Raw genomic sequence first — 144179 nt, forward strand, 5'->3', positions numbered from 1 at the left:
GATACAAATAGAAAGTTTTTAAAGGAAAATTGGCAGAAATTTCAAGAAACTAAAATGCTAATTGTTGGAGGAACTGTGAGAAAACCAGAGCACTAATATATTATCAGTGGAGCTGTGAGTTGGTCTAGTTATTTTGGAAAGGAATTAGACTTTATATCTGCAAAGTCACTAAATTGTGACTAAATGATGTAGTCAGGCTAATTAATGAACCTTTCTCAACCAGGATTCTCCTTAGGCAATAAACACTTAGTCCATCATCTTATACACTTATTTGAAAGGTCAAAAAAATGAGGCCCACTCAATGATATCTCTCTCAAGTATGTACCTCAAAGAGATCAATGTGCAAAGGCTTTTTGTATAAATAAATATAAAATAATATTCATAACAGCTCTTCTTACCTTAGTGAAGGACTAGAAATTAAATGGTTATCCATCATGTGAGGAATAGCTAAACAAATTTGGTATAAGAATGTAATAAATATTATTATACCATAAAAAAATGACAAAAAGAATAGTTTCAGATGAACTTGGGAAGATCTGTATGAACTGATGCAACATAAAGTGAGCACAACTAGAGAATAAGTTATATAATGACTACAATAATATAAAAGAAATCAATGTTCAAAGACTAATAATCAATAATCAAATTGGGATTCCAGAAGATCAGTAGTGAAATACTTGCTGACAGAGAGGTGATGAATTCAGAATAAAATACATTTTTTAGACATGATCAATGTGGAGATTTGTTTTATTTGAATAGCTATATTTGATACCAGAGTTTCATTTTTTTTTTTCTTTCATTCAGGGTTGTAGGAGATTTGGAAAGGAAGACAGGGAAAATAGTTACCAAACTGAAAAAAGGAAAGAAAAGTAAGAAAAGTGAAGCTTTGGAAGCATTTTTAAGAGACAGAAGAGAATGGGAAGAAGGAAACATAGATGAGCAAGATAGCTCTGAAAAATGACATACTGAATTTATCATATATTTTAAAATAAAAGAAGCTGTGCATAATAAAAATTTGAAGTATCTTGTATAATTCTATTTCTTTTCAGTTCCCCTTTGCATATGGGAATGCTCATCTTATTTGAAGTTTTTTAAGTTCAAAATTTTTTTAAAAAGAGAATACAAACAAATTAGAGTTTCTGTTCTGGCCCCACCTAATTGCAGGAACTGGAAGCACTTAGCATAAATTGGTCTGTATTTGGATACAAAGATTTTTCTGTCCTGAATAACATTAGTTGAACTGGTGAACAAAGATCCCTAGATGATTGCTTAATCTCTATCACGTAGTAGAAACAACACTGAACTTTAAAGTATAGACTGGAGGAGGGGGAGAAAGGGTTCTTGTCTTGGCAATGACATGAATTCACTGAACGATCTAGAACTAGTCATTGCCTTTCTCTTGCCTCATTTTATACAACTATATGCGAAATAATGGATTGTCATACTACACCATTTCCCATTGCTATGCTTTTGCATGAGGAAATGGATTCCTTTCTCACCTCTATCTTCTATAATCCCCAGTTTACCTCAAAACACACTGCAGATGTCACCACTACCCTGATCCTTTTCTGCTCCTCCCATTACTAATGCTCTCCTTTGTGAAATTACTTTGTGTTTGTTTACTTGAACATATAATGAGGAACTAGATAATGGGGAGACCCTGTCTTTCCGGCTTACACAGCCTGTTCTGCCAAGATAGAATCTTCATGGATGCTTAGGGAGCCTGTTTCCATTTCAGAGAATGAGTAGGTATTCTATGACTGTTTTTTGTCAACTTACTGCATGATGACAGGAAGTCTTTTAATTGACATCTGAACCAGAACGGAGTGTGTATACAAAAGGCACTAATAATTCAAATTACAATTTCTATATTCCCTTCTATTTGGCCTAACCCTTCCCTTTTCACTTTTGCCATCCCATTTTTCAATGAGGTGGGAGAAGTTTCTATGTAAACCACATATATCTAATATTTTCTCTTTGAGCCAAATCTAAGGAAAGATTCACACTATGTTCACCCTCCTCCTTTCATTCCCTCAGATATAATAGTTTACTTTGCCTCTTAGTGAGATGTAGTTTCCCTCTTTAGATCTATTTTCCAGCTCTGATATTTTCCCAAATAGGTTTTTAACATTTTTTCTATTTTTTCATTTTTTGATTTTGCTTGACTGATTCTTGGTGTCTCCTCGAATCATTAATTTCCATTTGTTTCAAGTCTGATTTTTAATGAATTATTTTCTTCATTTACTTAAAGAGTTGTTTTGTTTTATGGAATTTTTTTTTCCATTTCACCAATTTTTTTAAAAGAATTATTTTCTTTTTCCAATTTGCAAATTCTGTTTTTAAAGGAGTTGATTTCTGTATCCACTCTATCTTTTAATGACTTATCCTGACCTTTTTGCAAAGCTTTCCTTTCCTTTCCCCATTTTTCATTTAGGTCTCTTTTAAGATCCTTTTAAATTTCTTCTATGAGAGACTTGTGTGATGGGGACTAGATCATATCCAACTTTGGATCTAGAGACAAACTTTTTTTAGTCTCCTCAGGGTTTGAAGTCTGCTCTCTTTCCGTATAGAAGCTATCAATAGTTAGCATATGCTTTGCTTTTTTGCTCATTTTTGAAAAAAAAAAACCAAACAAACAAACCAAAAACGTACAGTCTGCTAATCAGGGGCAGTGGGGTATTTCCAAGCTGTCTCTACGGACAATAGGAAGTGGCAGTGAAAGGGCAATGGGACAGCCACTGGATGAGCTGGAATCTCAACAACAACTGCTAAGTTGTGCTGAAATCAGCAGTAGCAGAAAGGCAACTACTAGGACTGCGCAGCGACTGCACTGGAACCAACTACTGCAGCTGTGCTTGGAATCATGCTGAGTCACTCTGGGTGCTGGGTGGTTGTGGCCAGTACCCAAGAAACTCTAGCATTTCAGCGTCATAGTCTTTACCCCCTGCGTTTATAGCTTCTCTGCTGATCTACTGGTTTGCTGCCATGGCAAAGTAGCTCACACTGTGGTAGAGTTCTTGCAGATTTTCCGCCAGCAGAGACCCCTCCAGTCTGCTCAGTGTGAGCTGTTTTCCGAGCTCTCACTGCCTTCCTGAGGTCTGCGCCTGGCCTAACACTCTTCCGACCCCACCTGCAAGCAAAAACAGACCTTTTCTGACGAATTTTGAGAATATCTTCAGTTGTTAATGTATTGTACTCCCAATATTTGTGAGTTCTGACAGTGAAGCACTAATTCCAAGGCTGAATTTCATTAAAATAGATTGAGGGAAAGGAGAGCTTAGGAAGACGTGTATCTTCTCCACCATCTTGGCTCCACATCCCCCTCCCCCCCCTTTCTGAGTTTTGAATTTGCCTGATCATTAAGTGAGTAACTTATCACTTGAGAGCAATATCCTAAGCTACTCAGAGAAATGTGGCCCTGAACTGTTACGGTGGGGAGGTCTCTATCTGGACAAGAATTGAGCGGACAACTTTGGCCTCCACTCAAGGTGGGATCCTTATGACCCAGTTCACCAGTTAAATCTCCTTGAATTAGAACCCATCTGATTATTCCTGAATCTGGCTACAAGGTAGAACTGTTATAACTGGATGTCAAACTGAGCTAAGCAGACTTCAAACTCTAAGGAGATCATGTTTATGCTCCCAAACTAAGGTCTCAAGAACCAGTTTTGATTGTATTATAATCATACTCCTGTATTTTCCTCCTATAACAAATTTCTATAATCAGAGCAAATGGTCAACAGAAACCATGAACACAATTCAATTATATCTTATTGTTTTCAATATGAAAATATGTAGTCATTATATCCTAAATAAGTTGGCCTAGTCATCTATCTGTTACTAGATGTTTATCTTTGTATGAAATAAACTCGTTAAAGGTTTGCAAAATAATGTAAGAACAATTAACATGATTGTAAGAACTGTTACTTTATTTATTGAAACTAAAGCTGAAACATCTTTGTGAAACAAATATATTTCTTTACATGAAAAGTTGCTGGCCAATCTACATTGGCCTCTACATTTTATAGCAGTTCTTATGGGCTTTTCTTTCTATCTCAGATTATTCTAAGCTCTATTTATTAGATTTTTTTTTTTTTATTCTAGATATTGGTCAGTTACATTGCATTATCTGCTTCAAGGAGCTGAATCAACCATTGGATATTTCAATCCAGTTCCAATTTACCCCTGTCCATAAAAGAAGGGGACTCTGCAGGTGATTCAGCTACATACCCATTCTCAGCAGGAAGTAGTTTTAGAAGATATGATCATTGCCCTACCCCAAGAGGACTTTGGGCCCCATTGGTTTGGGGAGGAACTGGAACTAGTGGGTGAATGGATCTCAAATTATCCAGTGTCTGTATGGGTCTCCTGTTACTATGTATTTGGGACATAAGATGGCACAAATTTTCACATCTCAGATATAGGATTTCATGATGAAATATACTATAAAGTCATGTTTAAAATATCCACAGATGTTTCTAATTACAGATATCATTTTAAGAAATGGCACTGGAATCCAAATCACGAATGTAATAGGAAGACATATTGTAAAATGTTACAATTGTGTTTCATCCTAATGTCTTATTTCTAATTCACTATCTATGGTTCTTATTATTGAACACTCATCCTGCGTGATGGTGCTTACTAAGATTAATCACAATTGGTAAAGGCCAGGAGGTGAACAGCCTTGAGAAAAAAATCAAAAGAAAATTAGAAAACAAGAGAAGTAAGAAAAGGAGATTTGTTAGATTACTCATTGCTGGAGTTCTAGCAGCTATAGCCAATTTTACTTCACTTGTCATTTCAGCTGCAGTTCTAACACAATCCATTCGGACAGTGTCTTATTATCGGGAAAACACGGTATGTATAACTGTAAAGGGCCAGGAGGTAAGACTCTATCCCAGGTTTTGAGTCTTACAATAACTTGGCTCACCAAAACTCTCTTATTGAAATAGCAGAGACTGCTTGTCAATATAATAAATTAATAATCTAGCTACTGAAGCAAAAGGCAAACACTACTCTTTGGATTAAAAGCTAAACCTTGGGATTTAGGACAGGAAAGAATGTCCACAAGGAGACTAAAGGTATTTGGGAGAAAGATACCTGAGATAATGGTATAATAAACTTTATTCTGATGGGTATCTCAACTATTTATATCTCTAAGTAATCAAGATCTTGGGCTTAAGGGGTCATTAATAATCATTTATGTCATAGTAGAATTTTGTTAGGCTATAGGAATTTTAAAAGAGTGTACTTTGTATCAAACCTATGAGCATTTGAGGTACATATATTTGCTTCTCTGATTAATAAACTTCGAAGAATCCATAACCAGGACTTCTCCGCCTGGCCTAAGTATGTCACATCCTTCATCTCACTAAAGGAGCTGGACTTCAATGTGTAACTTCATATAGATGAGATAATGATACCACTAATGTGATATGGCTTCAAATAAGGACCAGAATAAATGAAATCATACATAATTCCAACCTCACATGGGATGGTTTCAGTCAGCTGCTTTGGCAGAAAACATGGCAAAAAATGGTGTCCCTGGAATTGATCCTAGTAGTGTAGTTAACCAAATATTTGAGTAGTTAAAAAAGATAAATCCTGTAAATAATCTGACTTCTATGCATTTTGTTTCTCTTTCATGTGTCATTCTTATACTCATTGGCCTAGCTCTTTGTGCTTTATGGTATGTTTTTTGATCATTGTCAACTGTGGGAACTGAAGTTTTCTGTTAGGGAAGTTTCTCCTTCTCTGAGAATGCCATGTATACCATGTCAGCTGGTAGGGCAGGCCCAGGAGGTAAAAGGGGGCTTGGCCTTTGAGGCAGGAGGTTGTGTCTTGCAGCTGTTAAAGGAACCGCTAATAGGTTCCTTGAGATGGCTGGAGTGTGCCCTCTTGCTCTATCTCCACCTAGGATGCAGCACTAACTCCAGGTGTCTCCCTTCTGTAGATCCACCTATGCAGTGGGCTAGGCACCGGATAATTCCAGAGGAGAATAAGTACAAATAACCAGCTTTAGTGTCCACAGAGAGAGATAGAGAGAGAGATGCAGCCATACACATGGACTTGCTCTTGCATTCTCTTGCTCTTGCTTCCTGCTAACTCCTGCTGAGATTACTAATAAAGAGAGGTTATTTTGCACTTTAAGATCGATGCCTCTTTGTGTGTATCGGGGGTATCCCGAAGACTGGTATGTATGGCCCTGGCAACCTAGAATAGTACACAGATGTTCTGGTATAATCTTCTGAATAAAAAAGGGAGTGGTGTAGAGGGTCTGTATTGACTAAGTCCATGTACAGGAAGAGTCTGGTCCAGGCATTACTTGAGAACTGATCTCTGTAAGGGTGAATAATTCAAAGCATTGGCTCATTACCACAAGAAAGATATTCTTGTGATAATTTAGGATAATCTTTTTTCTTTTCTTTTCTTTTTTTTTTTTTTTTTGCTGGGGGCAATTGGACTTAAGTGACTTGCCCAGGATCACACAGCCAGGAAGTGTTAAGTATCTGAGGCCACATTTGAATTCAGATCCTCCTGACTTCAGGGCTGGTGCTCTATCCACTGCACTAACTAGCTGCCCCTAATTTTTTTTTTTTTTTTTTTTTTTTGCAGAGGCAATTGGAGTTAAGTGACTTGCCCAGGGTCACACAACCAGGAAGTGTTAAGTGTCTGAGGCCACATTTGAATTCAGATCTTCCTGACTTCAGGGCTGGTGCTCTATCCAGTGCTCCAAGTAGCTGCCCCCCAATTTAGGATAATCTTGATGAAGAAGGCATGTGACAGGAACAAGGCATCACAACAATTCTGTAGCAAATACAAATTACTAGTTATTTGTTTTGTATTGATAATTAAGATGGAATTGAAATGTCAAAGTACGGTTTATGCATTAACCCTGGAATGTATATGACATCGTCTGGAGATAGCTGATGTTAATGTAACACTAGTTTAAAGATATATGAACGCTGGCTCTTAGATTAATAAACAAAGATTGCAAAGCATATCTTCCACCTGGCCTCAGATATTCAATTCAGATTCACACTCTTGATATTCACTGGAGCTGGATTCCTGCTTGTGAGGAGAGTCCCTCAATGATTTTTCCGGGATGTTTCCCCCTTTTCAGCATTCTACCCTAATTTTCATTTGGTACTGTTTTCCAGTGCCCATTTTTTTGGTTGTTGTTTTTGTTCATTGGTAGAAACAGACTCCTAGCTTCCATCTTTCATTGATTAGAGACCATACTTTTCTTTCCTAATTGTGCAGAAGAGATGCAGGGGGAATGGCAGGTTGTAAGAAAAAAATTCCTTTTAGTATTTTTAAGTCCTTTTTTTGCTAATTTCATCCTTCTCCACTGGAATCACTGTCAGTTGTGCTGAAGTCTCAAGGAGGAACCCAATATCAGAATCTTGCCAAGCAGACATTTAATTTATTTAGAAATGGGTGGGTGAAGATTACTAACAAAAGAGGATAAAAACCAGAATTTCAAAGGATTAGCAAGAGGTTGCTATACAAAATCAGGAGAACATTGTGCACAGTAACAGAAGATTATGTGGTGATCAACCATGACAAACTTACTCTTCTCAGCAATACTGATCCAAAACAGTTCCAGTAGTTTTGTGATAGAAAATGCCATCTGCATCCAGAAAGAAAATTATGGAGACTGAATGCAGATGGAAGCATATTATTTTTACCTTTTTTCTCTCATGGTCTTTCCCTTTTATTCAATATTTATTCATTCAATTTTTATATTTTTTACAACATATCTACTATGGAAACATTTTTTTTAAATGATTGTACATGTATAATCTAGAACAGATTGCTTGGGAATGGGGGAGGTGAAGGAAGAAGGGAGAAAAAATTGGACTGTTAAAGACTATCTTTACATGTAATTGGAAAAACAAAAATTCACTGAAATACACACACACACACACACACACACACACACACACACACACACACACAGAAATGAGAGGTTGCTATAAAGTGTGAATTGTTGATCTATTTTTTTCTCCACTCTGGAATTACTTCCAAATTAGCTGATTTCCTTCATTTCCCCAGAATAATGGGAATTACTAATCTTGTCATTTACTTTTAAAACTTTATAAAACTTAATCCATATTTTTCTTTAAAACAAATTCTACAGAATGATATCCCAAAACTTAAGATATTTTCAGAATGAAGTGAGTTCCTGGAATTACCTCAAAGACCCAGGAGTTTTCTTCTTCAACCTTAAAATAGTTACTCTTCAAACTTCTTAATCTGCTAAGATCTTTTTAGTAGTTCCACAAAGTTTGCTAATCTCACCCCCTCTCTCCCCTTGCCCTGCCCATAATTCCAGCATAGCCTAAACTGAAATGACAGAAAAATAGTATCTTTCAGGACTTTTTTCTTTCTCTTTTATTATAACCTAAACTCCCATGGAAAGCTTCAAGTGGGAGTTAGTCATGCTTACTAGAACTTTTATTTCAAGCATGAAAGACTGTTAAGGACCATGCCTAGATGAAGAGGCAGGTCAATTCTCCAAGAGCCTCCCCAGCTGTGAATCATAAGCAGCCTTCAAAGATGATCCTTGTGGATTGGGAATGAAATAAATTGGAGGCAAAAGAGAAGAGGAGAGAGGTCAGATGTAAAGGGCAAAACTCTACAGAAATATACTTAAGGCTCAGTATGATTGATTTAATCCTACAACAAGGTGTTAACTCAGTGGAACTGATAAGACAATGGTTATCTAGTTTAGCATATGAGTTCTCTAGTTCAGTATGATTGATTTAATCTTACAACAAATAATGGTTCCTTAGTGATATAATGATTAGTTTATACTCAGTATACTGTAATGATGTAATTGTAATAGAATATATAAACTGGGGACAAACTCAGCCAGAGACAGAGAAGACTTGACCAGCCTTCTGGTGGCTCTCCTGCTTCCTGCATTTCAAGAGGCTGGTCCATTCTATTGAGTTAACACCTTCTTGTAAGAATCTTTGTTTCAAGTACATTTCTCCAGAATTCTGGCCCGATTACAATCACACAATGTAACTGCCTCTTAGTCTCCTATCACCATTATCCTCTCACAAGAAGAGATCTATTCTATAGATCTGAGTTAGACCTCCAGCAGCCACTGGCAGGTGGTTCCCGTATCACAACAAAAGTCCATTAATTTTTCCCAGTGTTCTAAACTCTAATTACAATCCTTAGAAGTTCTTCTGGCTGGCTACATTTTGAATCTTTCAGAATAGAACCTAGCTCACAACATAAACATGACACAGACATTTTACATTTTATACGATCAGAGACACAGACAAAATGGCAAGACAGATACTAATAGAACTGGTTGGGCAGAGGGACACAAGTTTCTGAGACATGTAGTAAAGACATGCAGTTGCAATTTTACAAAGATACATAGAGAAGACCCAAATTTAGAGGTGTGCAGAAGCCAGTTAACAGAAGTGTGCAGTCAGAAAATATCCTTATGAGAGGAATCTGGGATAAACCAGGTCATGAGAAGGGCTTTTTCCCTCACAAAGAAAGGGGAGCTCAAAGATTCTGATAAAGGCCTCATCTCCAAAATATATAGAGAAGTGACTCTAATTTATAAGAAATCAAGCCATTCTCCAATTGATAAATGGTCAAAGGATATAAACAATTTTCAGATGAAGAAATTGAAACTATTTCTAGTCATATGAAAAGGTATTCCAAATCATTTTTGATCAGAGAAAAGCACATTAAGACAACTCTGAAATACTACTACATACATACCTCTCAGATTGGCTAAGATGATAGGAAAAGATAATGACGCATGTTGGAGGGGATGTGGGAAAACTGGGACACTGATGCATTGTTGGAGTTATGAATGGATCCAACCATTCTGGAGAGCAATTTGGAACTATACTCAAAAAGTTATCAAACTATGCATACCCTTTGGTCCAGCAGTGTTACTACTGGGCTTATATCCCAAAGAGATCTTAAAGAAGGGAAAGGGACCTGTATGTGCAAAAATGTTTGTGACAGCCCTTTTCGTAGTGGTTAGAAACTGGAAATTTCAAGGATGCCCACCAATTGGAGAATGGCTGAGTAAATTATGGTATATTTTTGTTCAATATTATTGTTCTATAAGAAATGACAGATAATACAAAGAGGCTTGGAGTAAGTCTTTATATGAACTAAAAGATTTTTGTCTTAGTACTGTGTGGCATGGCAAATCCAATTCAAAAATACTCAGAGATATCTCAAGTGAAGAATAGAAGTGTTTATTAGAATCTTAGAATCTCATGAGAAGCAGATAGTCCACTAATTGTAATTACAGAGAGTAGAGGTCAATTTTCACAGAGATTGAAGGGGATTATATAGTTACAAACACAAAAATCCATGACACCCCCCTTTCCCTCATCAAACCTCACTTCCCTGCTTAGTGGCACAGATTTGTCAAATTCCAGTCAGGTTCCTATGGCCAGTTTTACTGTTTGCAGGTATGTTTTCCTAAGCTTATGGATTTATGGTGGTTTTACAAGGTTTACAACTGTTTATTTGAGCCAGTATGAGCATCTTTTTTTCATTTTTCCAAATCCTTCAGATAATACAGAAACCAAGTTATAGGTTCAATTTACCTTAGTTAATAATTTTATAAGAAACCACATAATCCCCCACAATAAGATTTGTTCAAGGTAAGTAATCCATTAAGCTAGAATGACCAAGGAAATTTAGTTTACCTCAGGCTTCCTCAATCAACAAATAGAGATTAGTCAGTTTATAAATCTCTCAGAATAAAATAGATTCTTCTCTAAACAGTTAAGTAAAGGTCCAGATCACCTCAGATATTTCTACAAGAAGAGCAAGTCTTTTGTTCTCCTTTATAGAGGCCTTAATGATTAATAGACTTTTGAAATTGAGTCTGAAATTATCAAATGACTATTCTGAGAAGTCCCGTTACACTCAGTATCTAGCACAGGTGCTTAATTGATTCTTTCTCAATAAGCTTTTCCTCATCTATGTGCCTCATTAATATATAATACCACCTAGCTACCCTTTTTATCTATTCTTTTTTTTTGAAGAAGTTATACCTATCTAGAGCCACATTCTAGTCATGGGCTTAAATCCAACCAAGTTTTAGAGATATCTATGTAGTCAAATTTGCCAATTCATATTTTATATTTAGTTCATTTTGCTTATTTCTTAAACTTTGTGCATTTATTAATAATTGAGACTAAATAGACTATTTAGTCTGATTATTGATACCTTTCTTGGATTTTTGCCACCTGCAGATTGACATCTCAACAGATATTCTTCCCATATTCTCTTTTTTTTTTTTTTAAATAATTATAACTTTTTATTGACAGAACCCATGCCTGGGTAATTTTTTACATTATCCCTTGCATTCACTTCTGTTCCAACTTTTCCCCTCCCTCTTTCCTCCCTCCCCCAGATGGCAAGCAGTCCTATACATGTTAAATATGTCACAGTATATCCTAGATACAATATATGTGTGCCAGAGACCATGCTCTTGAAGATATGCCAGAGACCACTCTTGAGGATATGCCAAGAGACCATGTCCTTGAACATTGCCATGTCCTTGGACGCAGGAGACAAAGAGCTAAGATTAGCATACACCCTAAATTCCTGAAGATAATGTGTGTCCCAAGAAATCGGTCATCTCCGCCCAAAATCTACATAACAGTATACTCTAGGATTTCCGCCACACCTATGGTCCGACATTCTTCTCATTGTAACCCCCCACTCAGAAATCCTATTTAATTAAACTCTCTTCATTCATTAAACAGAGACATTCACCATCTTAAATCTTGAGTTGCCTCTCTGTCTCTCCGATCCTGTCCCCAAGCCGTAGGCTTTACAGACTGATTGTCTTACAGCACCTTTGCTCCCCTTCAGCCCTGGCTCCACTCGATGACCCACTGTTATTGTCCTGCCGGACAGGACAACTGGCGCCCAACGTGGGCCTCTAAGTGGACCTCGGCCCGACATCGCCCCCGAGCATTCCGGGAGAGAATTCACGGTCTCTACGGAACCCCCGTAAGGGTAGAGGTAAGTTTTCGCGATTGTCGATACTATGGGATCGTATTTATCTAAAGAACAAATATTCCTTAAAGATCTTAAAGGAAATCTTAAGGAAAGAGGCATAAAAGTAAAAAAGAAGGACCTTATAAAATTCTTTATATACATAGATAAGGTCCATCCTTGGTTTATTATAAATGGCCCTGAAATACACCCCGGAAATGGCAGAAGGTTGGCCGAGACCTAAAACGAGAAGGGCCAAACGTTGTAAATGTTTTCCCCCTCTGGGCATTAATTAATGAAGTCATTGAAGGAGCCTCTAACAACGGCAAGGTTCGGCAATTACCCCCGGGTCCTCAGATAACTTGGGAAGACGCTGAGGGAAATATGGGCACTGTCCGCCCTTACATAGTTCCTAATCTACCTATTAACCTATGGGGAAGAGATATTCTCTCACAAATGGGTATTATTATGTACAGCCCCAATTCTGTAGTCACAAGACAAATGCTAAGCCAGGGTTTTCTCCCTCAACAAGGATTAGGGAAAAATAACCAAGGTATCAATCAGCCTTTACAAGTACAGCCGTACCCTGGCCGTGCTGGCCTTGGTTTTCAGAACCATTTTTTATAAGGGCCACTGGTCCGCCCAGCCTGCAGGCGGACAAGATCAAAACACTCCAGTCTGGTTTGACCAGTGGCCCCTTTCCAAAGAAAATATGTTGCGCCGTCCATAGATCCTTTTCGCTTGAAATACCCCAAACCTGCCACTAGACCTTAACCCTAATTTCATTTAGGTACCCCAAAGCTAGACCTCAACAAACACCGGAAGCTAGATAATTTGGCGATCAAACTGGACCCTGACCTTTTCGGGGCACACTCAGAACCAATCTGGGTTTTGAGCTGTTCAGGCAGTATTCTTCCGGGAAGAATCTGCGTTCTTTCTTTGGTCTCACTCTATCTCTAAAGGTAGTGGGGAGAATATCTGTGTTCCGTTTCACCCTACTTCCATTTCAGGTGAAAGGGCTTCTTTGATCTAGACACTCCCTGCCTCTAAAGTCTTTCCTGGAGCAGATGCTTTCTTGAACAAACTCCCACTGACCAAACCCTTTGGAGAGAGAAAGGCCCTTCCTTTGCATCTCAATGCATTTCTAATCTTTTTTTCCTGTCACCAGATAGTCCTGCTCTCCAGCAGGAACTGTTGAGACACGAGAGGAAGTGTCTCTTTAACACCACCCCAGACCAAAGAGTGGTCATGTGGCCGTTCTGGGGAACTTACCCTTCTCGGGGGTCCCAGGCCAGCGCTCTCTTTGATCTGTTCTGGGGAGATAGCCGGAGAAACTTAAAAGGAGCTGTGTTTGAGCCCTTCTCCCACTCCACTGTTAAATGCAATGGAGTCTCTAAAGGTCAGGCTGTAGCCACGAGGAGAAAGGTCACTAAATTGGGGTGAGTTTAGAGAATGTCTCTGCCCACGGCAGCTACTCCCTGGACAGGGGTAAGCAGTCTTCCCTTCAGGTTTTGCTCTCCCAGTAAGATCTGGGGACTTAGATGAGCTGCCCTGCCTTCAAGTTCCAGCGTGGAATCGCCAGAGGAGCCCTCGCCATTCAAGACGCACTGCACTAGGTAAGATGGCATCTCTTCCTCCCCCACCCTGGCTCTGGCCTTTCCTCCCCCTTCTTACATGGAGTGGGGAGTGTAGAACTCGAGGCCTGGTTCGGACCTCTCCCATGTGGCTTGGCAACCTGCCATTTAAATGCTCCTATCCTGTCCCCTTCTTGGGGTTACTGTACAGTGGGGAGATTGGGGACTCAATCTAAATCTTCTCAAATCTCCGGAAAGGTTGTCACCAACTTTTAAAATAGAAATTTGCTAGCAATTTGGACAAGTGGGCCGCGCCCCTTCCAGACATTTACCTGGCTCTTAAAGCCGCAGCTTCTAGCCCTCGGGACGCGTGCTCGTCCTATACATTTAAACGGGACTCAGTTTCCCTGATTTGGTCATCAAGGCTGTCTACAAAGATGGGATTTTAAACTGCTCTCGGTTTTTTTTCTTAGCCTCAGGGCAATACTTAAAACTTTCTTAGCTGCTTATGGAGAGATAATCTAGGTAAGCCAGGCTAGGTCTGTCTGTCTCACACTTTCCTACCTAACCCTACAGGTGGGAACTCTTTTTTGCTCCTAATTTTCTTAGTCCTAAAACCTTTTGCTCTTAGCACACTTGGGTTCTATTCTTTTCTGGATTGGCATTCTATGTCCCTGCCAACAAAGGATTTTTTCCTGGGCTCCAACCCTGGCCAGGTTGCAGCTTCAAGAAAGACCTTTGGAATGATGGCTGGGAATGAAATTTTAGGTCAAGGCAAATTAAATTCTTTAAAAGATGGCTTTTTATTTCCTTTCTCCCCTCATTCCTTGACTGCAGCAAGAAATGAGTAAATGAGAGAAACTGAAGCCATTCAAGAATTCGGTGAATACCCTTAGGAAAGAAGTCTGCCTTTCCTGTGTGCTTTTCTATGTTCTCTAGACTTGTTCCCTGTTTTCCCTCCTCCATTCTTTGAGAAGTTACTGAGGGACTAAGATGGGATAGTTTACCTTCCTACTTAGATGGTGTGTTTTCTAGAGGTATTGGGTAATTTGTAACTGAGTTATGCCTTAAAATTTGTCATCTCTGATGGGCAATTGTAAGTTATATGAAGTTTGGTTCAGTTACTTGTGAACTTCAAGATCTGTGTAATGTTAAATTTAAAACTATCTACTTAGATAAGAAAAATAGTTGTATAAGCTGTAAACCCTTTACTGTGATTCTTGAACTAGATTTTATCTGAAGTCCTTGATTAATGATAACTGATGTAGAAGATAAAATCCTTTGGGACTGCAGCTAATATTTACTGGGAGTTTTGAGTTCAAGTGTGATTGCATAGACCAGAAGTAGAACTGCCTTAAATAACTATTTTAATTTGTGGCCACACTATGATTGTTGCTAAGCTTTTTCCTGGGGCTAGAGTTTCTTAAAGGTTTACTTCGCCCAGGTACTTGGGGCCGCTCCCACCTTACCTTTTGAGAAAGATGACCGGCCTTTTACACTGTATGTTGATGGAAGGCAGGGCTAGGCCCCTGACTTGCGGCTCAAATGCCCGGGCTAATTTGAGCTCGCTGGGAAACTCTTGCAGTCTTGGGGGGATTTGTCGCTCATAGGACTCTGTGAGGCCCTGAGTCTTAAACTCTAGGTCTCTGGACAGGTAGGCTTGGCTAGGCCTTCTAGGGTGACTGGAGTCAATTGGCGACAATTGGCGTGTTTGGGTGTTTTTAGAATTTAGATTCCGTCCAAATTCAATGGGTGTGGCCCAGTCCCAGCCAGCCCTCGCGGAGAGAAATGAGAAAAATGATCAGAGAATACCGGTAGATAGTCCCTTGGGAAACAAATTAAGTAATTGGAACAAACTGCCAAAATATAAAGGAAAAAGCAAGAAAAAGATGATAAGGTATTGCTGCTTTGTCTGGGGTGACAAAGGCATTGGTGGAGGCACTATTTGGCCTAAATTTGGCTCCCTTGAAGATTGGGTGTGCCAAATACTGAATTTGTGTGTTAATAACAAAGAACCTGTTAATCCAGAGGAGGTTCTATATGCAGGACTATGGCTTTCGGGGCTTCTATAATGTTGAGTAAGAGTCCAAGTGTAAAGGACACGAAGGAGGAAACTTTAAAGACCCAGCAATGGGACCCATTGTTATCTCTCCCTCCTCCATACTTATCCCCACCCCCAGAAGAAGCCATGGTTTTAGGAAAGGGAAGGTGAGGACTTAATCCCATCAGCTCCTCCGGGGCCCCTCAGGGCACGGGAGGATTTAATTCGATTGACCCCACCTGGACTCCAAAAAGAGTCATTCTCCTCTTTAAGGAAGGAATTAGATCAAATTCAAAGAGATATCCGAAATTATCCTTTGCCGGGAACTAAAACCCCAAGTCCTAAATTATATCCCTTAAGAGAGGTTCCTTCGGCCCAGGGAGGTATAGGATTTGTGAACGCTCCCCTGAGCACCACAGAAGTCAGGGCCTTTAAGAAGGAAATGAGGTCCTTGATAGAAGACCCCACTGGGCTAACAGAACAGTGTCTCCTAGGACCTAACATGCTTCCTCCCAAACAGCTTGAAGGCGTTTGCAACCACACCATACCTGTCAACCTGACGTGGCAATATGTGGCCGCTCCTGACGGCTCTTATTTTGCCTGCTCTGCTGGCCTTACTACATTTCTGGATGCCCGATCTTTTATCAAAAAACGCGATTACTGCGTTTCTGTCTTTCTCTTCCCTCATATTAATATACACCAGGCCGATGATTTCCTTGATATCTGGGAAAGAAAAAGTACTGGCAATTTCAGGACCAGGAGGGAACCCCTTACTGCATTAACCCTGACCGTCCTCCTTGGCCTAGGAGCGGTAGGAACGGGGACGGGTATAGCCTCCCTCATACAAAATGATAAACAATATTCCCAATTGAGCGCTGCTATAGATAAGGATTTACAGGAATTGCAAGCAGGACCTAAACACCTTAAAGACTCAGTAGCATCCTTAGCTGAAGTCGTCCTGCAAAACAGAAGAGGCTTAGACCTTCTCTTCTTACAACAAGGAGGTCTTTGTGCAGCCCTCAAGGAGGAATGCTGCTTTTATTCAGATAAACTTGGCCTTGTTGAAAACAGTCTACCAAAAGTTAGAGACAGTCTGGAAAAAAGAAAACAGGAAAGAGTAAAAAATGAATCCTGGCATAAGAACTGGTTCTCCACTTCCCCCTTGCTATCCACTTTTCTCCCTAGTATTCTCGGCCCTCTTGTGGGACTCCTTCTCCTTTCTTTTGGCCCTTGGGCCTTTAATAAACTAACCACTTTCGTTAAATATCAAGTAGATTCTGCGATCACAAAAAGACACATCTTTTATCATCAGTTACGAGACCAAGACACCTTGGAACCTAAAGAGAAGATCGAACCACTCAAATTCACTGAACAGCTCCTGAAACAGACAGGGTGTCAACGATTGAGAAAATTGTTGTTCTCATGTTTAATCTTGAATGTCATGGAATCTGTATAACTGTAGTCTGTCATATATGTTCCATGTTCTGTGTGGTTTGTCTGTTATGTTGTTGTTTGGAAAACAACGTTGCAACTGTACATAGTAAATTGGAGCTCCATGTTTGTTTGTGTGTGTTTGTGTTAAAAGTTAAAATAAGCTTGTAAGAGATAAGGATTCAGCCTCTGTGTTGCAGACTTAGAAAATATCAAGAAGCTTGAAAAATCTTTCTCTCTCTCTCTCTGTCTCTGGCTGACTGCAGCAGCCTGTGAGAAAAAGGAGAGAAAAAAAAAAAAAAAAAAAAAAAAAAAAAAAAAAAAAAAAATATATATATATATATATATATATATATATATATATAGATTGAAAGGGATTTGAAAGTTTGGAAAGTTAATATACAGCAGTATGCTAACATTTAAAGGAAAGACGTTTGAATAGAATATCTAGGCATTCTCTGTGAAGGCAGAGTAAAACACTAAATGGGCTTCCTTGAAATTCACCGAAGCCGCTTTGGATTTTGGAATGGGAAAAGGAATTCAAGGTGAAACATTTCTCTCTGAGGGTGGGGAGTTTTTCCAGGACTAATCTGCCCCTAATCTGTTTTTGCTGATTTAAAAGCTTTGTTAAGTTTTAAGAACAATGATTAAGGATAATTTGCATGTCTTTAAGGAAAAGCCTGCTAGAGTAAAGAACTATAAAATTCAAGCTTAGCCTGGCCTAGGCAATAAATAGCTCTAGAGATAAGATGCTAATCGCTGTTAAAGAAAGGTGGTAGAAAAACTTTGCTGTATTACTTTGATTCAGTTTGTTACCTTCTGAAATTTGTTAACACAAGTTAATACTTTAAAACCAGCTCTGCTAGACATGTGTGGATTTTTGGAGGTTTATTATTCACTATAGGGTTGAATCTTACAGGTTTTTGATGGGAAAAGGAAAGAGGAATGCAGGTGAGTTAGGAAGGACTGATTTGCAAGGGAAATTAAAGGTTCGATTAGTATCAGAAGGGTGAAAGAAAGACTTTTGGGAGTAGGTGAAGAGGTGGGGGAAGGAGTCACCCACCCCCACTGCCTTCTGCTACTTTACCAAAGGAGTATCTGGGAAGGAAAGTTCTTTAAGGAGATTGTATAAGTATGTAGTCAGAAGGAAAGAGAAAGTTGGAAATGGGTGGATTTGGGAAGAAACCTGATATTGGGAAACTGATGGGCTAAATCTTGAAAAGGATCCCCATGTAGAAAATTGAGTGGGGAACCTGAGGGAAGTTTTTTCTAGGGGGTCAGGAGTGGGGGAAGGATGGCCATATGGAATCTTCTCCGCCCCTCACCTCCCTGAGTATGTTCCTGCCGCTTTTTTCTTAACTGATTTACAGCCAGTGCAGCAAAGTGTGATTTTTAAGGACATGCTTACTTTAGCTTAATTGATTGAATATTTGTTTCTTCATAAAGGTTTTCTTGGTTAAGAGATATGGTCGTAAATATGATCCATAAAATGTGATCCATACTTTGGTCTGAGTATTTCTAAAAGTTTAATTGCTATGTTAAAAAACCTTCTTGAATTCTTTCATGTGGAATTGGGTTTTTTGTATAAGTTTAAATTGATTGTATTGGGTCATTCTGAGGTTATTTAAAGGGCCTCTGAACATAATAGTTTTTTCTCTTTGTCCTTTTGAAAATGTTTGTTATGGACAATATGCAATTTGGGATATTTTTCTATGTATTGGGTATTTTAAAAGCAAAATGATTTGTATGTATAATGTTCACTCATGTAACATCTACCTAGATATGATAATTGTTCTAAGTTGTGAACTTACTGAGGCGAAATTTCTTTCTGTTATTACTGTAAGGTTATGGTAACTCTTTAAGATTTATCCGAAATTTGATGACATCTGTCATTGGAGTTTTTGGGCTTAGAGTTAATTAGCTAATGTTATTTGGGAGTTTTAAAGCTCCACCCTGTGACAGTTAATGGGACAATTGATTGATAAGCTGTTAAAACTCAATTCCTTATGTTATGTTATAGTTATGTTCTTGAATTTTTCCTTCTGTAACTGATCTCTCTGATCAGAGCAATGGTCAATAGAATTGTTAATGCAATTCAATTATGTCATGCTTTGCTATTTTCAGTCTGGTCATATGTAGTCATTGTATCCTAAATGCTTGGGCAACTATTTCGTCTGGTCATCTGTCTGTTACTGGATATTTGTGTTTTGTTCCTTTAAGGTTTCTACAGGATAAGTGGACAATTAACAAGGGTCTGTAAGACTGCAGCTGTTTGCTTGGCCTGTAAAGCAAACTCATCTCTTCACATAGGAAACTGCTCGTCAATCCATTTTGGCCTCCTCATGTTTTGCAACAGTTTGGTGAACTGAGTCTATCAAAGACTGATCCAATCTTTATGTGCTAGATTTGTGTTTTTGTTTTAGATTTTGGTCAAATTACAGATATTGACTTGCTTCTGGAACCTGGATCAGCTTTGATTAGCTTTGATTGCCAGCATGACACACCCACTCTGCAAGGAATGAGAGCCTCCTATCACTTCACAGCCTGAAGCAGCAGTTTTAAAATGAGACCATGGACTTGATCCTGAATCGAGTGTACTTTGGACTGATATGAGGGACTTTGGGAATGGTTGATGACTGACTGTTAAACCTTACCTGGATCATCTATTACTGTGTGTTTAAGACTTGGGATGGGATTTGTTAAAACTGTAATTGCTGTTATGTTTGAGGGCTTTTTAGGAAATGCTACTGTATTAGTCTGTTATGTATAGGGATTTTGATTTGCTCTTGGGATTTATATTGGGAATGGTCATTTGAAAAGGGGAGGTAGAGATAGAACATTGGGGAAACTGGTATATTTTTTCAATATACCTGAAAGAATGGGAACTCTTAGCTCCTATTCACTTTGCCTTAAGCACTCTTGCCCCACCTCCTCCTCATATCCATACAAGGTCTGGTCTCAGGTATTGCCCCCCCTGCATTCAGTAAATAAGCTGTGGGTGAGCCAATGACGGGATTATTGTGGCCCCATATTTCAGGATCATCATACCCTCTGGCTGCAGGAACACCCAATGACGGGATTATTGTGGGCCCGTTTTCCAGAAGCACACCCTGGAAGTTTGATGCTGGGGTGCTGGGACGGATGCCGCCCACATAGCCTAAGACAGGGGTCCTGCCCTTCTCTGGCCTTCTAAGGTCGGATTACTTGGGTACTGAATATGGATGCCGGCCACATAGCCTAAGACAGGCCTCCCACCTATATATTAATAAAGAAAGGGGGATATGCCAGAGACCATGCTCTTGAAGATATGCCAGAGACCACTCTTGAGGATATGCCAAGAGACCATGTCCTTGAACATTGCCATGTCCTTGGACGCAGGAGACAAAGAGCTAAGATTAGCATACACCCTAAATTCCTGAAGATAATGTGTGTCCCAAGAAATCGGTCATCTCCGCCCAAAATCTACATAACAGTATACTCTAGGATTTCCGCCACACCTATGGTCCGACATTCTTCTCATTGTAACCCCCCACTCAGAAATCCTATTTAATTAAACTCTCTTCATTCATTAAACAGAGACATTCACCATCTTAAATCTTGAGTTGCCTCTCTGTCTCTCCGATCCTGTCCCCAAGCCGTAGGCTTTACAGACTGATTGTCTTACAGCACCTTTGCTCCCCTTCAGCCCTGGCTCCACTCGATGACCCACTGTTATTGTCCTGCCGGACAGGACATATGTGTGCAGAACCGAACAGTTCTCTTGTTGCACAGGAAGAATTGAATTCAGAAGGTAAAAATAACCTGGGAAGAAGAACCAAAATGCAAACAGTTTACATTCATTTCCCAGTGTTCTTTCTTTGGGTGTAGCTGCTTCTGTCCATCCTTGATCAATTGAAACTGAGTTAGATCTTTTCTTTGTCAAAGAAATCTACTTCCATCAGAATACATCCTCATACAATATCGTTGTTGAAGTGTATAATGATCTCCTGGTTCTGCTCATTTCACTTAGCATCAGTTCATGTAAGTCTCTCCAAGCCTCTCTGTATTCATCCTGCTGGTCATTTCTTACAGAATAATAATATTCCATAGCATTCAGATACCACAATTTACCCAACCATTCCCCAATTGATGGGCATCCATTCATTTTCCAGTTTCTGGCCACTACAAACAGGGCTGCCACAAACATTTTGGCAATACAGGTCACTTTCCCTTCTTTAGTATCTCTTTGGGGTATAAGCACAGAAGTAGCCCCACTAGATCAAAGGGTATGCATAGTTCGATAACTTTTTGGGCATGATTCCAGATAGCTCTCCAGAATGGTTGGATTCATTCACAACTCCACCAATAATGCATCAGTGTCCCAGTTTTCCCGCATCCCCTCCAATATTCATCATTTTTTTCCTATCATCATAGCCAATCTGACAGGTATGTAGTGGTATCTCAGAGTTGTCTTAATTTGCATTTCTCTGATTAATAATGACTTGGAACATCTTTTTATATGGCTAGAAATAGTGTCTATTTCATCATCTGAAAATTGTCTGTTCATATCCTTTACCATTTATCAGTTCCCCATATTCTTTCAAATAGCATTGTCTCCCATACTATCTTTCAAAGTTAGCTACCTTTATGGAATATTTAGGTATTTTTTTCCTCTCTCCAACCCTTTTAATTTTAAACTCTTGATTAGAAATGAGATATCAAGCAAATAGTCTTACTAGACTTCTTAAGGTAAACTCCATTCTTGGTCAAGAACCTGTTTTCATAAGCAAGTACAGAAACTGAAATTTGATTCCTATCTTCTTAATCAACTTTATTGACCAAATGTCCTTTGTCTTGAATTCATTGGAGAAACTATTATCTGTGCACCTCCGTGGTCATGAGACAATAGACAAATCCATAACAGAGTGGATAATTATTAGAAAATAATAGTTTGTATTTATATAATCTTTACTATGCAAATTGCAAATATCTTATCTTACAACCTTGTGAATAAGGTGCTATCATTACTCTTATTTTTTATAATTGAGGAAACTGAGTCAAAGATTATGTAACTTGTCCACGGTTGCACAGTTAGTGTCTAAGGCTAGCTTTGAATTCAGGTCTTCCTGACTGCCGCTCTAACCCCTGTTACCAATAAACAAGGAAAATCACCGTGGAGAACAGCAAAAACTGCTGACCAATTGTCATTCACAGGCAAGTAAGCAAAAAAAAAAAAAAAAAAAAATCCACAGGTCTTGTTTCTAGTCCAAATTTCACCCAGTCATCACCCAGGAAAGCAACTCCTGTGAAGGGGCTGACCATTCCTACCAATTGCCAATCACTCACAGAACCAGGCAAGTCAGTCTAATTAAAGCAGCATACCAATGCCACAACCTTGATCACTTTCTTCTCAGACCTTATGATTCAGCATCCCAGGCCCAAGAGATTTGGGATTAGCCATGCTTTCAGCCCATCATCCTGCAGGTGCTACAGCCACAGCTACTAAGAACTCAAAAAGGAAAGGTGTTGTCACAGAAGTGCTTGTCACAAATGATTTAATATCAGATCTGATTTTGTGGATGGAAATTACATTGAAAAAGAGTTTGTCATCTATTTTGTTATTAAACCTTAAGGGTTACGGGTTCTATGTAAATTTCAGTGAAAACATTCCATAGTATTTTCTTCGCCTTTAGAATGTGAGCTCGTCGAGAGCAAGGATTGTTGTAATTTTTCTACCTGCATTTTTAGGGAATCACACTGTTGTACAACTCTGAGACTCCATTTGGGGTTTTCTTGGAAGATACTGGACTGGCTTGCCATCTCTTTTTCTGGCTTATTTATGGGTGAGGAACTGAGGTAAACAGGGTCAAACGATTTGCACAGAATCACAACTAATGTGTCTGAAGCCAGATTTGATTAACTCCAAGCCCAGCACCCTATCCACTGTGCCACCTTACCGTCCCCAGTTCATTGTATAGTGGGTAATAAATGCTACATTCATTCATTCCTTTATTAGATTAGCACTTTGTAATTCCTTGTAATAATTACATTCTTGTAATAGATGCTTCTTTATTATAACATTGCTACCCTTCAAAAAAAAAACTTCAATTTTTTAGCACCATATATGTCCAGTGATATTCCTTCCTGTTCTTCCCTAGACAGGTCTTTTACTGTCCAGTATCCTAAAGTTGATCAAGATTTCCCTTCCCACCCTGCTATGGCCTTGTTTTGAAAACTTCCCTGTCCTTGAAAATCTTGTGTGATATTATCAAGCCCCTTCACTTTTTCTTGTAAGCCTTTAATTTTAGGAATAGGATATGATTGTAAACTCATCTTGGCATGCTGTTATCTGACTCTGAAATACTTATCTGGCCTCATTATTATTGTGACCCATAGTTGAAAGTCTTCAAAAGCTCTAGGTTTACATGGATTGAAGGCTGACCCCAAAAGGCCAGTATTTTCTCTAGAAGTTTAGGTATAGCTTAAGCTAAGGTAACTCAAAGATGGGAAATTAGGTTGCCCAATCTCACACAGGTATTCAATGTACAATACTGAAACTGGGTATAAAGAAGCCTTTATTTCACTCACCATAGAAAATGTATAAGACATAAAGAACTCAGGCATCCACAAACAATTAAAGAAACATAAAGTACTCAAATAATCCACTAGATTTTCTTGAAGGTTTTATATACTTTGGGGACTACTGAACAAATATGCACCATGTACCTTGGACCTTCACTGTTTAAGTTAACTTATAGGACTAGGATACAGGGTTGGCAATCTCTTATGCACCCACCTATGACATGGTTCCAATCTTCCAGTTGCAGGGATTTTGATAGTCCTCTTCCTCCTCCTCTTTTTTTTTTTTTTTTAAATTTCTGCACACTTATTATAGAGCAAATTTGCTTTAATATACTACAGAACAATTAAACTTATAAAATACAACAGATAAACCAGTACAACAGAAAAACCAGTACATTCCAAGTGGTTTCCATAGCAAATCACAGTCTTCATTCAATATTCAAATTCTCAAACAAAAATGTTCTCTAAAATAATTTTAGCATGTTAAAGAAAAATTCTTAGGTATGTTAAGGCATTTGAAAAAATGAACTAAGAAACTTAAATTGTTGACCTGCTACCTGCTATATTTAAAACTTATGGCAGATATCAGTATCATGTACACTGGAAAATCACGGTCTTCAAAAGTTACAATTTTTGTACCAAAACTTGAACTGGCAAATAAGTATTTTCAAAGAGAGATATCACATGTGCCTTTTGGTGACAGGATATTTGGATAACATATATTCAAGTTTTGGGGAACATTATTGGATTCTATGAAAAATTTAAGTTCTTTTAGTGATCCAAGAGGCAACTCAAATGTTAACAAAGTAAATGTACTGTTGTGTACGAACCATGTTTTTATTTGTTCTAGAATTAATAATATATCTAAATACTCTGCACTGGCCTTCCAAAATCTCCCTTTTTGGTAGGAAGGGATAAAATTAATACAAAAATAGATGTGAGAGATGAAAAGTGCTTAACCCGGAAAAAGAACCATTTTGCAAAGATGGTTTACACTTAGTCCTCAACCCAATCAAATCTTAAAACATACCCTCATTTTTGGCCAACTTCAAAAAATTTAACATATTACTAAAATGTACATATTACAAAAAAAAAAAAAAAAAAAAAAAAAAAGACCAAATCACCCTCCACCCCCACCCAAAAACTTAAAAAAAAAAATTGCAGTCCTGGGCTAATGGTCTCCAAATAGTTACTTTTGAAAAACACTCCTTAGTACCACTTCACCTGATGAACACATCTAATAATGTTCCGATTGTATAAACATTTGCTGCTATATTATACAATCTATCCAGAATTCAGATTTGTGCTATTGGGTATTACTTGTCATGGACTCTTCAGCATTACCCCAAATTTACTTTATGTTCTGTAATTATCATGCCATCTTAGTCTTAACAATCATAGTCCCCTGGTGATGATAACTGCAAGGGGCATTTAACATTGTAGTAACAAGAATTTAAGATACAGATTATGGCAGGCAATTAGAAAAAATTAAGATTCTTTTAACTTTCTAAAACTACTTTCAAATATATATAGTAGGAAAATATGTTTTCAATGTGTGAAAGATTTCATTAATGTACCAACATGACCATTTTTATCACCTATCACATCTAGCTACTCACCCTGAATAGGCCTAACAAGCTCTCTAGATTTGAGACTTGCCCAAGCTACATGTTAACAGTAGTGATCACAAATCAGCACTCTAGTTAGAAAGTTTTATTCTTAATGTGCCAACAAGAAAATTCCTACATCTTCAGATCAAAGAGAGAGAGAGAGAGAGAGAGAGAGAGTGTGTATGTGTATGTATAAGTGTGTGTGTGTGTATGTATGTGAGTGAATAATTAATACTACTTTGCTGATGTAGGTTTATAAAGCTCTTAAAACATCCAGATCCATTCTGATTATTAGATGATTCAAATACCCTTTTAGGTAACATTTAAAATGAATAGACATCACAAAATCTCTTATAGTAAACAAAATAACTTTTTTTCCTAAAAGGTTTCCCCCCTCCCCCATTTTAGTCCATTCTTTCAGGACTTGCACTCCTGCGAGGACTTCCAGAAGGAGAGTGGCTTCTCTTTGGAGATGGTGACCTGGACTTTGATCGGCTGCTCCTAGGTCTTGAAAGAGATCTGGATCTGGATCTGGATCTTGAACGGGATGATCTTGATCTTTTCAAAGAACCAGATCGAGATTGGATTGAAGGAGATCGAGATCTACGCAGAGATGCAGATCTTGGTCTTCGAGGAGATGCAGATCTTGACCTCCTTCCACGGCTTCTGCTTCGTGAGCGAGAATATCTCCTTCCTCTGGATCTTGAGTGAGATCTAGAGCGTGATCTACTTCTCCTTCGACGGCTGTACCGGTGACAATCATAAGCATAATGACCTTTCTCACCACACTCATAACATCTGTCATTAGGATCGAATGGGCAGCGTGCAGGTGGTCTATCATACCGAGATCTTCGAGGAAGGCCTGTTGACAATTCGACTCTTACACGAGAACCACAAATCACCTTTCCATCTAGTCCTTGAACTGCATCTTCTGCATCTCTTGGATCTTCAAACTCCACAAAGGCAAATCCTGGAGGATTTCTGGCAATCCATACGGTTCTTAAGGGACCATAATAACTAAAAGCTCTTTCTAATTCTCCTTTGCCAGCACCAGTTTCTAGGTTGCCAACATATACTTTGGTCTCTCCTCCGTACCTCCCATAGCATGACATGATGTCTGGCTTTTGTGCTCACTACACTTTCTAAGAAACTGGTTGAGGTGCTGCTTGCTTCCACTGGGTTGTTTCAGCAACTATTGGGAATTCTCTTCCTTCTTCAGGTGGCCCAATGTAGAGAAAATATTCTTTCTATAAGACTGAAAAACTTATATTTGGGAACTTTCAAACTCAAAATTATTCAGGAGGTAATTTCCAAGGCTGAGAAATTCCATTCTGGGGAATTCCAGTTTCTGACTTATTCTAAGAAAAGAAAACAGAAAATCATAAGAAAGCACTTAGGAACTGGAGATCTACAAGATTCCCTTTTGGGCCTTCCATGGGTATCTCCCACCATGAAGAATTCTGGTCTAGAAATCAAAGAAAAGGTGGGTCAGTGGATTGAGCCCCAGCCTTAAAGTCAGGAGGACCTGAGTTCAAATCTGACCTCAGACAATTAACACTACCTAGCTATGTGACCCTGGGCCCTTCATTTGACCCCAATTGCCTGAGGGGAAAAAAAGAATAAAGGGAGAGGAAAGCCTACAGATGAGAGGTGGCATGTCTTTGAGAATTAGAGGTAACCAGAGGAGTCACATAGCTAAGAAGCAGTTAAGTGTCTGAGGTCAGATTTGAACTCAGGTGCTCCTGACTTCAGGGTTGGTGCTCTATACACTGGGCCATCTAGCTGCCCCTGGGGTTCCTAATTCTTAATAAGGGGACAAGGTTCATGCCTGCCTCCATGGGAGAAACTATTCAGACAAAAGCTTATGCCCTATGAATTCATATAATTGATTCACCAAACTGATTAGGTTCTCTCAATCAACACCCTACTCCTTATACTAGATTTTCATTTTGTTTCAGTCATAATAGGCAGTTCTTGAACTATCTTTTCCCCCTTTATCTTGGTTTATGTAACTTTCTACTCCTGGAACAGTCTTTTTCCATTTCTATACTGAAGTATCTCTTCCTTATAGTCTAATTTAGGTGCAATCCCCTTCACTTTCTTCTGAGATGAAAATGATCTTGTCCTCTTTGTTACTGACAGCATTTTTCTGTCTAGAAAGACTATTTTGCATTTATCTCATTCTCCATTATATCAGTTTTTGCATTATTCTCTTATTCTATTAGACTATAAACTGCATAAACCACACAACTTTCATTTTTCATCTTTATATCCTGAGAATTTACACACAGTAAGTATTTAATCAATGTTTATTGAATTGGATGGAATTCTAGCCCAGGATCCATTCTATCTCTTTTAAGTTTTATGATTTTGTAATTTTAAGACATGTGTATATATCCCTTAAGAAATTTTCTTAAGAGTTCTAGTTAGAAAGAAAAGTACCTAGTTAGATAAAAAGGAAAATTAAATATATTATATATAAAGAAAATCCTATCCTAGCTCTCTTATATTCAGTTGAAGTATTTTTATAATTCTAATTTAGTAAATCACAGTTCAAAAGCATCCCTTTCCCCACAACTGCATACCCTATATTAACGGGTACAGATACTACAAATCAAATATTATTTTTATGGCAAACTTAGTAAATGACAAAGTCAAAACATTCATAAAATATAGTCCTCAGCATACCATACAAAAGAGTTTAATGGAAGGAGCAATTCTGAAGATCTGCTTAAATTTGGACAACTGTGGTTTTGAAAGGGCAAAACAATAATGTCTAAAATAATAAGGATATAAGAAGAAGATACTTAGTTTTGAACTGTTTTTATCTTCTTACTAGTAAAACAGCACATCAGTCGGGATTCATGGGCAAATTTAGGTCCCCAAAAATTATGGTAGATTTATCTTAGGGATACACAGATTGGACTAAGAGTATGTGTATTTGTAGGGAAATAATACCCTCAGGTGCTACATAAAGAAAAACACCACCAAAAGACCACTGAGTGCTATTAATTATAATTATTTGTCTTAGTCCTTATCTTAGTCCTGGTAAACTGAAAATGATATACATCCTCCTCTCAGAAAAGAGATGAAGGACTAAAGATATAGAATGTAGTATACTGATGCAATTAATGTGTCTTTTGGTTCTGTTTTGATTTTTTTCTCCTATTACAAGGAAGCAATATGATAGTATTTTGAAGAAAATGTAAGAGCTACAATAAAAACCTAAAATGTAACAATATTGATTATTCGTTGTAAAACAGCAATAACAAGATTATACGATGATCAATTCTGAAGGATGTAGTTCTTTTCAATTATGAGGTAATTCAGGACAATTCTAATGGTCTTGTAATGAAGAGAGCCATCTGCACCCAGAGAGAGGACTATAGGGATTAAGTGTGGATCACATCATAGTATTTTCACTTTTTAAATTGCTGTTTGCTTGCATTTTGTTCTTTCTCATTTTTTCTTTTATGCTTTTTTTTTTTTTGGTGCAGCATAATTGGAAATATGTGTAGAAGAATTGCACATGTTTAAAATATACTGGATTATTTGCTCTCTAGGGAAAGGGGTTAGAGGAAGGGAGGGAAAAATTTTTTGGAACACAAGATTTGCAAGAGTGAATGTTGAAAACTGCATAGTTTTGAAAATAAAAAACTTTAATTAAAATAATAAAAAAATAAAATTAACAAATGTTGCTTATCAATGGAGTGCTGACTTACAAAACTGCAGTAGTCTTGTGGGGCTAGTTTCATTCTAGATCTACAACTAGATAACTTTTTATTATTGCTCTCAAATCCTTGATTTTGGTCAGAATAAATTCTGTGAGGAAAATCAATATTCTAAAAAAATATTTCTTCCCACATCACCTGTTCTGTGTCCAAAATCTTCTTGGAGTGCTTTTATGATATGAAGTAATAGGTTACTAGAATAGCACCTGCTTTTTAGTACCCTTCATTATCATTAGTTTATGGATCACCAAAGGACTTCATTTCAGAATTCCAATATCTGCCACACTCTCAATAGGGTGCCCTCTAAAGAACTAAGTTTGAGTTCTCCTGGGATCATTCTCTTCCCATTCCCTCCCTGGTCCATATAATTTCTTACAGACTGCCTTTATTCTATAGCTGCATTTCACCACTAATCATCCAAAGATAATTGAAGAAGATAGGATTAATCTAATTTTATAAAATTTGCTTCTGTTGATGGTACATTATCCAGGGGATGTCTATCTTGAGTATTGAGTATACTGTCCATGTTCCTGTGTGTCACATAATTCACCATTACATTTCCATTATTTTCAAAGTATAGAACATACAGGACTGGAAGTGTATGTGCTGGGGTCTTTCCTGATTGGTAATGCAGGCAAGCATAATTGTCAAGTGCTGATAAAGTTATTTGCCAGAATGATAGTTATTATTTGTCCATGACTGGAATTGAGTTCCGTGCATGTAAAAAAGTAGTAATAAACATTTTTTAACATATATAAACTTGGATTCAAGCCTGTATTATTTGTATCAATTGTACTCTTTTAGTGGGAAGGATGATGAACTAATGTTGCATGAGAAGAGGCAGGAAGCTTATGAGAGGGCAGAAATCTTTTTCTTTCTTTCTTTAAAAGAAGCCACATATGGTTTCATTTGTTTTCTTTGGAGAGAAAAAAAAAAAAAGACTTGGGGAAAAGCCAATATAATTTCTAGTTTGCCTTTCTAGAGAGATTTTTATGAATTTTCTCTTGAGTGAAATCAGACCTTCTTCTTCCTCTGCCTCATCACTGAACTATTTCTTTCCCATTAAGAGGGCTTATTGTAGATAGTCTAGTACATTCTAATCTGTATAATGTATTTGATTTGTGTTTTCTGCTCAAATAAATGAGTTTTATTTATTATTCACAATTTCTAGTGGTCTTCCATAGTAATTAACATTTAGAAGGAAGGAACCAAGCCTTGGGATATAAGCTTACTCAGGGGCACACTGAAGAAAGTTCACCCTGATTTGTGAAAGCCTAATATTAAGTTGTCAAAGTAGGCATTAATGCTTCAGAAAACAGCAAATGTTTGCAAAACTAGGGTTTGATTTCTTATTTTGCAGATTGGGTACATTAAAGAAAGTAATGAATAAAAATGTTAATAATGCAGATTAAGCTTTAAAAAAAAAATTTCCTCAAAGGGCCAGCATTTACCAACACATTCTAAGCTATATCCTTTCTTCTTTAAGAGATACCAACTAGGCAGCTAGGTGGTGCAGTGGATATAGCACCAGCTCTGAAGTCAGGAGGACCTGAGTTCAAATCTGATCTCAGATACTTAACACTTAGTTGTGTGACCCTGGTAAAGTCACTTAACCCCAATTGCCTAGGCAAAAAACAAAAATCATAAAACACGAGATAACAACCAAAGAAGTAGCTCAAACCTAGGAAGTTATTTTCCCTAAACTAGTAGGATGGGAAGAAGGGGTGGCTGATAGATATGACATCTATTTAATATATAATTCTTGTTTAATGCTTCCTCTCTGAGACCTGAGCAGTCAGCTTAGTGACCCCAATATCCCATTTCCTTCTATGTAGAAATAATAATTCGCATAAAGCTCTTACAAAAATTATCTCATGTAATCCTCATAAACATCTTTTAAAGTAGAACCCATTATTATCTTTATATGAGGAAGCTGAAGCAAAAATAGGTTGTGACTTGCCCTGAGTCTCACAATTATTAAGTATTTGAAGTGGATTTTAACTTGGCTCTTCCTGATTCTAAGTCCTATGTTGTATGCAAGGTACTACCTTGCATCTCCCTTGGAGAGAAGCCAGGTCCCTGTCAGTTACATTTAGACAGGCCTATATGGACAACATGCTCACGTTATCTCATTTGAGTCAATCCTATGAGCCAGGTGCCATTTTTATCTTCACTTTATTAGCCATGGTCTCAGAACTTATCAGTGGCAGCCTGCTTCAAAGAAAGAATTAGAATTTATTGATAGATATCGAATTTCATGGTTAGGGAGTCCTCTAAGTAGCAATAAACTTTGATATCCAATACTCTCATTGTATACAACTGCTCCCAAGCTACTTATGTTAGTATCAATGTGTACTGTAAAATGTTCTCTTGGATCTATAAAAGAGAACAATGGTTTATATGAATAAGCCCTTAAAGGACCACTTGTATTTTTTTTTTTAAGTATATGGGCAGCTGAGTAGGGAACTGTATAGAGTGCTTGCCCTGGAGTCAGGAGGATGTGGTTTGATGTCAGCTACTTACATGCTATGTGACAGCCAGTAATTTACTTAACCCCAATTTCCTCAAAAAACCAAAAACCAAGCAAACAAAACAAAAAATTAAAGTGTAGTGAGGATCAGTTTAGGTGATATATTATTTTACTTACAGTAATTCCGAATAACCATTCAGGAAAATTTTTAAGTGAAATCATAACTTTTCATCTAAAATAAACTCCCTAAATTTGAAGAGGGAAACAAATGCTCTTAGGGACAATTATTTTGCCCCACAGACTTAAAATGACTTTGAGTCTTTCTATTAATTTCCCATGTTTTTTTGAATCCCTTTCTTCCAAAAGCTACATTACCTTTCAGGTAGATCCTGTTCAGGATTCAATATGCTGCACCCTGATGTTGAGATATCCTCCTGAAAAATAATGTTTTTTTCAATTATAAGTCTATCATAATGATATAATAATTTGCTCCCCAGACTATCCCCCAATAACAGTTTGTATGGCTATAGAAGTAAGCATCTTTCTGCTTAGAAGGCCCCTTACATTTTTATCAGTTCATCTTTTTCTTTACCAGGAGGGTCTTAAATTCATTCAACAATTATTATTAAGTAGCTTATATGTGTGTATGGTGATAATAGAGGAAAGTGAGTATTAAGTTTTGACAACATACCAGTTTCAAGCAGCTCAATGCTCTAATGCTGAAACAGACTTGTCTTCATGTTATATTTGTCCAGAACTTATAATCCCCCAAAGATCAGAATGGTATGATGTCTTTAAAATGTCTTTAATGAAGGTCTAATTTCAACAACACTTAGAACCAGTTTTAAAATAAATTATTCACCACAGTGTTCAATTTACACAGTACAATGGAAAGTTTGACAATGTCACTTTTTACAAGATTTACAATAAGATTTCCAACTAGGAAACAATTCTTCATTAGATATTTGCTAGCACTTTTAAAATCATAATAGAATGGTGATTTGAATGTATTTGCAACAAGTGTGCTCTCGAAACATTAATGTAGTAGACTTCAAATAATTTCCAAGGGATTGAAGTATCACCAGGACAAATTTGTTTTATAAATGTAAAGGTAAATCCTCTTTCCCCTTCTTCAAACTCTGGGACTCCTAACTGACTTGAAATTCAGTGATGGAATTTTGATATTCCTGGCTTGAGCTCGCATCAGCAAATGGTTTCAATAAACAAATTATGAAAGAAATTAAAAATCAAATAAAATATTTACTTAAAACAAATAGCAAGGTAAATGACAAGAGAAAACAATCAGATTATAGGATCAATTTGTTTCCTCCTTTTCTAAGGATAATTTCTGATACCTATTGATTATGCTCTAACGTCTGTTCATTTCAACAAGTCCTGTAAGTTCTATTAAGATCCATGCAAAGGTAGGAAAATCACTTAAACCTTGGGCATGTAAAGGTAAAAATGCCACCTTACTCAAGACAATTTTTTTTTCCAGAGGTGGGGGAAATGTGTGGGGGGAGGAAGGAGGGAGAAACACTTTAAAAAATCACTTTAAAATGATTACAAGTACTAGCATGGAGACATTCTTTCCTTGCCTGTAGTTGAATTTGCTCTGGTTATAGCTCTAAGGCTCCAATTTCCTTCAGACATAATTAACCTCCTGCATTATTTTCTTCTATAATCTCCAGCGCTCCAATACAGTAAGTTTAGGAGAAAATCATGCCAAATCACAGTATCTGTCCATCAGTCTATCTGTCATCTATTTCTAGTCAAAATCACAGAATTAAAAATTTCTTAATTGGAAGAGACCATTGGGGTTGTCTAATCAAATTGTATTGAAAGAAATTTCTAATATAAAGTATTCAACAAATGGTATCTAGCATTTCCTTAAAGACCCTAAAAAAGCCAATCCAGGATCATCCTGTTGTAATGATTTCTATCTTGCCACTGGACCTAGATGGCTTCAGTGGAGAAAGTGAGGCTGCACAGCCCTCCCTCACTTAAATCCAATTCATTTGCATGTCATGATATCACCTCCTGACATCTCTTCTAGAATGAAGGACAAACAACAAAGGCCTCAAAAGAGGGAGAAATCATTATTTCTTGAGGCAGCCCATTCTACTTCTTTTTCACATTGAAAAATTTCTTCTGATGTCAAGTTTAAATCTGTCTCTGCAACTTTTGCCCATTATTCCTCGTTTTGCCTTCTTGGACCAAATAAAAGTAGTCTTATTCTCTCTTGTATAATAATCTTTCATATACTTGAAGAAAACTATCCTGTTCTTTTCAAGTCCTCATCTGTGCAGGCAAAATAACCTTAAATTCTCTCAACACATCTTCACAATTCTTCATTATTCTGATTGCTCTTGTCTCAATATTTTATGTGTTTAATATTCTTAAATTATTAACTGAAATCTGAACACAAATACTTCAGATGTGGTTTGACTAAGGCAGACTAAGGCAGAGTCAAGACTTGTATCTCCCTATTCCGGGCTTATCTCTTTGAATGCTGCTTAAGATCCTATTAGTTTTACATCATCACACTAGTGACCACCAGCACCCTGGCTCCTTCTATGTGGAATGAGCACTCTGCATTACTTTCCTCAATGGCTTGTGGAGGTCAAATATAATATATGTAGGAAAATCCATGTTTCCTGAAGCAACTCTGGAATTCAGATAATTGTTCATGGGATTAGAGGATCACAGATGCTATGAACTGTGTTCCTGTGACTATGGGCCACATTAAGGGATTTTGATGGCCAAAGTTTTCCTCCAATTAGAAATAGCTCTCTTAATTAGTTGTCTTAGCAAATGAAGTCAGTTGGGAGTTACTCTTTATAGGACATACATATATATATATGTTCCTTTTATATTAGATTATTGCTAGATGAGACACAAATACTCAAAACTGCGACTACATCCATAGCAGGAATGTAATCTCTCTTCTAAATCAAATTCTAAAATAATACCTCAGTTTTAAACTAGTATCATTTACACTGATACTTAGAATTTTCAATCAGACTCTTCTAAGTCATTCATTTTTTTACATGTTTATAAAAAAGCTCACACCCTTATGTAGAAAATTCCTCCTAAACTTTTATTCTGAGTAGTTTGTCCTTTGAGACACATTACATAGATTGCTTTTATAATACAGATTTTGCCAGGAAAAGGCAAAAACCTAAGGAAGAAAATAAGGAAAAGGAAGTAAGTTAAGATGGAAGAAAAACAGATTTTCAATTTTTAGTAAAAACTCTCTTCCCTACTTCCAAGAAACTGTCAAGGAAAGTAGATACCATGTCAGAAGGAAGATAAGAAAAGATGAAATTCCAAGAAGAAAAAGGAGATAAAATAATTCAGTCATTTTCAGTTGTGTACAAATCATGACCCCATTTGGAGTTTTCTTGGCAAAGGTACTGGAGTAGTTTGCCATTTCCTTCTTTAGTTCTTTTTACACATGAGGACAATGAGGCAAACAGGATCACACAACTACTAAGTGTCTCAGGCTAGATTTGGATGCAGAAAGATGAGTCTTTTTGACTCCAGGCACAGGCACCCTGTACTGTGTCACTAGCTGCCCACAAAACAAAATACTGGAGAAGATAAAAGGGGGAGGGAAAGCCCTGTAGGAAAACTTTAGGAGACAAATGAAAATTTAAAACATACAAAAACTGAGCCCATTTCTCTGCTAGGTGGATTTTCCACAAGTTGGATAGGATGAAACTGCCTCACAAAGGATAGATCTTTAAAGGTGAAAGGAGGCAAAAGAAACATCACTTTTGAATTCTTCCTCTATAACGTAAATACATAATCACTTGCAGCAAACCTTGTTTCTTCCTCATGAAGAATGGAAGGATAGCAAGTCTACTGGAGTAATTACCTCCTCTTCAAACACCATATAAAAAAATTAAATGTTAATTAAATTAATATATTAATTTATTATTATCATTATATGTTAATATATTATAAATTAATATATTAATATAATAAATTAAATATAAGAATTACAAATTACAAGACAATGTTCTATATCCCTTCGATGAGATCCAAATCTCACTCTTTTCCCACACACTAGAGTTCTCAATTGTTTACCTCATGGTTCCCCCCTCCCCAACTCAGGACAGTATTGGGGTTCCTTACATCAGTAGAGGCAAAAATAAAACTCATAACAACCTTAGAGTTTAAGTCTAATTGTTTTCAAGAAAAAACAACATGGACCTAAATGAAATTTCCTTGGAAACACATTGTTCAAAGAAAATGCTAGCCTTACATAAAGTTTTCAAAATTCTTTAAACCACATGGCAAACTCAGTTCTGGCCTCTGAGTCTGGTCACTGGCAGATCTTTACCGAATTATCTTTTCTCAGGTTCCAGTCATCTAGTTGAAGGGGAATTTTTCTATTACTTAACAGTAGGTAAATAGGAATTTTGAAATGCAAACATAAAGCTCAACAGAAATCTAGAAAGCTAAGTTCTTCTGAGCACATAGAAGATGTAATATGAATAAGTGTCATTTCAAAATCTTAAAAGTTTTTATAGGGTAATGAAGTACTTAAAAACCAAAACAGGACATCTAAGGGGGGGGGGGGTGGGGGGGGGGGAAGAACTGGTTCTATTTTGAGAATTTTAAGAGAAGAAAAAACAAAAAAATATACCCTAAAGTAGAAAAAAAGATGGGGAGAAAATCTGGCCCCTCTCCCCAGAGTATCTAAGAGGAAAATTATACAAAAACAAAGGAAGGGATGGGAGAAGGGGCATCAGATGAATATCACTGGTATCAAATGGACAAAGGAAGGAGGAATACACATACAGTTTTGATGAAGAATTATATCAAACTTAATAGGGAAATGAATAGGGATGAAGTTATTGAGAGATGGTTGAGATAAGGCTTGTTTAAGGTTTCTGAGTCTGGAATTGGAACAAGAGACCTGTTTTATGTCTTATGTAACATGGAAAATATACTCAGCAACATGGCACTGACAAATTTTTGTACAGCTTCACTACCTTTGTGTTTAGTACAAGCCTTTGCACTATTTTTAGAGCATACAATTCTTGACTTCAAATGGACTGGCTTTTCGACTCATGCTACCAATAAACTGTACCAATCACTCAAACCTTAATACTCTCAAAAATTAATACCAAGAAAAAAAAAGATTTTTCAATATCTTTTGGGAGAAAATTAGCCTACTTTTCGGGGCAGATATTCTTTTCCCCAATAATAATCAACAACAATAGCTAATGTTTCTGTTAATGCTTTAAGGTTTGCCAAAGTGCTTTACAAATATTATCTCAAGAGGCAGCTAGCTGACACAGTGGATAGAGTACTTGCCCTAGAGGCGGGGAAGACCTGAATTCAAATGTGACCTCAAACCTCAAACATCTTAACACTTACTAGCTATATGGGCAAGTCACTTTAAGCTCAATTGCTTCACCAAAAATAAATAAATAAAACAAGTATTTCATTTTATCCTCAAAACAAGTCTACGAAGAGGGTTCTATTATAACCCCATTTTACAGATGAAGAAACTGAGCTAAACATATGTGAAATGATTTGCCCAGGGTCACACAACCAATTAAGTGTCTAAAACTGGATTTGAATTCAGGCTTTCCTTTTTTTGTGGCCCTTTTTTGTATTAGACCACTTAGCTGCCAAAAGAAAAGTTTTAATTATAGAGTTAATATGCAAGAAAGGGAAAATCTGTAGGGGAACATTATGGGGTTAGGGTTCTGGTAAATGAGCTACAAGAACAGGCAGTTGGGGATAGAGAACAAAGTTTACATATTTACATCTGAGGTTTAAAATCACTAGGATGGAAAAAATATAAGAAAGCAGAAGTGTGTTAACCACTGAGTAGTGAGTCTATACAGAGTATCAGTGATTGGAGAGAAGTTCATTCTGGGACATACATGATTAGATTGTTAAAGTCGTTCCTGGATCTTGTAGCTGTGGTGACAATGTGTCTCATAAGGCCTTAGGAGAGCTGCCTCACAGTAGAAAGAAACAGAAGAAATCCGCAGATGAAACAAAGCTCGTAGGGATATCAGATTCAGAATCTTTAAAAGGTTCTTGACAGGCTAGAACATGGGTCTGAATCTAATAGGGTTAATATGGATAAATGTAAAATTTTAAATTTATTTCAAAAATTCAAAAAAAAAAAAAAAAAAAAAACCCGACTCAATAACATATGACATATCAATCCAGAAAACTAAAATGATCTTGATATGTAGGAAAAGAGCTGTACCTTCTAGGAATAAGGACATGATAAACTGTGCTCTGTTCCAATCAGATTCTGTTCCAGATTATTGTGTTCAGTTGGGGGCACCATGTTTAGAGGATAAACTAAAGGTATAGAAGGGAGTGCAATCAGAACCGTGAAGGGCCTCAAGTTCATACCATATAAGAGTCAGCTACAGGAAACAGAGATGAGTAGCTTGAAGATGTGGGATGAGGGGAGAGGGAAGGAGAAACATAGTTATTTTAAAATATTTACAAAGCTGTCATGTGCAAGAGGGATCAGACTATGTTTTATGTGATCCCAGAGTACAGAATTTGAATAATGGGTAGAAACTACAAAAAGGGAAATTTAGATCTCTCAAAAGTAGGAGATATTTTTCCTTATTAAGGTCTTAAAAGTAAAAACTGGATGACTCTGTGTCTGATGTATTGTAGTGGACATTCTTTTCTAGGGGTATCAGTTGAACTAAAATGGCCGTTTAAGTCTCTTAACTCTGAAATTCTATGAAGGGTTTGAAAACTCATCATCTTATAATATGACTAATATAACGGCAGTAACAATTGATCTGATTCCAGTTTCTTCTCACTTCAATTTATCTTGACATAGTAATCTTAAAAAAGATTTCCATTATTTCACAACTCTACTCAAAAGGTTTACTTTGCTTAACATAGCAAGAGTATAATGTTAAGGGACATGGTCAGCCCTGCCCGGTAGGGCAATGAAAGACATGTGAGGAAGTCTTTTTTATCAGAGGGGGTTAGCAGTTAATTATTTAACCCTTTATCTGACCACTAAGAAGTCAGGGTCAATCAGGTTCTAAGAACAGCTTTTAGGGAACAGCAAATCCAGACAACTGGTAGCTAGATGGCTGAACAGATAGAAAGCTAGCCTGGAGGGAAGAAGACCTGAGTTTAAACCCAGCTTCAGGCACTTACTACCAGTTTGAGATTGGGCAATCATTTTACCTTTACTGTCCTTAATCTACTTGAAAAGGAAAAGGCAAACCACACTAGTATCTTTGCATAGAAATCTCCAAGGTCAGGCGGGTCTGTCAGATTTAATGATTAACTTAACAACAATGCCTTATAAAGGAGGGAAGAAAAGGGATCTGGGTCTATTTCATGTTATGGGAAAAGAAAGAAGATTTCAAGGAAATGCAGCTTAAATAAAATATTAGTCCTCTCACATCCAAGTCCTCAACCTTGACATCCTTCTCTCTCTCAGGAGTTTTACTCTAGATAGCCTGATCCACTTACTGTGTTCCCTGCAACATGATAACATTAAAACAAAAATGTCGAGGCAGCTAGATGGTACAGTGGATAGAGCACTGGCCCTAGTCAGGAGGACCTGAGTTCAAATCTAGCCTTAGACACTTAACACTTCCTAGCTATGTGACTCTGGGCAAGTCCCTCAACTGCCTCAATAAAAAAAAAAAAAAAAAAGAAAAAAAAGAAAATAAATAAGTCAGGTCAATTTCTACCTTCAAATCTTAGCATGTGATACTCTCCAAGTTTGGTATATTTCTTCTCCTACTCTCCACTCACAAATCTCTTTTCTTGTTTTAATCACCAGATTAGTACAAGATCTATCTTTTCTGTAACAAATCTAGCAATATGGAAGTCCTATAATGGCTACAGTGCCTGAAGGCTATATCAGGCCAGGCCTGACTCAGGTCCAGTGGTTCAGTGTCATGTCTTTAAATAAGAACCCCAAGAGACCATCTATATAAAAAAGTTTTTTTAAACCATAACATGGAAAAAGATGTTCAGCAAGCACACAACACTGGATATATGGTCTTGGTGATCCATCAGTTTTGAGCCTAAGAAAGGAGCTTCTAATTTGTCAATGGTTCAACTTATTTTCCTGAGCCAGTGAAAAAATAATTTAGGGCAGTTTTAACATTTTTTTAAAGGAAAAAGTAACAACATTTATTGGATAGTTGTTCAGTCATTTCAAATACGGCTAACTCTTTGTGATTCAATTTTGGTGTTTTCTTGGCAAAGCTACTGGAGTGGTTTATCACTTCCTTTATCTGCTCATTTTACAGATGAGGAAACTTGAGATAGAATCTAGTGACTTGTCCAAGGTCATTTGGCTTGTGTCAGGTCTTTCTGACTCCAAGCCCTCTCTAGCTACTGTGCAGCTGTCTACTGGGTAAGATGTTGAGAAATGCTAACCTAAATGTCAGAGCCTTAAGAGATACTAGCCCAACCTATGTAGCCTAGTTATTCTGGGAAACTCCTAACACATGTGCAATAACCTAGAAGTCTTTATATTTGAAAAGACAGTCTATTTTACTTACTAGCCAAGAGTGAAGAAGTAGTTTCTTGCACAGAGGAATGACATCAGATATATACCTTCAGACTATCAGTCTTTGACTTACTCATATCCACATAACCAATTACTAAATCTTGCTGTTCCTATCTTCACAACATGTCTCAATTACTCTTTTAATCCACACAGCCACCACCCTAAATTCAGTTTCACTTGTATTGCAATAGTCTTCCTGTCCCAAATCTCTTGACACCAAATTGTTCTCCACTGAGCGACCAAGATTCGGGGTAATCTAGAAGTGGATCTGACATGCTACACTTGCTCTATACTCAATAAACTCCAGTGGCTCCTTATTACTGTTAGAACCAAAAAGCCCCCCCAATAAATACACCAAAAAACCTCTCCTAATTTAGCTCCTTTCTACTTTTTTAGTATTTTCCCTCCTCACATTCTACAACAAAGCTATGCTAGCATGCATGCTGTTACTTTCACATGATTCTCCATCTCCTGACTGTAGCTGTCTTCAAAACCTGAAATGCTTTTTCCTTACCTTTGACAGGCCTACTTCAAGACTGGGCTCCTCCTTTGGCAGGAGGTGGGTTCAGGTCCCCCTCTCCCTCCCTACCATTAGTGCCATAACCTCTGAGATTTCCAATCTATTCTTTATACAGTTTTTATGTACCTTGATATTTACATATTTCCCCCTTCTTAACATTACCATCTTAAAGGCAGTGCAATGTTTTTATTTTTCTTCGTATACCTAGCACCTAGTACTACATATCTATATTACAGTATGTACTTAATACTTCTTGATTAACTGACTGATTTAGAGATTTCATTGTGAAGTGCATATGCCATCCTTTGGGGGTCAATAATGAAAAGGAAGTCCCCATGTATGGGATAAACTGAGTGAAAACACTTTCATGGGAATATAGCCTTAAACTATACCTTGTGACTTGAGACTTTAAAATAACAAGTAGAGCTATAGCTAAAAAAAAAAAAAAAAGTTTCAGGTGTTCATCCTCTCGTTTCCCACTCCTCTTAATTAGCATTTCAATACCTCCTTTAAAGGCAATTTATTCTTTTATTTCTGGAATAGATTTCTCAGATTAAGCCCCCTCAGATTAACACTTCCACAAACAATGGGAAAAAAGGCCCGACAAGGGGTTGGGGGCATTCAGGCTACTAAATCTTGTGTTTTCCAGTTCTTACTTTGTACTCCTTTTACTGACAAACTATCTTGTCAGATGGGAGATGCTCTTTTTCGAGAAATGGTGCTGGGCACTGGATGGGGGGTGGGGGGGTGGGTGTCATAGCCACCCTCTCTTCCTTGCCAACTGGAAATTGAGTCTTACATATCACTGTGTTATAACTCCAGACGCTTTATCTCAATACTTGCTACGATAATTCCCCCTCCTTTTGAGTATTGCCCCTCACCTTGCGGTCTCCTGTCCTCCACCTTCTTACCTTGACCCCTATCCTGTCAGGATTAAGTTATGCTCCTTTCCTGGAATTACGGCTTATCGATCTTTCCAGCGACTTTGCACATTATCTACTTTTGTTTCCCCTATCAAACCCTAGTTAGCTAAAACCCTATTCATATGCTTTGGACAAGAGTCCCATTTGGTGGGCTAGCCTCCTCTTCACATTAAAGATTAAAAACCAATCTCTGTCTGCCTCAGTTTCTCTGGTATTAACAATGCTAATAAAACTCTTTTTTCTTACTTCAGAGTCCTGATTGTTTTTGTGGTTGATACTGTCCCACATACCCATATATGCCAAAATATTTCTAACAGCACTTTTGGTAGTAGTAAAGAACTTAAAATAAAATAGATACATACTTGTTGAGGTATGAGAATTGAGGGCTGAAAGATCCCCTAACAGCAATGGGATCCCCTTGGCCGGTGACAGGAACCCCAAAGAATATAGATGTGAGGTTTGTGGCAAGAATGGGTTAATTTACGCTAAGAAAATAGCTTTCTTAGTGGGCAAGATCCTGTTAGGACTATTGCAAAAATGGATTTACACCCAGAATAAAATATCTTCACCACTGGGCAAAATCCTGTTAGTACTTCTACAAAGGTTTACACTGAGAAAGACCCAGCTGCCTAAGTACAGAAGGGCATTAGCAAAGATTCAGGGTTCAGAGTCATCTTTTATTAGTCTTCTGAAGTTTGAAGCTGGGGAAATTAAGGACTAATTTTTGATTCACTAGAAGGCTGTAATTATGCCCCAGGCCAAGATCTCCCATTAAATGAGATTACTTATCTGAGAGTTTCTCTCATGAATAAAAGGGTGTTCCCCACCACAGACAAGAGGGTTTGAGACCAAGGCTCACCCTTCCCCCAAAGATTAAAGGGGACCCAGTTTATATCAGGGACCCCCCCCCAAGATGAAAGGGTACACAGTTTACATCATACTGATTGAGGAGTGGCTAAAATGGTAATGTAAATGTAATGGAATACTATTATGAGCATAGACAAGCAAGTCTTATATGAATTTATGCAAACCAAACAAGAGGAACAAGGATAATAAAACATAACTAATTTAGAAAAAACCTCTGACTTGGGCTAGTGTAACTGACTTTTATCGTTGTTTTCCCTAAAATTATATGCCTGTCTAGAGCCCTTCTTGGGGCAGGAGGAAGGGGTGATTTTAACATGAGTCTGGTTCCTACATTCAAGGAATGGGTAGGCAGGCTTAAGAAATACAAGTTCTCTCCCCCTTAACAGGTACCAATTGTTTTTTGTTTGTTTTTTTAAACATTAGGGCTATCCTTAAGGGGAAAAACCCAACAACAAAATATTTGACCCATTATATAAGGTCACATCTAAGTTCTTCCTCACATCAAAAAAAAAAGTTTTCTCTTTACAGGCAAATTGTTCATTTACTGGTGTTAACTGCTCACTTTTTTAAATACAACAAAAAAAGGCCTACCTACTCAGGAAAGTGAAGCAAAATGAAGTCAGAAAAGTCTCCCGGGTAATTTGCGGGCCGCCAGTTAAATTCACAATAAAAGGAGAAAATTTTAAAAGCAAACAAACAAAAAAAAGCCGAACACCACAAAAACACAATAACCAGTTCACCGCACTTTTGCAAACACCCGCGCACGCGCTCTTCCACAAACCCCTCATTTCTCCTAACAGTCCTATTCGTCACCCCAACCCCCCTCCGTTTTCGGGGATGGGGGGAGGAGTGCGCATGCGTTCCTTTTCAAACCCGGCCGGACTTGCGCAGTTGTTTACGCTCCCGGCCCTTTGCTTTCTCGCTCCCTCCGGCCAACTTTTCCGCCCTTGCTTTTTATTCCCCGCTTCCCACTCTCAATCTCTCGCCCCCACTTCCCCACTTCCCACTCCCCACACCCCACTCCCCAGACCCAGAGGGGAGTCAGTCAGCTACTAGCCTGTCGAAGCCTGGACCGAAGGAAACATGAAGAGGCGGGGCTCCAGGCCGTAGCAGTTGCCCGGGAGTCACTTCCGGCGGATGCAGGCGGAAGTGGCGGTGGAGCATGGGGGGGGGAGAGGAAGGCGAGGGCTGGGCCTCTGGGAGGGGGGCGGGGAGAGGTGGCCGGGGGCCACGGGCCAGGATTGGAGGGGCTAGGACACCGAGCTTAAGAAGATCCCGAGGGGCCTGAGAGCCTGGCTTGGAGCTAAGGGGTGGGTCAGGGACCAGGTAATAATCCATTTGGGGGAGGTAATAGGGCATTGTGGACTTGAGGGGTGGGGTTTTGATTATAGGAGGGGCAAATGGGAGTATATATATATATTTATACGTGGAAAGAATCATTTATAACATATCATAGGTAAAGGAGTTATATCACAAGAGTGACATATAAAAAGTTAGCTGTTAAAAGGAAAATGACATCTGGGGAGGGAAGATGAAATGAATTTTTAATGTATGTTATAAAAGGAAAGGTGCCTAGATAGTGTCAGACTTTTAGGTCAAGGTTGATGAGAGTAAGGGTTCCCTTACAATCTTGAGAGGAGGGCAAAATAAAACCAAGGTGGAGTTATGTTATATATAAAGACAAATTAGAGCAATGTGTCACAGAAAAAAAAAGTTGACATAAACATCCAGAATATATTATCCCATGCTAAGGAGTCGAATTTTGTGAATATAGATAACCATTTTCATCAGACTTAGAATGTTAAGAGTTGGGAGGGATGTTGAAGGTCATTTAACCTTAGGATTTTAGATTTAGATGCTTTGTACAGTCAAGAGACTGTATAATTTATTTATTCCAGCCTAATTTTATTCATCAGGAAACAACTCCAGTAAAAAGTGACTTTTCCAGAATCACACAGGTGATAAACCTGGGCCTTCAACATTGTGCCACACTGACTTGGGTACTTAAAGAGTAAACAAGATGGAAAAGATTAACTGATAATTCAGGTCACAAATAGAGGCATGATAGAGGCAGGATTTGATGATCACAATTCTCCTATAGGAATTTCCTTGTATTCTGAAAGATTGAAGCTATTTACTTGCTTTTGGACTTTGGGCAAGTCAGAATTTATTTGGACTTAAATTTCATTGTGAGTTACAGGGATCAGACTACATATATAATGGCTAAGATCTCTATTTTTAAATTGATGATCCTAAGGAAAGCAGATGGGGAAAAAATGAGAAAAGAGACCTATATTGGATAGCATTGTGGATTATAGATTTTAGAACTGAATTTTAGAATGTCATGAAGTGCCAGTAGACTTTTGGGAATAGTTAGGCTAACTCTCATTTTAAAGATGAGGAAACTGAGGCCCAGAGATTGAATTACTGTTCAAGGTTACATAGATAAATAGCAAAGCTAGGATTTAAACCATTTGATTTCCAATCCAACATTAATTCAGAGGAAGGAGCAGAGGAATTTCTACAGATAGGTTGTACTGAAATTAATCCCCTTTTAAATCTCAAGTCATATAGTCATAAAATGGTATTTATTATATATTTAATATTTGTTTTAGTTTGTAAGTCTGCTGTTAGGTAACAGTTTCTCCCAGAAGTAACGTAGTAGAGGCAAAATCTTAGATTCCTTAAAGTTCTTGAATAATAATATTGATAGTATAGAGTTTACTATCTTACTGTCCACCAGGTACTGTGCATTCTTTACAATTATTACCTTATTTGATCCTCACAGCAGCACTGGGAAGTAGATGCTATCATTATCCCTTTTTATCAGATGAGGAAACTGAGAAAAAAAAATGTTAAATGATTTACCCAGCATCAGAAAGTTTCTGAGATGGTATTTAAAATCAGGTCTTCCTAACTTCAGGCCCTGAGTTCAATCCATGTTGCCACTTAATTACCAAGTGAGCTAACATATAGACTGTTAGAAAAATAACAGGAATTTTGTGTAAATGTTCAATAATAAGCTTTGGAACAAGAAGAGGAACATGATCTTGTTTAAATACCTCACAGGTGTCAACAATCCATATCTGCCTTTAATGGTGTGCTAGCTCTGAAGCCTACCTCTTCTGATACCGTGGGAGAAGACAGACCTCCTTCTTCATCCAGCACAAGATACCGTTTCTCTGGAATAAGAGATGGGATAATACCTCATTACCATCAGCTCACTGGACGCAAAGTTTAAGATGCCTGTTGAACTCAAAATACTGACCTCTGGGACAGATACTGAAGCCAGAGGTTGGGGGGAGGGGCTTAGATACAACCTTCCTCCCAAACTCCTCCCTTCCCTTTTTTCCTCCCTGCCCCAATAATCCTATTTGTCCTCTCTCCAGAATATACTTTGCATTTCTTTGCTCTCTGGACTTTGAACTAAGACCAAAGGAGACAGAACTGCACTTTATTTTTGTGGGTTTGGATTTGGGGCTCTCATCTAAAGCTTTGAAATGGGATTGGCCTAGTGGAAAGGTGTGCCAGTGAGAGAAGAGAAGAGTGGTAAGATGCTATCTCCTTTTCCTCCTGGGGTCTTGATGTCCCTGGTTCCAAAGAAGATTCAACTTGTATTGGGTCTAGAAGTCTGTTTGTGGGGGCATTGTACTGGTATAGTCCTCCTGAAGGGGGCATTCCATATAAAGCTTTGTAAAGAATGGACACATTCTATTTCTTTAATTTTCCCCTCTACTTAGGAGAACTACTATATGAAAGTGAACAATTGAGTCTCATTTTCGGCTTCAGTCAGGACAAGGTGGGATTGGACAGTGGGAAGGATTTGGGTAAAAAGTCTGAGGAATTCTACTACCACCAATTTAGAATGAGACCATTGAAGAATCAAGAGTTCTTTAGAGATGTTCAGCAGATAGAGAAATATTTTTGAAAGAGTATGATTGTGTGGTGCTTCTTAGGGCTTAGAGGATCCACTACAGAATCTTTCCTCTATGGATTCTAAGTTTGAGAAATTTGATGGTGTGGTAGAAAGATCAGGGCAGAAGCCCTAGGGGCAGGACATATATGTTCTCGCTATCTTTCTTTCTCAAGCCAATTTTGTGATTGTAGATAGATTGCTTAACTTCTAAAAACTGGTTTATATTATAAAGTAAGACTAAACATACCTATTTCACCCTATGGGTCAAATGAAATACACTTTATTTCTTTAATTAATTAAAGTACTTTCATAATAAAAAAAATTACAGAAATATATTATAAATGTGAAGAGAGGCAATGTGAAATAAATGGCAAGAAAGGCAGATAGCGGTTCAAGACGTGTCTGATATGTAATGTCTAGGTAACATTGGACATACCACTGAACCTTATACTTTAGGCATCTAAAACTGAGTTGCAAATAAAATTCTGACCTACATTAGTTAAGAGTATTTTCTTACTTGGGAGTTCCCTCTAAAATGAAATTACATGTCTTATCTTTATACCTCTAGCAAATATGATGCTGTGTTGAATTTTAGACAAGAAATCTGAATTTTGATTTACTTTTTTTGTTAGTTTAATATTTTAGAGATTATCCTATAATTAAAAGCCTGTATTGAATTTGGTTCTTCCTATTTCTGAATAAACCCTGGAATGTGTTGAATTTAGAAACAATTGTCTTCTCTATTAGATGAATAGACCCTCAGGAACATTTGAATTTATGAATCCTTTATGAAAGCTTTCTTTTCTCCTGTTTAGTAGTTGATGTCTTATGGAGGAAGGGGAAATTCATTCAAATCAGATTGGGAATCAGTTTATTCAGCATGATTTAGTGGGAATCAGGATATTTGAAAAGTGAAAACATGAATAATATAAAAGTTTTAGGTAGTAAAACTTTATGCACTTTTAACTTGATTTATTCAAGGGATACTTATTAAATTGCTGTTTCAAAAAATCTATGATAACTACCATGTGAAAACTTCAGGACAAGAGATAAAAGAGTTTAATTTTTATTTGTTAGGGAGTTGCTGAAGATTTTAAAAGAGATTATTCAGGTAATGCTATGAATAATGGGTACCAGAGAAGGATAACAAAGGTAATATTTCTTAAAAGGCTGTAATTGTATAAGCAAGTGGGTATGGAGGAGGGCTCAGATATGAGAGATGGTATAAAAGTGAAAGCAGTAGGAACTTGATAAGAATTAGGAGAGAGAAAAATAGATTAACATGAGGTTTTGAACAAGTGCTATAGGATGAATGCTGGTGAAACAGAAAGAAATAAATGATAAAAAGCAGATTTAGGAGGAAAGAAATTTGTGAAATGGGATATTTTTGTGGAGCTGCAGTTGGAAAAATATATGAGTTCAGAAGAAATAAAGAATAAATCTGTAGGTTTGAGAAGGTTGCGTCTAGGTTGAAGTATCAGTGAGAATAAATGAAATTGACTAGGGAAGAGCATGTAAAGAAAGGAGGACTTTGGACTAATCCTTGGAGAATTCATGCATTAAGTGTATGGATGGGAAGGGATTGAAGAGTTAGGGAAAGTGGTAGAGATAGAGCCATTAGAGAGTTAAGAGGAAAACTAAGAGAGTGTGTCTGAATTTGAAGGAGGAATCTATTAGGACTGGTGATTAGTTCTCGCTAAAGTTGCTGAGAAAATAAGGAGGATGTGACTAGGAAACAGACATTTTTGTGATTAGGAAATCATTAGGAGAGGGTTTTCATCAGAAGTGAAAGCCAAATTGCACTAGTTTTAAGAGCCTGAATAAATGAATGAAAAAGCACTTATAAAGCACTTACTATATGCACTTACTAAACTCTGGGGTTACAAATATAAAAATGTGCCAAAGAGTTCACAAATTTAATGGGGAAAATTCATATATCTAGGTTAATTTAGTTACAAGTCACGTGGAAAAACACCATAAATTCTGATAGTATAACAGCAAAGAAGCTATTAATACAACTTCTTTATAATGTCACTTAACAGAAAAAATCATATCCCATTCTGTTGTTGAACCCTTTGATTGTGCTAAGGACTTTGGTGGCAAGACTTTTCTGGTCCTTAAGAGTTGCTGTGGGGGCTGTTGTACAGTACTAACAGGAGCAATTTCCTGATCACATTTCTATAAAAATTGCTTCCTGTGATGATGGTTGTGGGGACTGAGGTGTAAGCAGAATCACTTGTGTAGGGGCTCTGTCACTTCCTAGACTTTTGATGGCACCTGGTTAGCAATTGGTAGGCCGTTTCTTGACAGTGATTCTATTTCCCAATGCTGGTTGGTTGTGATGTCTAGGCTGGAAGTGGTATTGGTGGTGTGGGGAATATTGATATTCCCATGACTCTTTAGTTCAGGGTCCTGGACTATCTCCACTGGGACAGAGAGTAGATAGTGGGGGAAGAAAATACTATATATTGTATTTTGGCCACAAGTTTGCCAGAGATTAACTTATTAATTGAAATATTCTAAGCATTTCTGCTTGGAGAGGAAGAAAATGTTAGAAAGATATAGAAAACCATCCAGTCTTTGAAAAGTTCTTGAGCCATTTTGAAGTTACTGTTTATGGAATTCCCAGAGATATAGTTCTTATATAATAAGAATAATATAAGAATAAAATAAATAAAATGTATTTACAGAGCTCAGATGCTTTATCAAATAAAACAATTTGTACACCCTGGAGAATCATTTCCTAAAACCATTCAATCCATCTTTAATCATTCTTCCAAGAATACTTTCTGCCTGATCAAAGATGAACTTGAGCTACTTCTATAAACCTAATTAATCAAAGATCTTTCTCTAAGTCAGGTCATTGATTTATTGCTTCTCTCTTCTGGTAGAAACTGGTTAAGCCCTCAATAAAAATGATATAAGTCTTCAATTAGTACATTTTTGGGAACTTCATAAAAACTGATAAGACTTCATTCTGATTGGACCAAGGGCGTTAGAATAAAAGGTTGTCTAATATTATTTTGTATTATATATCATAAAGAGAGAAGGGGGTAATCAGAACTCAGTGTATTTCCATAATCATAAATTAAAAAAAAAAAAAAAGATGTCAAAGACAACTTCCCCAGAAATTTAGCAGTGATGTGAGATGGGATTGTAACTAGATGGGGCAAATATAATTACTAGAAAAGTTTTTTGTAATAGAATTGGGAAAACCTAGGCATGTTTATAACTAGATGGGAAAGAGTCAGTTAATAGGAAGAGATAGAAGATTTGAGTGAGAGAGGGAATGACTTTTAAAGAAAGTTCTGGAGTAGGCAGGCAGACATAGAATAAAGGGTATAAGTCTAAGGATTAGCCTTACTGAAGAAAAGGATACTTCTATGACTTTAGAGGGAAGAAACAGTGGGGTAAAGCAGCTAAATTTTAAGGATACAATACAGACTCCTTATGAGGTCATTTAAGATTCTTCACAGTCTTTTTCCTCCCCATTTTCCCAGCTCTATTTCATTAACCTACAATTTCTTAAAAAACCGCTGGTCTCCGTGCCTGGAATACACTTCCTCCACATTTCTACCTTTAAGAATCCTTATATTCCTTCAAGAATCAACTTAGATACCATCTCTTGAAAGCATTCCCTAATTTTCCCAGTGGTCTCCCATAGCTCAATTTTTCTTGCTTTTTACTTATTTGTGCACATACCTTACCTTTCTAGTAGAATGAAAATTCCTTGATAGAGACTTTTGTTTTTATATTTGTATCCCCCAATGCTTAGTATGTTGCCTGACACATAGTAAATGCAAAATAAACATTTGATTTCAGTCTAGTTTAATTGTATCCTTTGATTTATTGGTTGAAAATTCCAGACACAGAGAAATGAAAATGGAACCTCTTGAGTTGCAGAGAGAGATACAGATTTGAGACAAGAAGAATTAGAGAGTAATGAGAAGGCAAAATTATTAGGTTATAGGAGAGAAAGTGTCTAGATTGAGAAGCAGAACATATGGATTGGTCATGAAAGCTTACTTTGGAAGTCTGTGGGGAATGAGGGAGAAGAGGGAGCATGAGACTGGTTACTAAATGCTGGAAGTGAAGTGAATTGTACTTCCTTCTAATAGCGGCCTTGGGGTTTAGGTGTTTGGAAATAGGAATGTTAGGAGATCATGGAATATTTGGAGGATATTCTCATATCTCATATTTGTAGGGGCAAAGAAACTCACTATGATGTAATTTAATTTAGTTTAAAAATATACAAGGAATTGTGCCAGGCGCTAGAGATTTAAAGGAAAAAAACAAGCAGTAGCTACTCTGTTCAATCATATCTGATTCTTTGTGATCCCATTTGGGGTTTCTTGGTGAAAATACTGGACTGGTTTGTCCTTTCTTTTCTTTTCTTTTTTTTTTTTGCTGAGGTAATTGGGATTGTGACTTGCCCAGGGTCACACAGCTAGGAAGTGTTAAGAGTCTGAGATCACATTTGAACTCAGGTCCTCCTGACTTCAGGGCTGGTACTCTATTCATTGTGAAACCTAGCTGACCTTGGTTTGTCATTTCTTTCTCCAGCTTACTTTATAAATGGGGAAACTGGAGCAAGCCGGATTAAGTGATTTGCCTAGGGACATACAGTAAGTGACTGAGGCCAGATTTGAACTGGGGAAGATGAGTTCTTGACTCCTCACCCAGCACTATATTCATTATCACCTAGCTATCCAATTTTTTCTAAAACAGGTTCTTAAGTGGGGCTGGTAAACTTAACTTGTCTTTTAAAAAATATAAATTTTATTTGAATATAATTGAGTCTTCTGTAATCATGTGTATTTTATGCATTTAAAAACCATTATTTGAGAAGGGACATGTTACAAAAAATGTTTGTAAATTTATATTCTACTGGAATGATAAAATGCATACCAATAAGGGTTATTGAGATCATAAAGAATATAACACCTGGGAAGTTGGAGGAAGAGTCAAGGAAGGATTCTTGGAGAAAGTGGCACCTGAATTGAGCTTTGAAGAAAAGTAAGGATCCTGAGAGGTGGAGCAACTTTTTTGAAGGCATTGATTAACATCCAGATGGATATTTTTTTCTTCAATGGTATATTCTAAGAGATGGCAGTGAGAGAGGAGAGCATTCTAGGCATGAAGAACATACTACTAGCAAAAAGGTACAGAATTAGGAGATATTCACAGTATATCAAGTATGTGTACTGAGCTGGAGAGTAGAGTATATGAATGTGGGTAATGTGAAATCAGCCTGGAAACGTAGACTATAAACAGACTGAGAGTCTCAGATTTGTAGCACATATTTTAAGATTTGTTTGTATTTTACTCTAGACGCTTAAGGTAGTCATTTAAAGACCTCAAGTTAGGGAAATGACTTGCTCAGACTTGTGTTTCAGGAATATAAATTTGGCAAAATATGTGAAGAATGAAGAGGGAAGAGGACAGGAGATTACTTGCAAACTAGGATGGTTGTGTGTGAGAGCAGAGAAGATAACAAATCAAGGAATAGAGGAACTGATTGGATATGACTGTGAATGAAAGTGCAGAGTTGAACATGGTTACTCTTTCACATCTGAGCATCTTAAAGGATGGGACTATGTTTGAGATGCCCATAGGTCATATAGATGGAGGTACAGGCCTGGAGCAGTTGACATCTGTATATTTTGTACCCATAGAAATTGATGACATTCAGTGGTGTGAGAACCAGAGCAAAGTCTACAGAGGCACCTATACCTAGAAAGAACAAGGGCTATAGATTTTGATTCTGAAAAGTAGCTGCCAAAGATAGAAGGAAAAGCTAAAGTGTGACAGTGTGATAGAAGCAAGTAGGAGAGAGAGTGTTAGGAAGGAGAAAGTGAACAAGAGTATATCATGCTTCAGAGAATTCAAGAAAGACGAAAGCTAAGGAGAGACTGGGATTCTGCAATAGAAATCATTCGTGATATTGAAGAGGGAAGTTTCATTTAGGAGTGGGAAACAAAAGACAGATTACTAAGGGGTTGAGAAGTGAAAGGGATAGAGGTGAAGGCAATAAATTTAGGTAGCTTTTTCTAGAATTTTGGCTGTGAAAATGAGAAAATGTGGGCAAATTTGTAAACAATAGGGAAAGAGATCGTGGAAGGGAAATAGAGAAATTTATTAAGAAAATTAGGGTAGGGTGGCTAGGTAGTACAATGGATAGAGCACTGGCCCAGGAGCCAGGAAGACCTGAAATCAGAATTTAATATTTATAAACTATGTAATCCTAAGCAAGTCACTTAATTCCAATTGCCTTGGGGGGAGAGGGGAGAAAGAAAAACTGGGGGAGAAGGATGATCAAAGTTAATATCTTTTTATTAACAGAACATATGCATGAGTAATTTTTCAATATTGACTCTTGCAGTCACTTCTGTTCCAACTTTTCCCTTCCTTCCCTTCACCCCCTCCTCTAGTGGCAGGTAGTCTTATACATGTTAAACATGTTAAAGTATATCTTAAATACAATATATGTGTACATATTTATACAGTTCTCTTGTTGCACAAGAAAAATCAGATATAGAAAGGTAAAAATAACCTGGGAAGAAAAACAAAAATGCAAGCAGTCCACACTCATTTCCCAGTGTTCTTTTGCTAGTTCTGTTTATCAATGATCAATTGGAATTAAATTAGATTCTTTCATTGCTGAAGATAGCCACTTCCATCAGAATACATCTTCATACAGTATTGTTGTTTAAGTGTATAATGATCTTCTGGTTCTGCTCATTTCACTTAGCATCAGTTCATGTAAGTCTCTCCAAGCCTCTCTGTATTCATCCTGCTGGTCAGAACAATAATATTCCATAACATTCATATACCATAATTTACCCAGTGATTCTCCAATTGATGGGCATCCATTCAGTTTCCAGTTTCTAGCCAATCCGAAAGAGAAGAGCTATATTTACATCTGATACAGTGCAAAGGAAGTGAAAAATAGGTATGAAAATATAGTATAAACAGGATGACATAGTGAAAAGAAGGGGCTCATCATGAGATCTTTTTTCAGTTAAGTATAATTCTAAGCCTTCTGTTAAAGAAGAGGGAGATAAAAGCTTTTTAGCAGACTCTTTGGACAATGAGTTAGTCTAGGAAGGAAAGGGATATTACAGTAATGAGAGCTCAAATTGGATAATTTAAATTTGTAATGGACTCTTGGTATTGCATGGGAGTATGAGTTGAGAAGTCAAATGGTGGGGTTTAGTGGATAGAGTGATAGACTTGGAGTTAGGAAGACCTGAGTTCAAACTTAATCTTTTTCAGCTTCAGTTTCATCACCTTTAAAATAGGAATGTAAAATGACACTTTCCTCACATGATTGTTATGTGGATTAGATGAAATAATATAAAGTGCCATAGATGTTAATTATTTTTATTATAATTTAGAATTGAAGTTTAGAAAGTAAAGAAAGTCAGTGGGACAAAAATCTAGGAATATCGAAAGTTAGAGAATGTTAAAGTTGGATTGATTAACCTTAAAGTCAAGATTTTTAAGGGAGAATAGTGAGGCCAGAACTGAGATTATGGCCTAGAAAGCAGGAAAAGAGAGTGTGTTGAAGACAAAAAAAAAAAAAATAAGTTTAGTAGGCATAGAAAGAGATAAAGGGAGTATGAGATTATGGTCAGAGGAATTTCAGATTTATGAGACTGAACATTTGTAGGTAAATGTTGAGATCAAGAATATATAATTTGGGTACAGAGTGTATGAAAGTGTAGATCACAATAATTGATGAACAGGGAAGCAAAGGTTATTGACATGTAAAAAGTTTATTGGGAGTAAATAAAGTTGACTTAAATCAGGACAAGTGCTCATCTCTTTTCTATCTCTCCCCTTTATTTTATCCCCCTCCCTCTCTTCCAGTAAGTAAAACTAGTTTCTGGAAAAGGATTTTTATAGAGAAGCAGTGAGAATTTGACCTCCTACCTTGAGCTTTTTTTCTCTATTATACTTTTTCTTCTGTAAGTTGATTCCAAGTTCTTTTTCTTTGGGTCTTATGACAAGTGCTTTCTACCTTTAAAAAAAAAAAATCTATTTTAGCTTTACACTAGGAAACTTTGCTGAGAATATATAACAACAATAGAGTATAAACACATCCTTTTGAACCTGGGACATACTCTTCCTCTTTTCTACTTCAGTCCTTGGAGTAGGCTCAAACTTAAAGTAGTTGTTACAAAGCATTTGCCCCATTAGGCTCACTTTCGAATGTAATAGAGAAGCATAGTCACTGCAAGTTACCTTCTTGCTGAAGAATGGTTTTTTCAGTTGTGGTGGATCCACTGCTGCACAGGGTTGATCTTCCTAGAGTTCAGTGACAAATTCTGGTAAAGGACTACTGATATTTTCTCCTCCAAACCTTTTGAAATCTTAAAAGATCAGAGGTCTCTCCCCTACTTGGAGCATGAAGGCAGTCAGAAAGCAAAGAGCAATTCTACTCCTTTTTAGTTCATGTAAAACTGCAATTTCTCAGTTTGTTTTAGCATACTGGCAACTTTGGTGGGGAAAGGAAAAAGGAGGACCCACAAGCCGACTAACTTTGTTAATAATGAGGCCTGCTTAGACATGCCCTGGTTTCATCTGCAGTTGGAAAAGAGGTAATTTTTAATGCTAAGATTTTACAATTCTTTGAGCAGGTACAATAAATTTTTTTTAACAGGAACAGATCAGACACTACATACAAGAGACACTCGACTGCCATTCTTTAATCAAAGTACTTGTTCTGAATTAGAGAAAGAAAGGCATGGATTAGGGAAGAAGGTCTGAGTAAACTAATAGTAACCATTTAGGCAAGGTGGTAATACTGGAAAGATTTTATGAATACAGGTTTTCCAACTCCTTAGTTCAATGACCATTCTCTTACCCAGCTATCATTCCCTTCCAGGATTTAAGCATATCTGTTTACTCTTTTCTCAGGACTTAGATCCTAACTAAGCACCCATTTTGTGCTTATACTTACACCTAGATTCACAGATGGGAAACAAGGAGTTCTCTCAATTTTGGCTGCAGATATTTCCTCTTTTCTTTCAATGCTCTCAAATTTCTGTTGTCATTTCCTTTCCCTAATCATCTCTTTTCCTTATGTTCTTGTCCCCTTCCCTTTTTTATTCAGTCTTTCTCCCAGATTAAAATTAGAACTGGATTTAGAGATTTAGTTCAACTCTCTCATTTTACAGATGAGAAAACTGAGGCTCTGCGAAGTTAATTGAATTACAAAAAGTACGTGGTAAGTATTTACCTAAATAAGAAGTTGAACCCTCCTTTGTACATAGTAAGCATGGTGCAATGGAAAGATAACTAGATTTTGAGGCAAAAGATCTGGGTTCAAAATTTAACTCTGAGACATACTTGTTAACCCCGGCAAATCATTTAAACTCTTTGGGTGGGCCTCATTTTTCTCATTTGTAAAATGAGGACATTGGAGCTTGCTAAATCTTAATGTTTAATTAATCCTATCATCTACACTCAGATCTTATTTGTATATTGCTACAACAAATCATACAACCTGCTATCTACTATTTAATCAAAACCTGAACTTCATTGCCAACAATCTTTTTACTTTTCTTTGATTCTTTTGTTCTTCATGGTGGGTGTTCCAGATCTCTTCTCTCTTCAAGCTTCACACAAAATTGCTTCTTCCTTTCTCTCAGCAAAGGACCTTCACTCATACTTTACTGACAAAATAAAGTAGTTTCTTTGAGCCATCTCTTTACTGAAACTGCATCTCAAAACTAATCATTTCCCATTCATTCCTCCTTTACCCCAGTCTCCAGTTTCTCTGCCCTCTACTTGATCTTTGATCCAGTTCTTTCTGATTTCCTGGAGCAGTTGCCTCATTGTTATTTATCTATTCAATTTTCACTCTTCTCTTTTACCGACTCCTTCCCTGCTGCCTATAAATATGCTCATATCTTGCCCATACTTAAAAAGCAAAACAAAAGTTGATTTAAGTCTGCCATCCCCTCAAACTATCTTATATTACTCCTCTCCCTTTTACAACCAAATTCCTAGAAAACCTTGTCTGTATGCGTTACCTCTACTTTTTCTGTTCTTGCTCGTTTTTTCATTCCCAGTAGTCTGGCTTCTTATCACCCAACTGAAACTGCTTTCTCAAAGGTTACCAAGTAACTTCTTTGTGTCCATGACCTTTTCCTAGTTTTTTTCTTTCTTTCTTGATTGTCTCTGTATGATTTGTTTTATCACTGTTGACCACCTTTTCCTCCTGGATATTCTTTCCTCAATGAGTTAGATGACATTGCTCTCTTGTTCCCTATTCTAATTTTTTTCTTGCTCCTTTTCAGGATCATCTCTTTTGGGTCATCATCCATATCCTATGCCTAATTGGGTGTAGACCAAATCTCTTCTGGGTCCTCTTCACTCTATACTTTAACTTATTGACTTAATCAACCTCTGTGGGTTTAATTATCATCTCTACACAACTAACTTCTAGCCCTAATATGTATCTTGAGCCCTAGTGTTATATTATCAATTGTTTATGGGCTATTTATGTCCATAAGGCATCACAAATTCAACATATTTCAAAAAATATTCATTGTTTTCCCCCAACCCACTTGTCTTTCTAACACTTCTAATTCTTTTGAAGAAAAAAGAACACCATTGTTCCATTTGCTCAGTTTTGAAAGCTTGGACTCATTCTCATTTCCTCCAAGTATTCAACAGTTGTCAAGTCAATTCTACCTCCATTGCTTTTCTTTTCTTTTTTCTGTACTAACTGGGACGCCCTATTTAGTCTGAATTATTATTTTTTTGAAATGTAATTCCTGAACTTCCTAATTGGGCTTCTTGCTTCAAGTCTTTTTTCCTTCCAATCAATCCTCTATATAACTACCAAATTGATAATCTTAAAGATTCTGATCATGGTAATTCCTTGTTTAAAACAAAACAAAACCAAAATGTCAATGGCTCCTTCTCTGTTCCTTCAAGAATAAAACACAAGTTCTTTAGCCTACTTTCAATCTATCTTTCCTGGCTGCGAAAAGATTTATTCCCCTTATAAGCACTCTACATTCTATCTAAACTTTCCTATTTGCTGTTTTCTGCATACAAGTTTGTATCTCTCAGCCCTATGTTGCCAGGACAGGCTGTTTCCCTTGCTGGGAAGCCACTCTTCTCTCCCTCTCAGAATTCGTGACTTTCTTCAAAGCTTCCTTCTTTTTCTCGTCCCCTACAAAGCATAAACACTTCGGCTTACTTATTATTTCCCACTTATAATGTAAGCTTGAGGGCAGCGATTACATATGTCCTTGGTTCTCTACAGAAAAGGAATTAGATTTAGACGAATGGAAATTAATTGGAGAAAAACTGGGTGAATACTACAGATCTAATTCAAACTCAATGCAGTGGACATTGTAGCTCCACTGTTTGGCACACATTAGCCACTTAATACTTACCGATTGACTTTGTCGCCTCTATTGTCCCGTGATCCCTACCCAACTCTCAATCTGTAATACGATGTATACTTAGAAGGCTGGAAGGGGAAGCTACGAGAAGACGAGTAATCCGCCGGAGCAAAATGGAGGGAGGGCAGATGAGAGGGGTTGGGGACTTCTATGGTTGGCTCTAGATAAAAAGGCATTAGAATTGCATGATTTAGCTAAAAAGTGGAAATCACTGATGAGTTTGCGAAGGAGAGAGTGGAGAAAGTTCTGAAGCAGGATTCAGCCTCTTGGCCTGAGCCCTCAGTTTGCACTGACTGCCGACCGCAGGGTAGGTACCGGTTTCTGGGAGGCGACTCCGACCTCCGGGGCGGAACTCCCTCACTTCCCGCCCTCTCCTCCCTTCCACTGGGGGAAGGGCCACGTTGCTTTACCGGGGCGGGCCCAGCTCGAGCCTCAGGAAGGGGTGTCGAGCGGAAGGCGCTGGCTGCTGGCCATCCTTTGGGACTCTATTGGTACTGGTGTCAGGGTCGTGGGGGCTAGCGGCCCCCGTTCTACGGCAGGCGGCTACGGGCGCGACTTTTCGGTAACTGGGGAAAGTTTGCGGTGGCAGGAAGTTCAGGGAAACCGGTGAAGGCGGAATAGGCTTCTGAGCTGATCCAGGAATTTAGTCAAAAAATCTCTGGGACCAAAGAGTGCTTGAGATAGTGGAACCGGCTACCTGAGAGCAAGAGAAGGCTGTGGAAGGGGTGCCATCAAGAGGAGGAAGGGCAGTGTCTGGTCCCAGACTCCTACCCCACACTCCAACCTGTTCCACACTCCCCCCCCCAAAAAAAAAAAAAAATCCAGCCAAATAAAAAAACGCCACTGCCGCGGGGGTGGGGTGGGGTGGGGGAGAGGGAGGGAGGGTGTTCAGAGAGTTTTAGGCCTCTTACCTCTTATTAACCCTCTGGGGGAGAGGCGCAGAAAGTAATGTTTGTGTGGCTATGGGTGGGTGTGTCTAAAAATTTGTGTTGTGGCTGGGTGGTCAGGCAGTTTGTGGGTTAGCAGGAGTTATGTAGTGAGTGGTTAAGGTTTTGAGTAGATTTTAAGTTTCTTTTTTTGAGAGGTGAATTTTATTTACTTATTTTTTCCTAAAGGAAAGTTCAGGAAAATAGGAACACAGCACTCTATTAGGAATTCATGTGGCCAGATGTGGAAAGGATCTTTTTTGGAGCCAGGAGGAAGTTATTGTGAAACTTGAGTGGAAATTTGTTTTGGACAAGAGTGTGTGTGTGTACAGAAAGAGTATACCCATGGGGAGCTGGAAGGGGAAGGGAGGAATAGGAGAAGTGAGAAGGGTGAGATATGTGTCTATGGAAATGGAGGGTTGGATCTGGAGGATAGGACTGTGCATATTGGCCTTTAAAGCCAGGATTTAATATTAGGAGTGAATATTTGTTTGACTTTTCCCCAGAATCATATTTTAACTGTGTCCTTATCTTAGTTTTGAAAGGAATAATAATTATGAAAAGTGAAGGGGAAGATCTGGGGCCTTTGCATAAATAATTGTGGGAGAGAAAAACTAGAGGCCTTACTTTTATTTATTTTTTTGTTTTTTGGTTTTTTGCTGAGGTAATTGAGGTTAAGTGACTTGCCCAGGGTCACACAGCTAGGACATGTTAATTTGAACTCGAGTCCTCCTGACTTCAGGACTGGCACTCTGTCCACTGTGCCATCTAGTTGCCCCATAGGCCTTAATTTTAGAGGATAATTCAGCTGTAAAGCTGTGATCCTATATATTTTGTTTGGATAAAGATATCTATAGCCTAAGGAAGGATGGGAAAGGAAATTGCTACTTGTGGGACACCAGGTTACTGGAAGGGATTTAGGATTGGTGAGAGAAGGAAGAGGAATTAAATGCTTGTGACTATAGAAATAATATGCTTGGCATCATTTGTAGAATTTAGTGCAGATGTAAAGAGACTCTGAGACAGGATAATTAGGTTTCGGGAGAAAATATACTGAAGACTAACTCTAGAGTCCAAAGTAAAAGCATGCTATTCTGCATATTGGTGCTATTTCATAAATAGTTCTCCCTTTTTTACTTTTATGGTATATTGAGGGAAAAAAAATTTCCTCTGAATTTGGAATTAGAAAGCAAATTCGAAATTTACTTTTATTGATTACTGGGAGTATATATATGTTGTGGTGGAGTCTTGCACTTGGTCAAGAAATTTAGGCTTGTATCCTTTTTCTAGCTTAGCACTTAGTTTTTTTTTTAAGCAGAGACTTTAAAGAGCCTCAGTTTCTATATCTACAAGACTTATACCTATAAGAAAAAATGGTTGTAAGGAAAGTGCTTTGCAAACCTAAAAATGCCTCATAAACACATTTGTGTTGACTGAGCAAATCCTCTAACCTTCCTATTTCAATTTCTCCATTAGTAAAATGAGGGGGTTAGACGATGTAATCTCCAAGAACTCTATCCCTAATTGTTAATGCTTTTTTCTAAAAACATAACTCATATTTATTTTTGTGTATGCCTTCTCTGCTATGGAATATAAGAATGTAAGTCTCGTTAGGTCAGTGACTGCTTCATATTTGTCTTTATGTGTGGTATGTAATAAGTGCTCACTCATTATAGATCTTATAATTTTGTTTGAATGTTTCTTTTGTGTGTTGTGAAAAGGGAAGAGAGTGGAGGGCAGCTTGGATATGAGTAAGACTTTAGTTTTATAAACTTTTGTCTAAGAAAGGCTTTCATTATCTTGTCTATTTGCCTCCTAATAGAATAGACTTTTCTTTCCCACCTCATTCTCTATTTTATCTGACTCCAGGTTAGATTTTCTCTTAGACTTTTCTTAGAACCTTTCTTATTCTTAATTCATTTTTATTAATGTCTTGAAATCCTTATTGTTGCTTCCCATTTATATCTAAATGCTTTATTTTAAAGGCTATGCCCATTTCTAATGTGTTCAAATGAGATTTCTGAGTTATCTGCCACCATTTGAAATTATTTTATCACAGAACTTTTGTTTATATCTTGTATCTATGTATATAAGCTATTCTTTGGAGCTGTTTCTTCTTAGAAGATTGGGAGAGACAATAATAGTATGGAATAATAGAAATGAAAAAGAATTTTTCCAGAGTCCTCCCCCAACCAACAAAGAAACCAAATCCTGAAAAGGTTAAGGGGTTTGCTCCAGGATCATATAACTAGTTGGTATCAGAAATGAGATTATAATACAGATTCCCTGTTTTCTAGAATGTTTATTACATTCACTTCACAACAAAGAATTTTGACACAATAAGGGTAAGCATTTAATAAGTTTGCTATAGGATAGAAAGACTGCTAGGTGGCACAGCAGATAGAATGCTGGGCTTGGAGTCAGACTCATCTTTCTTCATTCAAATCCAGCCTTAGGTATTTAGTAGCTTTGTGATCCTGGGAAAGTCACTTAACTGTTTACTTTGGTTTCCTCAGTATCTTTGCCAAGAAAATTCTAAATGGTATAACATAATGACTTGACTGAAACAACTGAATAATAACTGGATAGAAAGTAGTTAACAAAGATTCTGAAAGGAACTTCATCATGCCTCAAGTTTTTCCACTAGTTGGGGATAAGAATTCAAAGTTTAGACAGTAGGGCAGACCTGAGATACTGGGGAGACCAGTGGCACTGATAAGTCAATTCATCTTTTATTATCATTACATTTTATAATACATACAATATTATCATTACTGATATGTATCTGAAGTTCCGATTTGGAAAAGAGGAAGCATGCTGAAAGAGTCAGGCAAGGCATATGTGGTTTTGAATTAGGGCCTGTGTGCTGACTGGAGAAAACTGAAGAAATTTGCTTCTGTTAGCACTGATGGTTTAGAGTTAACCAATGTGTTTTTGACCACGCCTTCCTTCCCTTCCAGTCTAATCTCATCTGAAGGTTAGGTTAATTCAGTTAAAGAATTCCAGGATGGGGAAATAGCTACAAATAGACTTCTTTCTCACATTTATCAAGTAGCTTGTATTGGAAGTATAGTTCCTCAAGTATTTGGAATCTGCTCACTGCTCTGTCAGCAGCTAGAAGATAACTCCCAGACAAAAAAAAAAAAAAACAAAAAAAAAACATAATACCCTATCCTTGGAGGAGAGGTTGGAGTGAAACTGCAGGAGAATATTATGAAATCAGTGGACCTATAAAGTAAGAATAAGAGCAGTGGACGAATGTGGGGTGGGAGAGTAGAAGGAGGAAAAGAGAGGAGTATTTATCTTTTGTATGGAGAAGTCTGCAAAGTAGAGAGCAGAAGTCTTAAAAACTGAGTAATTTGCTGCAGCTAGCTCCCCCTTCTGGAAACTTTTATGAATTGTAATGAGAGGAGATGTTAAAGTTTCTGGGAAAATAAAATTTGAGATTTGGGATTATGAATGATAGGCATTTTATAGGGGAAATGATTTGCTCAGGGAAGTCTTTGATGTGGTCACTTAAAAGACCTTTTTGGAAGGTATTAAAGTTCAGAAAAGATCGAATTCAGAATCCAGGTACTTAGCAAAGGAATTAAAGAATGACTAAATAGGTTAAATAGGGAGGCAGAGCTCAATAATAGTGTTTTACATTATCCATTAACTGCTTTGTAGTTTCCTGCAAAGTACTTTTGCATACTAGATCCAATTTGAACTCTATATTATCCTATAAATGAGAAAGTTCTACATAATATTCTGTGATTATTTTTTGAAGTAGAACAGATAATATATAACTTCTTTTAGATGAGAAAGCTGAAACTTTGACAAGTTAGAGAAATCATCCAAGATCCTATTAGTTAGTAAGTGGCAGATGTAAGATTTGAATTCAGGTCTTCTGATTACATGATCTTTCAGTTATTTGAAAGAGGAACTGTAACAAAAAGCTATACTAGTGGAGATCTTGTGGACTGTGGGGACAGTGATGGAGAGGAAAGCAGGGAATAAAATTAAATGTGGATGAGAAGGGATCTCATATAAGAAATAAACTCATGATGAGAAAAGATAATTTGGTTATAAAAGGAATCCAAGATAATTAATTTGCTGCAGATTAATGAATCGGTAAGAAATGCTGACCACATTGGTATATTATACTGTCCAAAGTTGTGGACCATATCCCTTTAATTTTGAAATAATCTATCCACTAATTTTTGAGCATTCTTATTTGAATAAATGAGGAGAAAGAAAAAGGAGTTGTTTGGGGGTTCTTAAAGAGACTGGAGATTGTGTGTTCATTTGTCAATAAAGATCGAATGGTGTCTAATACTAGGGACCTCATGCTTCAAGTGTGTTCCCAAATTGATCCATCTTTCAAACAGCTGCCAAATTGATTATTTTCCTAATGTGTAGGTATGTGTATTCTATCTCATCTATTAAAATAAAGGCTCCTTGAGGGCACAAACTGTTTTTGCTTCTTTTGCTTGCTTGCTTGTTTGCTTCTGTCTCTCTTCTTAGTACTACTTCTTATCATTTGACTGCTCTTTTAAAAATTCTTGCTTCACATATAATCTTTTATTCTTTCTATAGGATGGTCAGATTTGGGAGAAGTAGGAGAGAGACTCTTTCTGTGAATTCTCTAGGGAAGGAGACATCTTAATATCATTCATTTCCTTGCTCCTATTCTTGTGCTGCTTTAATTGCCATCCTTGAATTATATATGATTTTGAATTAATATTCTTTTTTGATGTTCACTATACTTTTTCCTCTCTCCAGGTCCATGGCTGCTGTCTGATCCTCCGAACTACCAAAAGCATCTTAGACACCAGGACAGGGGACTGAGCAAAGGGGATAAAAGGTGCTTCCTTCCCTGCTTCACCCCTCTTCTCTTACATCAACTCTCCCTTCTCCCTTTTCCCCCCCACTCCATCCCTTCTATAGCATTTTCTTTTAACCCCTCTTGTGAGGGGTCAGGATGCTGAAGAAGCAGTCTGCAGGACTGGTGCTTTGGGGTGCAATTCTTTTTGTGGCCTGGAACGCCTTGCTTTTCTTCTTCTTCTGGGCCCGACCCTTACCTGGTGGCCCATCATCTGAGGACCCCTTTGCTGATGATCCTGCTGACCTTACCCGACGAGTGATCCGTCTGGCTCAGGAGGCTGAGATAGAACTAGAACGACAGCAGGGGCTGCTACAGCAGATTCAGAAGCACAGTGTACTTTGGAACCGGAGACAACAAGTAGTTACTTCAGGCCCTCCTGCTATCTCCCACCCAACCCTAGCCCCTACAACATCTGTCCTTCCCATTTTAGTCATCGCCTGTGATCGCAGCACAGTTCATCGTTGTCTAGATAAACTTCTCCACTATAGGCCCTCAGCTGAGCGTTTTCCCATTATTGTGAGCCAGGACTGTGGGCACAAGGCAACAGCCCAGGCCATTGCTTCATATGGCAATGCCATTATGCACATTAAACAACCCGATCTTAGTAGTATACCTGTTCCAACTGAGCACCGAAAATTCCAGGGCTATTACAAGATTGCTCGTCATTACCGCTGGGCTTTGAGCCAAATCTTCCGTACCTTTAAATATCAGGCAGCTGTGGTAGTAGAGGATGATCTGGAAGTGGCTCCAGACTTCTTTGAATACTTTCAAGCAACATATCCACTCCTGCGGACAGATCCATCACTTTGGTGTGTCTCAGCTTGGAATGACAATGGCAAGGAGCAGATGGTGGATGCCACAAGGCCTGATCTTCTTTATCGAACAGACTTTTTTCCAGGCCTGGGGTGGTTACTGCTAGCTGAGCTATGGGATGAGCTAGAGCCTAAGTGGCCAAAGGCCTTTTGGGATGACTGGATGCGGCAGCCAGAGCAGCGTCGGGATCGAGCTTGCTTGAGACCAGAGATCTCTCGGACAATGACCTTTGGTCGCAAGGGGGTGAGTCAAGGACAGTTCTTTGACCAGCACCTCAAGTTCATCAAGTTGAACCAAGGTTTTGTGCCCTTCACTCAATTGGACCTGTCTTATCTGAAACAAGAGGCCTATGATCGGGACTTTTCTGCCCAAGTATATGCTGCCCCCCAAGTGCAAGTGGAAGAGCTGAAAGGCAACCAGAGACAGGAATTAGGTGAGGTTCGAGTACAGTACAGGGGACGGGACAGCTTCAGAGCCTTTGCTAAGGCCCTAGGTGTTATGGATGATCTTAAGTCAGGTGTTCCCCGAGCTGGCTATCGGGGCATTGTCAGTTTTTTGTTCCGGGGCCGCCGAGTATACTTGGCTCCTCCACAAGACTGGACTGGTTATGATCCTAGCTGGAGTTAGCAGTGGCACATACTCTCCGGTCCTCTACAGGAAGAATTGGAGAGTCTTGCGTATAGGCTGCATTGGGTTTTTTTTTTGTGTGTTTGCTTATCAGTTGTGCTATTCTCCCCCCCACCCCCTTTTCCCAAGTGGCATTCAAGTGCATTTTCTCTACCTGTTCCAGGAATGTGGGATACCTGATTTATATCCTGTTAGCAGTGGGAAAACTTTCCTGGGGAATAATGGGACTTTGGGCAGGAGTTTTATAATACAGAGAAAAATTTAGCCCTCTACCCTAAAAAAGGTTTTTTGTTTTTTTTTCATGAAAATCTCAAGAAAGTTATAATTTTCAGAGATTTTTTTCTCATTGGAACTTGTTTATTATGTGCTGACTTGACTTTTCCTTTCTATTATTGTTCTTTAGCATTTCCCCTCCCTTTGTCTTAGTTTCCTCATCTATTTAGTGAAGAGATTGGACTAGTTGACCTTTAACAGTCTTTCCAGCTCTAAATTTCTGATGTTATGATGTTTTTCCCATTTGATCCACACGTTTTTCTGAGAGCTTAGATTGGGACATATATGTGTTTGTGACCAAAACAAGAATACATTAAAGCAGACTTGGGGGACTCATTACAAAATTTTAGGTTTTGTACTTTTTAATCCCCTTTAACCTTTATCCTGTCTCATCTTCTTACCATATAATCTTTTATATATACTTTTTGTTTTTCTTTATTATTTTTTTTAATATTTCTCATTTCATTTTTCCCCTTCTCAAGCTTAGTAATTCCCAATTCTCAAAAGAAAAGTTGAATGAGGAAAAGTAATGTCACCCCAATTCTTCATTCTCAGGACTAGGGGTAGATTTTGGGTAAGTTTAAAGTTGAGAGAGTCCTCAGTTAATGTTGAGGAAATTCTTTTTCAAGGTGGCAGTCTCCAGTCCCACTTTCTGAACTCAATTTTTCCTAGTTTTTTAGGAAGATATTGCTTCGGATGGATGATGAAAAAGTGAAAGAATCTTGTCCTCCATAACCCTTCCCATTTTCACCTGGGTTCAACTTCTTTGTTGATGCAGTGGATTGCTTCTGCTCTCTGACTTTTTTGTTTTCTATCCCCAGTGGTGGAATTCAAAGCAAGCATGGTTAATACCTTAACAGCTAGCCCCTCTTTCCTACTTGTGTAATTGTATTTCCAACAAGGAAAGGGTAGGGTGTGCCCTACCTCACCTCCATTTATATCTTGGGAAAGGAGGATGATAATGGTGGTTGGATGAGAAACTTGGTCATTTATTTTTTTTCTTCCCTGCCTGACCTCGACTTCATGGAAGAAAATTGAAGCTGCCTAATTATTTTCCAGAATAAAATAAAGATTTTCATTTGAAAAGCCCCTGTTTCTCTGTCCTGGAGGATGGGGTTGAGAATAGCTGAAGAGGGGTGGGATTTTGGGCAGGGTGAGCAATGAAAGAGATGAAAAGCAGAAAAATAGAAGAGGGGAAAAGGAATAGAGGAATAATGAACACAAGAGAAGGAATGAAAAAGGTCGTGGAGGGAAAAGAAGAAGGTGTTGAAGGAGAAAGATACCCCAACAGGATTAGGATGTGGTAAGTTTGGCAAAAGAATTCACACACACAGTTTGTCTCCCAAGTTAAGGGACAAAGATTTATTAAGCTACTTGACAGCTGGCTAAAGTTCCAAAGAAGTTTAGCACAATTGTACGGCTAATTGAAGCCCCCTAAAGTTGCAAGAGAATCTAGCCAGGAAATCCAGTGACTCAAAAAGTTAACTGTGGGAAAGAGAAACAAAGATTAAGTTGATATGCAAATGTTATAGTTGAGAGGTTCTATTGCAGAGTGTTTGGGGTGGGGTAGTTCCCCTCATTGAGTTCTATAGTTTCCCCACCAGAATGAATCAATGTTGAATTACTGTTATTAGCCAGCTTTGTGGCATTTCTAAGGCCAGGTAACCTTAGGACTTCTCAAGCAGCCAGCACTGTGTATGCCACTCTCAAGGGCTCCTAGCCTTAGGGTTTCTCAGGACTTGCCACTTTCTCACACCTTCAAAGGGAATGAGGGAAAATTGAGAAGAGAAATGAAGGAAAAGAAACCTAGGGGAAGAGATCTTGAAAATGGGAAAAGAGCTTTCAGTTCTATAGAATAATTGTTAATTCTCCCCATGGGAGAGATTGAGGGAATTGAAACACTCAGGAGTTCAGATTCCTTGGCAGTCATCCTTATTTTTGCACCACTTCTGTTATCCAAACTTTTTATCAATTACAGAGAAAAGAGTTCAATTACATTTGCCATTTGAAGAACCTAGAATCACACTTGGTCACTGATTTTTAAAAAAAAGCACTTTTTAAAATCATTTGCTAAGGTATGAGAATACTAGCTGAAGAGCTAGATAGTCTAAGCTGTCAAGGAACTTTTAATTACAAATTGGTTACCAAAGTCCATTGGGATTCAAATGGAGCATGCCTTAAACCCAAATCTGGTTGGCTCTCTTTGACTAGTCATTGTTTGGACCTGAAACCTGAGTGAATGTTAATAGCAATTATTTTGTTTTGGCCAGAAACCCTGAGGTCCTTCCCCTCCCAGATTTTTTTTTTCTTTGCCTCAGGCAAACAGACTGATGTGTAAAAACAACTTTGGACTGTAAGGCCCTGGTCATCTCCAGTTCAGATCTATGTCTTGCCATTGGAACTTATACTTCTGGGAGGAATTAAGGTTGGTAACTTTGCACAGCCTCACTTAAATCCATGGCATCACCTTCCTGATGTCTTGGTTCTTGTTAAGAACAAAGAATTTCAACTGCAAAATTATCCTTGTACACTGCTGTAATCCACTTCCTTTTAACCTACTCTACTTCCTCTTAACCATAATGGCTATTCCAAAGCTTTTAATCACTTTTTCAAGCTTCTCATGGTGCTCTTCTTTCTGTCAGCTAAGGACTTTGCCTTATGCATTATTGGGAGGGAGGAGGGGAAAGGCCATTCCACCCGATTGGAGTCAAGATTCTCTGACATTTTATATACGACTTTTGACTGACTAAAGATTCAATGTCTTGAGAAGGGAATTTATATTTCTCGATCACAGTTTAAAAAAAAGTATCCATGACTTCTTTACCAGGGATGGAATGGACCTAACAAAAGGAAAAGAACATACATACATATGCATATAAAGGAGTAAGCTTCTAGGAGAAATAGCAGTAAGGAGGTTCCCCCCTTAAACTTTAGGGTGATCCAGAGATCCTCTGACTTTAGAGTGCTAATTGTTCTGACAATCTTATCAGTAATTCTAAAGTCTTCTGGCCTTGGGATAATACTAGATCTTCTGGTCAGTAATAACAATTCCTGAGAACACCTCTCAGTTTCACCTCTAGGCCATAACATATCAATGACACAAACAACTGGATAAATGTGTCTCCTTGTTCCAATTTTTTGCTAAATTCTTTTGGAACTTGGTTCATTTCCATTGGCATTACAATTACCATAAACTTTTTACAATATCATCTTGACTTGGATATGGGTTCAAATCTGCAAATTCTTTTGAGACATCTCACAAGACACCTGTCTGTGACTCACAAACCTTTTGAGGGTTCTTTCCCAACCTCAACATTTGGTGGCTCAGTATGGGGAGAGTCAAGCCTCCTCTGGCTTGATTCTCTTCTTGTCAAGATAAGCCCCCTAATTTTTTCTCCCTTAATTCTATAGCTGGGACAACTGGGGGAAGGTTTATCTGGGTCGTCGTGAGCTCCACACTCAGCAAATTTTCCCTGACTGGGAATGCCCAGATTTGGAAATTCTTGCCACTTTTCACTTTCTCTGGAATGCTAGAGAAGACAGACTTTTGGCAAAGAAATTTTATGGTTTTTGGCACAGATGGAACAGTCCTTTTTCACGTCATTTTTTCCTGTTGTCTGTGTCTCTTTGCAGAATGTGTGTGTCATGTTTGTTCTATGAGCTAGATTTTGTTACCTGGAAAGATTTAAAATGCAACCAGCAAGAAAAAAAACCTGTGTTGTAGTTAAAATGCCAGGAAGATTTCTTAAAATCCTTGACTCCCATCTTAAAAAGGGAAAAAGCCTGGGGCCTACAGAAATAAAGATGGCTAATTAACATCTTTGCAGATTCTCAAAGTTTGAAAGCAATGATTAAGAAGTTTGGCAATTAATCTTTTTAAGATTGCAAGAAAAATTCCTGAAATATTTGGGATAATTCCAGGAATTTGCCCCAGTCTGAAAGAAAAAAAGGAAAAAAAAAAAAGGTAAATAACAACTTATTGCTAACCCTCCCTTGACTCTTATCTTGTGCAGGGTCCCCTTCTGCTCCTTTGGGAAAACATGCCAGAAAGAATTATTGGACCTTCTCCACTCCACTACCCAGAGACTTGAATGCATCTCAGAGGATTGCTAACAAGTTCAATATAATCCTAGTCCCTCTGTTGTTAACCCTTCTCATCTCAGATCAGATTAAGAAAAGATAATGCTGAAATTGTAAGGAAACTCAAATTCTGCCTCACCTGTAGAAATAGGGGAAGCAGCAACAGCCATGGGGACCCCATACAACCTTGTCCAAACACCTTCCCAAGCCAGCTTGGGGGAATGGGGATGGTTTGGGGATCAGGTTCCATGATCAGCATTCCCTGAGCCCCTAGCAACTGAAACTACATCAAAGGGAGATGCTGGCACCAGTCACCTCATCTTTCAACAGGTTCTGTCCAGGAACTGCCTAGGAAGAATCTGGGTGCCCCTGGCACCACCCAGCATGGCAGTATGAGGTGAGAAAGCCAGTCAGCCTCTGCATTTGGTAATTCTACCATTCTCTATTTCAATTGCAATAATGTATTAGCTATATAATTTATGGCAAGTTATTTTTTTTCTCTGCCCAGTTTGCTGATTTGTAAAGAGGAATAATTGTTCTTGTGAAGACCACATGATTGCAAAAGTGCTTAGCATAAAACATGCTATATGGATGTTAATTGCTTTATTGGATATAATTGCTTCATATTTGATAACTATGGGTTTTTAGATGTGACCTTTTATATAGTGTCAATGTTGAGATAAATCATTTCTATGTATAAAGTAATTTGGAAATGTTATTTGAGATATAATAGTAAAAGCAATTTTAAAGGAGCTCTAATTAAGGCCCACTAAAAGGATATGTAAATTGTAATCTATTTGCATTGATAGTGTTACCAGAAGATTTAAGGGTTTGGGAACTTTTGGAAAACAGAAAAGCAGTTTGGTATTATTTTAAAAACTTTGACAATAAATAGCCTGCTTTTGAGTTATCTAGAGTCAGACTTCTGAGGGCCCTGTCAGAAAAGAAATTATTTACATGAGTTGAAAAATAGCCAAATGACAATTGTTTGTCTAGAACATTTAGTCAGAACTTAAGGAATCTCATTAACTAAAGTTAAATCAATTTAAAAATCTGTTCTATCTCAGTTTTAAGAATTGTCTTATCCCTAAAACAAAAGGGAAACTTATTTAAAGGAAGACTGGCTATTAGGAAAATTCTAAAATTGTTAACTAAGTTATTTGGAGTTATTGTCATCATGTTACACCTGAAATTGGTAATTACTGTGTGTAAAACGAGAGATGAAGTGAAAGCTTTATCAATTCACCTCCTAGTATGAGATGTGCAACACCTCTTCTCTCTTCACAGAGTGGGGAGAGGTATCAAACAGCACAGCTCATGAAAACACTAAGAATAGTTGGAGTGGGCAACAACAAGCTCAGCTCCTTCTCTGGAATCTCTGTCAATTCCCCTTAATTTTAAACTTGCCAGTTTTCTTAACCATCAGGGTAAGCAAGGTCTTACAGAAATGAGCCTATTTAGGATGTATAGTTTCCAAACAAGGAATGTGTTTATTAAGAATCTATAAACTTAATGATTGATCCGTTGTACCAGATAAGTTTAAACATATAAAACATGTTAAACAAAATCTCCTATGTGTGTAAGTCCTTGTGAACTTTTAAAATAATATATTAGTCTTAAGCTGCAATTAGTAGAATTTGCTATTAGAGATAAAATCTCTTGGGACTGTAACTCATATTCTTTTGAGTTTTGAATTTAGTTGCCTGATCATTGTCAGTAACCCCACCACTCTAGAGAAATGCCTTAAGTTACTCAGAGGAATGCTTTCCTGAACTGTCACAGGTGGATATCTTATCTGGGCAAGAGTTGGTAGGATAATCTTATTTTTGCTTAAGGTGGGACTCAGTTTCCCAGTTCTGTTTCTTTGTTTCCCACCTGATTATTCCTGAGTCTGGCTATGAGATGGAATTATTACTGCATAATTAATTGTCAAACAGATCTAAAGAGGTTTTATCCTGTCGTGTATATGTTCTCAGGCAGAAGCTTGAAGGACCTGTTTTGATGCTATTATAATCATGTCCCTGCTTTTTCCTCTTATAGAAAATTTCTTTGTCAGAGCAAATGGTCAGTAGAAGCCATGACGTATCCCAGGGGACAAAATGGTTTTCTACTTTAGATCTTAAAGATGCTTTCCTTTGCATACTATTACATAGAGACACAATTTCTTTTTGCTCTTGGAGGGGCAAATCCAGGGAAACATAACCCCTTACAGCCCCCACATATTTGGATAGTATGTAGATGATATCTTGATTTGCAGCCTCACCCAAGGGGTTTCTCTGGCTGCAGCCTTAAAACCTCTTAACTTTCAGTCCCCTTCCCTCACCCAGGGCTATGAAGTTTCTTTGCCTAAAGGCCCACTTGCCTATCAGTCTGTTAATAATTTGGGCCATGAATTAACTTCTACCTCCCTTCTGGGTATAGTGGAGAAGAAGCACATTTATCATTCCCCGAACCTTACAACGAAACAGCTGTTTACTTTCCTGGGATGGCTGGATTTTATAACCTAAGTTTAGTTATTGCCGAACCCCTCTGATTCTGTTTAAGACCCTGACACAATTCCCCTTGAATTGGGCCCTAATTAGGCCAAGTTTTTTAAGACCCTGAAAGCTAATCTAATCTCTTGCCTCAGTTTTATCCTTATCTAAAGCCTTTTACACTCTACATTGTACATTGATGGAAGGTGGGGCCAGGTCCTAGGGATCTCGATTTAGTCTCTGGGACCCTTGCTTACTTCTCAAAGAAATTTGGTGTTTTGAGAGTGACCTTCCTGCCTCAGAGCTAGCTGCCACTGTAATGATGTAATTGTAATAGAGTATATAAATTTGGACAAACTCAGCCAGAGACAGATTTCAAGATAGAGACCCTTGTCATGGCTCTCCTGCATTTCTTCCAGAGACCAAAACCCATTCTGGAGGGCCTCCAGAAAGCTAACTGGACCTCAGGTGAAGGAGACAGACTGTGAAGGAGATAATAAAGACTTTGGACTTTATCCCTGACTATTCTTGTGGTGATTATTCTGCTGAAACAAAGGCTGGTCCCGCGATCTCCAAAAAGTTAAACCAGAACATTACAAAGCAACTCCAGAAGATGAAATCTCCATCCCTTTGTCCCAAATGAATTTGAGGTTCAAACTGCTTGAGAGGGGGAAAATGAAGGAGTATAGCTTCTAAGGAAAACAGCAGTAAGGAGGTTTCCTAACCCTCTTCTCCCCCTTTCTCCTCCTCCCCTCCCTTACCTAAGAGTGCTTCTGTTCTGTTCTAACCATCTATTCATCAATTATTGTAAAAGTCTTCTGGTGTAGGAATATAATAATATTTCTTAGGATCCTGAGATCCTCTGACCTTAGAATGCTATTGTTCTAGGAATTTGTCTGTCAATTATTGTAAAAGTCTACTGCTGTAGGAATATACTATTTCTTCCCTTAGAAGATATTAGTGATCCTGAGATCCTCTGACCTTAGAGTGATATTGTTCTGACAATCTGATTCTAAAGTCGTCTGGCCTTAGAGTACTCCTAGATCTGCTGGTAAGTAATAACCAAATTCCTGAGACCATTCCTCAGTTCTACCTTTAGGCCATAAATTAGCATATCAGTGACATGAAGAACTGGATAAATGGATCTCCTTTTTGCTAAATTCTTTTGGAACGTAGCCTGCTTCAATTGGCATTACATACAATAAACTTTGCCCCTTGACTTGGATATGGGTTCAAGCTTGCAAATTCTTTTCAGTCAGTTCTCCAACACCAGTCTGCGACCCCAAACCTTTTAGGGTCCCTTCTGAGCCTCAACACATAAACATATATATATGTGTGTGTGTGTGTGTGTGTGTGTGTGTGTGTGTGTGTGTATGTATGTATTTGCCTAAAGTGTTATTAAAAAAAAAAGTTTTAGCCAAAAAGGATAAAAGTGAGAAAACTGTATGTATGTGTGTGTGTGTAAGCATACATGTATGTGTAAATGTAATACCATAAGGAGTAAATTTATTGTAGGAAAAAGAATTAGCTATCTGTACTAATAGTTAGCTTCTTATCAATTTACATCAATTACTTGTAGATTCTGAAAATTGTATATAGTTTTCTTCTAGTCTTTCTAAAGTGTGTAAAAGTCATGCTTCCTAGTTTGAAAGAATTCAAAGAGATTCTTTTAAAGTCACAAAAGAGATTATGCCATAGTTGACAGGCCAGCTTCCAAAGGAAATCTAGCAAATTAGAAATAGTTCTGGAAGGCTTTATGTGATGACTGCATTAGCACCCTGGATACCTTAGAATCAGCCAGAGTCAGGATAAGCAAAAGTCCTTAGTCTTTATTCTTGGTCTTTAGAGGTAGGAGTGAATTGGATGGAAGCAGAATCTCCGCAACCTCCTTCTTTCTCATCTACCGCCAAAGTGACTCTGGCTAGTCTTATTCCACCCCCTAGTCCCTCCTACAATCCTCTGTATACACCAATTATAGAGCCAGCACAGGAGAGTGGGAAGGACCATTTTCCAAGTATATGCTTATAGAGTATTGTCCAATCGATAATTAGCCTTAAGTGCTAGATTGTCTGGGCCTCAGTGCATGAACTCAAGAGTTTCAGCCCTTTACAGCTTTACATAACTGAAAATTTTGGCCTTAACCTGCAAGGTTGTAAATTATGTAAATTATGAAAGAGATAAGGAGAAGTCAGGTAAAGAGACAGGATGCCTTTTCATCCAGATACTCCACAGTATCTTTGTCAAGAAAATTTCAAAGGGACTCATTGAAACAATTGAACAATTAGAAAGGCAGCAGTAGTAGATAGAGGCCAGCTTTGGAATTATAAAGACCTGGGGGTAGGATCTAATCCTACCCTTAATACAAACTAGATGTATGACTATGAGCAATTTATTTAACATGTTAGTGCCCCAGGAAACTCCTTAAGACCATAAGTTGCAGAATAGTTAGTAGCTTGCATCAGTGACAGAAACTTCCACATCGAGAGTTCCTTATACTAATAAAATTAGAGGTCTACATCAAAATAAATTAAATAGCCAGTATAGATATGGGTAGGATTAAGCATTATAAAGATTGTTATTACAGGTACATGCCTAGGGTGGGAAGGTTAGGACTCATGAAAGAAATGGCTCTATGACTGAGTGAATGCAAACTTTCCTAGACCACAGTAGTAGCTAAAGAACAGATAGCTTATATAGGGCCACACAGCCAGTATGCATCAGAAGCAAGATTGAAACCTAGGTCTTCCTGACTTCAAAGCCAATCATTTAGAGTCAAACAGAATATAATATGCTCCAAGATACATTTTCCCTCTGGATCAAAACTTTTTGTGATCTTTTGCAAAGCTCAACTAGTGCAACCTTGAAACTTGACATGCAACATAAACATCTTATATATTTATATATTTGAATCAAGTTCCCTACTGAATTGTTTTAAACTAAATTCATGATGATAGAAAGGCCATGAATAATATTATTAAAGTTCCATAGGCCACAGGAAGATGAGGAACGGAAGAAGTAGCTCTATGACTGAGTGAATGCAAATTTCTCTAGATTAGTGTAGCTAGTCAGTTTCATCTCAGACCATATTTTACATGCCACTCAGATGGCCTTGAAACTCATCAGCTGGACCATTTCCCCCCATATCATATCCCAAGTTTCTCAGGAAATTTATCCAGTCAGCTTTAAAACTCCAAATCTGAGGCTAAGCCAACTTGATTGATGATGGGATACCAGACCTCCCTTTACCCAAACTGACTTCTCAGAGGCATCTCCAAATACAAATAGAAAGTCTTTATTTGGTTCTTGCAAGAAGTGGGCCAGTGTAATGGGTTGAGGCTTGAGTTGATGCACTGAGGTCCCAAGCACATGAGGCTAAATAGTAATTGGACCATACCCTATTAATATATATGTTTGGAGAAAGAATGACCCCCTCCCACTCTTTGTGCAAGTCCTGATGTGTTGTATAGGAAATGACAATTTTGGTGGGTGGAGGCAGGGGAATGGAAAGGGAAGCGGAAGGAGAGACTGCTGGCTGGTGTCTTGACACAGCTGCTCGTATTGCTATCGCAATGGCCCTTCATCTCTGATCTCCCTCTGCTAGCTGGCTTCCTGTTGCAGCTGCCCATATTACTATCGCAATCCTTCTTGCCCATATTGCTATCGCAATCCCCCCTCACCTCTACTGAGAATACAGATTGAAGATTTTTCCTTTAACCTGAATTCCTGACTCCGGCTGATTTTAAATACGCGGTCATCACAGACCACTCAAGATCCTCAAGGCAGTCTAGTAGATGTGACCTAGTGCAGAGGCAGGAGCTGAGTTATATAGCCCCAAACTGCAAATCCTCCCTTATCCTGTTGACTTTTAAATTCATTGGTTGAACTGGATTCTTCAGGAACATGGAAGGGGACTGTTGGCCAATATACAACAATGTCTCCTTTTCTGGCATGAGCAACCTGAAACTTAAGTCTAGGGTCTGTGATTTATTTTACCCTATATAGAATCCCAAACTTCTCTATTTCTGTCAAGGGCCTCACCCTCCTTCACCATATTCACCTAGGTTTATAACCTTGGTGTTTTCCTGAATTACTTACTCTCCTTAACCTCATGTAAATTGTTTCTACATTCATAAATTCTCCCACAACCATCCTCTGCAAGAATTTTTCCATGGTAAATCCTTTCCCTATCTAGTTCAGCTAGACACATGACAAATAGTTTTCTTAAAATGTAGGTCTAACCATACCACTTCACAGCTCAATAATCTCTAGTGGCTCCCTATTTCTTTGAGGATTAAATATACTTTTATATTTATATATATAATATATATGCTTATATTATATATGTATAATATATCTATACATACATATATTATACATATATAATATCAATACTTTTAAAATCCTTTGTAAATGACACCAACTTACCTTTTCAAAGTATTTTATTTGACTCACATTCTTGGACTCTCTTGATATAGACAAATTGGTGTTGCTATTCCTCACATGCAACATTACATTTTCTAATTCCAAGCCTTGGCTTACACTAGGTGTCTTCTATGTTTAGAGTGTACTCACTATTTTCTTAAAATCCATTTTACCTTCAACACTTTGCAAGTACCACCTACTATATGAAAGGTACTAATGTTCCCTTCCCCATTATTTTGTATTTATCTTATGTGTTTATCTATATGTGTTTGAAGATTTTTAAAATTTTAAAAATGATTTTAAAAATGAACTTTATAATTATCAACAAACATGTATATTTCCATATTGTATATAGTTTGTATACATTTATATATGTTCCTGTGTTGGAATACATGGGAGCCACCTGACAGTGGCTGCTGGAGATCCAACCCAGACCTGCAGAATGGATCTCTTGTGAGAGGAGGATACAAGGAGACTGAGAGGCAGTTGCTGTTCTCTGACCTCCCTGACTGAGAGGCCGTTTGCGTTGTCTGACCTCTCTCCTCTTCTCTGTGCCTCCAATTTATTTCATTCCCAGTCCACAACACCTATGTTAGCAAAGGATGCCCTGCAACTCCTTCAGATGCTATGATTCACAGCTGTGGAGGCTCTTGGAGAATTGACCTGTCCCTTAACACACAACCAATGAAGAAATAAATTACTAAGAACTATTTTATCCATTATTTATCCAACTATTTTATATAAATAAAATTTCCAGATTAGCAGAATAAGAAATAGAGGTCTTAAATTACTCAATCTTAGTGGGGGGTGGGAATTGAATAAGCCATAAATGAACTCCCAAGGAAAAAAAAGTCAAAATCCACCGTCAGTCCATATAGTCCTCTTTCTGGATGCCGATGGCTCTCTCCATCACAAGTCTATTGGAATTGGCCTGAATCACTTCACTGTTGTTAACAGAATTGATTGTTGCATAATTTTGTTGTTATTGGGTACAATGTTCTCTTGGTTCTACTCACTTCACTTAGCATCAGTCCACGTAAGTCTCTCCAGGCTTCTCTGAAATTATCCTGCTGATCGTTTCTTACAGAACAATAATATTCCATAAACATTCATATATCATAATTAATTCAGCCATTCTTCAACTGATGGGCATCAACTCAGTTTCCAATTCCTTGCTACTACAAAAAGGATGTCTAGAAACATTTTTGCACACATAAGTCCTTTTTCCTCCTTTATGATCTCTTTGGGATATAGGTCCAGTAAAGACAATGATCCAGCATTTTTTGATCCAGCAAAGGATATACACAGTTTGATAGCCCTTTCGGCATAAGTTCCAAATTGTTCTCCAAAATGGTTGGATTAGTTCACTAGTATCCCTGTTCTCTATATCCCCTCCAACATTTATCATTATCCTTTCCTATCATCTTAGGCAATCTGAGAAGTATGTACCTCAGAGTTGTCTTAATTATTATTTCTCTGATCAATAGTGACTTAGAGAATTTTTTCACATGATTAGAAATAATTTTAATTGCTTTATCTGAAAATTGTCTGTTCATACCTTTTGACCATTTATCCATTGGAAAATGGTTTGTATTTTTTTTTTTTTTTTTTTTTTTGTTTTGTTTTGTTTTGTTTTGCTGAGGCAATTGGGGTTAAGTGACTTGCCCAGGGTAACAATGGCTTGTATTTTTATAAATTTGAGTCAATTTTTTTTATATTTTAGAAATGAGGCCTTTATCAGAATCCTTGGATATAAAAATTTTTCCCTCAATTTCTTCTTCCTGAAGGTAAAATTTAAAAATGAGCACAGCAAAACCTAAAAAGAGAAATTCTAATGAAAGTATTAATCTTCATTTTATGCCACTTACTTTTTAAAAATGTACATAACAAATTCTTTATGTTACATTCAAAATTGTTTTGCTTGTGTGTTAACTTTTTTTTTCATACATTTAAAAAAAGGTACATTGGTTTTCTCTTTTGTACATTGTTACTGGTTAGGTTTTTGGCTTATTAATTTTTATAATGTTGTTTTCTTGTATAAATTGTTCTCCTGATTCTGATCACTTTCCTCTGTATTAGTTCATACCATCCATCATTCTATGAATTTTCTTTCTTATTACTTAATGGTGTAATAATATTCTTTTGCATATATTCTTATGCCACAATTTGTTCAGCTAGTGTCTAGTTTTTTTAAGAGACAAAATAAAGCTTCTTCTTAGAGTTTTTTTTCCCTTCCTCTTTCCTTCTTCCCTTATAGCATCAGCCCCTCAAAATTAGGAAGTTTGTTTTATTTTTTAACTATTCCTTCCTTGGTATTATCTTTCCAATTGCCCTACCCAACCTCTGCTTCTTTCTCTTTGTCTTCTTCTTTATGTATATCAGATAAGAGAGGGGTTTATCTGATCACTTTCTTCCATGTTTATATAGTCTTATTCTTATGAAGGGGCAACCTAAAATTAGAAAAACTCATCTTCCTCTGTTCAAATTTGGCCTTAAACACTGACTTAAGGGTAAGTCATTTAACCCTGTTTGCTTAATTTCCTCATCTGTAAAATGAGCTGGAGAAGAAAATGGCAAACCACTCTCATATCTTTGCCAAGAAAGCCCCAAATGGGGTTATGAAGAATTAGAAATAATAACAACAAAATTTTGTGAGAAATGGTAGACAGAATAATTATGGGAAATAACAAATCCTACCCTTTAATCTCTTTCCCCTTTTAAAATCGACTGGGGGGGAAAACATAACTAGTCTACTTCCAGGACTATTGTTTTTCTTAGTTTCTTTTCTTTCTTTCTAGTAAATTTAATTTTTTTAAATTATGAATAATGTTGGAAGAGAAAAAAATAGAGCAAAAAGGAAAAACCATAAGAGAGATTAAAATAAAATTAAAAAAAAGTGAGCATAGCATGTCTAGTTTTACATTGAGTTTCCTTAGTTCTTTTTCTGGATGCAGATGGCATTTTTTGTTGAAAGTCTATTGGGATTGCCTTGGATTGCTGAATCATTGAGAAGAACCAAGTTTTTCATAGTTGATCATTGCACATTCTTGCTTTTATTGTGTACAAGGTATTCCTGGTTCTGTTTATTTTGCTCAGGACCAGTTCATTTAAATCTTTCCAAGCCCTTCTAAAATCAGCTTTTTCATCATTTTTTATAAAAAACAATATTCCATTACCTTCATATACCACAACTTGTTCAGCCATTCCTCAATTGATAGGCATCCACTCCTTTTCCAATTCTTTGTTACCACAAAAAGTGCTCCTACAAACATTTTTTGCATGTGTGGGTTCTTTTCCCTCCTTTATGATTTCCTTGAGATATAAACTCAGTAACGGTACAATTGGGTCAAAGGGTATGCAACAGTTTGATAGCCCTTTGGGCATAGTTCCTGATTGCTCTCTAGATTGGTTGGATCATTTCACAACTCCATCAACAATGCATTAATGTCCCAGTTTTCCCACATCCCCTCCAATATTTGTCATTATCATTTTCTTTCATCTTAACCAACTTGAGAGGTGTAAGGTGGTATCCCAGAGTTGTTTTAAGTTGCATTTTTCTAGTCAATAGTAATATAGAGCTTTTTTTTTTTTTTTTTCGTATGAGTATTGATGGCTTTAATTTCATCATGTGAAAATTGTCTGTTCATATCCTTTGATGATTTATCAGTTGAGGAATGACTTGTATTCTTATAAATTTGGCACAGTTTTTTATATATTTTAGAAATGAGGTCTTTATCAGAAACACTGGCTGTAAAGATTTTTTTTTTTTGGCAGCTTTGTACTTCCCTTTTAATCTTGTTTCTTTTGGTTTTGTTTGTGCAAAACCTTTTTAATTTAAAGTAATCTAAATTATCCATTTTGTTTTTCCTAATGTTCTCTAGTTCTTCTTTGGTCATAAATTCGTTCCTTCTCCAAGATCTGATAGGTAAATTATCCCTTGTTCTCCTAATTTGTTTATAGTAACATCTTTTATGCCCAAATCATGTATCCAATTTGACCTTATTTTTGGTATGGGGTGTGATATGTAGCTCTCTGCTGAGTTTCTGACATATTATTTTCTAGTTTTCACAGCAATTTTTGTTAAATAGTGAGTTCTTATTCTAGAAGCTGGAATTTAGAGGTTTATCAAATACTAGATTATTATAGGTCTTTATTATTTGTCATGTGTATTTAATCTATTTCACTCATCCATCACTTTATTTCTTAGCCAAATGGTTTTGATGACTGCTGCTTTATAATATATTTTAAGATTTAAGACTGCTAAGTCACCTTCCTTTTTTTTTTTTTTATTAATTCCCTTGATATTCTTGACTTTTTGTTCTTCCAAATGAATTTTATTATTTTTTCCAGTTATATAAAATTTTTTTTGGCAGTTTGATTGCTCCGCCTACCAATGAGCAATTAATATTTTCCCAGTTATTTAGATCTGATTTTATTTGTTTGAGAAGTGTTTTGTAATTGTGTTCATATAATTCTTGGGTTTGTGTTGGCAGGTAAAGCTCCAAGTATTTTATTTTGTCTACAGTAATTTTAAATGGAATTTCTTTTTCTATCTCTTTCTGATGGGCTTTGTCAGTAATATATAAGAAGTGCTGATGGTTTGTATGTTTTATTTTATATCCTGCAACTTTGCTAAAGCTGTTAATTGCTTTCAGTAGGTTTTTGGACTATTTTCTAGGATTTTCTAAGTACATCATCGTATCTTCTGCAAAGAGTGATAGTTTTATTTTTTCATTGCCTATTCTAATTCCTTTAATTTCTTTTTCTTTTTTTTTAATTGCTAAACACAACTTTTCTAGTATAATGTTGAATAATAGTAATGATAATGGGCATCCTTGTTTCCTGCCTGGTCTTATTGGGAATCCGTCCAACTCCTCTCCATTACAAATAATGCTTGCTGTTGGTTTTATCTAGATACTGTTTTTAAAGAAAGCTCCCTTTATCCTTATGATCTTTAGTGTTTTTAAATAGGAATAGGTACTGTATTTTTCCAAAAGCCTTTTCTGTATCTATTGAAATTACTATATGATTTCTGTTGGTTTTGTTATTGATATGGTCAATTAAGATAATAGTTTTCCTGATATTGAGTCATCTCTGCATTCCTGGTATGAATCCCATTTGCTCATAATGTATTATCCTGCTGATAATTTGCTGTAATTTCTTTGCTAATATTTTATTTAAAATTTTGCATCAATATTTATTAGGGAGATTAGTCTGTAATTTTCTTTCTCTGTTTTGGTCCTTCCTGGTTTAGGAATCAGTACTATATTTGTGTCATAGAAGGCATTTGGCACTTCTCCTTCTTTACCTATTTTTGTAAATAGTTTACATAGTATTGAAATTAGTTGTTCTTTAAATGTTTGGGAGAATTCACTTGTGAATTTATTTGGCCCTGGAGATTTTTTTCTTAGAGAGTTTATTAATGGCTTGTTCAATTTCTTTTTCAAATATAAGACTATCTAAGTAATTTATTTTCTCTTCTGTTAATCTGGACAATTTATATTTTTGTAAATATTCACCCATTTTGGTTAGATTACCAGACTTGCTGCCACACAGTTGGGTAACATAGCTCCTAATTATTGCTTTAATTTCTATGTCCTTGTTGGTAAATTCACCCTTTTCATTTTTGATGCTGGTAGTTTTTTTTTTTTTTTCCTTTCCTTTTTCTAATCAAATTAACCAAAGGCTTATCTACTTTGTTGTTTTTTTCATAAAACCAACTCTTAGTTTTATTAGGTCAATAGTTTTCTTAGTTTCAATTTTATTAATCTCTCATTTGAGTTTCAGAATTTCTAATTTGGCATTTAATTGGGGATTTTCAATTTGTTCTTTTTCTAGCTTTTTTAGTTGCATGCCCAATTCATTGATCTCCTCTTTCTCTATTTTATTCATGTAGCTATTTAGAGATATAATTCCCCCAAGGACTACTTTGGCTGCATCCTCTAGGTTTTGGTATGTTGTCTCATTGTCATTCTCTTGGATGAAGTTATAGATTGTTTTTGTGATTTGTTGTTTGACCCACTAATTCTTTAGAATTAGATTATTTAATTTCCTTGGTTTTTAGTCTATCTTTTCCTGCCTCTTTTTTTGAATGTAATTTTTATTGTATTATGACCTGAAAAGGAAGCATTTACTATTTCTGCCTTTCTGCATTTAATTGTAGGTTTTTATGCCCTAATACATGGTCAGGTTTCGTGTAGGTTCCATGAATTGTTGAGAAAAAGGTGTATTCTTTGTCTCTCTTCAATTTTCTCCAGAGGTCTATCACATTTAGGTTTTCTAGGATTCTATTAACCTCCCTAGGTTTTTTTCTTGTTTATTTTGTGGTTAGATTTATCTGATTGTGAGAGAAGAAGGTTGAGGTTCCCCAATAGTATAGTTTTGCTGTCTGTTTTTTTCCTGTAACTGGAAATCTTCTTTAGGAATTTGGCTGCTCTATCACTTGGTACATACACATTTAGTATGGTTATTACTTAATTGCTTATGCTACCCTTTATCAAAAAGTACTTTTCTTCCTTATCTCTTTTAATAAGATCTATTTTTACTTTTGTTTTATCTCAGATAAGAATTGCTACCCCTAAGCAATAAACTGGGAAAACATTTTTACAGTTAAAGGTTCTGATAAAGGCCTCATCTCCAAAATATATAGAGAATTGATTCTAATTTATAAGAAATCAAGCCATTCTCCAATTGATAAATGGTCAAAGGATATGAACAATTTCCAGACAAAGAAATGGAAACTATTTTCAGAGAAACTATGATCAGAGAAATGCAAATTAAGACAACTTTGAGATACCACTAAACACCTGTCAGATTGGCCACTAAACACCTGTCAGATTGGCTAAGATGACAGGAGAAGATAATGATGAATGTTGGAGGGGATGTGGGAAAACTGGGACACTGACACATTGTTGATGGATTGTAAAGGGCTGAAACTCTGAAAAGGTGCACTGGAATCAGACAACCGAGTACTTAAGGCTAATTACTAAATGGACAATACTCTTAGCATATGCTTGGAAAATGACCCTTCTCACTATTCTGTGCTGGCTCGATCTTTTGGTGTATACAGACAATTGTAGGTGGGATTAGGGGGCTCAGTAAGACAAGCCAGAGTCACTTTGCAGGAGGACAAAGAGAAGGAAGATTGGTGGCGAGCCTCATGGAATTTTGTCCATCTCCTTTACTTCTGCCCCTAAAGACCAAGGACTTTTGCTGATCCTGACTCTGGCTGATCCTGAGGTCAACAGGGAGCTAACTCAGATTTCATATTTGGTGCCCAATGTGTGAACCAAGGACCCTAATTTCACTGAAGAAGTCCCCTGTGTCCAGGAAATAGGGTGAGTATTTTAATAGACAAACAGGGAACTTACTTTGTTAAGGGCTAAACTAGTAACCTTTTCTAGCTGAAATGGGGCAGATATTAGGAAAAGATTCCCCCCCACCCCCTGCCTCGAGAGGGCGCTATTGAAAGCATACTTAAGTTGATCAAGGGACAAGGCTTAACAGATGGCTGGACTCTTGGGTACATTAGAATGCATGTCCCCTTGGTTCTTAAAGGAAGAAGATTGGAAACTAGTAGATCAACTATGTGAATACTACAATGATAAAGGTCCTGATTCAATTTCCAATATATTTCTATATATACAACATAATACAATTGGCCTTAAAGAATCCTTCAAGTTATAGAAAAAAGAAAAGTTTTAAGAACAACCAGATGAGGAAGTGTGAGGAAAAAGAGGAAGACAAAGGACAGATTAATGGCAGTATCGCCAGAGGACTTGAGGACTTAAGTGAACTTGAAGGGTATGATGATTCTCCATCTCACAAGGCAGCTTCAACTCTGCCTATGGAGCAGGTTCTTGACACACCCCCATCAACTTCACCTTCCAGGATGGAGGGAGGAGGAGTAGTGGGAGGGGCAGTGATACCACCAACACCTTCCCCTTCCCCCCCAGCAATCACCCCCTCCTATGACTAGAGTACAAAAAACACTACTTAAAGCCACAGAAGAAGGGCAGGATACAGCTGATTTGAGAATAGAAATGTATCCTGTGATTCAACAGTTTAACTTTTCAGGTCAAGAAAGTAGAAGATGCACTCCGTTTGAGCTAGAAATCCTCAAAGACCTGAAAAAGGTTTGCACTCTTTATGGGGCTACATCATCTTATGTAATGTTATGTTATGTGAAGATATTATTACAGAATTTGGCTTATGAAGTCTTAACCCTTAGAGACCGGAAATCTATATCAAGGACATGCTTAGAACCTGGACAAAACTTGTTGTGGCTTTCTAAATATAGTGAGCTCTGTAGGATACAAGCCCAACAAAATAGTCAAAGTGGAGTTAATATTCCAATAACCTATGACCAACTAACAGGTGTCTTATGCAGACATTTCAGTACAGATTAATTACCCCATAGCAGCATATGAGCAAATTGCTGCTGCTGCTATCAAAGCATGGTGTTTTATCCTCGGGAAAAACGACAAGAAAGAGGCCTTCACAAAAATAGCACAAGGGCCAAATGAATCCTTTTGCTGACTTTGTGGGACATTTGCAGACAGCTGTCATATGAAGTATTGGTGAAAATGCAGCAATGGAAATTATGATAAGGCAACTTGCTAAAGAAAATGCTAATGAGGTTTGCAGAAGAATTATATGGGGGCTACCAAAGATGCTCATTTGGAGGAGATCATAAGACGCTGTGCCACAGTGGGCACAAATACCTTTTAAGCCAGGCTATGATGCAGACTTCCCAAGATCCGAACATGGGAAGACAGGGTCCTTTTTGGCAAGGGGCTTTCAGAGAGACTTGTCAATGCTTTCAGTGTGGTAAAGTAGAGCATGTGAAAGCTCAATGTTGACAGCGACAGAGTGAGAAAACAGGGTGGGAGAGCAAGACCCCAAACCCCATGTCCAAAATGCAACAGAGGCTTCCATTGAGCATCAGAATGTAAGCTGATTCAGGGAAACAGGATGGGAGGCTCAGGGCCAGGGCCCCAAACAAAAAATAATTGGAGCATGATGGCAGCCAATGCTACACTCAGAGAGTCTTTAGAAGTTTAATACCCAGACATGATCAATCAGCCAGGAAGCAATCTGATGGGAGAAAGGGATTACAATTGGGGAGGATAGAGTTTAATTCAGCTGGGACAACTGAGATACCCCCTGGAGAGGTGAAATCTCTTCCTCTCCAGCCTATGGATCCCTTGCCTCCTGGCATAGTAGGCTTTATAATTTTACCTCCTGAGAGTACTTACAAAACTGTCTCCACACACTGATGTGGGAAACTGGGGAATGTGTAGATAATATCCCAGGCTCTAATACAGGTAGACAATGTGTGACTTATCAGCCAGGAGAAGTAGTAGCATCAGGTTTACTGATACAGACTCCTAATAAGCAATCTGGTGATAGTCACCCAGATTCTGAGTCCAAGCAACAAAATCTAGGAATATTCTAGACTGCAGCTGTGACAGCTGACCGACCTATGCTCACTATCTATATAAATGGCATAGCATTGGAAGGATTGGACACAGGTGCAGATCGTACAGTCATTAGAGGTGCCAATTGGCCCAGTCACTGGCCAAACATTAAGGCAGACACCTACATGTCTTACATAGGAGGATCAATAACAGCTGAAGTTAGTGCTACCCCCTTTGAGATGGACTTTTGAAGGTAAAACAGGAGTATTTTACTTCTTTTATAGTTGAAAAAATCCCCATCAATCTGTGGGGAAGAGACATTTTACAACAATTAGGATTACAAATGAGTACTTTGATTTTTTTAGGCAGGACTGCTGTTGAAGGCCTGCCAACACTTTCACCTGTACCTATCCAAAGGAAAACTGATACACCAGTGTGGATAGAACAGTGACCTTTAGCTAGTGACAAAATTTGGGCTTTATTAGATATAGTACAGGAGCAGCTTGAACAAAGGCATTTACAACCTTCTCTAAGTCCTTGGAATTCCCCAGTATTTGTTGTAAGAAGGAAATCTGGAAAATGGAGAATGTTGACTGAGTTAAGAAAGGTAAATGAATAGATGGAACTTCAGCCTGGACTTCTATCTCCTACTCAATTGCCTAGAGAATGGCCTCTTTGGGTTATAGACATTAAGGATTGTCTCTATTCTATCCCTCTAGATAAAGAGGATATGAAAAGATTTGCCTTTTCAGTGCCCAGTGTTAACTTAGCTGAGCCTTATAAAAGATATGAATGGACAGTTTTGCCACAGGGAATGAAAAACAGCCCTATTATGTGTCAAATGTATGTTGATGCTGCTTTTACTCCAGTAAGAAAAGCATTTCTAAAAGTAATGTTATTACATTACATGAATGATATATTGGGATGTGCACCTGAGGGACAAATGTTAGAAGCATGTCTACAAAAGACCATAGAAACACTAAGGAAATACAAATTGCACATAGCTCCAGAAAAAATTTAAAGACATGCTCCTTTTCAATATTTAGGATATAAAGCATACCCAAGATGCTTATAGTACAAAAACTTTACTTAAAAACAGAGAAGCTAAACACCTTAAATGATTTTCAGAAATTGATAGGAGATATCCAATGGATGCTTCCAGTGTTAGGCTTGACTACCTATCAATTACAACCATTATATAACCTTTTAAGGGGAGACATTGCTTTAAACCAACCACACCAGCTTACAAAAGAAGCTCAAGAGGCTTTGAGAGAAGTTGAACTGGCTTTATTCAATGTGGGTGGTTGAAAGAGTCGCTCAAAAATCTTTGGAAATATCAGTTTTTGCTACACAAGAGGCACAGTCCTTCATCAAGGAGACAGTGTGGTAGAGAGGGTGAACCTCCCAGCAAACCAGAACAAAGCCTTATTCCTTACCCAGTGCTTGTGACTAGAATTTTATTAAAGGCCTTTAAGCGAGTAATACAATTATCTGGGATAAGACCTGACAAGATATACACCTTTTATACTAATACACAAATTAATGTGTTCTGTGAAACCATCTCAGAGTGGCAAATTTTATTAGCTATGGCTCCAAATTTTACACATGGGTCTCCATTAAAGATAACCAACTATTATATAATTGGTGATGGATTCTTGAAGAAAAGGTTTCTAAAATTTCTCTTAAAGAACTAACTATCTTTACAGATGCATCCAAACATAATATTTGCACTTGTGACTTAACTATAGAATAGTCAGAACTCCTTTTCAATCCACTCATCAGAATGAATTGCATGCAATTCTAGCTCTTACTTATTATTCAGGAGATATAAATATAATATCTGATTCGGCCTATTCAGTAGGTATGGGACAAAGAATTGCCACAGCCCAAATAAAATTTGTAGCCTTTAATATATATCAGCTCTTTAAGGAACTTCGAGAGCAAGTGAGAAAGCATCCAGGTAAGATTTATATCTTGCATATCCACTCTCATAGTGGACTTCCGGGTTTTATTTTTGATGGTAATTCAAAGGCATATACCTTTTAACTATGTTGGCCAATACTCCTTTATTTCAAGAAGCCCAAGACTCTCATTCTAAATATCATCAGGCTGCTTGAGCTTTATGTTTACAATTTGGAATAACAAGAGAGGAAACTAGGAGCATAGTAAAAACCTATACAGCTTGCCTTCCTTTCCACGCTCCTATACTCCCTCCAGGGAAGAACTCTTGTGGTTTGAGACCTAATGGGCAAATGGATTTGACCCATTATCAATCTTTTGGTTGTCTATCTTTTATCCATGTTGTAATAGACACTTTTTCAGGATTCACTTTTGCAATACCAGCAGCAAAAGAGACAGCTGAATGGTCACTGAATTCCTTATCCAAGCATTTGCAATTATAGGTGTGCTACAAGCCATAAAAACAGATAATGGACCTGCATATACTTTTTTGCACACTTTTGTGCACTTTATAAGATTTTATACACCACTGGCATACCCTTTAATCCTCAAGGACTGGCAATAGTAAAGAGGAAAAAAGACATTAAGACACTTCTCCAAAAACAAAAGAAAGGGGGAGCCATAGGTAACCCTAGAGAAATTCTAAAACTAGCCCTTTATACTATTAATTTCTTGATTTTTGACAAAGATGCACTGGCTTCGTCAGACAAGTTTTATAACCCACAGGAAGGGCAGTGTCCAGTGTGAGCTGCTCCACTATCTTTAGATAATCTCCAGGTGATGTGGAGAGATCCAGAAAGTGGTGAATGGAAGGGACCAGATAGGTTAACTGTTTGGGGAAGAGGGTTTGCTTGTATTTCTACAGATGGAGAAGGAATCAGATGGGTGCCAACGAGCCATATTCGCCTTGTCCATTGGAGAGAGATGGAGCAGACCCTTGAAATGAAGGAGAAGATCCAAGAAATATCAGGTGATTCCCTCGCTGATTGTGCCCACCACTGAAAGAGCATGGCAGTTATGGCATTTGACTCATGAACATCAAAAATTGTTGGACTTCAAAACCCTTAGACATCATTGGATTCTCTGAGACATGATAAAATTGTTGTAGGACTTGAAAACCTTCAGAAATCATTGGATTCTCTGAGACATGATAAGACTGTTATAGAACTTGAAAACCCTCAGGAATCATTGGATTTTCTGAGAAATGATAAGACTGTTGCAGGACTTCAAAATCTGCAGGAATCAAAAATTTGTGGGGATCATTGTATTCCCTGACACGTGAAGCAATGGACAATAGATTGGTTTTGGACTATCTCTTGGCTGCTAAAGGAGGTATATGTGTGATTGTTGTTTACATACCCTTCTTCTAGGACTTCTGGAAATTTTTTACAATACCATGTTGATTTATAGTGTTTGTTATATCATTACTTGCATGTACAATTCATGTTTGTTACACCACATTGAGTCTGCACCAGTTGTGGGGAGAGTCATCACTGCTAGCCTGTGCGTTATTGCTATGTGCTTCTGTAATACCTCCCATGCTGATGGGTTTGTGCATACCTGTTTCTAATAAGACCCTTCAACCCAGAAACCCACAGCAATATCTGGCTGGACTCCCTACTTCCCTTTGGTGTTTTTCATCTCTCTTCCTGAGAAGTCAGGAAAGAAACGATCACCTCCTTTTTGGAGTTCTCACCTCCCTGAGAAATCAGGAATGGCATTACTCCCCTGTGTTCTAAAACAATAGAAAGCGGGAGATGTAAAGGGCTGAAACTCTGAATATGTGCATTGGAATCAGACAATTGAGAATTTAAGACTAATTACCTATTGGACAATACTCTATTAGCACATGCTTGGAAAATGGCCCTTCTCACTATTCTGTGCTGGCTCGATCTTTTGGTGTATACAGACAATTGTAGGTGGGATTAGGGGGCGCAGTAAGACAAGCCAGAGTCACTTTGCAGGAGGACAAGGAGAAGGAAGGTTGGTGGCAAGCCTTGTGGAATTTTATCCATTTCCTTTCCTTTTGCCCCTAAAGACTAAGGACTTTTGCTGATCCTGACTCTGGCTGATCCTGAGATCAACAGGATGCTAACTCGGACTTCACAGTGGAGTTGTGAGTGGATCCAACCATTCTGGAGAGCAATTTGGAACTATACTCAAAAAGTTATCAAACCGTGCATAACCTTTGATCCAGCAGTGTTACTACTGAGCTTATATCCCAAAGAGATCTTGAAGGAGGGAAAGGTACCCATATGTGTAAAAATCTTTGTGGCAGCCTTTTTCATAGTGGCTAGAAACTGGAAATTGAAGGGATGCCCATCAATTGGGGAATGGCTGAATAAATTTTGGTATATGAATTTTATGGAATATTATTGTTCTATAAGTATGAACCACAACATATCATTTCCACTCTTTCTATTACTGTTTGCTTGCATTTTTGTTTTTTTCTTCTCAGGTTATTTTTATCTTCTTTCTAAATCCAATCTTTCCTTTGCAACAAGATAAGTGTTTAAATATGTATACATATATTGTATTTAACATATACTTTAACATATTTAACATGTATGAGACTACCTGCCATCTAGGGGAAGGGGGTGGGGAGAAGGAGGGGAAAAGTTGGAACAGAAGTTTTTGCAAGGGTCAATGTTAAAAAATTACCCATGCATATGTTTTGTATATAAAAAGCTAAAAAAAAAAAAAAATTGCTACCCTTGCTTTTTTTTTTTTTTACTTTAGCTGAAGCATAATAAATTCTGTTCTAGTCATTTACCTTTATTCCATATATGTCTTTCTGTGTCAAATGTGTTTCTTGTAAACAACATATTGCAGGATGTTTTTTAATCCAATCTGCTATTCACTTCTGTTTTTATAGGAGAGTTCATCTCATTCTATTTTCTCCTTTATATATACTTTTGTTCTCTCTTTCCATCCTGTCCTTAGTTGTGTTTTTTTTTAATCCACCCCATCTATTACCTTATCTCCTATCACCCGTCTCCCCTCTCTTAGCAGTATTTTTTTTAAATTAATCCACTTCACTACTACCTTATCTTCTATCACTCTTTCCCTCCTCTTACCTTTTTCCCTAGTGTTTCTGTCCTCCCTTCTATCCTGCCCCTCCCTTTTCTTTCTTCTTCATAGGGTTAGATAACCTACTTTTTTATAGGGTTAGATACATTTCAGTTTTGTCTCTAAGAGGGAATAACTTAATCATTTAGAGACAAAACTGATGAGATCAAGCTTCAGACAATGCTCATCCCTCTCCCTTCTCTCCCTTGTTTGTAATAGGTCAGTTGCATCTCTTCGTGTGAACCCATTATACCTTTGTTCCATTGCACTTCCCTTTTCATCTTTTTTTTTTTCCAGTACAGATCTTTCCCCAACTCTTAATGTCTTTTTCTTTGATGTCATTACGTCAGAGTATGCTTCTCTTGAGTCCAGTGTCTGTAGATTAAATTTTCTGTTTAGTTCTTTTTTTTTTTTTCAATAGAAATGATTGAAATTCTCTTACTTCATTGAAGATCTATTGCTTCCTCTGAAAGATGATGCTGTCTTTCTGGGTAATTAATTCTTGGTTGTAACTTTAGGTTCTTTGCTTTCTAGAATATGGTATACTAGACCTTCTAATCCTTTATTGTAGAAGCTGCAAGATCCTGGGTAATCCTGATGATTGCTTCTTGATATTTGAATTGTTTTAGTCTGGAAGCTTGCAGTATTTTTTCCTTTAGATTGTAATTCTTGAATTTTTCAGCAATGTTCCTTGAGGTTTTCTTTGTGGGATTTCTTTCTGTAGGTGATCAAAATATTGTTTCAATGAGTATTTATCCTTCTATTTCTAGAATATTGGGGCAGTTTTCCTTAATGATTTTTTGAAAATGTTTTCCAGACTTTTTGGTCATGGCCTTCACATAGACAAATAATTTCTGAATCTATTTTCCAGGGAGGCTGTTTTTCCAATGAGGCATTTCACATTTTCTTCCATTTTTTTTCATTCTTTTTAGTTTGATTGGCTAATTTTTGCTGTCTCACAGTCATTAGCTTCCATTTGCCCTGTTTTAGTGTTTAATGGGTGATTTTCTTCAGTTAGCTTTTATATCTCTTTTTCTATTTGGTTAAGACGACTTTTTAAGGAGTTGTTTTCTTCAGACAATTTTTTCCTTCCTTGTAGAGGGCTTAAACTCTTGAGTCATTGCACTGAGGTCAGTTCAAGGACTTAGGGCTAATTACTGATTGGACAATACTCTATGGGCATATGCTTTGAAAATGGTCCTTCCCACTATCCGTGCTGGCTCAATGATTGGTGTATACAGAGGATTATAGGAAGGACTAAGGGGTGGAGTAAAACAAGCCAAAGACACACTTTGGTGGTAGACAAGTGAGAAGATGGTCACAGAGATTCTGCTTCCATCCTGTTCAATCCTGCATCTAAAGACCAAGAATAAAGACTTTTGCTTATCCTGACTCCGGCTAATTCTGGGGTGTCCTGGGTGCTAGCACAGTCGTCACACTTCCTTTTCCAAGGTGTTGACTTTCATGAATACATCTTATTTTCTTTTTTATTTTTATTCTATCTCTCTTATTTGCCTTATAAAGTCTTTTATGAGCACTTCTAAGAAGCATCTTTGGGCTTAAGACCAATTCATATCTTGCTCATTTTCTTTCCTTTTCTTTTTAAATTTCCTCTTTTTTTACCATTATGGTTGAATTCTGCTCCTAGGGTAAAAGGGGCACTGTACCAAGCTTCCTGTGCAGTTTTGAGCCTTGGTTTCGAACACAGGAGCCCCTTGTGTTTGTAGGGGATAGGTTTGCCTGCTCTTTTCAGGAAACAGCCTGGTTTCCTAGAATTTGCCTTCTGAGCTAGGACTAGAAGTTGCCTCACTAATTTGTTCCTCTTCTGAGCCAGGACTGAAGGTCTTAGTTGCAGATTTGCTGTGATTAAGACCCTTTCACCAGCTTTCCCAGAGTCTATATGAGCTGGGCTGAATATCCTTTTCACTCCAGATACTGACCTTTCTTGAAAATTTTCCAGTCTATCTTGAGTTGGAGAGTGATTTCCTCTGTTCAGAGGCGTGGTTTCATTTGGTTTTTGAGGAAAATTGGGAGAGCTTGAGTAGCTTCCTGGCTTTACTCTGCCATCTTGTCTCTGAGTACTGTTTTTCTTATTTAACTCCCTCAATATCTTCTGAAGAGATTAAAGTTCTGGAAGGACATTTGTTTCCTGATCCACTATTAGAATTAACATTCTACATTGTTACAGAGTTCCTTGCAATATCTTAAATGTATTTAATTTTCTAGATTTCTTTGTACTCTTGTATTTGTATTTAAAAGTTCCTATTCAATTCCTGTCTTTTCACTAGAAGTGCTTAAAAATCTTCTATTACTTTATAAATTCATTTTTCTCACAGGATTAAACTCAGCTTGGAAGAATATTTTTTACCTTTTTATCCTTTTGCCTTTTGTCTTGCTGTATTATCTTCTTCTTCTGTGATCTTGATGATTGTGATTTGGTTCTCAAACTGTAGTTCTTTGCTTCTTTCTGGATGCTTGCAGTATGTTTTCTTTGATGTCATTCCTCTCTGCAAACTTTTTTTTCTTTTGATTTTTCTAATACTACAGAACCTGCTTCTCCTAATAGAAGGAGCTGGAGGCACAGTATTTAAAATCCCGAAAGTCAGGAAGACTTGAATTAAAATCTAGTCTTAGACACTTACTAGTTGTGTGATCTGGGCAAGTCAATTAGCCTTAGTTTGCTCAACTGAAAAAGAAGGATAATAATAGTACCAACATTGGAGGGTTGTGTGGATCAAATGAGATATTTGTAAAAGTAATTAATATAGTGATTTCCCTTCTCCTACTTTTATGGGACATGGAATGAGGGGAGGGGGAGTTGTATGTCATTTCCAGCTAATGGTGTCATTTCCATACTAATGATAGCAGGATGGGCAACTCAACATTTCCAAATATTTTTTTTCATTAAAAAAGTTATATTTGTATAGTTGTAAGGACCAATTGTGATAATACATATAAAGTGTTATATTGATATCAGGTTTTATCATTGTTCTTTCTTTTACTTTCCTTCTTCTGTTTTTCATTGGCTGTATGTCTTATCCCTAGGAATAAGTTTCACTTGACTCTCTGCCTTCTTGGTTATCTATTAACAAGGGAGATATTTAAAGTTACTTCTAAATTTGCAACTCCATCCATGTTTTCCCTCTTGATTTTTCCCATCTTCTATTTTCAGTCGCCTATAAGGCATTTTTACTTGGATGTTTTGATAACTCCTCAAGCTCAATATGCATATAATTAAACTCAATCTGGTCCATATTTCTTCCAAACAGGTACATTTTTTCTGATTTTCTTATTCTTTATGTTACTAACATCTTTCTTTAAATTTCCCCTCTGAACACCTATGAGTAAGACACTAATTATTGGATGGGCATCTAGAGTTCCCAAGAACTGAGTTGAACACATAAATTGATGTTTGTTTCTGCCAACATCCTAGGCTTTAGGGAGTAGTTTCAACCTTTGCTCTCTCATCCAATGGATATAAAACTTGTGTTGGGGAGAGAAAAACTTGGAATTCCTGAGATAGTAAAAAGTATAGAGCAGATAATAGGAGGTTGTAGCTGTCAGATTCTTCTTTTAATTTCATGTTCTCCTAATGTATACTTCTTTATTTCCTTTTTTTTTTTTTTTTTTTTTTTTGGCTGAGGCAATTGGGGTTAAGTGATTTGCCCAGGGTAATACAGCTAGGAAGTGTTAAGTGTCTGAGACGAGATTTGAACTCTGGTCCTCCTGACTTCAGAGCTAGTGCTCTATCTACTGTGCCACCTAGCTACCCCTATTTCCATAATTCTTAATTGTCATGTAAGGTAACATGCAATAATAAGCACTATGCTTACAATCAATAGAAACATGGATCCAAATTCTGCCTCTGATAGTGTGTGATCAGAGGCAAGGCTCTTAACCTCTATGAGCCTCAGTTTCCTCATCTGTTAAATAGGGCGAATAATAGTCATACTGCCTACTTCATAGAATGTACTGAAGATCAAAAAATATAATACATTTATAAATCTTAAGGCATTATAAAAATGGTAGCTATTATTTTTGTTATCTTTATATTCACCAAAAACTATCATTTGGCCAATTAGTCAATAATAATTTAAAGAGAAGAGTTTTCATTCTTCACCAAGCCAAATATGATGACCAAATATCTGTTGTCCTGACAGGTTTAAGGAAGGAAACCATGTCCAATGAGCTTACCACTTGGATATGAGGTATGAATTTAATAGAACATAAAGATAACCTTAAAGTTTGGTTTATATAATTCACTTATGACTCTTATTCCTCTTATATGGTGAGGGGAGTGTCAAATGGGATTCATGCAAACAGGGCTATAATCAGTAACAATAGCATCTTTCACCTTTCTAGAAGTCTCTCCTTAGAACAGTTGATACTATTCATAAAATGAATTAGATGAAAAGGCCATTACTTCCATGAAAATATATATGTAAGTATTAAGGGGAAGAGACAGAAAAGTAGTAGTTTATTCAATAATTTTTTTTAAAGAGAACCTTATGGAGAATAGTTCATAGCTCTAGGCATGGCCCTACCACTATCTAATTTTATAAGTTGTCTACAGTATGAAGATAATCATGACCATCTTAAATGATGGCACTTTTCAGATGGCTATTGAGAATTATACAGTATTAGCGAGGAAAAGTGATATAGTGAAATAAATACTCCATTAGAAACCAGAAGAGGTAGAGTTGTATGGTAGAAAGGTTAGTGGATTTAGAACCAGAGGACCAAGATTCAAATTCTTAGTTCTATTATTTATAATACCCAAAGGCCATTAAGTAGGCCATATTGCTTTAAATAGGGATCCCAGTTTTCACATTTGTAAATTTAAAGGGATTATACGGGGTAATCTCTAAGCACCATTACAGTTCTAAATCCTTGGTCTAGGATTTAGTCCTTATTCTGCTACTTATTGACTCTGGGCAAGTAATCTTCCTCTTCTGAGTTTCACTTTTTTCATCTGTATTTCAATATGTCAATATTGTAGAGTACCATGATTTTGTGGGCATGATTACTACTCCCACTGATATAGTATACAACTCCTCAAACAAACATGGTAGATGATTTTCAAGAATTTATGTGGTCAAAAAAATAACTCAATGTCAATCTGGTCATGATTGGTAGTCCTTTGGTATTTCATTGGGGCTATGTTCAAAGACATTTTCAGCTTGGCTGGTGCTTATTCTTTGCTGATGTAATAGTCTGTCATGTTGAGACTTGGCTAAATAGAAGATGAGTCTACAGGGGAAAAACTGGAATTAAAGTAAAAAAGCAAAACATTTCACACTAAAATTGTTTATGCTAGTCTTAGAAGTCACTAAGATGCATCTGCAGCTGAATGACTAGCCCAATTGAGCAGAAGTCTGGGGTAAAGCAGCCTATAGGACTAAGCAGATGCAGCAGGAGCAGAATAGCGTGCTAGTCTCATCTAGCAGCAGCTTCCCAGCAACAGACTAACCTTCCTACTCTAGGTGACTTGTTTGTCTAAGCAGTCATGATTGTGGTCAAGCTGCCTACCTGATCAAGCCCAGCTAGTAGATTGAGATAAAAAAGAGAAAAAAGTACTCTCAAAAAGGAGAAAGCCCAATGGAAATACCGCTCTCTGAGAAAGTACTCCAGCTGAGCAGCCATGAAAACCCATAGGGGACAGAAGAGACAACAAAGCCCTAAAGTTCCAGAATTGTAAGTTAATTTGGTCACATGTGTTCTTTATATATGTGCCTCACTAGTATTGTGCTTTAAGTTCATATCTACTTCCCCCACCTCACTCCCTATGGACTTAGAGGGTATGTCCCTGATGTTTGGCGGGAAATACTTTATAACTATGATCCTTACTATGTCACCTGAGTAAATGTTCTTGCTAAATACTTTTATATATTGGCTGATTATTAAGGGGAAACTCACTGATGGGGACTTGTGAACTAATTAGATAAACTCTAAGACCATGGGAGTTCAAGGAATTCTGAGAGTAAGAGAAACCTCTTTGGAGATTTCTAACCTGAAAATTCTATGGTGGCAAAGCCTTAAAAAAACTTCCAGCCATGATGAAGAACCACAGGGGTATTTTAAAAATGTGATGTGAGTCATCATCTATAAAATAGATAATTAGTGCCTGTTTCCCAGGGTTGTTATTATATTCAATTAAGATAATGTATGCAAAATCACTTTGTTAAAAAAGGCTAAAATGTTCTTTGACTGCGCATCATGACTCCTTTTGGGACAGAAATTTTATAATATTTTTTTTCCTATAATCATCTTTATATTGCATGTCACAGTATGAAAGTAATCATGGATTTTAGATGTTCATTCTGGTGAAATACAAGCTCTGGAAGTTTCTGCCAAGCTGGAAATTTTTAATCAAGAGGAAGTAGGTGCAGACTTTGCCTATCCTCTTCAAAGAGGCTGAATTAATGGAGATGCTCATGACAAGAGGATTGGATCACAAGATGATAAATTTTTTGTCCATGTTAGTCCACGAAATAAAGAAAAACAAAAAGATCTATCATTCTCCAACTTTTATAGTAATAAAGATTGTATGTCAGGAATGGGGGAAGAAGGTACTAAGAACTATACAAATTGAAGATTTTCTTTAAGAAATACCACTTTAATTATTTGTTCTCTTTGAGATGTTAGTCCAGTGACCACTTAGATAATATATTACTGGAGAAATGATGCCATCTCCTGCATGAAAACATTTCTTCATCCTCATATTTGTTAGTGTTCTTTCCTTTTAAAAATGTATCTTTATAATCTTTTGAGTATAATGTGGCATAGCTTCTAGAGTGCTGTGTTTGGTATATTTGGAAGACCTGAATTAAAGTCTTACTCCATATACCAAGTAGTTGTGAGACACTGAATAAGTCACTTTACTTTAAAATAAGTAAGGATTTATTTTAACTCTTCAAATTCTGCTTTCAGCAAATCTCTAGAACTTATTGACTAAATTATAGGTAAAGTGGGAGTTCCCTATATTGACAAAAAATCACAGATTGTGTGTGTGTGTGTGATAAGTATTTTGTCTTTCTTTGTATATCTACTTAGCATAATGTCCACTACATCTAGGACCATCTCCAGTCGTCCTGATCTACATCTGGCCACCAGACCTAGATGGCTCTGGGGGTGAAAGTGAGGTAGATGACCTTGCACAGCCCTCACTTGTAATTCACTTGCAGTTCATGACATCACCTCCTTGATGTCATGGTCTTCCTCCAAAAGGAAGCTCTAGGCTCATTATTCTCTCAACTGCACCCCCAGCTGCTAATAGGAAAAGGAACATCGGCAGGAAGGCTAGACCTTTTTGGCTCTCTCAAACCAACTGGGTTCTGAGCAGGAGGTATATTTGGGGGTGGAAGGACAAGCTCCCGGATCCGCCGGCCCCTAGACCCAAGGTCCAGTACCCTTCATACTCACTACACCATGATATCCCATAGACTATCAGCATGTTTATCATTACTTATACAGCCCAGCCCTGGGAGGAGGGTCAGGCAGTGCATCCACTATCAACTCTGCTCTCATACAACCAGATAGATCTGATTAAAAGAAATCAAATCTAACAAAATCTGACAGTTTCCTGATAGGATTCCCTCCCTTCCTCAGTAATGATTTGCCCACATGGGAAGGTGGAGAGGACTTTCAGAAAATCCAGAGATGGTTGCTTTCTTCTTCTAGATTTCCTTTGTGGGATTTCTTTGATGTCTTTTTCCCTCCCATCCATCCATCCATCCATCGATTAATCAGTGAGCATTTATTAAGCACCTATTGTATGCCGGACACTAATGCAAAGCAATAAATGAACAGCGTCCTGCCCTCAAGAGCTTATATAAACAACAAAAATAACAACAACTGACATATAATAGATACTTAATAATACTTATTGACTAATTGGCCAACTATATAGTTGTATTCTTTGTATTTACTGTTCTGTTCAGTTATTTCAATTTAACTCTTCATGATCCCATTTGAAGTTTTCTTGTCAAAGATAATGGAGTGGTTTGGCATTTCCTTCATTTTACAGATGAAAAAAAGGCAAACAGGGTCACATAGTGTCTGAATTCAGGAAGATAATGTCTTCCTAACTCAAGGTCTGGTGCTTTATCCACTGAGCCATCTATCTGAATTCCACTTACATATGCTTAAAAAGTAGAATAAGCTGTACATAATAGAGATCTGAAGTTTCATATACATTCCTTTTTGTGTATGCAAACATCCATTTTATTTGGTGTTATATTAAGTTCAAAGTAAAAATAAAATAAAAATGAAAAACAAGCATGGAGTTATATTGTTGGAAAAGAGAACCTTTAAATATGCATTTTGTTCATTTGAGTCATATGTTGGAGAGCTTTTGATAATCAAATAATACAAAAAATTCCTGAGAATTCATTGATAGATTTTGGAAATCAATGTCTTATGCCTACAATAACTGGCTCCTTGATCACCATGGCTTGAACAATTGGGTCCCATGAGGATTACTTCTGAAATCTGAACTTTAGGACAAATAATAATGAATAATACTGAAATTTCGATATCCCCAAGATCATTTCTTGGAACTGGAATAAAAGAGAAGGAGTAAGTGTTATGGGCCAGAACTATGTACTTGAAACAAGGATTCTTACAAAGTGTTAACTCAATGTAATTGATAAGACAATGGTGATCTAGTTTAGCACAGTGATTAGTAGTTCTCTAGTTCAGTACATGTACTTAGTACTAATATAGTTCTACAAGATTCATATGTTTGATAATGTAATTATAAGAGAGCATATAAGCTGGGACAAACTCAGCCAGAGTCAGAGCCAGAGAAGACAAGAGGACTGAAGGCTCTCAGATCCAAGGAGAGACATTCATTCCATCTTCATCAGCCTTGTGGTGGTTGGCCTGTCTTCCTGCTCCCCTCACTGAGATCAAGGTGGGTCTGAAAGACTCTCAAGAAAGCTAGCCGGACCCCAGGCAAGGAGGCAATAAAGAATTTGAACTTTGGACTTTAATACCTGGCTATTCTTGTAGTGATTATTCTACTGAAAAAAAGGCTGCCCCAGAGAACCTACAAGGAACACTACAGTAAGGAAAAAGATAACTCTTCTCTCCTCATTGCTTTAATTCTTAGCATCCAGGCTCTTTAAGGCTAGCTGCATGAAAACTCAGCATGCTCAGAGAAGCCCAGACTACACACTGGTTCTTAGTTACATAGGCAGGGTGAATGGCATAGGGCATACCAGTAGTTCTCACACTTTGTTCTCAGTATCTTCATGTTGTTAAAAAAAACTATTGAGCATCTGTTCAAAGAGTTTTTGTTCACATGGGTCATATTTATAGCTATTTACTATATTAGAAATAAAAAATAACGTTGAATTTGTAGAGCCTCTGAAAGGGTTTCAGAGACCCCAACAATTTTTTGGACTACACTTTGAGGACCACTGGCATAGACTATAAAATTTTGCAGAAGGGAAAGGGAAAGATTTATACATCAAAGAACAGTTAGCAGAAGGGAAAGATTACACACACACACACACACACACACACACACACACACACACACACACACACACACACATAATGTCAGACTAAATAGTAAAGCAGTCCATGGACACTGGGGATAGAACTAAAATTTGCAGACTATCCATAAATGCTGGAACTTTAAATACTTACTTGACATGCTCATCTGAAATAAATCAGGATATAAAGTTGAGCCAGAAATTCTCTTATCAGTAACCACTTATTCACTTGAGCTAAAGTTTGACATCTAAGTTAAATTTTGTAGATGTTAGCCAGTTTTTTGATTTTCTCTCCCGCTAATGGTAGTAATGAAGCCATGTCAGAAAAATTTTCATGAAAAGAAACAAGAAACAAAATGTTTATTGTTGAAATGATGTCTGCGTATCCTCACAATTAGTCTAAATTACATTATATTATTCTGAATTTATAGAAGGGAAAAATGAGGCTCTGAGATGTTACACAGATGCTATTGATCAGAGGGTACACCTAAACCCAGTTCTTCCTCATTTTAGGTCTGGTAGTCTTATCTAAACACCACACTGCCTCTCAAAGGCTGACTTAGTGATAATTATCCACAGGAGAACATCTTTTACCTCGTAATGGGCAGAAAAATATAGGGAATATATAATTACACTGTATTTGTTATTTACAAACTCTGTGGTTCCTTTTGTTCCCAATATCAGCATTTGATTCAGGAGTGCAATATGGTTTAAAAGTTCTCTTTAATAGTGTAAGATTATGTAGCCATAAAGTTAGTTTTGTTCAATGATGCCCTAATTATCAATATCAATCAAAGTATAAAATATGGGAGGCATAAAATCAGTTTATAAGCAAAGATATTTATTTACCACTGATCTGCAGAGTATTCTTTTTTAAATAATAATTTTTAATTTTTTCAAAATACATGCAAAGATAGTTTTCAACATTCACTCTTGCAAAATTTTGTGTTCCATTTTTTCCCCTCCCTCTTCCCTTCCCCCCCAGACAGTAAGTAAGTTTAATCTATATTGAAAGGTTAAATATGTGCAATTCTAAACATATTTCCACATTTATCTTGCTGCACAAGAAAAATCAGATCAAAAAAAAGAAAAAATGAGAAAGGAAAAAACCAAACAAGCAAATAAAACAAAAATGATGAAAAATACTATGTTGGGATCTACATTTAGTTTCCATGACCTCTCTCTGGATGCAGATGGCTCTTTCCATCATAAGTCTAGTAGAATTGACCTGAATTACTTTGTTGTTAAAAAGAACCAAATTCATCATAGTTGATCATGATATAATCTTATTGCTCTATACAATGTTCTCTTAGTTATACTCATTTCAGTTAGCATCAGTTCATTTAAATCTCTCCAGGCCTTTCTGAAATCATTCTACTGATTATTTTTTATAGAACAATAATATTCCATTACATTCATATACCATAACTTATTCAATCATTCCCCATCTGATGGGCATCCATTCAGTTTCCAGTTCCTTGACACTACAAAATGGGTTGCTACAAACATTTTTGCACATATGGGTCCTTTCCCCTTTTTTATGATCTCTTTGGGATGTATCCTAACGATTTTTTTGGGATACATTTGGGATTCAGTAGTGAGACTATTGAATCAAAGGGTATGCAATTTGATAGCCCTTTGGGCATAATTCCAAAACTGCAGAGTATTCTTTACATTGTCCAAGTGAAGGATAGCCTCTGGATTGTATTCTGACATGGTTCTATTTGTGGATGACACATGCTGTTTACCTCAATTCCTAGAACATTACAGAGCAGCCTTGAAGAGAGCCACAATCTCTCAAAAGAGCTCAGTCTATTTTAGAAAAGTCTGGAAAATCTTACATAAAATGAAGCTGAGTGAAGTGAGCAGAACCAAGAGAACATTGTACACAATAGCAACAAAATTATGTGATGATCAACTATGATGAACGTGGCTCTTTTCAACAATAGTGTGATTCAAGGGAATTCCAATAAAGCTGGAATTGAAAAATGCCATCTGTATCCAGAGAAAATGTAGATCAATGCACAGTATTTTTGTTTGCTTTTTTGGTTGCTTTTTTCTCTTTCTCATTTTTTTTTCCTTTTGAACCAATTTTTCTTGCACAACATGGCAAATATAGAAATATGTTTAAAAACTGCACATATTTAATGTATTTCAGATTGCTGTCTTGGGAAAGGGAAAGGAAGAGAAGGAAAAATATTAGAACATAGAGTTTTACTAAAATGAATTTTGAAAACTTTCTTCACATATATTTGGAAAAATAAAATACTACTGGAAAAAAAGATCAGTTTAACTATTTATGACAGAAAAGAAGCAAATGGAGAATTTCTGTATCCAGGTTAGTTTGACAGCTACTAATCATCAGCAGAGCCACAATTAGAATTCAGGTTTCTTATTCAGTTTAAGCTTTTTTTTTTTTTTAACTTTATCCATGAATAAAATGGATTTTGTTATTTTTGTGGTCAGAATTCATTTTAATGTTAATATACTGAGCCTTCAGATTTAAGACCTGAGAATCTAAATAGTGGATATGAAATTATAGCTAGAAATGGCATGAATCTACAATGCTTTCCTATTTAAGACACAAGAAATAATTAGGAAAAAACCTCCAAACCACTCTTTAGTGTGCCAATATCTTTTTAACCAAACAAGTACTTATTATATACTAGATATTATATATTTCAAATTTATTCCCCTCCTTTCCATTTCCTTTTCTACCATTGTCCCTTGTTCACTTTGTATCCAAAGTTTACTTTATTCCTGACACTATAATCATCTCTTCTACATCTTGCCAGCCTCATCATGGAGATGCATTCTCTGTAATGCACATGTTCATATTATATGTTTATTAACACTGGTGGTATAGTAATAAAATTTAAGTATCAGTGTATGCCTTAACATTTTATTGATTTTTCAACAATATACACATTGAAACCTCTAGGAATAAATTGCTAGCTCAATTCATAGATGTCTTGGTAAAGAAACATATCCATACTAGTACTTGTGACAAGATTCCTTCTCTGCCCAGCAAGAAGCCACATCTGCCTTTGAGATGGTATTCTGGAAAGTCTACATCACTCAGCATACGTCTTAAGTGAACACAAGTTTAGGAAATGCATTTGTTTATCCTAATTACAACCCAGGAAAGTTTGATTCCAGCTAAGGATTTGGATTTTATGTATTAGCTAAGAGTATTTAGGCAGCTAGGTGGAATAGTGGATAGACTCTTGGGCCTGAAGCAAGGAAGACTCATCTTCCCAAGTTCAAATATGGCCTTATTAGCTATTTGACCCTGGCCAAGTCACTTAATCCTGTTTGATCCAGTTCCTTATCTGTAAAATAAGCTGGAGAATAAAATAGAAAATCATGCTAGTATTTTTGCTAAGAAAACCCCAAGCGAGATACAAAATGTTGGACATGATTGAACAATAAGAACAAAATTGTTTACAAACTATATCTGCTTGGCAATCTATTACTTAAGCTAATGATGAAAGTAAGCTATCAATCAAAACTAACATCATTGTTAAGTATTTATTACTTACTTATCTGATTAGAGTCACATATATATGATTAGCTGTTGTTTACTAAATTTGGGGAAAACATTAGTAGCTGTTTACCAGATTTGGGAGTAATATAAATAATTGCCAAACTATACCACACAAGTCCTTATCTTATTACCGAAAAGTAACTTAGATAACACCTAAGTAGACACAAAATGGAAGGTTAACATAAAATGGAGTTGCTCATTTTAGGTTATCATACTTATTCTCACTATGCTTTCTTAATTACTACCTCTTCTAGACTACTACTTCAGGAAAAGTCTTGACTTCATTTAACTACAAATACTTTCAGGTCTTCTCCTTCATTGACACAGATACTTTGGCACCCTTCCCAACTCTTTTCTAAAACCACGAATCATTATCAAATCAATTCTGCCATCTTTCCTGTCAATCTACTCCTTTATCGCCCTACTCACCATCTCTAAAACTTTTAATGCTCCTCCCTGACTTCTGTTTCTCCTTTTATATTGTTTTATCCATTAGAATATTGCATTTTCATGGATCATACAAAATTCTGCTTCCTCCATATAGTTCCTTCTTCCCAATTAGAAATAATGTATTCCTCCTCTGAATACCGATGGAACTATTTTTGTGTGTGTATGTGTGTTTTCTTATGCCTTTGTAGTACAAGAATATATTATCTTTCCTCCAAATAAATTTATAATTTATTTGGGGAAATAATTATATACACACACATAAAAAGATGATAACATGTGTGTAATATAAGAAATGAGTTTTATAGTGATTCTTGGAAGTGAGAAGTTATTTTGTGTTGTAACAATTAGGGAAATCTATACTGAGAAAGGATATTTGAATTTGATCTTAGATTTGGCATGAGCAAATGTCAAAAAATATAAGGTTTATTCAAGAGACGAGTTTGATTGCAGTTCAGAGGTTCATGGAAAATACTAGAGAGATAATAAAATAGAAAATTTTGATTAGAGGCATATTGGAAAAGTGTCTTTCAGTTAGTTCTAATTATTACACTGGGACTCATATTATCTGAAGTGTCAGTCAGATAAACAAACTTATATCCCCTCTCTAGCTCTCTCATTGTTTCTGCTCCTTTGGTGATTTCCACTGAGATTGAGACAGCACTTGAGAATGGGTGATGATTTTATGAGATTGTGTCTCCTTTCTCATTTTTTCATTTAGGCTGTCCCTATCTACCAACTATTTCCACTGAAAAAGGGATAGATTCAAAAATTATAGAGAATCATATCCCAAATCACCCATAGTATCTCTTCTATGAACAAACAGTTTAGTAACTGAAACCTTGCACATACACACACACAAAGAGATTCTTTTGAATAATCTTCAAATTTCACCAGACTGAATTTTGAATCTTTTTGTGCCTTCTGACTGAATTCTGGAACTGAATTAATGTGAATCTCATTTTTTTTGTTTTTGTCTCATTCTGTTTTCAATGGGCTAATTGTTATGCTTGAAGGAAGAAAACTGTTGCTTCCTCAACCATTACAATAAAAATTCATCCATAAAGATCCTCTAATTCTCTAATTTTTGTAATCTTTCTACAGGAATGTCTAGCCAATTAATGTCATTGACAGAATATTTAGTGGGTGCCAAGTGTAGGGAAAACCAATTCATTTAAAAAATTTATAGAGCACCTATGATATGAAAATTACAATTCTAGTGGCTCTAGGGAACATAAAAAGGAATAAACTATCAAAGAATTTATAATCTAGTGCATATGTGTATATTATGTGTATATATACATACATACATACATATACATATACACATATATAGTGGAATCTGCTTCACAAAGTACTACCTACTACTACTACTACTACTATTGCTGCTGCTGCTAACACCACCACCACCACTACCGCAGCTAACTACAAAGTAGTATATAAGTGCATAAGAGAGGAATAATTATAATAACAATAGCACTTATATTGTACTTTAAAGTTTGCAAAGAATTTCACAAATAGTATTTCATTTTGTCCTCACAACAATTCTGAAAAGTAGGTGTCATTTTTATTCCCATTTTACAGATGGGAAAGCTGTGGATGGAGAATTATTTCCATTTTGTTGGCAAGGGGTAGTGGGACAGAGGAGAAGAGGGTACCTGGGAAAACTTCCTGGAAATTTCATTTAGGATAACCCTTGAAGAATAGATATGGTTTTTAAAAGATAGATATAGAGCACAATGGAGGAACTGAAGTTGGAAGACTTCCAACCATACCGAACCATACTTCCAACTATACCAAACATAGAGGAGAGTACAAGCAATTTTAGAGTGGTGTGAAGGTGCAAGGATGCCTTTGAGAATAGTCCAGTTAATAATATAGTTAATAGTCCAGTCCAGAGTGCAGAATATATAATAGAAATCCATGCAAAGAAAGGCTAAAAATCTATTTAGGTCCCAAATATTCAGGTCTTAGCATACCCACTAAATGTTTGGACTTTATTCAATAGACCATGGGGATCTGTGGAAGATTTTAAAACATTGATGCTACATAATCAGTTTTGCTCTAGGAATAATATTTTAGTACAGATACATAGACTATATTGGAAGGGACAGAACCTAGCATTAAAAGTTGGTAGGAGCTTGCTGAGATTGTCTAGGTAAGTTGTAATAAGGATCTCAATAGTCGAAAAGAAGGCATAAGACAAAGAGATATTATAAGGGAGACTGGCAACTAATTAGGAGACAATAACAAATACAGGAGGTTTCAATTGCAATTCAGATTAAAAGTCTCTGTAATCCATAGGGAAAAGTGACAAAGCAGATGACAACATCTTTAGTGTTATTTCCACTGATAAAATCACATCCATTTATGATATTGAATCATTTAACAGTGCAAAGAACTTTTAACTGTGGCAAGAACTTTCTGTTTGGGGTCTTCAGTAGCTGTGGCTGCTAAGGGACTCAAAGGCTAAAGAACTTATAAAAGCAGTCATCTCTCTTTAAAGTTTTATTGTCTAGAAATTGGCTTCTGGGCCCAGGAAGGAAACAGGACTGTTGGTATGTGGGACTCTGCTAGGACTCTTGGACCCAGAATTCTGGGCTGTTTCTGTTTGAATCTAAGATTAAAGTGGTTTGACATGCTTGGCCAACATGGTGCCTTTGGTCTTTTACCACCTTAGCTAAGCTGGATTCCTTTCCTAGTGAGTGATAATTGATGGATATGATCAACCCCTTTTCATGGAAGTTGCTGCCCTGAATGATGGCTGTGGGTACTAGGCCAGAATTAGGGTCAGTGGTTGTGGTGAGGCATTGATTTGCTATTTCTAGAGCTTTTGCGGTCACCTACTTGCCAGTGACAGTTGGCTAGCAATTGTTGTTGATAAGGATAAAGGGGAGGGTTCATTCTTTGGAGGTTGCTTCCCTCAATGGTAACCATGAGGATTAGTTTGGAAGCAAGGACAAGTGTCTGGTGGATATTGCTATTCTGAGGGTTCTTGAACACAGGGTTCTGATCTATTTTCACTCAATTTAGGTCTAAGAGGAAGTGGTGGTTTTAAGTCATCTGGCATAGCCTGATCCTGAACAATGAATTGTTTCTTAAATTACTGGCCAACTCTGACCATTACAGATTTTCTCATACTCACATGAACTGTGCCTCCCTCTAACTTCCATTCATTGGATATAAATCTGTTTTTTGGAGTCACAGAAGATATCTTAAACACAATAGAAAAAGGCTAACAATATAATTGTAACTAATTACAAATCACTAACTAATTATAATTAATTGTAAAAGATCAGCTGCCAGATCATCTCTGTTTGAGATATAAATTGGTTCTTTGAATGAATCAGAAGGAAAACAACTAATAAGGTATAGAATGGTGTGCCTCAGGGTGATCTTTAAATCAGTTCACTGAGCTTTAATGTCAGATTTAGAAAAGGGACCCAACTTTTGGATGACTAAAAGACAAATAAACTCAAAGAAAGGGAAGCTATAACCAAATTATATAGAATTGACAGAACAGAAACACACGAAGAAAGAAGTCAAACTCTGGGAGTAAGGTTTTGAGATTGCATGGATTAATATCTTACAAGTCATGGGGACAGAAGCTGTGTTGCTGAACTTCACTACCTTCTGCCCCATCATCTCTTACAGAGATCACTTTTGGATAAAAGGTTATAATCTTTCATCCAGCTCCCTTTTTCTTTAGCCCTATGGTTCTGTTCATCCCCTAAAAACTTGGGTTTCTCTTCTAGTCTGTCATCTGGACTTCATGAACTCTCCTTTTTTTACTTGCAGCACTTTTATTTTTCCTAAAATAATAATGTTATTGATGATGTTGAACATTAAACTTTATAGCTCTTAGAAAGACTGGCATTTTAATTTTTTGTTGTTGTGTGAGAACATTAAGTTAACATAAAACATCTTTTACAAATGAACTAGATGTACAAATTTGTAATTATCCAAACTTTTTGTAAATGAATAATAACTTCATGATCCTGGAGGAAAATCATGTTCCAAAGGCTTGGATTTATAAGTATTCATGGTTTAATGATAGCAAAATATAATATTCATTTATGAACTCTGACTTTTCAGCCTTAGGATAGAAAGTCTGGAATACTAAAACTCTTTTAGATGCTGGAAGCCTGATCTTTAGATATTCTATACAGATATAATATCTTATCAAACTAAATTGTACAACTGATGAGTGACATCCAACCAGAGATATTACCATATCACTGGGTTAATTCTCTATATAAGTTAACTCAGCCTTATCTGTCTCTTGAAATGGCCCGTATCAAGTTTAGATCAAAGATCTAATGGTATGCTAAAGTTACACAAATGAACAATTAATTTGAATGAGGTAAAACCAGTAAGTTTAACAACCTAAAAAAAGGATGATATTAGTTTAATATCAGACATAATATTTCTCATAGACAAATAATTTTCTTTTCTTTTTTTGAATTTATTTAGTATTTTCTTTTTTTCTCAGTTACACTTAAAAAACAAATTTTGACATTCATTTTTAAAATGAGTTCCAAATTCTCTCTTTTCTTCCTTTCCCCACAATGAGAAAGCATGAAAATCAAAATAGGTTATACATGTGTAGTCATGAAAAATATTTCCATATTAGTCATGTTGTGAACAAAAACATGGACCAAAAAAACCCTCAAGAAAAGTAAAGTAAAAAAATATATTCATCAATCTGTATTTAAATGCTATCAGTTATTTCTTTGGGGATAATTATACTTTTTCATCATTAGTCCTTCAGAGTTTTCTTGGATCACTGTATGGCTGAGAATAGCTAAGTCATTCATTACTTATCATTTTATAATATTGCTATTACTTTGTACACAGTACATTTCACTTTGCTTGAGCTCATGGAAACCTTTCCAGGTTTTTCTGAGAGCATCCTACTCATCATTTCTTATGTAGTACAATAGTATTTCATCATAACCACATACCACAATTTGTTCAGCCATCCCCCAGTTCATGGGCATTCCCTCAATTTCCAATTCTTTGTTATCAAAAAAGACTTGCTATAAATATTTTTAAACTTATAGGTCCTTTTCCTTTTTTAAAACATCATTTGGGATATAAACCTAGCAGTGGTATTACTACATCAAAGGGTATGTGTCGTTTTGTAGTTCTTTGGGCATAGTTTCAAATTGCTCTACAGAATGGTTGAATCAGTTTATAACTCCTCCAACTATGCAGTAATGTCTCATTTCCCACAATTCCCTCTGAGATTTGACATGTTTCTTTTCTTTATTATTAGTCAATCTATTGGGTATGAGGTAGTAGCTCAAAGTTGTATTCTAACTGCCCTAATGAGAAAGTTCTTATTAGCTATAAGTAGCGTTTTCCCATGTAAGAATGAAAATGGTTAAATTTTATTAAGTCCTTTATGATTTCTTTTTTCTGTTTACCTTTTTATATTTTTCTTGAGTTTTGTATTTGAAAGTAAAAATTCTATTCAGTTCTGATCTTTTCATCAAAAATGCTCAAAAGTTCTCTATTTCATTGAATATCTAGTTTTCCTCCTGAAGGATTAGATTTAGTTTTTCTGGATAGGTGATTTTTGGTTATAATTCTAGCTTCTTTACCCTTTGGGGTTTCATATTCCAAGACCTCTAGCCCTTTAATGTAGAACTGCTAAATCTTGTGCTATCCTGACTGTGACTGCATGATACCTGAATGCTTTCTTTCTGGCTGCTTGCAATAGTTTTTCCTTGACCTGGGAGTTCTGGAATTTGGCTATACTATTCCTGGGAGTTTTCATTTTGGTGTCTTCTTAGGAGGCAATTGGTAGATTCTTTCCACTTCTGTTTTACCCTCTAGTTCTAGAATATCAAGACAATTTTTCTTGATAATTTCTTGAAAGATGATTTTTTTTTTGATCATGACTTTTAGATAATCCAATAATTTTAAAATGATCTCTCCAGGATCTATTTTCCAGGTCAGTTGTTTTTCCAGTGCAATATTTCAAATTGTCTTTTATACTTCAGTTCTTTGGATTTTTATTTTCTCTTACTTATTAAGTCATTAGCTTCCACTTGCTCAATTACAATTTTTAAGGAATTATTTTCTTCAATGAGCTTCTGTACCTCCTTTATCATTTGGCTAATTCTACCTTTTAAGGACTTTTATTTTCTTCAGTGAATTTCTGTGGCTCTTTTCCTTTGTGATCAATTCTATTTTTCGAGGTATTCTTCTTTTCATTGACTTTTTGTATCTCTTTTATCATTTGGTCTAATCTGCTTTTTAAGGTGTTATTTTTTTTTCAGTATTTTTTTTTATACGTGTGTGTGTGTCCTTTACCAAATTATTAACTTATTTTTAATGGTTTTCTTGTATTGCTCTCATTTTTTCCCTAATTTTCCCCTCTTTTATTTGATTTTCAAAATCCTTTTTGAGTTCTTCCAATTCATTTTTTTTTCTTAGAGGCTTAGATATAGGAATTTTGACTGTTTTCTTCTTCTGAATATGTTTTTATATTCCTTGTCACCATATTAACTTTCTAAAGTCAGAATTTTTTGATTTCTCATTTTTCCAGATTATTTCTTGACTTTCAGCTCTGTGTTAAAGTAGATCTCTGCTTCTAGGTAGTAGACAAACTGTTCCAAACTTTAGGGGGTTTGTGCATCTGATTCCAGAGATATTTATAGGGATCTGTAAGTTTTTACTTTTTTCAAACTAATATGATCTAAGGATAGGTGTGTTTGCTACTTTCCTGGACTGTAGTCTGATCTGTGAGTAAGTAATCTCAAAGTATTCTTTTCTGCCCTGGAACTATGGGGAAGGTCTCCACTCCGCTGTGGTTACAAACTCTTATGTGCTAGTATTTCTCCTCATCCTGGGATTGTCTCCCAGGAATGGGACCTGGATCCAAGTATAGGTGAAACAACAAAATCCTGCCTCAGAACTAACAAATAGATCCCTATTATCTCTTTTTGACCAGTTGTTTAGTTTTTTAACCATCTGTTCATTGAGAACTTAGGAAGCCACTGCTGCTACTGCTAATTCAGTGGCTCCCAAGGTCTGCTTCTGGTTTGTAGGGTCTGCATCTGTGCATGTGTGACCTGTGCTGGAATTTGCTCTACTCTCACTCAGATGTGACCGACCTTTCCTGCTGAACTTCTAAGTTGTCTTTGGTTGAAAAATTATTTTATACCATCCTTTTATGGGTTCTGTTGCTGTAATAATTGTCTTATGGAATTATTTAAAAGTGTTTGGAGGGGTTTGGGGAAGAATTTAAGCAAGTTGTTTTCATTTCTCCACCATCTATCCTTTGAAAAATTCATTTTGAAACAAAGGCTTATTCAAGTGTCTTGAGTCTAATATGAAATGGGAATTTTTTAGGGCAAATTTATATCTTTTTGAAAACTCATGAAGTAAATGCTTTGTATCTACTAGCATTCCATTTAGAAGCATTTATGATGGACAATAGATGAACTAAAATTTTATGCCTGCTTGCTGATTTACATATGCTTAAAGGTAGAGAGAGAAGCAAGAATAGAACCTCCAAATCCAGACAGAATATTTTTGTTCAGGACCAGCATAGTCTTGATTTTCATTGTGCTAGGAAAACATTAAGCCTGTGTTAACTTTCTGTAGTCTATCAGCAATACCAGGGCACATGGTAGGACTACCTGTGTTAGCATATAGGTCCTTTCCAAAATCCATATCACAATTCATAAAATTGAATGTGGTCTCATGAATGGCATAAGATTTTATAGCTAGAATGACTGGTTGGAACATCTTGATTATGGTGTTTACCTCATCATTAGGAAGTTCATAGTTCTACAGAGAGGAAGACAGTAGCAATGGCCAAGTCTAGAGCAACAAAATACATCTTCTTAAAACACTTAGTTTTGAGAATGTTATCAGTATAAAGAGTTCTACATCAAAATCTGCATACACCCTGTACGACTTTGAAAAGTAAATAATGCAAAAAAATTTGACATTAGAGTAACAAAAGTGTATAGCTTGTAAATTACTGTTTCACTTATGGAGCATTTGTCAAGTCAGGATTGCTAAAGATGGCAAAGGAACAAGTAATTTGATTGTAGAAGATATTGTAGAATTGAGTTGGTTCAATGAGGATTGAGGAAGGGAAGGGAAAAGAATGTAGTTAGTGCAGGGGAGATGGCCTAGTCATAATTAAAAGATGGAGGGAATGAAGGTTATGATGAGGATTAAGGGTTAGGGATTGTATAATAAAAAGAAAGTTGGAATTATGAACATATAATAAAATATAAAACATAAAATAAAGCATTAAATAAAATTTTAAGAGTTTGTTAACATTGAAATGGAATAATTATGCATTATTGAGGTTATGATCATCTCTTGTATAGCTGAGGAAGAGTAGAGTAGTAGTTCATGGGAAAAAGTAGATTAAGGAATGTAGTAATTAGGCTATTTGAGGAATCATCTCTCTCTCTCTCTTTCTTTTTCTCGTTCTCTCTCTCTCTCTCTCTCTCTCTTTGTGTGTGTGTGTATATATATGTATATATATTTAAGCCTCTTGGCATGGGGATGGGAATTGTGGAGGAGAGAAAATTTGTGAATTAGACACTGAACTCGTTGAAAAAGAAAGAATGTCTTGGAAGCCGGTATTTAACAAGATCTAGGTTGAATAATAAATTTGTGTAACATGAACTCATGAAGGAAAAAAGGTGATAATAGAGACAGTCTGTAAATAAGGAATATTATGACTGTACCACCACAATGAGTGTGTTTGTGTGTGCATATGTCTGGGAGCAGTATGAGTGAAAGTATTTGAAAAAATGGTGAGAGAAATATTATCACAAGAAGAGAACCAGGTGTCAGAAGATGGAAGAAATAAGAAAGAAAGAGATTTAAGATAAAGGAAAGCTGCTAAATATGGAGCTGGTATTCTAGTAGATATAGTAGAAAGGATGAGCAAATCTGAAATGAAATATTGTGGAGTTAGTGTTGAAGTAGATGGGAATGAGCGTGGGCAGTTGAAGATGGGCAATAGGACATATATTTGCAGCGATTTGGAATCATTGGGATAGAGAAAGTGTAAAAGGATATACTTTCATTAACCACTGAAGAGTGAGTCCTTGTTGCATATCAGTGGTTGGAAAGAGGTTTGTTGAGGGAGTTCCTGTGATGACTGAGTTAGCACCCTGGATATTTTAGAATCAGCCAGAGTCAAGATAAGCAATCTTTATTCTTTTTCTTTCTTTCTTTCTTTCTTTTTTTTTTTTTTTTCAAAGCCAGAGGAAAGATCATGGACACAAGAATCTCTTCTTTCTTCTCCTGCTCCTCTTCTTCCACTTTCTAAATTCTGCCTCAATCCCCCTATACGCCAAACAGATAAAACCTGCACAGAGTAGTGGACAGGGCCATCCTTTCTCCAAGCATATGCTAGTAGAGTATTGTCCAATTGGTAATTAGCCTTAAGTGCTTGGACCTCAGTCCATCAACTCAGTTTCAGCCCATTACATCTCCCGCTTTCTTTTGTTTTAGAACATAAGTGGTCATGCTCACCTGGAGGTCAGCGCCCCCAAGGGGAGGTGATCATGTCCTCCCTGACTTCTCAGGAAAGAAGGTGAAAACACCGAAAAGGAGGTGATCACCCCCCCTGATTTCTCAGGAAGAGAGATGAAAAGCACCAAAGGGAAGCGGGGATTGCTAGTGGGTTTCTGGGCTGAAGGCTCTTATTAGAAACAGATATGCACAAACCCAGCAGCATGGGAGGTATTACACAAGCACATAGCAATAACGCACAGGCTATTAGTGATGACTCTCCCCACAGTCAGTGCAGGCTCAGTGTGGTGTAACAAACATGAATTGTACATGCAAGTAGTGATATAACAAAGAATATGAATCAACATGGTATTGTAAAAGATTTCCAGAAGTCCTAGAAGGAGGGTATGTAAACAACAGTCACAGGTATTTCCCACATGGGACAAGTTGAGTTTTAGAGAGCTTCCTTTGACAAATGGCCTTTTACTTAGAGATTTCATTTAAGTCACAAAATACCCCATCTTATCTCTAAAGCAATCAAGTCATTTAGAGCAAACTTTTGGTGCCAGGTATGATTTCAGGATCCTGCAATTTCAGGAAAGACTGGAGCTCCAGTGGACTGGCTTAAAGAAAACATGAATATTGTATACTGCTTTTGAGACACAGTTCTGTCAGAAATATAGCATTAGTCTACAGCTTGGTTCCCATTAGTGTGAACAATGACTCTCTTGTAGTGATATTCAAATTTCTATTGCACATTCCACTGTGAGAAATTCCACATTTCACTGAGTGAAATGGGGAACTGAGGACTTTTCAGAATAATAACTGCAAGAAATTCAAGACTCAGCACCAAGGGATTGTTAATCATTAAGGCTCTGGGAAGAAGAGCAAAAACTTGCTCTTCCAGCAGAAATATCTGAGATAATCTCCTGGACCTTTATTTAACTGCTTAGAGAAAAAGATGACTAATTGGCCTGGAGATATTCAAGAAGTCTCCAAATTAGCTATCTCTATTTGTTGATTGAGGAAGCCTGTGGTAAACTAAGTCTCCTTGGTTAAATCTCTGGCTTAATGGATTACTTACTTCTAAATAAATTTCCTTATTGTGAGGGATTAAAAATTATTAATTAAAGTAGATTGAACCTATAACCTAAATTTAGTTTATGAAGGTCTGATGGGTTTGGAAAATGAAATTCTTTGTACAAATCTTATAATAGAATGCTTATACTAGTTCAAGTACCATAAACTTAGGCACACATCTGCAATAAGTCAACTATATGGCTTGTCTAGAATTTAACAAACTTGTGCTACTTTCATCTAAGCAGGCAATGAAAATTAACCGGATAAAGGGAAAGGGTCATAGATTCTTGTGGATTATGACTATATAATCGTCCTTAACTTCTGTGAAAATCACCACCTCTCTCTGGAGAGCACCAGTGAATGGATAGTCTGCTTCTCACAAGATTCTACTAAAGCTTCTATTCTTCACTTTGAGAAATCTCTGAGTAGTTATTTTGAGTTAGGACTTGCTGTACCACACAAAACCAATGACCATAGCTTATAAAATTATGTCTTCAAATAATGCAAAGTTGAATATATATATATATATATATATATATATATATATATATATACATATATCTCCACATTAGGGGATTCATGATTTATACTAGTTTATACTATTATTTATACTATACAAAGATGATTTGGGGTAGCATTTGTAGGAAACTTGAACAAAGAAAGGATTCTAATATGTTCAAATACAATTTGGGGGTTAACATTATAAGGTAATAATAATCATTCCTGAAATGTGATCTTTTGAAACAATTAAAGTGACTCCTCCTTGATATCAAGATCTAAATCATTTCTCAGTAGATAAGAGTAGGTCATAGTACCAGTTACTTCAAGGGTTAGTGAAAGATGACATAGCCCTTTAGATGGGACTCTGTTCTAAGATGTAGTTATCAGCCTTAATCCATTTCCCTAAGGAAGCCACTTTTTCCTCCATTTTCCAGCTTTTTCAGTTGTGGTTCAGGACTCTATAATGGGGTCTCATAACTGAATTGGGGAGGTCATAAATTATGATTTATTATCAGTAAAAGTTTGATTTGCAAATCTATTTTAAATACGTATATACTCAGGATCACATAAAAATTTCTCAGATGAAAAGGAGTTGTGAGTGGAAAAAGTTAAGAAGCCCTGCTGTTTCTAACTTACCTCCAAACCTGGAAGTCTTTTTAGATTAGAGGAATATAATTTCTTAATATTGTCAGTTTTATTTAAAAGGAGATTTTTTTAGGGCCATTTGGAGATTGATTACTTCTTGTTAACTATCTTTCAATAAATCCTGTGTTTGTGACCCAATCATGAGTTTTCTTTCTAGCATAAGAACATGGGAAATTCTTTGAATCTACGCACTTTAGTTTTTCTATAAAAAAGAAAATGAAGTAAGCTCATCAAATGCCCAAGGTCAAACAGGTAGTAACTGTCAGAGGCTGGCTATGAATTCCTGACTCCATAGCTAGTTTTCTATCCACTGCATAATTTGTAATAGCTTATTTTTGGCATTGATAGGTACTATTTAGCTTATAAAAAGGATATGTGTTTTTGGATTGTCTAAAAGTAAGCTAGATTGCATTTCTCTTTAGAACAGCAACTACAATAATTGGTAACACATGATGCTTTAAAATTGGCAAAGCATTTTACATATTTCTCAATAACATTACTGTAAGTGAATATAGGTGAAAAGAAAGTCTGATCATAGTTGGAATGTTTTCTTGCCACAGAGCTGAGAGAAGCTAAATGAAGCACAAAGAAAACCATAAATATGATTTTGATCTCATTAGCCCTTGACTTTAACCACTTAAAACAACCATAGACAAAGAAGAATATTAACAAGACTGAGAATAGAGAATGGAAAGAACAAACAGAATAGCATAGAAAATAATTGAGTAGAATAAGACATAATTGGGCAGAGCAAATGACTATTATGGGCAGAAGAAAACATAACATTAGCATAGATGTAGAAGAGTAGTAAAGTAGAAGGGGAGAAAGGATGGGAGTATTGAGAAACAAATAGAATTTAGCCAAATTCTTCATTATATTTTAATGTCTTCACAGGTAATGGGCTATGAGAACAATTCAACACTAGTAGATTTCATTTTGTTGGGATTCTCATATTGGCCCCATCTGGAACTTCTCTTTGTGGCTATCTTGATCTTTTACCTCTTAACCTTGCTTGACAACATAGTCATCATTGTCTTGTCTCATTGTTCCCTTAGCTTCACATCCCTATGTATTTCTTTCTCTGTCATTTCTCTTTCCTTAGACCTTTGCTACACAATTAGCACGTCCCTCAACTACTAATTAATCTGCATGGAGCTGACCAGATCATCACTTATGGAGGTTGTGTGACTCAACTCTTTATTACCCTTGCCCTAGGTTCTGCCAAATGTGTTCTTCTGGTAGGGATGGCTTTTGACCGCTATGTTGCTGTCTGTCAGCCTCTCCAGTACACTACCACCATGCAATCCTGCCTTTGCTTTCTGTTTGCTACTATCTCCTGGTTTGGAGGTTTTGTCAACTCGGTAGCACAGATGGGGCTTATGATGACTATTCCTCTCTGTGGCCTACATTATTTGGACCATTTTTTTTTTTTTTCTGTGAAATGCCTGTACTCTTAAAGTTGGCATGTAAGGATAGAGAACAGACAGAAGTCAAGATATTTGTAGCCCGGGTCATCATTTTGGTATTACCTGCCTCACTTATCTTGGGCTCCTCTATATGCATAGTACAGACAGTACTGAATATTAAGTCAACAGCAGGACAAAGAAAGGCATTTGAGACATGTGGGTCCCATCTCATGGTGGTCTTTCTTTTCTATGGATCTGCCATCTATACTTATCTCCAACCCATTCATAGATACCCCACAAGTCATGGGAAGTTTGCTGCTCTCTTTTAGACTATCATGACTCCAATGCTCAACCCTCTTATTTATACTCTGAGGAATAAGAATATGAAGGCAGCTTTGAGGAAGATGATAAAGAGATAAAGAACATTGGGATAGAGGAAACAATGAAGAGCTTCCACTAATAAATTGTTAGGGGTCACGGCCCTAACTCCCAAGTGGAACAGGCCTTATGTGACCAGTACTGTTACCTGAAATGGTGAAGACTGTGAGCAATGAAGGATGAGAGTGAGGGTGGTGTGAGACTCTGTTTATTACAAAAACTGCAGGTCTTTATCATCTTGGTGCTTGTTTCTAGTTACTACTTCATACATAATCACATACTAGCCTGTAATAGATACATGATTCTCTACAGGAAGCTACACATAGATATCTTGTATATATTCCTTTCCTAATAAGAGTATTCAAGGTACTCCCCTCTAAGTTCCAGCACGCCTCTCCTGGGAACAGTTGTTAACCCATTCTAGTTTTACCCTTTCCAGTTTCTAAATGGTTCTGTACAATACAGCTCCTATCTGAAATGTATTTTTTCCTCTTTTATTGTTTAAACCTTTCCCTTTCTTCAAGTCCTATTTTAGTTGAATAAGGTCTTCCTTTATACTTTGTCTCTCTTCTTTCTTCTTTTGTTTCCTTTCTTATGTTGATCTGCTCGGGATCTGAAGAAATAGCCTAGAAAAGTAGACAGGTTAGTTGAGAAAAAGCAAGTAGTCCCCCTCTTCCCTTTCTTCCCCTTCCGCCTCCCCCCCCACACCAAAAAAAAGGCACATAAATGCTATTTATTTTTAAGCATTCAGATGAAATGCTGACATAATTTGGAGCAAACTAAAGAGACAAATGTTATAAAATATTAAAGGGCTGGTTTATTTGGTGCAAAAATATAGTTTTTCAGCGTGTAAGTAGGAAGAGATAAAAAATAAAATGATTAAAATTGTTAAGAGTGAAAGAAAGAAACATGATAAGAAAATGGCAGAGGCAAGAAGTATAGAGGGTACAAATGGAAAGAGGAGGAAATGAGTGAAGATCAACAAATATAGTTAAGGCAAGTGATTCTCTAAGGGTTGATTCATTTAAATGAATTCCACTGATAATGATGCACTCATTTTATTCAGAGAACTATTAGGGCATGATTGTAATGAGGAAGAAAAAAAGTAAGAGAAGAAAAGGGAGAGGACAAAGGAAAGAAAGGAACTAAGGGAAAAAAAGTTAGAGAAGAGGAAAAGTAATGACCATAACCCTTGTCCCAAAACCTATTGGTATGAAACTTTTTTTATTATAAATAAATATCCTGCCCTACAGGAAGGATAAAGTGGAGTTGGTGAGAATGGGAGAACTCCAGCCTTCTTCAGTGCCCTTCAGGACTGTCCAAGTTTCAAGTATTTTTCAGGTTTCTTCAAGTGCAATTTGCTTTAGGTACTTCTGGATTTCAAGTTTGAGAGAGAAGATGGGGGATGTTGTTGTTGTTATTCTTTGTCCTTCATTCTCAAAAAGGATCATGACATCAGAGAGGTGATGTCATGACATGCAAATGAATTGGATATAAATAAGGGAGGGCTGTGCAAGGTCACCTGCTTCACTTTTTTCTTCAGAGTCAACTGAGTCCAGTGGCCAGATATAGATCAAGATGTCCTGATGCAATGGGAGACCTTGGTCTTTTTAAGCTAAGATCTTCAACAGGTCTCAGTTTGATTGAGACCATATCCATTCAGTGATTAAAGCTAGATAACAATTGAGACAAAGAATCTCCTCTTTCACCTAAAAAATGTCCTTTTTCACCAAAAAAAAATCTAAATAAGTAAGTAAATGAATGAATGAATGAATGAATCTGGGAGGGGAAGAACTTTACCTCAGGTAGTAAGGAAAGGAAAAGATCCTGGGAAAATATGAGAGGAGCTGGCAGTATTCATTATATTCCTATTCCCAGTTAGCTATAATAGAGACTTTGTAAAATTTCCTATTGGGCAAGATCTAGGACTCTCTCTTGGTTGAGATGAATATTCTCAATTTATGGGAGATCTTTGCTCTGTATTGTCTGGTATATATTCTCTTATGTATATTCAGAAATTATATCATAAAAAAAAGAAGTGAACATAAATTAAATATCATGGATGGAATTACTATGTGTAAGGAGAGTATCTCATGTGTAGTAAAACCCACCTGTATTAGGGACTATTGTGTAGTGAGATTTGAAGGGACAAAGAATAGATTTCTCTAACCTCTTCTCCCTCCCACTACTCCCAACCTAAGGATAGGAGATAGTGTCATTCATAATAGGAAGGGATGGGAAATTGGACCTGGAAACTACTTGGATCTCAGAGAGAGGATATACAGGTAAGAATTATATTTATGTACTCTCCTGAATACTGTTAGTGCAAAGAATATGATAAATTTCAATCTAATTTCTGTTCTTTTTATCATTATTACTGGAGACAAGGACCCCAAGCTTTATATTTAAAGCTTTATCCCTTTTCTATCAAATACCAGTTCCACAATGAGCATACATAGTGAATAAAAGAAAATCCATTAATCCAGATCAGTAACAAAATGGAAATCAGAAAATGTATATGTAAGGGAATATATACCAGACAACACAGAGTGAAGAAACCTTCCTGTTGGGAGAAAGATAATTCAGCTCAATGAGAAAGAATTTTAAGTCTCTCTCAATAGTACTCATTTCTTTTTTGACTTGCCCAAAGTCACACAGCTGGGAAGTGTTAAATGTCTGAGGTCAGATTTGAACTCAGGTCCTCCTGCTTGAGGGCTGGTGTTCTATCCACTATACCAACTAGCTGCCCTGATAGCACCCATTTCTTAAAGTTCTACTGTAGCTAGCTGGGAATAGGGACATGATGGAGACTGTCAATTTCTCTCATATTTTCTTAGAGTCCGTTTGTTTAGTAACTTGAAGTGGGGTTGACCTTTTCCATCTTCTTTCTCAAGGCTGGAAGTCAGACGCACCCAAAGTGACTCATGCTTGAAGATCCCCAAAGAAGACTTGGAAGCTTGATGAGTCCTTAAGGGGACTGAAGAAGGCTGGAGCTTTCCTCCTCTCATCAGTTCTCCATCTCCTCTCACATAGGGCAGGGCATTCATCTTCATCAAAATCGAGAGTCCCTTATCAGTGATTTTTGGGACAGGGATTGCATTCAGTTATAATCAAGAAAGGAAAGGGTGAGAAACAATTGAAGAAAACAGAAAAGGAATAAATATGTGTAATGTATGGACTAGCTCTCTGGAGGATCTTGGGACCAGCCTTGGTCTTAGTGGAAGAGTCAAGGAGGCAGGAGAGCCACCAGGATGGTTAAGGATGGAATCTCTCATTTCCAGTCCTCTCAGCCCTTAAATATCTCAGTATAATTACATCATTACAGCACATTATGTGCTAACTAGAGAACCATTATCTCATCAACCACACTGAGCAATTGCTAACTATAAGCACTCTGCTGTAAGTATCCCTTGCTTCAAGTAGAACACAGGTGGTCACTCCCTCCTTGATTTCTCAGGAAGGGAGGTGGGCACCAAAGGGAAATGGGAAGCCAAACCAGATATTGTTAGTAGGTTTCCTCTGGGTTTATACCTTACCCAGAGTTCCCCCACTATCTGCAGCCCTCTACATCTCCTGCTTTCTTTTGTTTTACTTGAAACGGGTATACATAAATCCATCAGTATGGGAGGTATAACATAAGCACATAGTAATATAACACAGGCTAGTAGTGATGTAACAAACAACATGAATCAACAAGAGGAATTATACATGCCCATAAGTCCTAGAAGGAGGGTATATAAATTACAATCACATATACACCTCCTTCAGACGCAAAGAGGTAGTCCAAAACCAATCTATTGTCCATCACTTCATGTGTCAGGGAATCCAATGATTTCTGCAAGTTTATGAAATTTTGAAATAGTTTTTTTTATGTGTTAGGGAATCCAATGATTCCTGCAGATTTTGAAGTCTTGCAACAATCTTATCATGTCTCAGAGAATCCAGTGATTCCTGAGGGTTTTCAAGTCCTACAACAGTCTTATCATGTCTCAGAAAATCCAGTGATTCCTGAGGGTTTTCAAGTCCTACAACAATCTTAGTATGTCTTGGGGATTCCAATGATTCCTGAGGGTTTTGAAGTCCTGCATCAGTCTCATTAACAATTTTTGATGTCCATGAGTCAATTGTCATAACTGCATGCTCTTTCAGTTGTGGGCACAATCAGCGATGGAAACACCCAATTTTTTTGGGTCTTCTCCTTCAATTCAAGGGTATTCTCTGTCTCTCTTTCTGATGGACAAGACAAATATGGCTCGTTGGCACCCATCTGATTCCTTCTCCATCTGTAGAGATACAAGCAAACCCTCTCCCCCAAACAGTTAACCTACTCTTCCATTTACCACTTTCTGGATCTCTCCACATCACCTGGCGATTCTCTAAAGATAGTAGAGCTGCTTGCACTGGACGCTGCCCTTCCAGTGGGTTTTAAAACCTGTCTGCCAGAGCCAGTGCATCTTTGCTAAAAATCTAGAAGTTAATTGTATAAGGAACCAAATTTAAAGGTTCTCTAGGGTTACCTATGGCTCACCCTTTCTTTTGTTTTTGGAGGAGCATCTTGATGTTTCTGTTTCTCCTCTCTACTATTGCCTGTCCTTGAGAATTAAAAGGTATGCCAGTGATGTGTAAAATCTGGTACTATGCACAAAAGTGTACAAAATGTTTAGAAGTATATGCAGGTCCATTGTGTGTTTTTATTGCTTGTGGCACATCCATAATTGCAAATACTTATATAAGAATTCAGTGACCACTCGGGCTGTCTCTTTTGCTGCTGGTATTGCAAAAGTGAATCCTAAAAAGGTATCTACCACAACATGGATAAAAGACAGACAACCAAAAGATTTATAATGGGTCACATCCATTTGCCAAATTTCATTGGGTCTCAAACCATGAGGGTTCTTCCCTGGAGGGAGCATAGGAGCATGGAAAGGAAGGCAAGTTGTACAGGCTAGTGCTGTGCTCTTAGCTTCCTCTCTTATTATTCCAAATTATAAACACAAAGCTCTAGCAGCCTGATGATATTTAGAATGAGATTCTTAGACTTCCTGAAATAAAGGAGTATTGACCAACATAGTTAGAAGGCTATCTGCCTTTGAATTACCATAAAAAATAGGACCTGAAAGTCCACTATGAGAGTGGATATGCAAGATATAAATCTTACCTGGATGCTTTCTCACTTGCTCTTGAAGTTCCTTAAAGAGCTGATATAATATTGGAAGCTACAAATTTTATTTGGACTGTAGCAATTCTTTGTACCATCCCTAGTGAATAAGCTGAATCAGATATTATATTTACATCTCCTGGATAATAATTAGGAGCTAGCATAATTGCATACAATTCATTCTGCTGAGTGAACTGAAAGGAAGGTCTGACTGCTTTCTTTATAGTTAAGTCATGAGAGTATACACCACAACATAACATTTGTGTTATGCATCTGTAAAGATAGTTGCTCTTTTAAGAGGAAACTTAGAAACTTTTTCTTCAAGAATCCATCATCAATTATGTAATAGCCAGGTTATCTTTAATGGAGACCCATGTGTAAAATTTGGAGCCGTGGCCAATAAAATTTGCCACTCTGGGATGGTTTCACAGCATGCATTAATTTGTGCATTGGTATAAAAGGTATATATCTTGTCAGATCTTATCCCAGATAGCCACAATCATCAAGTAAAGAGTAAGATTGGTCTGGTTGTGCTTGGAGAGTCACCCACTCAATCACACTGTCTCCTTGATGAAGTACTGTTGTGGGTGCCTCTTTTGTAGCAAAAACTAATATTTCCAAGGGTTTTTGAGTGACTCTTTCAACCACATTAGATAAAACCAGTTCAACTTCTCTCAGAGCTTCTTGAGCTTCTTTTGTAAGCTGGCATGGTGAGTCTAAAGTAGTGTTTCACCTTAAAATGTCATATAATGGTTGTAATTGATAGGTAGTTAAACCTAACATTGGACACATCCATTGGAAAGTTTTTGTACTGTAAGCACCTTAGGATGTACTTCATATCCTAAATATTGAAAAGGACCTTGCCTTTTTTTTTTTTCTGGGGCTATGTACAATTGATAGTTCCTTAATGCTTTTATGTCTTTTGTAGACATGCTTCTAACATTTGCTCCTCAAGTGCACATCCCAAGATATCATCCATGTAATGTAATAACATAACTTTTGGAAATGCTTTTCTTTCAGAAGTAAGAGCAGCAGCTACATACATTTGACACATAATAGAGCTATTTTTCATTCCCTGTGGCCAAACTGTTCATTCAAATCTTTTATAAGGCTCAACTAAATTAATGCTAGGCACTGAAAAGGAAAATATTTTCATATCCTCCTTATCCAGAGTGATAGATTAGAAACAATTCTTAATATCTTTAACCAAAGAGGCCATTCCCTAGGCAATTGAGTAGGAGATGGAAATCCAGGCTGAAGAGTTCCCATAATTTCCATCTGTTCATTTACTGTTCTTAAATCAGTCACCATCCTCCATTTTCTAGATTTCTTTCTTTCTTTTTTTTTTTTTTTTTTTAACAACAAATACAGGAGAATTCCAAGGACATAAGGAAGATTGTAAGTGTCCTTGGTCAAGTTGCTCCTGTACTATATCTAATAAGACCTGATTCATTAGGTAAAGGCCACTGTTCTACCCACACTGGTGTATTAGTTTTCCATTGAATGGGAACAGGTGACAGTGTTGTCAGGCTTTCAACAGCAGTCCTGCCTAAAAAGCTGAAATATTCAGGTGTAATCCTAACTATTGTATGATATCTCTTCCCCACAGATTGATGGGATTTTTTTTAACTACAAAAGAAATAAAAACTCCTATTTTATCTTCAAATTTCTATCTCAAAGGGGTAGCATTAATTTCAGCTGCTCTTGATCCTCCCATGCCAGACATATGGGTGTCTGCTGTAATCTTTAGCCAATGACTGGGCCAACTGGTATCTCTAATGACTGTACAATCTGTACCTGTATCTACTAACCCTTTCAATAGTATGCTATTTACAGAGATAGTGAGCATAGAATGCTCAGCTGTAATAGCTGCAGTCCAGAATATTGCTGGACTCTTTTGTTGCAAGTCAAAATCTGGATAAATATCACCAAATTGCATATCAGAAGTCCGAATGCTACTACTTCTCCTGGATGATAGATCACACATTTGTTACCTATATTAGTGACTGGGACATTAGCTACACATTCCCCAGTTTCCCAAATCAGTATATGGATGGACACTGTTTTTTTATAAGCACTCTCAGGAGGTGAAATGATCAAGTCTACTGTGTGTAGAGGCTATCTATAGGCTGGACAAGGACAAGTTTCAGCTCCCCAGGGGATAACTCAGTAGTCCCAGCAGCATACAGCTCTATTCTCCCTAATTACAATCCACTTCCCCCCATCAAGTTGTTTCTTGGCTGACTAATTATGTTGGAGTATTGAACTTTTAAAGACTCTTTGGGTGTAACAGCAGCTGCCATGATGCCCCATGTGTTTTTTTGTTTGTTTGTTTGTTTGTTTTTGCCTGGGATTCTGGAGCCAAGCCTTTCTTCCCGTTTCCCTGAATCACTCTACATTCTGATGCCCAGTGGAAGCCCTTATTGCGTTTTGGGTCTTATTCTCCCACCCTGTTCTTTCACTTTATGTTTTTGCCAACATTGAGCTTTCAGATGCCCTGCCTTACCACATTGAAAGCACTGATGAGTCTCTTTGGAAGTGTCTTTCCAAAAGGTCCCCTCTCTTCCCATGTTCAGATTTTGAAAAGCCTATATCATATTCTGGACATAAAAGGTATTTGTACACACCATCACACAGTCTTATGATCTCCTCTAAAGGAGCATCCTTGTGTAATCCTAATATAATTCTTCTACAATCCTCATTAGCATTTTCTCTAGTAAGTTGTCTCATAATTTCTGTTGCTTCAATTTCACCAATAATTCATATGATAGCTGTCTGCAGATGTCCCATAAAATCAGCAAAGGGTTCATTTGGACCTTGCAGTATTTTTGTGAAGGCTTCCCTTTTATCTTGTTGTCCTGGGAAGGTGCCCCATAGTTTGATAGCAGCAGAAGCAATTTGCTTATATGCTGTCAAAAGGTAATTAATCTGCACTAAAATGTCTGCATAAGGACCTACACCTGCTAGCTGGTCAAAGGTGACTGGTATATTAGTTTCAGGTTGCCTATTTCATTGGGCTTGTATTCTACAGAGTTCACTATACTCAGAAAGCTACAAGTTTTGTCCAGGTGCTAAACATGTCTTCGCTATAGATTTCCAGTCACTAGAGGTTAAAATTTCAAAAGCCAAATTCTCTAATAGCATCTTAACATAAGATGATGTAGACCCATAAAGAGTGCAAGCCTTTTTCATATCTTTGATGATTTCCAGATTAAAAGGAATGTATCTTCTCCTGACTTGACCTGAAGAGTACTTCAGTCACAGGATATGCTTCTATTCTCAACCCAAATATATCCTGTCCTTTCTCCTTAGCTTTAATTAATGCCTGATATAGGGGTGGGTTTATAGGGGGTGGGGAAACCACCACCAATTGATGGTGCTGATGGTATCATTACCCCCCCTCCCTCCTCCTCCCTCTGCGCAGGAAGGCAAAGTTGAGGGAGGATGGTCAGGAGATAGGGAATGCACTAAGGGCACATGCTTGTATGTAGGGGGAAGTGAAACTGACTTGTGAAAGTGAGAAGCACCACATTCTTTAAGCTCATCAGCACTGTCCTTAAGGTACTTAACTCTTTTCCTGCCAAACTCTCCATGCCTTCCAGCTGTGTTGTCAGTACCATCCCCCTCCTGCACTTTCTTCTCACACTTCCTTATCTGGCTGTCTACATTAAATTTTTCCTTGTTTTAGAACTTGTGGGATTCTTTAAAGCCAATTATATTATATTGTATATAAGGAATGTTTCCTCAGGAATTGAATCTAATTGAACTAATATTCAATTAGTTGCTCTCCCACTATTTTCCACATATCTGGCTTTAATATTTCTTCTTTAGAGAGCCAAGGAAACATGCACTCTAGTATATTTAAGAGCCTAGTGATCTGCTTCTGCGTTACCAATAAACCTTGCTTTTCTATTAACTTAACTATGTATGTTACACACTCCTGTCAGGGTGGGGGGAAACTTTTTTCTTAGTATTTGCCCCATTTCAGCTGAAAAACGAAAGTTACTATTTTAGCCCTTACCAAATCTTCCTGCTTGTCTATTTTTCTACTCATTCTATTTCCGGGACACAGGAACTTCTCAACTGAGTTTAAGATCGCCTCAGTTGAGCTGCTGAGTGTAGGGCTTCACCTCTAGAACCTCACATCTAGGGCCCACATTGGGCACCAAAATGTAGTGTCCAGACTAGCTCTTTGGAGGCTTGCTGGACCAGCCTTGGTTTTAGTGGAAGAGTGAAGGAGGCAGGAGAGCCACCAGGATGACAAGGATGGAATCTCTCTTTTTCAGTCCTCTCAGCCCTTAAATATTCTACTATGATTATATCATTACAGCACACTAAGTATGAACTAACTAGAGAACCATTATCTCATCAATCCCACTGAGTAAGTGCTAAGTATAACCATCCTGCTCTAAGTATCCCTTGCCTCAAGTAGAACACAAGTGGTCACGCCTTGATTTCTCAGGAAGGGAGATGGGCACCAAAGGGAAATGGGAAGCCAAACCAGTAATTTCCTCTGGGCTGAAGGGTCTTATACCTTACCCAGAGTTCCCCCACTATTTGCAGCCCTCTACAAAAATGAACATTAGAAGACAAAGAAAAGGGTTGAGAAAAAGAAGAGTAAAGATTAAATAATTTTAAAAGATGTGAGAAAGAAAAAAGAAAATGTGAAATAAAAAGGAGAAACTTACTAAAAGCTGAATAGAAGTGAAAAAAAAAGGCTATTGAAAAAGAGAAAGTACAGACAGAAAAGTGAGGGAAGAACATAGAAATTTGAGAGGAATATAATAGAATGAACAAAAGAAAAAGAAAAGAAAAATAAAGACATTGGCAGAAAAAGGAGAAAGATGTAAGAAGTGCTTGAGGAAAGATAATATTCATCATCAGAATAAACCTAGATTTAGGGATTACTTTGAAGAAGGCTTGTAGACAAAGTTATAATTTTAAGTATTTTCAAATTTTAAAAATTTACATGTGACCTTTTCAAACATTGCTGAATTTGTTCTCAAAACCTCTATTTTGGGAAATGGTTCCAGATCAGCTATTCTTCATCCTTGGAGTTCAGTCTCCTTGTCTATGCCTATATGCCTTCTCTTCCTACTCCTTTCATTTATTATTTTCCCTCCTTGGAATATAAGCTTTTTGAGGGTAGGGACTATCTTTCTTTTATTTCAAATTTATATTTTTATTACTCAGCATGGTGTCTGGCATATATTGGGTAATAAATACTTTTTGGTAGACATTTCCTTTTTTTTTTTTTTCTGGGATTTGGGGGGGAGAAGCTTAAAAATTTTCCTTTAGGAACAATTTGTTTGATAGTTAAAAGTTCTCTAGAAAATGCTCAAACATTGGCAGGTAAATAGGTTCCCAAAATCATGGGCAAACAACCATTAATGTTGGAGAAATGAAAGGAAGAAATATTTCATGTGAAGGCCACAGATATTCTCTACTTCCAATTCATGCCTAATTCTTCCTTTTTGAAAAGCAGAGAGATGGTGTGATATTTTTTACCATCTCAGGTAAATAATACAAACTATGTAATTATTTTGGACATAAAAATTTTACCTTAGAATCAAGTTGTAGTCAAAACATACTATGCCAAGGAACCTGGCTTCTAGCCCTCATTTTGCTGCAGATTATCTATGTAATCCAGGGCAAATTATTTTACCTTTCTGGGATTTATTTTCCCTAAATGGTTAAATAACAACACCACCAATAGAGGGATCCCATGTAATTTCTGAGATTTCTCTTTATTTATGTTTCCTGAGGAGAGAGCAAAGTGTGGACTGTGTTGCCAAAAGTAAGATCACCATCTAGAGGTATTTAATGAAAATTGCATACACAAAATTTTGGAGCCAGGAACCTCCTAAGAAAAAAGTTATGATTAGACAAATAAATTCAGAAACACATAGCCTTAAGAATAGGATGGGAACTTAGAGATAATCTAATATATCTAAGACAGTATTGGGAAATATAAAGCTAATCCCTGCATTCAGTGATAGAAAAATTAGAATAGAAAAAAATTAACTAAACCAAAAATAGAGAAGAGAAAATTTAGAGAGTATGTACATGGTGATAGTTGTTGGTATTAGAAATTAAGAATAGTATAGGAATTTAGAGATAATCTAGTATATCTAAGACAGTATTGGGAAATATAAAGCTAATTCCTACACTCAGTGATAGAAAAATTAGAACAAATAGGAAAAAATTAACTAATCCAAAAACAGAGAAGAGAAAATTTAAAGAGTATGTACATGGTGATAGCTGTTGGTCTTAGAAACTGAGGTCATAGGGAAATGAGAGGAGAGAGAGAGAATGAGAGAAAAGAAGGAAATGAAGGAAAGGAAGGGGAAAAAGAAAGAAGAGGAAAAGGCAGGAAAAAAGGTAAATAATTTAAGTGCTAATGAGCAAGAGAGGGGGGAGAAATACTATAAAATAAAAAAGAAAGGGGCCCTCTTTCTTTTTCTAAAAAAGAAACTCTGTATGGAAAGAAAAAAGGTGACAGCATAGGAAAACAATAAAACTAAGAGATACACCAAACATAGGAAGGAGAGCAAAACAGAAAGGAAGACAAGTAAGAAGAAAAAATGAAACAGATAATATTGTGTAGGCTCTGACCCCATTCCTTCAGAGCAAGGTAGACTCCATCATCCCTTGGGCTCCCAAAGTACCTGGAAGGATAGGAATGTTTCCTCTCTCAGACATCAAATTAATCCCCACTGACAGTTTTTCTTATATCTTAGGAGGCCAGTGACTAGCAGATCAGTTCCATTTAAATGCTTAACACTTCAAAAACAGAACAAGATACTTAATAGCAATATACATATAGACATATGTGTGTGTGTGTGTATAAAATACTGTATAGCTATGCACACATACAGACACAAACACTCACAAGATGGAATAATATACATTAACACTTTATCCAACATCTTAGGGGCATAATTCTTCCTCTTCCATTACTTTGGTTTTTGGGAGGATTAAACTCTTAATTCATTCTCTACATATCATTAGTTTTTATCAAGGTCATATCATGACTTCTGAATCATCTACTTGGCTGGAGTTATGTTGAGGACAAAGAAAGTGTTCATAAGGTAGAGGGAAAATTTGAATGTTAAAGCATTATGCTCAGATAAAGGCATTTTGGAGTTTATGTATCTGGAAGCAGAAAAGAACATTCACTCAAAATAGTTATAGAACATATAAAATATATGAAAATCCAATTACTATATTTCATATAGCAATTATAAGACCTAAATAATCGAAGAGTTATTGTTTGTAGTTCAGTACTATTCCAATCAAACTTCTCAAAAGGTTACTTTATTATTTATTTATTTATTTGTTTATTTTTTTGCTAAGGTGATTGGGGTTAGGTGACTTGCCCAGGGTTGCACAGCTAGAACTGTTAAGTGTCTGAGGTCAGATTTGAACTCAGGTCCTCCTGATTTCAGGGCTGGTGCCCTATCCACTGCATCATCTAGTTGTTCCAAAAGGTTACTTTATAGAGGTGAGGGAAAATAATAATAAAGTTTACCTGTAGGGTCCAAAGAACAAGATTGATAAAGAAAATAGTGGAAAAAGAAGGGAAGGAAGGAAATCTAGCAGTGTCAGATTTCAAACTATACCACAAAGTAGTAATCATCAAAACAATTTGTTATTGGTTAAAATTAGAAGAATTGATCATTGGGTTAAGTACACAGAACCTAAGATCAATTGAACATTCTATATTGGCACAATATTGAAAATCTAAGATCTATAATTTTTGAGAACTCATTACTTTGCAAACATTTCTGGAAAATCTGGAAAGTAGTCCAGCAAAAATCAGATTTAGCTTACATATCATACCATATATCACAGTAAGTTCCAGGTAGATACAAAACCTGCATATAAAATGCCACATCATTACTAAATTAGAGGATCTGAGAAGAATATACTATACCTTTCATAACCCTGGACAGGGGAAAATTTTTTGACCAAACAATGAATGGAGAGTATCACATGAGATAAAATAGATAATTTTGAATGTGAAAAATTGAAAAGGTTTTATACAAATCAAATTAAAATAGGAATTAAAAGGAAAATTGTAATGATTGGGCTAGCTTTCTGGAGGACCTCAGGACCAGCCTTGATCTTAGTGCAGGAGTGCAGGATGCAAGACAGCCACCACAAGGCTGGTGAAAGATAGATTGTCTTCCAGTCCTACTTAGCCCTTATATACCCTATTACAATTACATCATTACAGCATACTATGTATGTGTGAATTAGAGAACCATTACACCATCATACTAAATACTTAGATTCAAGTATACTTTTTCTGAGTTATGGCCCTCTATAGAAAACTATTAACTGGGGAAACAAATCTTTGTAGCAAATTTCATTGATAAAATTAAATATACAAGAAATGTAGGGAATATATATTTTGGAAATACATAGGAAAAAGAGCTACTTCCCAATAAATAAAAGATCAAGGAATATGAATGAGTGATTCTCAAAATAAGGAAGGTAAGCTATCAATAACTGCATGAAAAAAATGTCCATACCACTAATAATAACTAATAAAATAATTGTGAGGTTCCATCTTACATCCATATAATTGTCAAAAATAACAAAAAAAAGAAGAAAATTTTTGAAGGGACTATGGCAGGACAAAATATTACAATATTGATGGGATTAACCATTCTGTAAAGCAATCGAGAACTTTACTTTAAAATTCACTAATTCTATAAACCCTTTGACTTATTGATACTATTACTAGACTCTGCTAAATACTCAACTCTGTGCCTATGGCTTGAAGCAATTTATTTTATTTACATCATTTGTTTCTACATCATTTTCACTTCTGAATTGATCTCTCCTTAAGACAATCCCTTATCCCAAAACAAAGAATAAAAGAAAAAAAACTGGTTCAACTTAACCAACACAATCAACTGCATTTAAAAATATATTCAACATTCCATATCCAAAATCTGCTCCCTCCTCCACTTCTCTGTAAAGAAAGGGAGATTTAGCAATTTATTTTAGTCTTTAATCACCACCATCTTTAGTGAGTTTGCTATACTTCTCATGAAGAATCTTGAAACTGGGAAGACTGGAGAGGGATAACCAGGAAGAACCGGGAATTAGCTGGAATAAAGAGAAAAAGGGAGATGATAGGAGAATGGAGCAAAGAAAGCAGAGACAGTGAATATACTAGATGATTAATGGAGTTAATAATTAAGAAACTATCACTATTTGGAGTAGTAAGTTTTGTAACAATGAGGTCAAAGTTAAATGTATGTTTTAATTAGCCTACTAAGCCAAAATGTTTGTGGCAGCCCTGTTTGTAGTGGCTAGAAGCTGGAAAATGAGTGGATGCCCATCAATTGGAGAATGGTTGAATAAATTGTGATATATGAACGTTATGGAATATTATTGTTCTGTAAGGAATGACCAGCGGGATGAATACAGAGAGGACTGGCGAGACTTACATGAACTGATGCTAAGTGAAATGAGCAGAACCAGGAGATCATTATATACCTCAACAACGATACTGTATGAGGATGTATTCTGATGGAAGTGGATCTCTTCGATAAAGAGAGCTAATTCAGTTTCAACTGATCAAAGATGGACAGAAGCAGCTACACCCAAAGAAAGAACACTGGGAAATTAATATAACTGCTTGCATTTTTGTTTTTCTTCCCGGGTTATTTATACCTTCTAAATTCAATTCTCCCTGTGCAACAAGAAAACTGTTCGGTTTTGCACACATATATTGTATCTAGGATATACTGTAACCTATTCAACATGTAAAGGACTGCTTGCCATCTGGGGGAGGGGGTGGAGAGAGGGAGGGGAAAAATCAGAACAGAAGTGAATGCAAGGGATAATGCTGTAAAAAATTACCCTGGCATGGGTTCTGTCAATAAAAAGTTATTAAAAAAAAACAACAACAAGCTTAAAAAAATAAATAAATGAATATTTTTCTACAAAAAAAATTTAGCCTACTAAGATGGTGGATATGATCTTTTTGTATAGTTACCTTCTCATCATAGATTGGTATCATCTTGTGATCTAGAATAAGGACAAGGATGACAACTTTATAGGATGAGACGACATGAATTAATAGGAGCCTACACTATTAGAGGGGGTATCTTCATTTATAAAATCCAGGTCTATCAGATCCATAGGTTTCCATGACTCTCTTAACCGGTTGTGAGTAAACCATATTCTGAATACAATGTCACAAATCTAACCCATGGGTACATGTAATGTAACTGTTTCAAAACCATTGGCCATCTTTTCTAGAAATAATAATTTCTTCCTGGGAGAGGAATAAAAATCTTATTTTTAGAATTATACTTTAGAATGAAAAGTGGATTCCTTATGTCCTTCAATAAAATCTTGTTTTAATGTCTTGGGTTTTGTTTTAATGGCCTGGGTTTTTAAAGATTGATCTGATAAGTTCTATCAAACTAGAGTATTTTCAAGAATAGACTGGGTGAGAAACTGTTATGAGAGGGCTAGTGTTAGGGAGGCACATCACCAGAAATTGGCCAGAAGGAGAAATAAACAAATCTATTTAATAAGGATAAGTAAGGATAGGGATCAGAGGAAGCGTTCACACACATTAAATAATAGCTTCCTTGAAATATGTTTTTAACATTTGAAATAGTTTCTAGTGGCATGAAAATTTAAGAAATCTTTCTTTGGTAAGGCTTCTATGAAACTGTTGTCAGTCTCTTTCTATGTCGATGAGATGTCTTTGGCAGAAAACTTACCTTCAAATACCTCTTTGAGATACAAGTGTTTGTGTCCCAGCACTTGAGATTCTCTTTAAGACTTCCTCTAGATCTGTCCACATTTTATGATAAGAAGGGAGATCAGAACAGAGGAAAGTGAGGAAAAGGCAGTTTCCTCCACTTTAAATCTAGGCCTGTGAGAAATGCTGAAAAGTTGGGTTTCCACAAATGTTGCAAGCTTTGAGGTAGTGTGGGATAGTGGGTGCCACTGACCAAGAGGTTTTCAGAATGTGAGAGATTAAGGAAGAATAAGATTCACAAAACAATTAAGTGATCAATAGAAGTCTTGAGCAAACAAGAAATTCAGAGGCTAGGAAGGCACAGATGGATTCAACCCATCAGAAAGAGTCTCACGGTTTTGAAAAAACTACAAATTTAAGATAATCCAGCCCAAACTAGTTGGGGTCAATGACCTGACTTGACCAAATCACTACTGTGCCTGCTTAATAGGTTAATTGAATATTAAACAACACACCCCAGAGGAGGAGTTTTCCACCATTTGTGAACATGGGATGTATAATGAGGGGCATATTTTATACATAGTAAGGGGAAACATGTAGTGGATGTATCAGAAAGACTGTAACCCAGATAAAACAGATCTCTAGGGAAGGGCTGCGGCACATGAAAAAGTATAAAGGTTCTGTACTCAGTGCTCCCTCTTCCCAAAGAGGCTTCTATTGATCACTTAATTGTTTTGTGAATCCTATTCTTCCTTAATCTCTCACATTCTGAAAACCCACTATCCCACACTACCTCAAAGCTTGCAACATTTGTGGAAACCCAACTTTTCAGCATTTCTCACAGGCCTAGATTTAAAGTGGAGGAAACTGCCTTTTCCTCACTTTCCTCTGTTCTGATCTCCCTTCTTATCATAAAATGTGGACAGATCTAGAGGAAGTCTTAAAGAGAATCTCAAGTGCTGGGACACAAACACTTGTATCTCAAAGAGGTATTTGAAAGTAAGTTTTCTGCCAAAGACATCTCATCTGGCCCACTTCTGGCCAGAAATGTTAAGACAATTCCTTAAGATTCTTCTTTAATAAATTTTAAGAGTGTTATTTCTAACAGGCCTATCTAATCCTTCATATGATCAGAAAATAAGATCAAAACCTAATCCTCCCAATACAAATACATGTCTCTTGTTTTAGAAGATGCTCCTTAACTATGTCAAAAGTCAGAGAGGTTGAAAAATCATAGCCACGTTCTTTTATAGACTCTTCTTCTCGTGTTTTATGATTTTATTGTTGAGAGGCAATATGGTGCAATGAATGAAACACTGGCTTCCAAAGTAGTTTACTCTGAGTTTAAGTCTCACTTCTGACACAGACTCTTTGTGACCACTGACAATAGCTCAGCTTCTAACTTGCAATGCTGACTTGTATTAGTAGAGAACTTCCTTAATGGAAGCTCCCAACATCAGTATAATCATAAATCGGAATTTAATAAAATAATAATAATACAGTTTTTGATCCAAACTATTTTACCTTATTCTGCCTTCAGAAATGAAGACTACTAGAAAAATAACCTCTTCCTAATTACTCCTTTTCTTTATACAGGAAGGAACAAGCCTTTTCTTTCTGATTGTCTTTTTGAAAAAGACCACCAACTATGAGCTATAACAATGTATTTCTTCAGCTATTTTTGGCTTGTTTTTAGCCTTCATGCATCATCAGATTTTCAGTCTATGCTGGGAGCTACCTGTGAAGAGATGTCCAGAGACAACAAAATCTTTGATCTTAACTAGTAACTAGGAGTTCCTTGTTCTATTTTAAAGGGCTTTCACCAATGGAGGAGGATAATTTTTATGGATGTCCAAAGACATATGAACTAAATTTGAACAAATGTCAATTCCATCAATGGCCTCTGCAAGGTTTACTCTGAAGAAATCCACTAAATGGCAGAAACTAGACATTGACCCACACCTAAGATGATCTAGACATAAAGAATGATATTATAAACAAATTGGAAGAACATAGGATAGTTTACCTCTCAGATCTGTGGAGGAGGAAGGAAATTGTGACCAAAAAAGAACTAAAGATTTTTTTTTATCACAAAATAGAGAATTTTGATTATATTACGTTAAAAAGTTTTTGTACAAACAAAGCTAATGCAGACAAGTGTTGTGATATGGGAGCCACCTGCCAGTGGCTGCTGGAAGTCTAACTCAGACCTGTAGAATGGATCTCTTTATGTGAGAGAATGATGATGATACAAGGAGACTGAGAGGTAGTTGTGTTGTCTCATCTCCCTCCTCTTCTCTCTTGCCTCCAATTTATTTCATTTCCAATCCACAAGGAATATCCATGAAGGTTGCTTTGCAACTCCTTCAAGTGTTATGATTCACAGCTGTGGAAGCTCTTAGAGAATTGACCTGCCCCTTCACTTAGGCATGGTCCTTAACAGACAAGATTAAAAGGGAAGCAATAAACTTGGAAAATATTTTTATATTCAAAGGTTCTGATAAAGGCCTTATTTCTAAAATATATAAAGAATTAATTCAAATTTATAAGAATTCAAGCCATTCTCCAATTGATAAATGATCCAAGGATATGAACAGACAATATTCAGATGAAGAAACTGAAACTATTTCTAGTCATATGAAAAGGTGCTCCAAATTACTATTGATCAGAGAAATGAAAATTAACACAACTCTCAGATACCACTACACACCTGTCAGATTGGCTAAGATGACAGGAAAAGATAATGATGAATGTTGGAGGGGATGTAGAAAAACTGGGACACGGATGTATTGTTGGTGGTGTTGTGAACGGATCCAACCATTCTAGAGAACAATCTGGTATTATGTCCCAAAAGTTATCAAACTGTGCATACTCTTTGATCCAGCAGTGCTACTACTGGGCTTATACCCCAAAGAGATACTAAAGAAAGGAAAGGGACCTGTATGTGCCAAAATGTTTGTGGCAGCTCTTTTTGTAGTGGCTAGAAACTGGAAAGTGAATGGATGCCCATCAATTGGAGAATGGCTGAATAAATTATGGTATATGAATGTTATGGAATATTATTGTTCTATAAGAAATGACTAACAGGATGAATACAGAGAAGCCTGGAAAGACTTACATGAACTGATGCTAAGTGAAATGAGCAGAATCAGGAGATCATTATACACTTCAACTACTACTGTATGAGGATCAATTCTTATAGACAGGACTCTCTTCAATAATGAGGTGATTCAAACCCGTTCCAATTGTTCAGTGATGAAGAAAGCCATGTACACCCAGAGAGAGGCCTGTGGGAATTGAGTGTGGACCACAATATAGCATTTTCACACTTTCTATTGATGTTTGCTTGCATTTTGTTTTCCTTCTCAGGTTTTTTTTTCTTTCTAGATCCATTTTTTTTTCTTGTGCGGCAAGATAACTATATAAATATATACACATATATTGCATTTAACATATATTTTAACATATTTAACATGTATTGGACTACCTTCCATCTAAGGGAAGGGATTTGAAGCTGGAAGGAGGAAAAAAATTGGAACAGAAAGTTTTGCAAGGGTCAATGTTGAGAAAGTACCCATGCATATGTTTTGTAAATAAGAAGTTTTAATTAAAAAAAAAAAAGAATTTTACTGTGTTAAAGTTCCCAATGATCAATTAGCATGGAAAACTAATGAGTCCTATGGGGTAATAAAGAAATATGAGAATAATGTCCCTGAAGTAATATCTGATATCTTCCTTTTCAGAGAGCTATGTGAGCCTGGTAAACATTTCTGCTGTTTTAATTTCTTGGTATAATTACCTTCAATTTAATCTTTCATTAACAAAATTTATTAAGTAATATACACTGAGCACCTCAAGTATGTAGAGACATAACAATAGATATTATAAATCAGTTAATCTAGCCTCAAAAATTCTGATATAATGATAAGTTTTTGCTGGTGTATAATAATATAGGAAAGTATAATAATACAGGAAAGAGCTTAAATATATATTTCAATTAAATACATATATATGTGCATGTATATATATGTATATACACATGTACATACACACATAGCTATATATATATCAATTAGTTACAGATTTTGGTCAAAAAATTTTAATTTTAATAAGCATATTTAATGAGTAAGTATAAAACATGAGAAGAAGAGTCCATAAAAGAATGTGGCTATGATTTTTAATGTTAGACTGATTCTGCTTTCTTAACTTCTCTGACCTTTGACATGACTCAAAGAGCACCTTCTAAAACAAGAGAAATATATTTGTATTGGGTGGATTAGGTTTTGGTCTTATTTTCTGATGATGTAATTCTGATAATAAGACTAGATTTGAAGTGGAAGAATTGTTTTCTCCTCACTTCTCTAGAAGTTCTTATTTTGCTATAGTAGAGTAGTATCATAAAGAAAAACGTAATATACACAGAAGGAAAAAGAGTATTCAGAAACAAATAGAATGATTTCTTTATTTCAACAGTGAGTTCAATGCATTCTTTTCCTTCTCTCTTAACCCTACTTTTTATTCTGTCTTCTTCATTCACGCTAATATTAGACTTTCCATTCCTACTTTATATCTCAAGCATGAAAGTCATCTAGGCCAGGTACAAAATCCAAGTCAAAGAGAAAGTTCCTGTAAATGATGACATGCCCCATATATTCTTATTTACATTTAAAATTGTACTGATTTCTATCAAGCCTTGGAGAACCTCTTGAATGGGATTTATAATCATTCAAAATACTACAGCTTAACTAGTCACATAGGAAAACATGGATCTAGAATGCATGCTGTATATACTAGTATGTGGAGTTGGATAGCTTACAGACATTGTTCATCAGTGTTTGTATCTTGGATGATGCTATAGATGGACATTGAGTTGAGTGCCAATAAAACAGAAGAGAGGGATTTATGCTTTTCAGAAGTACAAAATTATTTAATGACTATACTATTTTGATAGGGCCATAATTTTATTAATTTATTAATTTCATTTGTGTTTTTATTATTAAAGAGGCAACTCAGCAAATCCAACCAACATTTAAAGATTATGTATCTTTATTATATCTTTTAATTAAAAGGTGACATGGTATAATGGATAGAGAACTGGGCTTGGAGTCTAGAAGACCTGAACACTAATTCTATCTTAAACAATAACTAACTGTGTGATCCTGTGACTTCTAAGCTTCAAAGCACTTTGGTTTAGACTATGTATGTGCTTATGGAAAATTTTGTTATGTACATTTGGAGGTATATTTGTATTAACTGTTCTTTGTAAAAGCTAATTGTATGACTAATTAACATATAACTTATGATAACGATGGAAACAAATGGAGTGGGGGGAGTTCATGAGCTACAACACTAAAAACACTTAGAATCCTTAGGGAAGATATAGTAACCATATTTTGGCCACCTGACTTGTCAATGCAAGTGGGACTACAGTTCTAGAATACATTTTATATATATAAAGGACTTTTTAACTAAAATAAATTAGCTTTTCACTATTGTGGTTAGATTTTGTACTAATTATCTGAGTTTGTTTAAGTAATGTATTGTGTTATTCATAAATAGGAATAGTTTTGTCTTTAATTTCTCTCTTTTGTCTCGTTGCTATTGTTCTAATTTCTAGATTCATGTCAAATAACAACATAGGGACATAGTTGTTTTGCTCCTGTATTTATGTGGAAAAATATCTTTGTCCACTGTTAATAATGTCACAACACATTTGATTTTAGATGTATTTTTGAATTTTTACATAAAAATCAACATCCTATGCCATTTTATAATTTTTCTTCTAACATAAATTAGCTTTATGCTTTTTGAAGAATTTTCACATATTGATGTGACATGTAGCTTTTGGTTTTTAATTTTTAATATTGCAATTATTTTTCTAATGTTGAATAATTCCTGCATTTTTATTATGTCTACCATTATCATAGGGAATATATTTTTGTGCACCATTTTTGTGAGAATTTTATGTAAAATTTTTTTCATTTCTATTAATTATAAACTCACAGAATTTGAGAGTTGCCAGGGATTTCAGCACCCATCAAGTCTAGCCCAAAAAAGGAATCCCCAACATAACAAAAGTACTTAACTAGATTTTGCTTGAAGACTTCCAAGGAAGAAGAAACTACCCTTGTCTTTTGGATAGTTCTAGTGGATAAGAAGTTTTTTTTGACATTGGACATTTCACTTACATTGTCAGATTTATTGGCATATAATTAGGCAAATAGCTCTTAATTATTTCTTTAATTTTTTTCCTCATTGGTGTTGAATTCACCCTTTTCATTTTAATAAAAAATAATTTAGTAATTGGATCTTTTTTCTTTTGAAAATCAAATTAAACAAATGGTTTAGCTATTTCATTAAAAGAAATTGGTTTTTTTACTAGTTTAATGATTTTCTTATTTCACATTTGTTAAACTCTCCTTTTATTTTTAGAATTTAGAGTTTAGTGTTTAATTGGGTACTTTTAATTTCTTCTTTTCTAATTTTTATGCCCAATGCTTTGAGATTTTTATTTTTTTATTTATCTCTTTGGGGTCAAATGAAATAAGTATATCATTTCCCACTTGACAGCCTTTCAATACTTGAAAATACTAATTATGTCCTTCCTGAGTCTTTTTTCCAAGCTAAACATATTTTTCCATTAACCAAAGTATCTATGACATAAACTCAAGGCTCTTTACTGTCCTGGATGCCCTCCTCTGGACAATCCCTAGCTTATTGATATAACTTGTAAAAACTATGACACCCAGAACCAAACACAATCTCATCTGATGAGATCTGGTACAAATTGATTATGATGGGATCATTAAGTCTCTCTTCTTTATGTGTTTCAAGATTGCATTATCTTTTTTGGTTGGCACTGATGACTCATGTTGAACTTACAGTTCCCCAGAACTCCCAGAACTTTCAGAGCTATTGCTGTCTAATCATGTATTTGGTTACTATCATTTTAATCTTCATTTAATCTCACTTTATATTTTATAATACTCTCCATTTATTTTTTGATACTTAATTTTTCTCCTTTCTATAAATTTAACTGGTAAACTATTCCATTCTGCCCTAATTTGTTTATGGTATTACCCTTTATATCTAAACCATATATTCATTTTGACCTCATCTTGGTATTTGGTGTGAGATCTTGATCTATACCCAGTTTCAGCCATAGTGATTCAATTTTCCAAACAATTTTTGTAAAAAGGTGAGTATTTCCCCCCAAAGCTTGATTCTTTGGGTTTACCAAACACTAAATGACTTTGCTCATTTACAATAATATATTATGTACCTAACCTATTCCGTTGATCTGCTACTATTTCTCAGCCAGATTGTTTCAATGATTGCTGTTTTATAATAGGCCACTTTCCTTCAGTTTTTTTTCATCAATTCTCTTAATATTCTTGATCTTTTTTTCCCAGATGATCTTTCTATTAGTTTTTTCTAACTCTCTAAAATGATTTTTGATAGTTTGATTGGTATAGAATTAGATAAGTGGTTTAATTTAAGTACAATTTTCTTTTTTATTATATTGGCTTGACCTACCCATGAACAATTAATATTTTATTCAATTGTTTAAATCTAACTTTATTTGTGCAGAAAATATTTTGTGAAAATGTGTTCATATAGTTCCTGGATTTGTCTCGACAGATAGACTCCCAAGTATTTTATATTATCTTCAGTTATTTTAAATGAGATTTCTCTATCTCTGGCTGCTAGGTTTTGTTAGTGATATATAGAAATGTTGATAATTTATATGGGTTTATTTTATATCCTGCTACTTTGCTAAAGTTGTTAATTATTTCAACTAGTTTCTTTTTTATTATCTAAACATACTATTATATCCTTAGCAAAGAGTGATAGCTTTGTTTCCTCATTCTTTCTAATTCTTTTAATTTCTGCTTCTATTTCTAATTCATTTTCTTTTCTAATTCTTATTTTAATTGTTTCAATTTCTTTTTCTTCTCTCACTAATGAGCATTTCTAGCTAACTAGAATTTCTACCTAGCATTTCTAGCACAGTATTTAACAATAGCAATGATAACCAACCTCCTTGCTTCATCTCTTAACTTATTCTATTGGGAAAGCTTCTACTCTGCCCCATTACAGTTAGATTTGCTGATAGTTTTAGATAGATATCACTTATCAACTTAAGGAAAACTCCATTTATCCCTAAATTCTCTACTATTTTTAATAGAGTTGTGTACAGTAGTTTGTCAAAAGTTTTTTCTGTATTTATGGAGATAATCATATGATTTCTGTTGGTTCTGTTATTGATATGGCCAATTATACTGATAGTTTTCCTAATATTGAACCAATTATGCATTTTTGTGTGTAATCCATGTGATATATTACTATAATTTCCTGTTAGTATTTTATTTAAACTTTCTTCATCAATATTCATTAAGGATATTGTTCTGTAGTTTTCTTTCTCTGATTTTGCTCTTCTTGGTTTAGTATCAGCATAATATTTGTGTCATAAAGGGAATTTGGGAATTTATCTATATTTTTCAAATAGTTAATATAGTATTGGTGTTAATTATTCTTTAACTATTCAATAGAATTTACTTGTGACTCCATCTGGCCCTGAGGATTATTTTTAAGGGAGTTGATTTATGATTTGTTTAATATTTTTTTCCTAAGATAGGATTATTTAAGTATTTTATTTCCTTTTTTTGTTAAGCTGGGTAATTGAAGTTTTTGTAAATATTCATCCATTTCACGTATATTGTCAGATTTATTGGCATATAATTAGGCAAATAACTTAATTATTCCTTTAATTTATTCTTCATTGATAGTGATTTTGCCCCTTTCATTTTAGTAAAAAATAATTTAGTAAATTGATCTTCTTTTTTCTTTTTAAAATCAAATTAACCAAATAGTTTATCTCTTTCATTAAAAAAAATAAAATTAGTTCATTAGTTTAATGATTTTCTTACTTCAGATTTTCAGAATTTAGAGTTTAGTGTTTAACTGGGTATTTTTAATTTTTTCTTTTCTAGTTTTTATTTTTAATTGCATGCCTAAATCCTTGAACTGCTCTTTCTCTGTTTTATTGAAGTAAGCATTTAGAGGTATAAATTTCCCCTAAAGTATTACTTTGGCTGTATCCCACACATTTTGGTATATTGTCTCATCATTGTTATTCTCTAATGAAATTATTGATTATTTCTATGATTTGTTTTTAAACCCATTTATTCTTTGTGATTAGATTATTTAGCTTCCAATTAATTTTTGACTTCTCTTTTTACTGCCCTGTATTGAATATATTTTTATTGCATTAACATCTGAAAATGATGCATTTAATATTTCTGCTTTTCTACATTTGCTTGTGAGACTTTTATGTTCTAATACATATTCAATTTTTGTGTAGGTGCCATGTACCGCTGAGAAAATGGTATATCCATTTATATTTTTATTCATTTTTCACCAGAGATCTATCATTGTAAATTTTTCTAAAATTCTATTTTCCTCCTTAACCTGTTTCTGGTTTTCTTATTTATTTTTTGTTAGATTTATCTAGTTCTAAGAGGAAAAATTTAGGTTTCCCACTAGTATATCTTGTAACTCATTTAGTTTTTCCTTTAAAATTTGAGATGCTATATCACTTAGTGCACATTTATTGCTATTACTTGACAATTACATGGTTTGTGGTAGCTTTTAGTAATAGTTTCCTTTCTTATCTCTTATTTATAATTTAAAATTTATTTTTTCCAACAATATGTAAAAACATGAAAAAACTTATTTTCAAATTTTGAGTTTCAAATTTGATTTCTCCCTTCCCCTACCTCTCACTGAGAAAGCAAGCAATTTCACATAGGTTTTGCATGTGTAGTCATGCAAAAATATTTCCATATAATTCATTCTGTGAAAGAAAATGGAAAAAAAAAACACCAAAAAAAAAAAATAAAGAAAAGGTTTGGGGGAGATATCAGGTTGAGTATCTGTCTTTTCTTGGCTATCTTGACTCCACCCCTTATCTCTTTTAATTAGATCTATTTTTGCTTATGCTTTATTTGAGATCATGATTGCTTTCCCTACTTTGATTTTTTTTTTCAGCTGAAGCACAATAAATTCTGCTCCAGCCCCTTACCTTTGTTCTCTGTATGTATCTGCTTCAAGTTATTTTTTCTATATAATATATTGTAGGATTTTGATTTTTAGTCCATTCTATTATCCATTTGTATCCATTGTACATGAATTCATTCCATTCACATTGATATTTATGATAACTGCATGTTTTCCTTCATCCTATTTTCCTATATTTATTTCTTTTCTCTTTCTTACATTTAACTACATTCCTTTTCACAAGTTCCTATCCCATCATCTCCCCCAATCTGAGCTCCTTTCTATCAGTCATATTTGCTTTCTCTTCTCTTCATTCCTTATTTCTTTCTGTATGCATCTGAATATCTAGTTTATTCTCTCTTTGAGCTTGTTCTGATGAGAATAAGGCTCAAGTGTTTGCTCTAATGAGTTCTTGTCCCTTTCCCTTTTCTGTCATTTCCCTTTTGTGCCTTTTATGAGTTAATATACCTCACTTTTTCTTTTCCTTCCTTCTCAGTGCAATCCTTTTTCTTATTCCTTAATTATAGTTTAACCTTATTGATTTTTTGTATTTTCTCTTTCCTATTTATCTTTATATGATTCCAAATTGTTTTCCAGAATAAGATCATTTTATAGCTCCACTAAGAGTATAAAAGTCTACCTGCCTCTCAATAGCCCTTCAACAATTAT

The 144179-nt window shown here is 36.5% G+C and overlaps 2 protein-coding genes, 2 long non-coding RNA genes and 1 pseudogene across 13 annotated transcripts; 3 read left to right on the plus strand and 2 right to left on the minus strand.

The window, feature by feature from the left end:
* Nucleotides 1-20797: 20797 nt before the first annotated feature.
* Nucleotides 20798-57715, minus strand: LOC127561020 (uncharacterized). 4 transcript variants are annotated; one of them, XR_007953448.1, is made up of 3 exons: nt 57619-57715; nt 54137-54224; nt 20798-21109 (listed from the first exon to the last, which is right to left on the minus strand). It is a non-coding gene; the product is annotated as an uncharacterized LOC127561020 (long non-coding RNA). The 4 variants fall into 4 exon arrangements; XR_007953447.1 differs by having other exon boundaries at nt 20798-21112; XR_007953446.1 differs by lacking the exon at nt 20798-21109 and adding an exon at nt 52317-52994.
* Nucleotides 23596-31864, minus strand: LOC127561018 (serine/arginine-rich splicing factor 7-like). The gene is made up of 2 exons (XM_051996094.1): nt 31806-31864; nt 23596-26587 (listed from the first exon to the last, which is right to left on the minus strand). The coding sequence occupies exon 2, from the start codon at nt 26339-26341 to the stop codon at nt 25634-25636; it is 708 nt and encodes a 235-aa protein (XP_051852054.1). The 5' UTR covers nt 26342-26587; nt 31806-31864; the 3' UTR covers nt 23596-25633.
* MGAT1 (alpha-1,3-mannosyl-glycoprotein 2-beta-N-acetylglucosaminyltransferase) lies at nt 43499-72912 on the plus strand. 7 transcript variants are annotated; one of them, XM_051996082.1, is made up of 5 exons: nt 43501-43611; nt 45355-45834; nt 63318-64666; nt 69544-69610; nt 72107-72912. In XM_051996082.1, exons 3-5 carry the CDS (start codon nt 63517-63519, stop codon nt 72207-72209), a joined length of 1320 nt encoding a protein of 439 aa, XP_051852042.1. In that variant the 5' UTR covers nt 43501-43611; nt 45355-45834; nt 63318-63516; the 3' UTR covers nt 72210-72912. The 7 variants fall into 7 exon arrangements, with proteins under 7 accessions (XP_051852040.1, XP_051852042.1, XP_051852043.1 ...); XM_051996083.1 differs by having other exon boundaries at nt 43502-43611; nt 69544-69639; nt 72107-72209; XM_051996085.1 differs by lacking the exons at nt 69544-69610; nt 72107-72912 and adding an exon at nt 67452-67852 and having other exon boundaries at nt 43502-43611.
* A 13626-nt stretch (nt 72913-86538) lies between these two features.
* On the plus strand, nt 86539-90270 carry LOC127561021 (uncharacterized). Its single transcript, XR_007953449.1, has 2 exons — nt 86539-88819; nt 89526-90270. It is a non-coding gene; the product is annotated as an uncharacterized LOC127561021 (long non-coding RNA).
* A 26401-nt stretch (nt 90271-116671) lies between these two features.
* Nucleotides 116672-117599, plus strand: LOC127561426 (olfactory receptor 2Y1-like; annotated as a pseudogene).
* Nucleotides 117600-144179: the final 26580 nt, after the last annotated feature.

Source organism: Antechinus flavipes, chromosome 4 (genome assembly GCF_016432865.1).
Source record: "Antechinus flavipes isolate AdamAnt ecotype Samford, QLD, Australia chromosome 4, AdamAnt_v2, whole genome shotgun sequence".
NCBI classification, from domain to species: Eukaryota; Metazoa; Chordata; class Mammalia; order Dasyuromorphia; family Dasyuridae; genus Antechinus; species Antechinus flavipes.

What these genes read in the sequence shown, in the direction of transcription:
- LOC127561018 (XM_051996094.1), bottom strand. Translation starts at nt 26,341, where the DNA reads ATGTCATGCTATGGGAGGTACGGAGGAGAGACCAAAGTATATGTTGGC.
- MGAT1 (XM_051996080.1), top strand. Translation starts at nt 63,517, where the DNA reads ATGCTGAAGAAGCAGTCTGCAGGACTGGTGCTTTGGGGTGCAATTCTT.